Consider the following 144179-nt stretch of genomic DNA (forward strand, 5'->3'; position numbering starts at 1 on the left):
GGGTAGGAAAAAGAGCCTGTAAGAATTAGATAAAGGGACTGGGAGTGTCTTGTGGGGAATGTAAGAAGCATGACGTGAAATAAAAACTAGGCAGCTTTAGTATATGGCACTGCCGACATTGTGTAACACCTTCTGAGGAAAACTTTGGACACCAGCACTTATTCTTTTACAAAATGAGCACTATCTGCAACTCACTCTAGACTGTCTTGAACCCACTGATAAGAAACCAGTCCAGGTTTACACACAGCCATTTAAAAGAAACTTTTCCAAAGAATCAAGCCAGAACTGCGGTGTTCTCTTCTTTTCAGTAAATGGCGGGACTCATCTACATGGACAACTAGCCCCTTCATATGACTGAGTGCCTGCTCACTCAACACTCTGGGCGTACCATCTCTCAATTCTGATTCAAGGGGGGGTCACACAACTGAGGTCTTTGTGAAGTGCAAATGTAGCAACAAACTGATGTTTTTTTTCAAAATAATCACATAAATGAATAATGTTTTGCAGTTTGTCAGCGGAATAAGGAAATTTGAGCTTGCTGCATCATCTCTAAGGATTTGGTAAATTCAAGTTTAAACTGGTTTCATGAACTCCGAATGGTGTCGGCCAGAAGGCAAAGCAAAGATGAGTTTTAAAATATGACATAAAACAGAAGCTAACCCGTCTGTCATGGGATTCATTCATTAAGTGTCACGGGTCAGACGTGACCCATGTTCAGATTGGTGACTATCTGGTCATCTGTTCAAGTACGTCTGCGAAGGATCAGAATGCTCGAGGTGGCTGTTCGCATGAATCATTCTCCAAATCCTTTCATTTAATGCTACCTCAGTGTTCCCATCAAATTCATGACTGGTGCCAAGCCAGTGAAGTGAGAAGAAGCACAAATGGCGGTATCTCTTGCATCTTCCTCACTATGACATCTTCATTCTGTGTCCAATTGGTCTTTTTTCAAACTCCTCTTTCCAGCTCCTAGAGTTTGGTAATTAGTCTTTTCAATGGGCTTCCCTCAAAACAAGTTGTGTATTTACAACAGCTTTTCTGTAACTAAAGCCTGTTTTAGAGGGCTAAAGTTTAGAATCCCAAAAGTAATGTAAATGTTTGCTAATTAACCTTCTCTGCCCTCATCTGGGCATAACAATTTACTGATGATCTTTGAACTGCACAAGTCCTCCTGTACCCATTTATCATCCAGCGGTTTATCTTTCAATGTTGAACTTTCTGCAATATATACATCTTCCCCACTTTCTCGTTTTCCCTCAATTTTTGTGCTCCTTCTATTCTCCTCTCCCCACATACCAAAGTCTCTCCACGACTTGGTAATGGCTCTTCTGTTATTCCCTATCTCCTTTTTCTTCTCATGTTTTTCTCCGTTCTTGCTACTCATTCTTCCCCTTTCATTCACTTCCTCCTAGCCAAACACTCCCCTCTTTCTCTACCCACTTCTTGTAACCCATCACTCTCTCGAGTCATCTGTTTACCATCCTTCCTCTCTTCCAGGTCTCTCTTGCTTTCACCTCTACATTTTATCATGTTATCTTACCTCCATTTCACATTCTTTTTCTCTGTTCCTTCTTCCTCGTCAGCCTTTTCAGACGTTTAGTGTGTTTTTTCCATTGTTTTCCTTTACGCCGTGTCTCTTCTGCCATCTGCCTACTTGTATTCCTTCCCTTTAACCTTTCTTTTCTCTATAATTCCACCGGCTTCTCATTACATTTCTCCCTGACCTGTGATTTGTATAATCCTTTAATATAGTTTTAAGAAAGGTCAAAGATAATTTAGAGAAAAGATTACATCCCTCCCTCGTGTAGCAAATCTTGTAAAATGTGATCCTGAAGCACAAATGGTGGAACGCAAATAATTTAGAAGTCAGACCCCTCTCACTTCTGCTACAGCTTTAAGAAAGCTGTGGAGCCAGCAGCCCCCTTACAAATGTAACCCCCAGTAAAGTGAATAATATATATTTTTTAAAAGATAGCTGTGGCCCCCTTTGCCTTTCACAAAACGGCCGACCTCTTGTGGCCCCTGGTCTTGTCCCTCAAGATGAGATCCGCTTGGTGGGAAGCACAAGGTGTTTGCTCAGTGCAGCGTGATCCCAGACTCCTTATCACGATCACTCATTTTTATTTTCAGACAGGTCCTAGGATTAGAAACTCAACTGCACAAATGGCGTCACCAGTGACGGTCTGGTGGAAACTGTACAAATGTCCGAGACCTGCTCAGAAAAAGTGGCATAGGCCAACAAAAAATTTAAAAAAAGAATATAGTCTTCCTTGATGTTTTGGCACAACCAAGAGGAACGTTCATCTTATTGAGTCGAAAGAGGCTGGGATGCGATGAGAATGGTGGGTCTTGCCAAACCTTTCCTTTTAGTTCCTCGGACACGGTTGCCATCTGTCCGCCACTGACTTCAGGCTGTCCCGGATTCCCGTCTGCCAGTCCTTCACCAGATCCACTGGGGTCAGGCCCTCCTAAAGAAGAGGAACAAACATTATACCAAGAATGGCCACCTACTGATGACAGTTACGAAATATGAGGGTGAGCAATGGTATATGCGCGACATCTGTTGAAGTACTTTTTTATTGATAAAGTGCAGTACCCCTGCTTTCAACACTATCCTAGGTGGTTTGTTCTGCCAATGCATCTCATGCCTGACTTGCATCACTTACTTCCATGCCAGCCTCGTACGTAGCTCTGACAAATATATCTCAATTAAGATCAGTGATGCTGACTGCAGATAACGAGCTACCAAAGGAACTTCAACACAAAGCCTCAGGTCCTAACTTCAATCGTCTTGAACTACTTCTAGGAATACCTAGATCCATGCACTCTCAAACATTTAACCCCATTATCAGGCCCGGAAAAATCATGGAAATGTTACCGGGTCTGCAGGCTTTATGATATGAATAATCTACTGGACCGAACTGTAATGCGCTTGACCCATAAACTGGTCCGAAATTGTGGCACTCTAGGTAAAATTTTTACTTCAGTCACCTTTTTCTTCATCTGCATTTCTGCTGTGCAAGAACTCTTATTTGATTTATTAGACTAAACTTTTGTTCCATGTATAATAAGAATCTAGCGCAGATTTAGAGTACACATGAACCCTGACTTGCCTCTTAGTTCACTAATAGCATTGTCATCGCCGCATGGCAGGAATGCTTTGCAGTTCATATATAAAAACTCGAACTTTAAATAAATATTATGCTAAAGCATGATGTGGTAGTGCACTGTATATTAAACAGCACATTTTCCATTGAAATGGCTACAAACTTCCAATGACATGCAGTTTTACTGGTAACTGTAAGTTAATACAAACAGCCACAATAATACAAGATAATACAACCATTAAAAAAATATATATATACTTCGTAGTTACTTTCTGGTTTGTCAATTTCTAAAAAGCTCACTTTGTTCTTTCAAGGATATAAAATACACTAAAAAGCCAATGAACAACTCGGGTGTTATTTCATTATTCTTCAATAATCAGTGTCACTCCGCTAAGTTATTGTAAAATGTCATTGTGCAAGAAAGTAGTAAGTTGGATTTTTGTTTCCATTTATACAGTGTACCAGAGTCCCAGATTTTTAAAAGAATCCTATAGCTATCTGTCTTCAGACATCTGGTGGTTTTATCGCAATACTAAGCCACTATCTGGTGCTGGCGCTGTGCCCTTGATGCCCTGTTTGAGTAATTTTTCATGTAATTGCAAAAAATGTCAACAGTTTACAATTTAACTGAGGGTCGGTCCGGGGTCAAGGCTGCTTATTATTGCAGTTTGGCAGGAACGAGTCCCCGTCTCATGCTTTCCTGAAGGCGGGACATATGCAGACCAAATGCAAAAAATCCTCCTTAAAGGCGCCACATAAAACTATATAGTGTACAAACAATGTGAGGAAATCATGGTCTCAGAAATGTTTGATTTCCCATCACCAGGTAAAGTGCCCTAGTTTGTTTAAGTCCTATTGAAATCTTTGTTTCCATTACATATCAGAATTACAAAAGTGTGCTTTCATAACTACTGAATTATATATTTGAGCAGTACATTTACAAGATATTTAAACATTGTTTAATTAAATCCTACTGCCTTTCATTTTGCACTCCCTGTACCACAGCACAATTGTCAGACCGTTTACTTTGCAAAATCCTCTAACTTTGCAGTAAGAGAAAGAAAAGTAAACACCAATCTCCAGGATAAAATGAGCAGCAAATTGTAAGAAAACATAAGCTGACATTTGACCTCTGTCTTTGAATGCACAGCAAATGTGTCAAGATGAAAACAAGATTTAAAGGTGTCTTTATTGCTCATTCAGTTTCTGAATTAACAGAATACCTGTTCTTTGCCAGCTCAAGCTCTCTAGCCAGAACAGCCCAGTAGGTCCTAAAAACAGCTCACGCTGATAAAATCTGACTCACCATAGCGAGTGAGAAAGTAGATTTCTCTAGCCCTGATTGTTACCTTATAATACTCAAAGGACCCTACGAATATTTATAGCCTCATTATCAAGCACCATAGCTTACAAACATTTGCTGCCAAATTGAACACTGACTCTGTGTTTTACTAATCTGAATCTTGGAACACCTAGACTCTAAAGTGAGATTATGCATATGATGCAGGACCCAATAAGTTCTTGGACCACCCTGACATTTGGAAGGGTTCAAGTCATCTTAATCACTAGACTTCTCTCTCACCTATTACCCCTCTTTTTAGGTACGGCCTACCAGACTGCTGCGAAAGACGTACTGTGAACTTAATGTGGGCTTACCGCCCACCCATTGCTTACCATTGGTTGGCTTTATAAGCACCCTATTGCTTGCTTGCTTCTTATTCAATAGTTTGCCTTTCTCACGTTTGTCCCTTAACTGGAGCATGAAAATTTTTCGATCCTTTAAATTGGCTGACGTGTATCCACCCACATTTGGGGAACTATTTTTTTTTCTTTTCATTCAGCATTCCATGAGGTTGCATGTGTTTTCTAGCTGTCGACCTTGTGAGCTGTTCCCACTTTAAACACCCCTCCTCTCACTGTGTTGCACCCCACCTCTCCCAGTGTGTCTGTTAAAGAACAACAACAGATATATTTCTGCTGGGGTATGGATGAAGAGCAGACTTTAATGGTTGTCTTTGCTTTATCTCCTGCATTCCATATATTGCATGAAAGCACAAGCTTTGGCACACAAAGGCTTACATGGCATGTGGGAAGGGGTATCTGCTGCACTCACTCAGCTGACCTGTGAGGCAGAAGGTGTATTAACCCCTTCCCTGCTCATGACGGAACCACTCCGTCATGAGCCACGGGCGCCGTGTGCTCATGACGGAGTGGTTCTGTCATGCTGCGGCCGTTGGCGGTCGCTCCGCCCACGCGGCGCTGATTCCCCGCCTGTGCGGGCGATTAGCACGAGTGGGCGGAGCTGTGACGGAACCACTCCGTCATGAGCACAGCGCGCCCGTGGTTCATGACGGAGTGGTTCTGTCACGAGCATGGCGGCGCCGCGCTGCCCCCAAACCCCCCAAGCGCCGCGGCAAAATTCGTGCCGCGGCGAAGGGGTTAAAATGACACTTCTCGAGGCCCATAAATCTGCTCGCTGGGCTTGTACAGAGGACTGAATCCTGTAGAAACTAAATTAGACATTGGCAAGCATCTCCCTTTACATTCTGGCACTTCCCTACTCTTCTTAAACTCTGTTCTGGGTTTCCAGAGTGAAAAGTGAGAAAAATGCATCAACCTAAGACTGTAAGTAGGTCTTAAAAAACAACTTACATACACACCACATAGAGATTAAGGATCGCAACAATGCATATATAATTGGCATGTGGGTGGTATACTTAAGGATCCTAAATACGTCTTCACAGCGCTTGGACCCTAAATTTCTGCACAGTTGAATCAGCCATCGCTGCCTGGCTGTTTAATAGTCCGGACAGAAAAAAAAATACATGAAGTTCTGTCTCCACCTCACAGTTACAGGTAGGACACCCTAAAAAGGTGGCGCATGACCATTTATTGGAAAATGCATGCAAGGGAAGAGACCCTTGTCTAAACTGAATATATAATTTCCTGGCTAGTGCCAGTTGGATGTTGTCCAGGAATGACTCTAATATATATTGGTTCTTGGTTCTCATAAAATTGACAGTTAAGGAACCAATGGCTGTGCTCTCCTGTAATTGAGCAAGTTTGCCCACCCTATAGCACCTTACCAATTCATTTCTTTATATTACAGGACATGCTTCCTCGGGATTAGGTCCATAAACTCGTTCTACCTATTCTTCGGAGTGCATCCCTGATATATACAAACCATGCTAGTTTCTTTGCACCCGGAAGACCCAGTACCTCCTTTAGCTCTGACCTGTCAGCAGCCAGTTCCGGGGTCACCCACAGGGGATGCCAAAAGGTTAGAGGCCTGAGACCAATCTCAACCGCGATTGGTCTAACCCCTAGATCCACACGCAATGGAGTGAGTGGAGTACGGAGGGGGATTCCAAATAGCTGCCTGAAGAAGTTGTTCTCAGACTTAGACATTTCTTAAAGAACAATGCCCCCAAAGTTCTACCCCATTCACTGCAGCACCCCTTGTTTGCACTTTATATATCTCTACTATTGGCCCAGTGGGTTTATGGAAGGAATTCCTGAATAGCTTGGCCAGCCCCCCTGTTGTCTGTGCTAACGTAAGACTGTTTTTTGCTATTTGTGTCCCCCATTCCATTTGTTCCGTTCGGGTAACATCTAGATATTCAAAATCTGATACCCTGTCAAGCGGGATGCCATTCAGACAGGGATTGGGTCGTATTGTACTAGCTGGATTGAAGACCATAGATTTAGTCTTCTGAGTATTGATCTCCAGCCTCCTGATTTTACAAAAGGCATCAAAACTATAGAGGATCAGGGCGTAGCCAAGCCGAGCGCAAAGATGGCCGCCTAATTGCTCGGCTCCGCCGACCGCGCCATATATCCACTTAAATATCCATCCATTTGTCCCCACAAGATAGCTAAACAATCACACGCTACCTCCGGAAGAGCTGCCCGATCCCTTGGGGCCGGCAGTGGACCCGGCGAAGCAGCCTATAGCCGTTTCAGCGACTGGCGTTGTCGGGCTGGACGAGGCCCTGGGAGCCGCCGCGCGGCCTGTCGGCTGTGGGAAGGCGAGACGCTGGTGATTTCCCGAATGGCCGGAGGGCCGGTAGCGGCGATGCGACCCCCCCCTGCTGCGGCGAGCGGGTGAACTAGGACGGTGTCTGCTGCCCGCTGCCGCGATCCCCGGGAGGCGGTGGGCGACGCCGGTGGAGGCCTGAAATCGCAGCAGATCGGGGACCGGAGGAGGTCGGTGAGTCTATCCCCGCAACGTGAACTGAGGCTTTGGCGACGGCCCCTGGTGTTACGAACTGGGGTCTGGGGCAGGCAGGACGTAGGGTGTCTGCCCCCATACTGATTAGTGGACGCCCTAACGGCGCCCCGCGCTGGTGGTCTCTCGGGGAGGCCCTACAGCATTGTGAGCACCGGTGACCCTACAACGTAAAGACAACTCCGCGTTGGTAGCGGCTGGCGCTATATCTCTGCCCCTGTACTTTTGGCCCCCTCTGATCGGGCTGCACCCACCGTAAGAACAGTATCGTGGATGGGTTAGACGGCGGTCCGTCGAGGAAGGGACATCCGGACGGGCGTAGGAAAAATAGACGCCCGGTCTATTTTTTACGCAGCCGTTGAGGCGGATGAGAGAGGGGAGGAGCAGAGTCAACAACAACGAGCCCGCAGGATGAGGTGAGAGGCGCCGAGGTGGGGAGCCGGCCGCCCTGCAGGGACAGAATAAAAGTGATCTGGGCCGATTAGCCCTGTTGCCAGTCAATAGAGGGGCCTGGGACAATCGCGAATCGAGGGACCCCGGTCCGGGGTCCACAACGCACCGCAACCTGAGGGGTTGGTGTGCAAAGTGGTGACGGAGGCAGCGGCCGCCAGAGATCGGATGCGCCCCCCCCCCCCCGAGGAGCAGGGTTGGACACGGGGGGGGATCCGGTTATTTCTGGCTGGGACCACGGCTGGGCGGAATTGAGGTACGGACTGGAACCGGTGTTTCAAGCACTAGAGTGGGCCCAGGGGACAACTGGCCAAAGAAGCCCTTGGGACACACAACTGGGAGCCGGTGCGCCCCTTCCCCCCCCCCCTCTTTGTTCCGGCGGCAATACACGTGCGGGCCTGAATTGCAGACCTACGAGGCCTCGGAGGTGGAGACACGCGCAGACCTCAGCATTGTCCAGGCGGTAGGTGCCGCTGGCCCAACAGGTCCATCTGGGTGCAGCAGGAGCTGGGGCGGAATGACGGAGGCGTGAGTCGAAGGGTGCAACTTGCGGTCCCGGTGCCACCACCGTCTCTCTGGTGCCCCCCCCTCCCTTCCTTTATCAGGGAGACACTTAACGGGCGCATCGCCATGGCAGCGGGGGGCAAAGGATCGAAGACCAATACCCAGAAGCAGCTGGCCAAGTATGCGTGGTCTAAGACGGAGGAGGCGAACAGTCTACCGAAAGGTGGAAACGACGGAGGAGCGAGCGCCTCCACGCAGGGACCGGAGCCCACCTTACACGACGTCATGGCGGTTATCAGCGGAGTACGTGCCTCAGTGGACTCAGTCAACAGTAGCGGTCTCCCTGATTCGGGCAGATCTCCGAAAGATGGACGAAAAAGTCAAGGAGCTCAGGGTGGTCACGAGCGCCTTACAATTGGACACGTCGGAACTCCAAAAGCAGATGCTTGACATGCAGAAGAAGCAGGCACTGATGGCACAACAGCTGGATGAGTACGAAGGTCGGGCTCGCCGCAACAACATCCGCATCTTGGGTGTTCCCGAAAAATCGGAGGGGCCGGCAGCGGACCTCTATGTGGAAGATCTTATCACGAAACACCTGCGGCCTAAAACTCTGTCCAATTATTTTTCCATTGAGAGGGCCCACAGAGTGCCGGGGGGCAGACCAAAGCCGGGAGCACCCCCACGGCCCATCATCGCCCGAGTGTTCAATTTTCGCGACAGAGACAGTATCCTGCAGACCGCGAGAGCGGACCCCCCGCTGAAGATAGACAACTTCGAGGTTTCCTTTTTCCCGGACTTCACGGCCAGGGTTCAGGCCCAGCGTCGCAGCTTTCAGGCGGTGAAGAGGGAACTGAGAGACCGGGAGGTGAAGTATGCAATGCTGTTCCCTGCCAGGCTGAGGGTGGAGTCGGATGGAAAAACGTGGTTCTTTGACTCGCCCGAGGCCGCCTGGGACTGGATGGAAGGCTGGAGTACTGTGGGGGGCAAGGGCGGGGGATGGCCTGGTGGGTCTCGCATACATAGAAATGGCCGTGCAGAAGATGCAAAGAGGGGCCCATCGGAGAGCGGCCAGTCAAAAGAGCAGGAGGACTGACCCCCGGTCTCACGGAGGGGGGCCAAGACCAGACTGGAAAGCACAGTGGGGGGGGAGTCCGGGACAGAAGTTGCCGGACCCAGATAAATCAGACTTACAAATAGTGATCTAATATGTGATAATAAACTTAAAGGGCTTCAAGTATTGGGAGACGCTCAAGACTAGGCAAATCGAACAGTGGATGGCAAAATACCAGTCAATTGTAATATGAACAGGCGGGATGCGGGAGCTGACCACCCCATGCACAACTAGCATTTCAGGGAGGGAGAGAGGCACTCTGCCAAGTTTGGGAGTGGGTAGTTTTGAATCCACGGGCAGGGGGGCAGGGAGGGGGAGGAGGAGGAGGGGGAGGGGTGGGGAGGTGAGGGAGTTCTGAATCTAAATTGTTGTACAAGCAAAAATGTGGGGAGGGGGGAGGACACTGATAGGGCGGGGGCACAGGGTTAGTTGTTCTGAGGTTGGTTTTATTGGTAAACACTGCTATACTGTGATTCGGAAGCGTAGTATGACCACGCTGTACAGGTTGCAACATATGTTTGGTGGGCAGCTAGAGGCTCCCTCGCAGGGGGTGGACATCCGGGTGTTGGGAAAGTGTAAGATGCACAGATATGGGGATGGGTAGGGACCAATCGCTCACTGTAATGACCTGGAATGTAAATGGTATTGGCGATAAGATTAAGAGAGGGATTGTGCAGCAGTATCTGAAAAGGCACGCGCCGGACGTAGTCCTGCTGCAAGAAACACACCTGGTAGGCCACAAGTCCAAGGCCCTCAATAGGTGGAGGTATAAACTTCTGATACACTCTGACTACACCACAGGCTCAAGGGGAACAGCCATTTTGGTGAAAAAAAGGCCCCCCCTAATTGTTCACAAGACATGGGCAGATGCAAATGGCCGGTTCGCGGGGGCAGAGGCTCAATGGGAAGGTAGACACATAAACATCCTTTCAGTGTATCTACCACCGGCACTAGGAAGGGCGGCGCTAGAAGACCTGGGGGGCAGGCTGGTGGGACTTAGAGAAGGCACACTGATTATGGGGGGAGACTACAACCTCACAATAGACAACACGATCGACCGCCAACCACCTAGATCCAAAGAAATAGCAAACACCTTAATGGCTGACTTTGCGACCGCAATGGGGCTGACAGATGTGGGCCGTGTGCTCCACCCACTTGACAAATTATTCACATATTTCTCAAATGTCCACGGCAGCCTCTCACGCTTAGATTATTTTCTCACTCATCTGTCCTCAATAGGTCAATTCGCCCAATATAAAGTCCTACCGAGAGGTATATCGGACCACTCGCCAGTATGGCTAGAATATACGCACTGGGAACGTCAACCGCGCGCTACCATAGTTCTTAACCCATGGCTTCTGGACGTACCAGATATCAGGGATGAACTCCGTAAGCAAACCAAGAACTATTTCACTGAAAACGTGGGTTCGGTAGACTCCGCACAAACGTTATGGGAAGCATATAAGGTAGTTCTTAAGGGTCAAGCGTTGTCCCTGAAGACTGGATACGTCGCCAAAAAACGAGAACTAGTGGTCCAGACAGAGTCGGACCTTCTGGCACTGGAGATGGAGCACGCAGAAAATCCCTCCCCAGACGTGAGCCACCGACTTCTACTGAAACAGGAGGAATATATACTGAAAACTAGGGAGCAGATGGTGGCTAAGCTCCGGGCCACCCAGCACAGAATCTACGAACTTGGTGAAAGGGCGGCCAAGACGTTGGCTTGGTTAGAAAGACGGGAACAGGGGGCCAGATGGGTACACAGGCTGACGACACCGGAGGGGGACACGGTGCTACACCCACGAGAAATAGCGGAGCGATTTGCTGACCATTTTGAAAGAGTATATACCCCCTCTACGAGTTATACTGCCGAGGACTCCCAGCTGCTCCTCCGGGACAGTAATGTGCAGAGTCTCTCGGAGGGAGAAAGGGAGACCTTGGAGGCAGATCTCTCAAACGAAGAAATCCGGAAAGCCCTGGGGCAGATCAAATCTGGAAAGGCAATGGGCCCAAACGGTATTCCAGTGGAGTTTCTGAAGGCGACGGCTTCCCTAACGGTGCCGCACCTCAAAGCCATGTATGAAGAGAGCCTGGAAGTAGGTAGATTGCCAGCAGATCAGCGGTTACCCACCATAGTGGTCATACATAAGCAAGGTAAACCGGCCGACAACAGTAGCTCGTACAGGCCAATCTCACTGATTAACACAGACGAAGGTACTGGCCAAAGTCTTAGCCAATAGACTGGTGACAGTTATCACATCATTGGTCCACTCGGATCAGTCGGGTTTTATGCCCGGCAGAAACACAGCCCTTAATTTTCGGCGCCTACAAAACGTGATGGCCCGTAGGGAATATATTGAGGAGGATGTGGCGGTGCTATCTCTAGATGCCTCCATGGCATTTGACTCTATTGAGTGGCCGTATATGTTTGCGGTACTCGAGAGGGTGGGACTGGGCCCTAAATTTATAGCTTGGATACGGCTTCTATACACCGGAGTGTTGGCACAGGTGCGAGTCAACAACTATGCCTCCCGGACGTTCGAGCTGCGACGGGGTACTAGACAGGGGTGCCCATTGTCTACGCTAATATTCTCTCTTATACTGGAGCCGCTAGCGGCCTGGGTGCGGAGAGACGTTGGGGTGCGAGGGCTGCGGTGGGCGGAAGGCTTGGAAGACCGTATATCCCTATATGCAGATGATGTGCTGTTATACCTAGCCTCTCCGTACAAATCTATCATAGCGGTACTCGACATATTCACAAATTTTGGTAAATATTCGGGATATGCCATTAATTGGCATAGATCCATATTATATATGCTAAGAGGTCGGGTCCCCCGACTCCCGTCGCACTGTAATATAACGGTGGCAATGGAGGGCTTTCGCTACTTGGGAGTCTTCATAACACCGGACCCAGACTGTTTCTATAGATCCAACCTGGCTCCCCCTCTAGCTAGGCTGCGCGCTGATGTGAAGCATTGGAGGTCGCTCCCCTTATCGCTGTTTGGGAGGGCGGCGCTTTTCAAGATGCTGGCTCTGCCTCGTTTCCTCTATATATTGCAAAATTGCCCACATAAGGTCCCAGACTTGTATTTTAGAGCTGTCGAAGGGGAGATTTGCACCCTGTTGTGGGACGGAGGGGCCTCCAGGATTGCACTGAAAAAACTAACGAAGGGCTGGTACGATGGAGACATTGCACTCCCAGACCTACAGCGATACTACTGGGCGGCGCAACTGGTCGCGGTAAATCACTGGATCTATCACCCTCCAGATGACCCAGCTTACGTGCTTGATCGATATCAAACAGACAGGGGGCTTTGTACACTCCTGATAGGAAGGGGAGAGGTTCTTTGGTCCTACACAACATACAATAGAGACTTGGCATCTAGTTAACTCTCGGTTGGGATGGGCGGGGACTCTCTCTCGAGGGCCACGCCGCTGTGGTTCTCCCAGAGGCTAGGCATGTTATGCCGCCAGCCCGGGTTTGATAAATGTGACCTTATTGGGATCTCAGCGATAAAAGACCTGGTACAGAGGGGAGCATTGCTCTCATTTGAGGACCTTCAGAAACGCTACAAGATGGCACCGGGAGAAGTATACAGGTATATGCAGATCAGCCACGTGATGAAAGCGGCGTTCCCATCTTTCAAAGATATACCGGAAATATCACCATTGGAAGACCGTCTATTAGATGGACCCCTTAACTCGAAGGCGATATCCCTAACCTATAAAAAGTTGAGCAATAACTGGCCAGATACCTTCTCACAGCTCAGAGAACGGTGGCAGGAGGACCTGGGCCCTCTGGACGAGGAGGATTGGCAAACGGCCCTCATGTCCCCCCGGGAGGCTGCCATCACACAAAGATTCAGGCTGATCCAGCTTCGCATACTGCTCCGTTCATACGGCAGTTGCACACGCAGAACATAAAGACAATCACTACTACCAGATGCACGTTAATATTTGGAGCGGAAGCATACCAAATTCGACCTCCCTAGCATGTTCCTTGGTACTACTAGGACTACACCGGTTCATCAGTTATTTTATAATGAGCATTCGCGCTGTGTCACTGAATGGCAGTGGCACAGCGGCCAGAACATCTAACGCCAGCAACCATGAAGGAGACATAAATGACAAAAATGGAAGGGAGACCTACGCCAATGGTGCCAGGTCTAACACCAGCACTTTTCTCTGCGCTAGCTTCGGGGCGTCATTTTCCTTCACCTCATTTAGTTGATCAACCAATGCATTGATATATAAACAAAACAGGGTAGGTGCGGGCATGCAGCCCTGTTTAACTGCTCTATTAACTCCAAGTGGGGAGGTAAGTTCACCATGTTTCCCAAACCTGATTTGCACATAATCGCCTTCATGCAGTCTCCTAAGCATGAGCCAAAGATAGGTGGGAACCCCAAGATCACTTAGTACAGCCCATAGATTGTCCCTGGGTACCAGGTCAAAAGCGTTTTTTAAATCCACAAATATTAGATAGAGACTGACACCCTCTATTGTCACTGTTTTCCAATATAGAAGTTGGAGCCTAAATATTTGGTCAATGGTGGAGGTGTTTTTCCTGAAGCCAGTTTCGTACAGACTCATGGTTTCATGTTCATCCATCCATGCCTGAAGACGATCCAATAGTACCTGGGCAAAAAAATTCTGGGTTACATCAATCGGACTGATGGGTCTGTAATTAGTGGGCGAAAGCGGGGAGCCCTTTTTAAGTACTGGGAGGATTTCAGCTCCAGCCCATGCTGCAGGGATCACTATTTCCAGTAGTAGCATTAAATAAAACCAACAAATAGGGCCCCCACATTTTTGGTTCTGCACGAAAGAGGTCCTCTGGTATCTTATCAAACCGTGGTACTTTGCTAGGGGTTATATTACTTACGGCACAAGCTATTTCGATCAAGGTTATCTCGGGGGCATCACTATGAGTAATCTGTAGTGGAGTTGTTACTGGTTCTATGCTGGTACCTTCTACCTCCGTCATGGTGTAGAAGGTCTGGAAATGTCTCTTCCAGATGTCTGCCGCTATATTAGGCTCTATAGCCTGCTTCCCTTCGCTACAGCCTGTATTGACTGTTCCAGATGCCCTCAAATCATTATTTAACAGGGCATTTTTTAATGCATCCCATTTATCTAACTCACAGGTTTTTTTTCTTCTTCGGAGATGCTCTCTATTTAATGCTCTCTTTTGTTTGATTTGGAACCTATCCTTGGATTTGATAGCGCCTATCAAAGCCTGCTTGGCCTCCCGACAACTACCATCAAACCAAGATCGGTTGACCCCACCCCCCCCCCCAGAAGATCCTTTTGGAGAGAATAGTTGAGCCAAATTAGATACCAATACTGCATGGAGCTCAGCAACTCCGGTTAGAGGGGAAGAAGTGCCTATCAAAAGTTGTTTTTTTTCCATTTCCAGTAGGGTTGGGATGATGGTTGTGTATAGGGAGGCCAGCTTATCAGGAGAATGTTGGATTACCTACCACCGTATGCTTCTCCTATTGTTGGAAAGTGTTTGTCTATCATCTGACGGTGTGCTAGAGGCTGAGTTATTCCCAGGGACCGACAGCTCTATAGTCAGAGCGTTGTGATCACTGTCATGTCGAGGCAGGACAGCAAAATCAACAGCCCTATGCCACATTCTACCAGCATGTAATCTAAAAAGTAGGATTGGTCAACTACTCTGTTGAATGTTTCTTCCCTGGAGAGTAAAATTTTGTACGACCATTAAAGGCTCTTAAAGAATCGTGTAGTGTAAGTGATTTAATCTGGAGTGTCAGTGGTGTCTAGGCCCTGATTGGCATAATTTGTGGTTCAGGGATTACCCAGCACAGATCTTCTTCACAAGGAGTTGCACCGCTGAGATCAATAAGGGTATCAAATTGGCAATTAAAGTCCACGCCTACAACCATCCACGCGTTTGTAGTGATTGTAGGAATAAAGAATGCCAGTTGGTCAGGGATTCTTGGCTAAGGCTTACAGGCCTAGAGTAGACGTTAATCAATGCAATTCTAATCTTTGGTGCAAAGGCAAGTAGAATGCACTGGATTTCAATGGAGGAAGACTCCAGCTGCTCAACCGTGCAACCCAAATGTGGGCCGACCCATATGCCAGTTTTCCAGTTTTATTGCTTTATTCGAGGTAAAAACTCATAAAAGCATGAAACATTTATAACATATTTACAATCTCTTATAAAATCTTTAAAATAATAAAACGTCATGACATCAATAATATTAAAATTCATCAATAGAAACTAAAGATCATGCAGTTGTTTAGCCAGTATAAACACAAAGAGACTAAATTCTCATTGACTGGGAGAGCGGGCAATCGTCTGAATTCATTTCACCTAGCCTGCTATTAGGCAAGAGATTTCCCTCTAATGGCCCAAGCCCAACCCAGAAATGTAGCAACTGCCACAGCAATGAATGTTGAAGGACTGGTGCAGATAATCCTTAGAGCCATGTCACTCTCTCTCGTGCCTAGCTGTTTGCACATAGCCCTCAGCCAGACACGTCAGGGGACTGAATAAGCCCCACACACAAAAATTAAGTGGGCAATGGTCTCAGTACTTGTTTTACAGACTGGGCAGGCTTGAGAACTACCCTCTGCCCATCTTCCAGTTAGTGATCTAATTGGGAGAGACCCCACTCTAAGCTGGAAATATAGCTTCCTGTCCATGGGTTTGGGTATAGTGTCCCAATAGGGCTCAAGGAAAGGGGAAGCTTTTACTTTAAGATATAGTCCCTCCATGGTAGAAGGATCGACTTCGTTCCAGTCCCGATGTTCTACCATTTCCCAATACTTTACTTTTATCATTGCTTTAGTCGGGAACAGGGCCTCCTCTAGATTCTCCCATAGCTCTTTCATGCCTAGAATCCCCAGCATTCTACGCAAATCCCCCAGCCAACCTATCTTATGGAACTTATCACAGTTAATTAAATCCAGAAAGCCCCTTGCGTAGTGAGCGAGTTCAGGGGTTACCCAGATGTGCCGCCAGTATAAAATGAGTCTTAGTCTAGCCATATCTGAAATGGCTTTCCTGCCTAACTCACAACGCAGAGGCCTCATGGGTGTACTTTTGGGGAGCCTGATAAGGTTTCGAAGAAATTTGTTTTCGGCGAGCGTAAGTGGTGCTAAATTGCCATAGCCCCAAAGCTCTGAGCCATAGAGCGCCAAGCTAATGGCTTTGGCCTCATATACTTGAAGTGCTGGCGCAATAGGTTTGGTCAAAGACCTTTTATGTTCAGCACTTATAGCACCAGTGTTTTGGCGAAATTTAAGAGCCGCCATTTGTGTGTTTCCCCCACTTTGCGCCCTTGGCTATGTGGATACCCAGATAGACAAAATCCGAAACCATTTCTACCTTTTGGCCATCCATGAGGAAGTTCCCTCTAAAGCTGGAATGGGGATTAAATGTCATGAGCTTTGTTTTAGCTACATTTACTTCTAGGCCGTGATCAATACAAAAGCCCTCGAAGATATTCAGGGCACGCTGCAGACCGCTGGGAGTTTTGGATAGAATGAGCGTGTCGTCTGCGAATAATAGGATTGGCGTTTTCACTCCATCCAGTGTTGGAGCATCTACAGAAGCAGACAACATACGCTCCACTACTCCGTTAATGTAAAGGCAGAAGAGCATCGGGGCCATGGCACAGCCTTGGCGTACCCCCCGTTCTACCGGGAATATCGTCAGATATTTGCCCATGTCTCCCCCACTGGATCTTTGCGGAGTTTGACTCGTGCAATCTAATCACTAGCGATAGAGTTTCAAGTGGCATGCCCATCTCAGCTAAGACTTTCCATAACAGGGAGCGAGGAACTAGATCGAAAGCTGCACGTAAGTCTATGAAGGAAGCATAAAGACTGCCCATCGCCAGCTCTACTGTCTTCCAGTGCAGAACTTGAACCGGAAGATCTGGTCTATCGTGCTAGTCAATTTACGAAAACCTGCTTGGTAAGGAGATAGAACATTATTTTCTTCCTCCCAGGCTATGATTTTTGCCAAGGTCATTTTACCTACGACCTTCTGTACTGTGTCTATAAGGCTGATGGGCCGATAGTTACCTGGTAGTTTTGTCCCCTTTTTTGTATATAGGGATTATTACCGCCCCCAGCCAGGACTTTGGTACCGGAGCCCCTTGTGCTACTGCGTTGGCCAAATTCAAAATATACTTGCCCCAGCATGATTTCTCATAGAGAAATACATCTGCAGGCACCCCGTCAGGGCCCGGAGCCTTGCCCCGTGTGACTAAATCCAAGGCCAATGCTACATCCGCGTTATTAAAAGGAGGAACTTGGAATATAACATAGGGCACAGACTCCCCGTTCCTGTCCTCCGGACGGCACCTGTATTGGGGACCAAAGTAGTCCAACCAGTTGCTCTGCGAAACATGGTTGGAAGGTGGTTCTGGGAGACCCCCTCTCCCCCATTTAACAATATTCCAGAATAATCTGGAGTCTTTTGCGGAACTGGCAGCTTTAAGATCTTGCCAGTGCTGCTCGTCCCATTGTTTCTTGGCTATAGATACACTGGACTTGTATTTCCGCCTTGCTTCCCTAACGGAGGCTGGATCTTTGGACTTGATGGCCATCCCCAGAGAAGTTCTAGCTGCCCTACATGTGGCGTTATACCACCCCGCCACATGAGGACGATTTTTCTTGCCCGGGTGCGAGCGTACTGCCCTGTAGAAATGACCCTTTATCGAGCTAAAGAATTCAGAGTGCAGATTAGTAATCTCAACCATATCTGTTCTGCTCCTCGATCCCGTATTCAAAATTACTTCCATGGCAGAGGTGGTAAGAACCAGATTTGTGCTAATACTTAGTAGCACCTCGTGGTTAGCCACAATTTGGGGCCACTTGACTCTCCTCATGTCGTTCGTTGGAACAATCTCTGCCATCGCTTCTGTTATAATATTTTGCCCCTCCAGGTCCCCCCCCCACAACAAATGAGTAATACAAAGGGGGTTGTGATCACTCTCTTGTCTGCTGACCACCCTCATATCTTTCATCATGTGCCAGATCGTTAAGCTACAAATAACATAATCAATCCGGCTTTGCCAACGACCATTATCAAATGTGTTTGCCCCTTGTCCATCACTCAGTGTCCTACCATTCAAAGCTCTGAGCCCCCTTTCGCTGCATAAGGCGTTCATCTGTATTACTTCAACTGACCATCTACTCACAGGTTTTAAGTCCAGCTTAGGGATTCCCCATTCGGTATCTACATCTTCTCCTGATTGCCAGTCTTCTACTGAAAGGGGCTCAAAGGTCATGTTCATGTCACCGGCAATTAATATGTTGTTCTCGCTTGGCTGAGCACCGATCAATTGGTCGAGTGCAGCCAAGACTTGGGATTTCCCCCCATTATGACCTCTTCTATACAGATTGTATGCCTTCGGGGGAACCCCTATATATTTATAAAGCCTAATCAGCTGCATGTCATTATTGCCTGTGGGGAGCTCTGCTATCTTGTCGAAGAGTGCCTGCCTAGCCCAAATGGTTAGACCCCCTTTTGGTCTTCCCCTTGGGCCTTTGACGGCTGGGACAAAAAAATTAAGGAAGCCCAAGAGGAAGAGAGGCTCGCAGGCCCATGTCTCCTGAAAAATACAGACGTCAAAGTCATTTATGAACGACGCCCATTCTGGTGAGTGCATTCTGGGGCCCAAACCCGCGACATTCCACGAAACTATTCTGCCCCTGACCCTGCTGGGATCACCCCCCAGTACAGCGGTGGCTAACGGCTGGACCCCTGGGCCACTGATATTTCGCATATCGCAACCTCCTACTAGCTCTTTAATGGCTATTCCTAATTCATTCCTCCCACCTGGGCTGGCCACAACATCTTCTGCCAAATGAAAGCCTACCAAGCCTGGATGTTCAGCCCCCTCCACCCTACTAGATATCTTAGGGTGGTTCCTGCCCTTTGACCCCTGTTGGACAATTGACAACTCTCCTGGCCCGTTATGACAGGAATCGCTCACTGCATGCTGGAAACTAGTTTGGATTGAAAGCGTGACATGTAGTCTGCCATTGGGTAAGGGTTCTGTGGTTATGAGAGGCACCTTTTGTGAGCTATCCTCGGCAGCATTTATTGTGCCCCCGAAGTGCAGTCAATCTACTCCCTCCAAGCCTGATAGGACCCCGTATCGATTATAAACATGAGAGTAGCGATCAACCTGCTGACGGGAAGGGTGCCTTGGATGGCCTACTTGGTATTGAAATGGTGCCCCAAAATAGTCTGCCTGATTTAAAGATGGAAGCCCAGTATGGCTATGCTGAAATTGTAGCAGGGGCATGACATTAATTACAGGGGCCACTAAACCTCTTGGGTAAAAATAAGTCAAATCCTGGGTGGAAATTACACTATTGCCGTTTTGGGGGAACCAGTTTATGATGTGTCTAACTGCTCTATTGTCACGAAAATTTATTATTACAATGTCCCCTTTTATGTCCTTTGTTCTTTGACCTAACCATGGGAGACGCCTGACATAGAATTTCGCCACTTATATTTAGCGGTAAAGGGCGATTCTGTCTGAGCCAAAATATGGTCTTATTTTTCAGTTGGTAGACTGCTTCACTTCTACCCTCCTCTAGGGGTGGCACACCAGTAAGAACCACCACGTACGGAACTGCTTCCGGGGGCAGTTCTAAAGTCCACGCCTACAACCATCCACGCGTTTGTAGTGATTGTAGGAATAAAGAATGCCAGTTGGTCAGGGATTCTTGGCTAAGGCTTACAGGCCTAGAGTAGACGTTAATCAATGCAATTCTAATCTTTGGTGCAAAGGCAAGTAGAATGCACTGGATATCAATGGAGGAAGACTCCAGCTGCTCAACCGTGCAACCCAAATGTGGGCCGACCCATATGCAAATGCCCCCAGACAGCCTGCCCCTTCCCCTGGAGGTAGCAGGTACATTAAATGACGCAAACCCCATCCGCAATGCATCCTCCCGTGCCCATGTTTCCTGGAACGTACATATGTCATATTGGTCCACAAAGGGCCCCCATTCAGGGCAGTTCAATTTGCTTTTCAGGCCAGCAATGTTCCAGGATAATACCCTCAACTTGGTTGGTTCCTTGTGTTTTTCTAGCTTAGCTACCTGGATGTAGGTGTTAGGGAACTGTTCTTCCCTCGGGTGGACACTAGGGTACTTTCCCACTGGCCATATTTGGCCACCTCCATACAATGTGGGATCGGTGCTTTGGGCTACTAGTGTTCCTAATACACTGGTGTGAGACCGGGTTGCCGGGGAGCGTACAAACGAGCCCGTTGTGTTATCAATTTGAGGGAAATAAATCACCATAGGCTCTTCCAATGCACCTTCCTTGACCTTAACTGTCAGTTTTGCTTTAGGGTGCTTCTTCACTATTTCAACGCCTAACCCATGGGTGGTGCACGGGCTACGCTGGCCGCTAATGTATACTTCTTTCACCCTTGTAACCCCAGGGCAATTGTCGCCTGGACTAGATTTTGTGTTTTGATTTGTCAATCTACTCCTTCCAGAACCCCAAATCTGTTAACTACAAGAATGTTAAATAGCAAGGGTCTGGGAGGCTGGTGCCATTGACCCAGGTGCTGTTGATTTCGAATCCACCTATCCAGCATGGAGCTGTTATGTGCCCTTGGTGTCGTTTGGCCTGGTGGGTAGAAATATCCCAACGGAAAAGACCTAATCACCGCGCCCATGTCTTGGCTAAGATAATTATTACATAAAAGGCTGTGGACAGTCAAGGGTTTTTTTTAATTGATAACTACAAAATCCCTTTGCTTGTCTTTTGGTCTATAACCCACCCAGCTGATTCTGCGGGTCATGAGGATTTTCCCTTATTTTCATAGGCAAACTGTCTATGCCGTGCCAACCAAAACAAACATTTGTTCTTCAACTCTAGTTGGGTTTCTCTCTGGCCTTTTTTGTTTTCAGGTACTCCTGTCGGTATATTTACATACGGAGATGATGCAGGAGGTAGATTTATGATAGGAAGGCTTCCCCTTTCATCCCTGCCCTCTGTGCCAATCTTGTGCCCCCCCCATGTGTGTACATACTATGTTTTGGTTGCCCTATTAGGTTGTACTGGATCATCACTCTTAACCTCACTATTTGCACTCCCAATAACCGTGGTGGAGGTAAAGTCTTGGACATGTGGTGGATCTGGTCTCTCTTTAGGTATTTAACTAACATTGTCCGTCTGACAGCTGATAACGGTTCCCCTCACTATGGCCAGGGTGTGCCTTTCAATGTTGTTTCTAGCCCTGGTTTCACACAGTGCCACCATGTTATCTATACGTTCAACCAGGGGAATAAGCTCTTCTCTCACAATAAATCTAAACTGTCTCTGTAGGTCCACCATCAGATTCGACACCCAAGCTGGATATTTCAGATCCGTTCGTATACTGGCAGTGCAGCTCGTATCCAGGTTGTCTGGGTGCTCTATACTTTTGGAAGACCCATCATTGAATTTGTCTTTTTGTCCCTGCCCTAGTCATTTGTGTGTGTTTTCCACTCTTGGCTATGCCAGTGGTCACACACCCCCTTCCGTGTATGTGCTTTAGGTACAGCTCTTTGCTCAATGCATGCAACTTGCTGGAATGATTGGGGACGTGATTTTCATGACAGGGGTGGCTGGGGAGGCTAGGGGGGAAAGCGAGCCAGTCTGGGAGTAGCGACGGTCTGGGGTTAGTGACAGACATCTTTCTGTAAGTTAACTTTCAGTGGCTACCACGCCTATTGCCCTCTGCAACATCCTGTCAATTGAGGTTGTTGGTATAGGGGAGGATAGTGTCTGGGGCAGAACTTGTTGTGTTCCAAGGTAGGTCCATTTCTCCATTGTTAATTAATTGGCAGTACACAATAGAGACCCCCCCCAATGCTGACCAACAAATACTCTGTCTGGATAAAAGGGGAGCAAGTAGGAAAAAACAAAAAAAAAAGCAGGAGACAGACTATAGGAAGCAGTGAGTTAGATACAGGACAAGAAATTAAAACCAATAGTTGTGCTTTGCTAACCAATATTGGCGTCCTCTGCTACAATTACTGCCTGATGAAAACCTTGACAGCTTGGTTGGTAGGTTTGATAGAAGCGATGAATAGAATCAAGACTATGCAATGCGCTTCACAAGAAACAAAATGCCAAGAGGGGCGGCCTAACCCAGCCTCAACTGGTCTCTGACGGCTAAAATGGGCCCATCTTGGCTCGGTCTTTGCCTGGGCCAATCCCGGGGACGCCCTGCTAAGTTTTATGGCGCTCCGGCACCTTTGGAACACATCACAGACCCTCCTCTGGGCCGTGAAAGCAGCAGAACCTGTTGTGCAAAACAGTGGGGCTCCCCCCACTGCTTTTGAATACACAGGTCACAAAGGAAATCAAAGGTGTTCAGAAGCATAGTCCGTACTGACATTTGTGTGGTGTTTAACTTTCTAAAAGTTGCATTTTCTGAATTTGGGCTTAAAATCCGACTTTACCATTAATGAGGATTTTTAAATTACAATTCATCAGATACCAAATATGAATTTCCATCCTGCTGCCAATAAAACGTTAGCACTTATTAAATGTAACAAGGTAACCCAATGCTCTCCTATGGGAGAGGTAGGCTTCAGAGTAGCAATAAACAAATCTGTAAGTCTTTCACTACCAGGATGTAAACCTTAAAAATACATGTCCAACTTTTTAATTAAAATGCACTCTGCCCTATGGGCTGTATAGGGCCTACTCTAGCGGTAACTTGTATGTAATAAAAAGGGAGTTTTAGACTTTGCATGGGAGTTATTTTGCCAAGTCGAATTGGCAGTTTAAAACATCTGCAGGCTGTTATGACAGGCCTGAGACATGTTTTAAAGGACTACTTAAGAGGATGGCACAATAAGTGCAGCAGGCCCACTGGTAGCATTTAATTTACAAGCCGTAGGTATATGGTATACCACTTTACTAGGGATTTATATGTAAATTAATTATGCCAAAAAGGTGTAAGCTGATTTTACCATGTTCTAGGGAATGAGCACAAGCACTTTGTACCAATGCTAACCAGTGCTAGAGTGCTAAGGCAAACAAAAACGAATTCAGCAAAAATAAAAGGGGTGAAGGCAAAAACGTTTGTGGGAAGACCACCCTAAGGCTGACGGGTATAATAACAAAAAGAAATCCAAAATGATGAATCAGGAATTCTCCTCCCAAGTAACAGGAACATGGAGACTTACCCGGGCAACCCAGGCTTAATGAAGGCCTACTATCTCTAAGAAAAGACATAAAATACACCTATTCAAAACCTAGCAAAAAGATTAACAATGCCACCCTATGCTACTCTGTTTACTGAACAAATTGTGAGTCAAGTTTGTTGTATTTTTCCATATAGTTGACAAGTAAATAAAACACTTTTTCCAAAGGCACCTCATTTAATGTGGTTTCCTGTATCTTTAAGGATTGCGAGTTCAGAGCGGTAATGTCTTGGTCATAAAGTGCAGCAACATCTATTATTTCTCTGTGGCTCTACCATTGCACTTCTATCCTTAAACGGCACCAACCACTTTTACTAGTGCTGCCCATTGTACAAGAACTAGTAATGACTATCAATACCTAAGTGGGTATTGTTTTCACGGTTTCAAGACTCTCAACCAGGTGTTCCATCCATGTACTTACATTATCTCTTTCAAAGAAAGCTATGTGTCCATAGATTTGGAAAACTGCTTTGCCAGATAATTCATTCAAATGCAGTCTGGTTCAGCAGAGCGGTGCTTCTGCCTAAGAATAAACCAGAGTCTCAGGGCATCCTTAGGTTAAACAGTCTTCAGCTAAACTCTTTCAGAAAAATAGCTATAACTCTGGATAGGTGAATTCTCTTGGGGCTCAATTCTACTCACTCCACGGTGCCTGTACACAGTAAATCAGTACCACTGTATCCTGAGTCGATCTTGGTTGTGGCAGTACACCCCAGCTCAAAGGTGCCTGGTGCAGGTGAAACTGGAACCAGGGACCAAAACAATGTGGAGAAGAAGGAGAGAGGAGCAGGCCTCAGAAGGCCACCCGGTAGGTAGGAAGGTGCTGGATCAGCAACCCACTTGGAGTGCCAACTATGCAACACCACATGCCGTGGACGGGGGCTTGAAATTACCCTTGAGCCAGATCTGAAAGAGAGAACGCAAGAGCGCTCTGCCACAAAACGCTGATGTTCAGCCCTGGATACAAAGCTCTGCGGGTGGCCCCCTTGTCAGAGGTCCCTGGAGAGACAACAGAGCACCAATTACTCCCAGAACAACAGGGTACAGTGCCCTGTTGGCACATATTGTCCTACCTAGACACCAAGACCATAAAGCAGCTGAGTTATATAGAGAGTCCTTTCCCTGTTTGAGCTCAGTGAGGTTGCTATGTATCCCACCCCTAAGGAGCAGAGTCAACTTGTGTAGGAAAGAGGGTTTCTGTTGCAGTACCCTCCCCCACTTTTTGCCCGCCACTTGATGCACTTTGACTTGGTGTGCCCTGGGTGCCTCCCAATCAGGTTCCCAAAGCATGTGTTCTTTCCTAAAACTGTACCTTTGTACCCTCAATTGGCACATCTTCGTCCACAGGTAAACCCCTTTTAAAAGGTACCATGAGTACCAAGGGCACTGTGACCAGGGAAGGCCTCTAAGGGCTGCAGCACCTATTGTGCCACCCTTAGGGACCCTAACCCCCACACACTGCCATTGTAGGCTGCGTGTTTTGGTGCAGAGAAAAGTAAAGAGTCGACATGGTACAAATTCCTGTGTGCCATACCTACAACCCACTGCCTAGGGCCTAGGTAAGGCACCCCTCTAGCAGGGAGCACTAGGCCCCAGGTGAGGGTGCAAGTGCATGAGCACTGCACCCCTACCGTGTCTAAGTCCATTTTTAGACATTGTAAGTGCAGTGAAGCCATAAAGAGTATATGGTCTGGAAGTTGGTCATTTCGAACTCCACAGCTCCATAATGACTTTACTGAAAACTGGGAAGTTTGGTAGCAAACGTCTCAGCACATTAAACCCACACTGATGCCAGTGTGGGGTTTAATTTAAAATGCACTCCGAGGGCATCTTAGAGATGCCCCTGAAAAACGACCAGACCTGGTGTGGTTCCTGAATGGCTACCTGCCATTTGCTACCACTAGACAGGTTTCTGGACCCCTGGGTAGAGGGCCTCTGCTCTCTGGGTCCAGGAACGAAGCCCATCCTGGGCAGAGGTGTCATGCCTCCTCTCCCAGGATGGGCTAGGTCCACGAAGGGGAGGTTTCAAAGGCCTGCCGCCTTTGTAAGTTGCCCTTGCCTTTTGCTGCCACCCGCAACTGGCTTCCATCGGTTCTGACCCCCCACTTTGGGTGGGAGAATTGGTGGGAAAACCAAGTTAGGAGGAGCGGTGTGCCCACCTTTGCCAACCCCACCCCTCAGGTGGGGGAGGCCAGGTGAAGCAAACATCGCAGTCTCCTCCATCTTGAAGATTAGGGGACCCAGCCAATTAGAAAGAGGCTCATTCCCCCCTCACACTGGAGGGTGGCATAGTAGAGGGTGTACTCGACCCAAGGAAGGAACCTATTGGTCCCAACCTGCAGGCGCCTGTAACGCCCCTAAATTTAGTATTAAGGGGGACCCTTCACCTTACCTCCTGCAACCTATGAAGACGAAGAAAGAATGAAGTCGCACAGCAGAGAAGACTGTGGAGAAGAACTGACTTGGCCCCAGCCCTACCGGCCTGTCTGCAGTTTACGGAGATCCTGCACCAAAAGTCGACTTGTCCTGCAGCCAGCGACCGTCAGTCCTCCAGAACCCCTGGGAGGACTGACTGCCTTCAACAAAGACCGGATCTCCTGCGAACAGCAACTCTGTTCAAAAGAAACTCTCAAGACTGACTCTGAGCCTGCTGAGGACGAAGAAACTCGACACCTAGAACCACCACTGCACCAGTCGCCTACGGCCTGACTCCAAGTGGCCCACCTTTCCCAGCAAGGTCCACCATCAGATTCCGTGGGTTGAACCCTCCAGGACTCCCCGACTACGTCTGCAGCCTCTGCATGGAGACTCTACCCCCCCCTCCCCCTCCCCCCCCGCCCGAAAAGGTGAAATCTGACCTCAAAAGGCACCAGTGCTTCCGGCCGTCCTGCGTCCTGGAGGAGAGGACCTATGGTGCTCCAGAGCCCTTAAACTTACCTGCTCAGCTGTTGGTTCCTCCCGGAAGACTTCCTGGACCAAGCCTGCAGACAAAATTCCAAACCGGTAACCTCCATAGGATTACATTGGGCTCCCACCTCTCCTCAGCACCCTGCACCCGGTCGCCCCTGGTGGTGGGGACTTGGTGCCAAACTGGGACCCCCTTTGCCCTGACCTTAACCCTAGGATCTTGGCTCCCAAGACTTAGTGGCCTGCACATGAGCAGTGCCCTCTAGCGCCACTGGCTAACATTGGGCCCCTGCACTCTGCATCTGGCCGCCCCAGTGCCGCTGGTGCTGCAATTCGAGTGCCTAACTAGACCTTAGGGAACTTTGGTCCTAATCCCCAAAAGTCATACTTGTAAGTTGCTCACTTACCTGTAAACAGTTAACACTCTTTTTTCCATAGGAACCAATGTTAAGAATTTTCTGTTCCTAAGAATGTCTGGATTGACCTGTGTTTTGTATGGAAGAAAAGCGACTGTACCTTAAACTTGAAAAAGTCTTACTTACTTTGTATTGTAAGATCCACTGTGTGATATCTATGCATATCACCCAAAGTAGTTGATGTAATCCAAAAGTAAGCAAAAGTAATTTCTATGTCACTTAAACAGTTTTTAAAGCCTATACAAACCTGTAAACATTGCAAATCCATTCACCATTGCATTACCTTGTAAAGTTTTACAATTGCAAGTACATTTTTCCTACCTGTATCAAGTTTTGCTGGGTTCTAGAAATGAAATGTAAGTATACCTCTTTTATACTTACCCAATTGGTCTGAATTCTGTCATTGAGTGTCTGAATAAAATAAATGCTTAACGCACCCTCCTGATGAGCCTAACTGCTCGGCCACACTACCATAAAGTGAGCTGTTAGAGATTATCTAATTTAGCCTCTGCTATACATCTGGAGATCCCATGGACTCTGTGAACACTATACCTTAGTTTGGTATAGTATATACAGAGCCACTTCCTACAACTTCCCAGCGTACGTAAACATGATTCATAGGGAGGTCTCGTGCATGGAGCAGACGAAGCATTGGCGTGGAGCACTAAGATTGTGGTCAGCTTTGTGCAAAGGCCTTTACCCCACAACACCACAGTTAGATTAACCACAGTGGTGGGCAACAGATCCTGCAGACAAAACTCAATCAAGGAGATACTGACCCAAAATCGACAAACCAGACAGATCCCCCTATTAGCCGGATCCTCCATGAAGGAGAACATAGTCTACCCCAAGGGGGTAGCGATCGCTGAAGAATTCCTACAACAGTTATTGAGGGAGATAAAGAAAGAAGTCAAAACAATACCATCTGATATTAAAGACTACCTAAGGAACCTGCAAAAAGATATAACTGACATAGGTTCCTGGCTTAATGATCTCAAAAGCACAGTCCAAGGAATGCTGGAAGAACTCCATGATGCAGACTGATGCATTCTCACTCTGGAAGAACAATATACAGAACTGGCCCTTAAGCAGGAAGACCAAAAGTATGTCTAGAGTGAACAATATAAGGATTACAGTCCTGCCACGAGGAGCAGAAGGCACTGACATCACTGGCTGCATCCAGAAATTGCTGCACCTTCCACTGAAAACCCTGATAACCCACTGATTTGGTTAGATTGCATGCAAGAGAAACAACCCAGGTGGGCAACACAGAGAGGCTCTACTAGATCTTCTCACTCAGTACACTTTTTAGAGGAAAAAGAAAAGAAAACGTCTGCTTTCCGCTCCTCCGAACACATTTACTATGATGGCCACCTGCAACACTACAAAGTAGAAGAAGCATGGACAGGGTCACAGATCTTCTCTGCTGTAACAATGCCTTTTACCAGTACAGGCATCCTTTCTGCCTCATCTATTCCTGGACGGGCCTGAGGCACCGGGTTAAATCAGACTACGAATCCAGATAGGTCCTCGATCTGGCTGATGAAAGGACTCAGAGCAACATTGCCCCATACAGTCCGGAAGATCTACCACAGGTTCGAAATGGCATACAGTCAAGAGACACTGATAGAATACCTCACTGCTTTCTGCGGAGGTGGAGCTTGTGAAACAAGAGTCTCTCAGTGAGGTGGAAAAAACTTTGGGATACAAAGAGCCAGCAAGATAAAGAAATGGAGCCATGGGAGGCTCTCTTCCGGACACTGAGCCTACAGACCTGGCTATTTAACTGCAATAGAGCCCTGTAGGGCGATGGAGCTATTACACAAGGGGATGGAGGGGAGGTACGGGAAACGAATTCCTGATTGAGGATGACCATGCTCGAGGCAGATCATCCAACCGTACGTTTCAATGTGAATTTTTGTTCACTGTTAATGTTATTACCATTCGGGGATTTGCAGTATGGGGGTCAATCGGTCACCAATAAAAATACAAAGAGCCACTTATATCTTAGGTGAACTACCGTTCGATCTGGAGATGCACACTATCTAAAGTATACACATAGCTTTCCTTTTTTAATTTTAATTTTTTATTTTTCAGAAAAAGTGCCAATTGCAGCAAGAAGTCAGTATACACATAAATACAAAAAAACACATTTCATTTAACTAAATTAGTCATTGATATGAAAACCAATATAGTTCATCGGACAATGAAAAGCTAAAAGGTTACAGAGACTATAGAAGAGAGCAAATTTCATTCAGTTACATTAAGCATAAAAAACAAATCTTGAAAAACAGCAGCAAGAGGCTCATAGACATAAATACTGTACAAGATAGGGCAGATGTGTCATAAATTGATCATAAATATAAGACCGTGATTCAGCATCATCCCCTGAAGAGCAGAGTTCACTCATTCTGGGTAAGCAAGGTGGCCCAAGCTGTTAGAGGCCCCCAGATCCTTTTCCCTTTAATCCTTCCCTTTCTGCCTTCTCTGTTGATGAAGTGCTCTCTCTAAATTATAAATGTGCAATAATCGCCCTTTCCACTGCTGGAGAGTCAAGGGAAAAGGATCTAACCAGGCTGAGGCCACGCCGAGCCTGAGAACAGACATCGCTATAAAGATGAGCTCTTCCCCATTCTCCCATCTAGTTCAAATACACCTAATAACATAAGCTGAGGTGACAGAGGAACAACATCTTTCAGTACATCCCACATAAACAACAGTTATTTCCCGGCAATTGGTTCTCTACTTGGGCAGGTGGAGAAGATATGAACCAAATCCACCCCATGTGGCTTACACCTAAACACTGGGTCCCCTCCACTCCTCCCCATTTTGCAATTTTCGTGGGCGTTCTATATAAAGCAAAAATAGTCTTAAAATGTTGTGACTGCAAATTAGCGGAGCACAGTATAGAGCCCCCCCATTTCTAACGATTTCAAAAAGCAGGAATCCGGGATCCCTAGCCTATACTGCCACCTCAACCTATGCTTGTCCAAATCATCTGGGACTCCTTCCAGCAGATACTCGTATAGTTGCGAGATCGAAGAGCAGGTATCTTTTGCTAACAATGTTAGATTTGAAATGCTATTTCCGTAATGCCCAGAATCGAAATGCTCCCTTTGCTATGCTCAAACTCTATTCCATGTTAAGTTAGCATTCATGGCGCCATCTTGTTCTGTAACTAAGATCGAGCTTCTGTCTCATAATGCTCGCCTCAGCAGAAAGGCTGTCCCTGCACCTCCAGCTTGTACTTTTCAAGGATGAAGCTTCGCTGCACTAATGAATGTACTATCTATTGTTGCATACCTTTGCTGTTAGACTCGTTCCCACATCTTTGTATGGTAGACACCGGCCGAATGGCCTTGGGGTCGAGAAAGCATGTACCCAGCCCTGTGCCATGGCTCATCCTTGTTTGTCGCCTTTGTTCACCATGGCCTGAGCTGGAAAATTCCAGCTTGGGCGGGACTTTAGAGGTGTTGGAAATGTATATTTTGAGTTACCATGTTGACTGGGGTCAGTCCCTCAGTAGCTATCCTTTGAGGCTGGTTAAACTGGACTCCGCTGCAGGGCACTTCTAATAAATTTGTTTGGTTTGTATTCTCTACTGTCTTCTTGACTTTTCATTTATTGGGAAGGCAGAGAGGTGGTCGTGAGTGACCCAGGTGAACCTAATTGGGTCACTTCCTTCAACAATTCGATTAAGGGTACCTGTGCGAAGCGCGCAGTGCTGCCAGCTTTTTTAAGACGGAAATCCCTCAGCTGTAAAAAATTGAAAAAGTCCTGAGGACCAATATTAAATCTTTTCCTAACTGCTTCAAACGACGCAATATGGTCTCCAGCCAAGAGATCCCGTATCCTGTAAAGGCCCCCTCTTTCCCACCTTGCCATACAATCATCTTGTAAAATCCTTGGGAGCTGATCATTCCTAATCAAGGGGGTACACCTACTGAATCTACCCAACCCACGTTTCTTTTGTACACCTGCCCAGTTGCGAAATGTGACGATTACTGTCTTAAACTGTGTTTTTTTTTATTTTTTTAAATAACTTGATTCACAAACTTTCACAAAACAACCATTAGCCCTTGCCCCTATCAAGATCTCAAATATCGAAGCAACATAACTGGGGTCCTCCCCTTCCCTCGCCTTGTTGCCGAATAGAGGCCCATAATATTGCAGAACAGCGGCTAGATAATATGATCTGAAATTAGGGAGCCCCCAACCCCCTCTATCCCTGGGGAGGCTCAGCAATGCGTTGGCCCTCCTGGTCCTACCATATGACCAGATAAATCTAGCGACCGCCATCTTGATTTGCTTAAACCAGTCATTGTGTATCTCCAGGGGATTGTACGAAAAATATACAGTAGTTTTGGCAGGATCATCATTTTAATCAAATTACACCTCCCCATTATTGATGGCTATAAATTGTCCCATCGACTGAGATCGTTCTTAATTTTCCCCATTATAGGGACATGGTTTAGATCTACTTTAACTTCAACCTTCGCTGTAATATGAATTCCTAAGTAAACTGCTTCTTCAATGATCCTGCGATCGAAGGCAGTAGTTAATCTGTTTTCTCAAGATCTGCGTTTTTGTCCTATTCAGTGAAAAACCTGATTGAGCCCCAAAATTTTCAGCAATGGTTTCCAGCACACAGCGCTTTGTCAGGATCAGCTGTGATTATAGCCATGTCGTCAGCATAAGCTAATAACTTGGTATCCCAACCCTGCAAGCTCACAGGGATGATGTCAGTGGAGGCTTCCAACCATCAAAGGAGGGGTTCTGTATATAGTGCGAATAGCAAGGGAGAAGGGCACCCCTGCCTTGTTCCCCTACCAATTGAAAATGGCTCAGATTCTTCCCCCAGTATTCGTAATCGTGCAGTAGGGTTAGTATACAAAACCCGTACTGCCTTGATAAAGGATGCCACAAGGTCATTAGCATTCAAAATCCTCCAAAGATTGCTCCATGACACCCTATCAAAAGCCGTCTCAGCATCTAAAAAAGCAACCCCCATGGGCTTCGCAAGGACCTCTGTGGCATCGAATAAGATAACCCACCTAACATGGTCTACCGTGTCCCTCCCCAGAATAAAACCATGCTGCCGGGTTGACACAAGATGCTGCATTACATTATTCAATTGGGTTGCAAATATTTTAGAATATAATTTGGCATGGCTGTTTAAAAGTGTAATCGGTCTATAGGACCCCAGCGTGATAGGGTCTTTGCCTTTCTTTCAAACAATTCCGACATTGGCGGTGCCCCAAAAGCCTAGTGGTGCAGCCCCATCCCTAACTTCCTTAAATAGTCCAAGCATTTCCTAACAGGTCTCCCTATAAAAGACTTTATAGATTTTTGAAGGTATACAGTCTTCCTTTAGCTTTACTTGATGGAAGAGCCTAGCGAGCCATCTGGAACTCTTCCTGGGAACCCCAGTGACAGACCCTCGTCCTGGGAGACCCTCCCCCTCGGTACAAAATCCAACTGTTCAACATACACTTGGGGAGCCCCAACAGGCGGAGCCTTATAGAGATCCTCATAAAAATTCCCTGATGACCTTCCTAATCTCAGCAGGATCTGAGATTACTCTTCCCTGCATATTCCTGACCTGCTCTATATGCCCTGCCACCGCCTGTTGTCTTGCCCTAACTGCGAGATAGTGACCCCCACTTTCCCTGTATTCATAGCATTCCTGCCTCTTGGCAAGATACCTCCCCGCAGTCCTCTCAACATTAAAACCATTCAAATAAGCTTTAAATACAGCAATTAAATTCAAAACAGGGGAGAGATCACCTACCCTAGCCACAGTACTGATTAATTCTGTCTCTAGGAGGGTGAGCTTTTGATAGAGTTCTTTGATCTGTTCTGCCTCCCTCTTTTGTTTAACCAGGCTATACCGCAGGGTTTCTCCTCTCACCGACGCCTTAAAAGCATCCCAGATCATTCCTGGGGGAGCACTGTCCCTATTATTATTATTAAAGAATTCCCCGATGCAGCCCTTCATATATTTAATATTTTCTTGATCAGATTGGAGTGCCCTCTCGAACATCCACCTCCTATACTCCTTTCTTAGTCCAATAAGAGGAAATTCCAATACGACAGAATTATGATCTGACATCACTCTAGGGAAGAGCTCCACCGGGCCTCTTTAAATAAATGCGGTGAGACTAGAAAATAATCAAGTCTAGCCAACTTAGCATGAGGAGCAGAATAATAGGTATATCCAGACTCCTGAGCTTTCAGACTAAGCCATGCATCCACCAAACCAATATCCCTTAGAAGATTCTTCAAAGACCTTGAAGATTGTGGTTTGCGCCCCATGCTAGATACCCCATGGTCCCCACAGGCTCCTCTGGACCCATCAATGTTTAGGTCCCCACAGCCTACATACGGTGCTGGCCAGGAGGGTAGTTCACTGGCTAAAAAATGCAGTTTTTCCAGTGTCGTCTAGGACTGAGGCTTAGACGGAGCATAATGTAAAGGAGCCTGTGCCCCCTCTATATTCCTTTATTGCCCACCTGCCATTCTTATCCACTGCCTTTCTCCCAGGTGTAACTGGAGCGGAAACTGCATTAATAACTGCAGTTAATAACATAAGCATTCCTGTCGATGCTGGGCAATCCGCGATGCTGATTTTATTGGATTTGTCCTCAGATTTTGATACCATGTCCCCCAACAAGTTGATCGATCGGCTTCAACAAATAGGTGCCTCAGGATGTGCACTGAAGCTGCTCTCCTCCTTCTTGACTGACCGATCACAAAAGGTTAAGATGAATCAATTCATTTCTTACCCTTTTCTAAACTGTTGTGGAGTTCCTCAGGGGTCCTCCTTGAGCCCCACACTGTTTAATATATATGTTTTTCCACATGCTCAATTGGTTAGATCTTTCAGGCTGGGCGTAATATCTTATGCAGATGACACACAGCTAAGAGTGTCAATCACTCAAGATGTAGAAGCCTCAGCCACCAATTTTAATAACTGTATGAAGTCAGTGGCTCTCTGGATGAAAGACCACTATCTTCAATTAAACAGCGACAAAACAGAGGTTCTGATGTTCGGTAATCATCACCCAGAATGCACCCACTTGGGGTCATGCTCATCGCCGGTTGAATCTGCAGGAAACCTTGGTGTCATAGGTGACACCAGTTTATCTTTCAACCACCAGGTTAATAGTACGGTATCCTCCTGCTTTTGGATCATAAGGACCCTTAGAAAGATATTTCATTTCTTTCCCTTGGTGCACAGAAACAAGCTGCTGTATCACTAATTCTATCTAAGTTGGATTATTGTAATGCCCTCCTTCTGGAATCCAACAGGTATTCAATCAAACTCCAGCTGGTACAGAATGCTACAGCAAGACTAGTACTGGACATTCCTAAATACCACTCAATCTCAGCTGCCATCAAGAATCTGCATTGGCTTTCAGCACGAAAAATAATTTTATTCAAAACCTTGTGTATTGTGCATGAGGCACTACACAATATAGGACCAGAGGGAATCGGGAACATCTTCCACAGGTATGTTCCTAACAGACAATTGCGATCAACCAATACAAATCTGCTGGTTGTTCCGAGATACAGAAGAGCACAATGGGGAGGAAGAGCTTTCTCGGTCGCGGCAGCTAAGCTCTGGAATACTCTTCCTTTATCCATATCCGGCTAAGAGTTACACCTTCCTTTTCGTAAGGCTTTGAAGACCTGGCTTTTTGCCTTCGAAATTTGATCTTCCATACTCTGCTCCACCAGTTAGCTATAACTGCATTAGCGCCTGGACACCTTAGGGTATTTGTATTTTTGCGGGTATTCTGCTCATGCACAGAACTATGCACAGGAAACAGGGACCTCAGTGAATTGTGGTGTACCAAAAAAACTCACCTCAGTACCCAGAACCCCTATCAGACTAGCATCAGTGTCTCATTCGTTCTCCGTATCACCTCGAAGCTACCAAGGATTAGACAACCCAGAACATGCGACTTATAGTACTCTCAGGAATGGTGGGAATCAGAAACACCTTTTCGTCGTTATTCTCATATCAGTCCACAACAAGAGTAATCGGAGACACGGAAAAGTTTAAAATGTTTATTTTTAACTACGTGCTCTAAGGTGCAGTACTTTGGCTAATATAAGCAGGCAAATGATTAAAAACAAAACCATCAGCATTGTTACAATACCATAAAAAATGAAGGGAGAATTCATATTAAAAATTATAGTGGAAAACAAGTCCTATAATACTCTGTGAACCACCCTCCCTTCGCTAGTAAACTAGTTTTATAAACTAATAGAAGGTCTAAAGGCTTGAATGGGGAACCCCATACCTCAAAGACCAGCTTAGGTGAATCACATCACAGGATCAGCTCTGCTCTCTGTGTCTGGAAAGGTTTTCTCCAAGTGTCTGAATCATACATGCAATAGCAATATTAAAGGCACCCGAGTTGCAGATATTTGCAGCTGTGTGCGTATTGTGTCTAGAGCGTGGGCCGATCAACCTGAATTCAACAGCATACATTGTTATTTGACCTTGACGGCTTCTACACACAGTGTTCAGACTAAGGTCGCGGTGCACGTCTAGGGATGTGAACAACAGACTGTTCTCATGTGAAGAAAAAGCAAGCAAGCAGTTTTACTTGTAATAACAGCTACCTGCAGTGTCGTGTGCAAAAGCAGCAAAGTGGCAAGATGGCGTTTTTACATCTAAAGCGCTTATGCTAACATAGCAATGTGTGTACATAAAACCCCGTCCTCACTACACCCTCCCTTGATCGGACCACAAACAAAATAGGGAAGCAATGTAAGAACGCAGAGTTCAAGTTTGAGTGAAACAGAACCAAGTTCATGTACTGCCAAGCCATATAATTGGTAGTGAAAGTTCGAAAGATTTGTTGGGAAAAGGGAAAAAAATTGAAAACATCTCTCAGGGGCGGTATACAGCCCAATGTGGAGTAAAATAAGAAAAGTTAAATTATCTGGATTTAGGACGTGTGGAAGATGGACACTGCCAATTCAATCCATCAACGTGTAGGCACAATAAGTTGCAACTGCCTCCAATAGGAAGTCATTATAATGTTCAAGTGTGCTAGAGCCTGAGGATGATACACTGTCCTCGGTTTCACTGCCGCCAGAATAGGAGGCTCCAGAATGAGATTCCTCGGTAAGTGAGAAGAATTTGTCTGCACCATCAGGTATGATGTCAGCAGCACATGACCCTTCTGGGCCTGTAGTACAACTCGGCCCACCGGTAACACCATTAAGTAGAGCAGGCAGGGCGTTATGTTGAGAACCATGTATAGTTCGAGGTTCACTCCCGAGCACCACCTGAGCCGTCTCTCTCGAAGTACTAGCCAGACCCCCCTGGACACTTATCTCATCTGAAAGCGCTGGTTACACAAAGCATAGGGCCATCATCGTTTACAGCTTTATCTGCAGCCTCGCTTTCCTCCAAATCCTCCAGATGCACCAAGGTAAGATCAGCCGTTGCTTCAATTAGAATTTGATCAGATGTCTCGGAGTCTGGTTCATACAGGAGCCCTAAAGAGATTTGACTCCCCGCTCCGTCCTTAATCTTGAAGAAATCTGTGATAGCCGATTGGAGTGATGCAGGAAGGGGGCTAGATTATCCCCATCGGGGGTTAAGCCCCCTTCTTCCAATGCCTTGATCACTGTTGGTTTCTTAGCCCCTGCTTGTACACGGTTGGTTAAGTTTCACCTCTTCCCTGTCCCCATGCTATCCAACCGTTTTTTCAAAATGCGGGAATTGTTGGGCTTACCTGCATTCACCTCGATATTGACTAGGGGGTACTCCTGTCTTGCCCCCCATGGATTGTGTTGCGTTCCGTGCCGCAAGCTCCTTAACATGCTAAGTCGTTTTAGGAGGCATAGCCCCTGCCTCAACCGCTACTCTTTCCGTGGGAGAATCAGCTACCACTCCTAACACCCTCCAGGTGTATCCCAGACTTGCTGCTGCAAGGCCCACCCACACCTTCAGGACGCCACGGAGAGACTGAGCAAGCCTCGCGGCCAGTACGCCAATAACTCTGCGACTGCTCTTCCGGCGGACAGCACTGAATGCTCCCAATGTTCTCCACACACAAACGCCGCTAGCAAACTCCCCCTGATCCTCTCGATCCAGCCGAGATCCTGGTAGCTCTGCGGGCAATCCACTAATTTGTGCTATGCCGGTAAGGCAGCCTACGGGTGATTCGGGAAGCGAAGGGGTGGGAGCTCCGCTGCGGTGATCCTACGCGAACGCCATTCTTGCTTTCAATCTTTCCATGTCACTTGGGAATCCATAAAATAGTTTAATTCAAAACGAAGGGTCTCAATTCCCCAGCTAAACACATAGCGATGCTTCACTTTCTTGCCACAGAGACCCTCTATAATGAAATCCAAGTTCTTTCCAACAGAATTATTTACCTCTGCAAAGGCAAAAAGTGCGAGGGTGGTGATTCTTTGCAGCCACTCCTTCGAGGTGGAGATGGTAAGAGTGCACTCAGATAACAAAGGTAGGACGCTGGGAGTGGTTCTTAGGTAGGTTCTCATCACTGCTTCATAGTAAACCTTTAAGCTCCCAACACACACCAGGAGACAATCCTTCACACTTCCAGTTCAGTAGTGCTGCAATATGTCATAGGAGTCTACTGATCAGAAGCAACGTGAATACTGTGATGGGTAATGCGGTGAACAGAACACTTTAAAGATACTCTAAATAAAGGAGGTGGGGGACAAGGAGCTAAATGAAGGTCCAGTGCCCGTGCTCCCAAGTAATGAATAAACCAAAACAATGGGTCACTGTTCCCGAGAGAAGACAAGAGGTGTCATTTTAGAAAAATGAGAAGGAAAGTCAGTGACTTTTACTTGGTGCCCTCACACATCCCAAGGGATGTCATGCTTCACCATGGGGTTGGTCTCATCATGGGGCTGGGCTCTTCATGGGGTGGGCTCCTCATCGGGCCGGCGCTGCAATGCCCTACGGGTCCCCCGAAGGGTCACTTTAGCGGAGATCTTTTGTTTGTACGCTGTATGATGAGTGCGAGTTAGTGCTTGTGAAGTGGTGAGTCAGTTTAAAAATGGCGAGAGGATATCTATGCTAGTCCAATTTAATGAAAAGATTCCTCTGTCATAAATAACAAACCAAACCGGGTATGGCTGCTGCAGGGTTATGATGACCCTAAGTGGCTATGATATATAAATGTGTGAATGAAATCGGCCTCTTGATGTGGCATCCTTACCATATCAACAGGGCATTAATTCTTTATCAATCCTTTCGGAACTACGTGATCAGCCAGTTTTTTATTTAATTGCCCGTTCCGCTATCCCCTATTACGTCATTCACTGACTACAAATTCTGTTGGTGAATTCTCAAATTTATTGGACTGAATAATATGCATATTGGCTTCCTGACACAGCACCAGTTTACTGCTCCAAGAGGGCGGCCTCTGACATACCTATCACACTCTCACCCTCTCTTCCTGTGACACTGGAAGTGATTGCTCGAAGCCGTGCTCTATAACACTGGGAGACAATTCACCCCTATACATCTACGGGCGCTCGAGAGGATGGGTAGGTGCGGCCGCTTGTGCCTTTCACCGAAACCGTGAGTATCTTGCTGACTTGACCATACTAGTGCCTCATGCACAAAAATGTGTACAACGGTAACTGACATTTTTCAATACAGATTGTGACAAAAAGCACCCTCTTGTTTGACTTAAGGGGGGACTACCTCCTATGTCCTATAGGTAAGAGGTACCTCCTTTTCCACCCCTGCCCACCTCTCCTGGGCGCGAATCACCTTTATGTAAAGGTTTTGCCATTAATGGGACAAATAGTAATAATGCTTGATTTACAATAACTCCGAGCCTGCCTATATTGGAAAACGCTGAACTATTTTGATATTTCATATACATTATGCTGGTATATGGCATATGATTTACTAGAGTTGATATACGTACTAATCATTATGATATACTTACCTCGCAACTAACTCTGAAAACGTTTTGGGGAACCCATACCCTTATGCCTGTTTTGACTAATCATGACTACCTCACCATTGATTTTAACATAATGCACAGCCATCATATGGCTCTAATTTATCAGTCAACTCAGCGGCTGCGTCTTGCCACCTTTCAAAGGGCAGGAACATTAACATGGTCCACACATAAGGGACAATCTGGTTGTATCAGGATTTATACACCAGAAACATGACTAATTATGTTTCTATGTACTGTCTGTCTGTACCTTCCTCCCCTTTCCCTCTTGTTGTTTTAGATTGGACCACCACCAGGATCCTACTGGTGGCACCACTTCAATTTGAGGAGGCCATAGCCAATACACCACTACTCTGTCTAACTTTTCACTTTTTTCTTTGGTCCTGAAGAAGCGCTAGGGATCTCCTGAGACCATCAAAGGCGCTAAACATGTCGACCTAACCTATACACAATTTCGTTCACACATTTATATATCGTAGCTACTTAGGGTCATCATAACCTTTCAGCAGCCATAACCTGTTTAGTTTTTTATTTATGACAGAGGAATCTTTTCATTAAATTTGAATAGCGTAGATATCCTCTAGCCATTTTTAAACTCACTCACCACTTCACGAGCACTTCCTCGCACTCATCATACGGCGTACAAACAAAAGATCTCCGCCAAAGTGACCATTCTGGGTACCCGTAGGGCATTGCAGCTCTGGCCCGATGAGGAGCACCACCCTATGATGAAGCATGACATCCCTTGGGATGTGTGAGGGCACCAAGTAAAAGTCACTTTGACATTCCTTCTCATTTTTCTAAAATGACACCGCTTGTCTTCTCTTTGGAACAGTGACCCATCGTTTTGGTTTACACCTTAAAGATATAACACACTTCACTCAGCAGCGTGCACATCATTTACACGCTTAGATCATTTCCTACTGGGTGATAGGCTGATTAGTGTTATGGAGGGGCTAGAGAGTAGACCAGATAGTCCTCTCAGATCATGCCCCATTGCTGGTGATGCTTGCATCTTCCCCCAGACATTCGTTCTGGAGACTCAACGAGCACCTAATGAGTGACCCTGTAAACAGAGCCGAACTATCGGAGGAGCTGGCGGGGGGGGGGGGAATTGTGAGGGGGAATGACACCCTAGGGATAACTTCCACTACCCAGAGGGTATCCCCTTATGGCATACAGTAGGGGTATATTCACAATGCTGGTGGCCCAATACAAATGGAGGTCCGTAGACAAGAGGGGAGATATAGAAGTCGCTATCAAACATGCTGTAGATCTACACATGCAAGCCCCATCCGAAAGGAATTGAGGAGTGGTCTTTGCTTCCAGGCCTCTCCTCAATGCTCTGGACTGGGACAAAGAAGAGTATGCTCTACCCCAAAAAGAGGATTTGCACAGTAGTCAATAGTGAGGGGGCCACAGTCCAAGATAACCAAGCTATAGCAGATGAGTTTCACAACTTCTAGCAAAACCTATATTCTGAAGAGCAGTGAGGCAGACATCAATTTCTCACTGCTTAGAAAGCCACCCCCCTTGGCCCTTCCTGTGGGTTGACAACAAACACTAAACTAACCCATCTCAGAGGAGGAGATCGTGACAGCGATTGCTAAACTCAAAGTTGGAAAATCCCCAGGCCCACGGATGGCTATACAGCTAATTTGTGTAAACTATTCTGTGTCCGTCCTAACAAGGCTTTTTAACAACATTGCTGAGTTGGGCCAGCTGTTCACTACGATGTGTGAGGCAGTCATACATAAACAAAGTAAATACTCAACCCTATGTACATCATACTGATCTATCTCCCTCCCGAATATTGACTTGAAGTTCCTCACTGGCATCCTGTCGTAGAGGCTAGGCCATCACCTCCCTGATATAATAGACATGGATGAAGCAGGGTGGGGACAACAGGAAAAAGCTGCTTCATATCATTGGGAACGCACAAAAGAAACACAAAAATGTTCTGCTAATGTCCCTCGATGCCGAAAAGGCATTTGATAGGCATGATTGGGCATATGGATGTACATGACAGGAGTCCTGCACAAACTGGGCCTCGGCCCCCACTTTCTGAACTGGGTCATGGTGAGTTATACCCATCCCACGGCAAGAATAAGGGTAAATGGCACCACATGCTCCCCGATCTCCAAAGAGCGAGGCATGAGGTGGGGTTGCTCTCACTCACCCCTCATCTTTGGCTTCACCCACAAACCACTTGCTATTGCAATCTGAAATAATGGGGCAATCAAGAGGGCATTGATTCTCAAGGATACTTACAAACTTACAGTGCTTGCAGACTACATCATGCCTTACTTGATGGATCCGCTGACCTTGGCGCCCCAGGTAGTTGAGGAACTCTGCAGATGTCACACGTTTTACAACTTCAAAATCAACCTTACTAAATCGGAGACAATTATGTTAAATTCTTTGCTACAAGTGGAGTCAGTTTTAAACACCCTCATACCTATCCCATTGTCCAGAGACTCGCTAGCCTACTTAGGGATTATACTAGCTCACACCACAATTTCAGGAAGGTAACTCTCAAAAACTCTAAATTATTAAAAGATCTTGAGCAAGATTTCCAGAGATTGATTAATAAACATTTCTCCTGGTTGGGGTGCTCGGCAGCTATCAAAATAAGGATTTTACCCCAGATTATTTATTTCAGACAAACGCATTGCCAGTCCCACCAACTATGATTAAACAGTTACAAAGTCTGTTGAATCACAATTGGCACAACAAACCTCATTACATTTTCAGCAAGACCTTTTACTGACAGGTCAAGCAAGTATGGGTAGCACTCCCACATATACTGTCACACTTCCATGCTGCCCAGCGCAGATACATTGTTGAATGGGTCTATTTTTTTTATAAACTATTTGAGCCATGGATGGCTGTTGACGAAGGTCTGTGTATTTTCCCCAAATAAAGACACTTAACACTAAATCAGTCCCTATAGCCTGTTCCTCAACTACAATCTAGATGTTTTGTTCTTCAATATGTGCAAGAGAAGGGTCTTTTCTAGAGGCTTATGGTCAGCTGCTGTAATGCAAAATAGAAGTGATCATGCAGTTCATATTGTCAAATGTCTTTCTTGGTGCCTTTTCCAAGCAGTTTCAAAACAGAATTTAGTCTCATCAAGAGCCCCCTGCTTCTCGAGAAGTTTTCTCCCTGATAGTGTAGAATCGCAATATGTTGTGCTAGAGATGGAACCTACAATTCCTAAACCATGTTTGTCAAACAGTGCAAAGGCAGGAACTGATATCAATGCTCCTGGCTGACATAGAAGGAAATGAGCCACAACAATTTATGAATCCAGCCTAAACGAGCCCCTACAGATACTTTCTCAAAGTTATCACCTTCTTAACTGTCAAAACCCTTTTGTGTAAAGACGTCTCTGTAATAAACCAGCCACTTGTTACCCGCAGCAGATTGCATTCCTTGACATTTAGCTCACAAGCTGTGAGAGCAACAAACAAGACATATAAAAGACAAATCCTGTGTGTTTAGGGAAAACCTACATCCTTAATCTGGGCCCATCACTGTGATGGAGCAGGTAAAACAAAATTTTGTATACCTCCTCTATTTTGCATGAAATTAATTACGTAATCTTTCTAAGAATTAACTCGTACTAATTAGTTTGAAGTGAAAAGTATTAACCAACCCTTACACCTTGATAAAAACAAGATACACCTGGGACTAAAATGCTAATTGCATGGCAGAACAACTAAATTAATTAACTGTGGTACGCAAACTAACTTTAGATTGTGGTGAAATAGAGAATTGCATGATTCATGTTGCTTTGTGATGGTTTGTGCTTACAGCAATGCAGAATGGTGAGTATTATTGCTTTAATATGTTGCTACAAGCTAGGAAAATACTAATATACATTGGGATTAGAGTGGAATTAAACATTAGTATCTTCATTTCTATATTCTAATTACTGTTATATCTGTTTTTCTTAAGTTGGCATTCGGGCCTGCAAGGCCACAGTACTTAAAATTGAGCTCCTGTGGTGCCACCGTCATGTGAGCGCGATGACTACTGCGCAGAATCGGATGGCTCTGGAGATCTCCAAGTGACCTCAGCCCCTGTACCATCGTGTTCCTTGTCAAGGATAGGAGCATGGAGGGTTGCCAAGTGATGAACGGTGTGAAGTACCAAGGGGACAATGGCTTATTACTTCGGAACTTTTGCCTGTGAACCGGAGGAGAAGAAATACATTTACGCTTTGCTATGCCAAGTCTCATGGAAAACCAGTGGGTCATGTGAAACTTTTAAGAAATTGCAAGTTGACCCGGACTGGCTAATCCGAACGGTTTCTACCCCTAAAATTGTTGCATATTGATCTGAAGTAAGCAGGAAAAAGGGTATAAAGACCCTCATCCGACCAAAGGGGGTGTTCACTGGGCTGATCTTCCATGGCATTGGGTCTGCGTTGAGCTGATGAAGATCTCCATGATTTACCTTGGGTTTCTTTGATTTTCGGGAAGTTATTTCATCTGATGGTTTGATCATTGCTGTGGGTTGGACAGTTTTTCCCGGAGATTGTAGCAGAGACTTTGAATAATACTCTGTGTGATCGGAGGGTCCCCAACTTTTGTTACCTGGTAACTATCAATTGCATTTCTAAACCTATGCTTATGTTCCAAAGATTTGATTTTCTTTTTGAAATAAACCGAATTATGTTATAATCTGTAGTGCCTAAATGCTAATGCAGAGCAAATTAATATTAGATAAACAAATTTGGATTAATAAGAAATGAGTAGTGATTCTTTAATGGAGTACTGAAAATTAATCAAATGTTTCCCAGGCTTTAATTGTGTTTTAGCTGGTTCTAAATCACCATCAACCAGTCCAACTAATTGGTCCGTCGACCAAGTGGTGGAGAGTGCCTTGATGTTAAGGTCAGGATTCGATAGGTGCAGATGTATATAATGTGTATAATGTAAAGAAATTTAAATCCTGATAGGTAATAAGGTACCCACATGTCCAGCGCTTTTCTCCTGTGTACAAATTTGTGTAAGACTAGTGCGTGTTGGTGTTATGGGCCCCACCAATGAATCAGTGTATGGATGAGTTAGTGTGATGACGAGTCTGTGACATAGGGAGAATATGTAAATTTGTCTTTTCCGCTGGAGCAACTGCTACCCATGGGAAGTGAAGACTCTTTTACCTAGTTTTCTGAAGGTTTACAAAAGTCAACAGATTAATCACGCCGTACAATGAACACTGCTGTTCTCACGCAGTCATATGCTTAGTGCTGTAGCTTTTATCTCCACTCAGCTATTTAAGGAAAAGGGACTGATCTACAGTTTGGTGGGTGGACCAGCATCCCAACCGTTCAGCAGATTTCTCGCACATCCACTTCCCTATTTCCCTGTGCATAAAATACCTTTTTAGTACTTTTTACTGCTGAGGATCAGCAAGCGATGCATGGCGGTTCTGAACAGGAAAAGTCAGTGGCGCTTGTCCTGCCCCAGGTATGGTGGTGTTCACATGGCTGTGATTTAGATTTATTTGACACTTTGGCAGTAAGGAGGGGTGAAGGAAATCTTTATCTTCTCCTATCACCACCTTCCTTCACGTTTTTAGACCTAGCCAGGGATAAAATTTAGAGAGGGGACACTTCCGAGCTAGTTTTAACCTTGACCGCACTTTTCTTCGGTGATCCCAACTTTTATGTTTGTATTGTTTTCCCCTCCCCTTTGCTCCACCCCAGGTGTTGGTCTGCACAGGGGTGTATTGAAGCAAGCCCAATGATGAAGCATGTCACAATTCTGTGAGTGAGGGCAGTATTTTTTCACGAAGCACGTGCCACCACTGTATTGCATTTCCCTACTCCTCCGTGATTGTGGTTTAGCGGCCCTGGAGCAGAATGGCCACCCCGTCGACTGTTCCATCAAGCAGAGCCAGCTGAGGCTCCACTAGTAGAAATCCAGTCATCCCCCAACCGTTAAATGGGATGGTTAAATGCAAGTTCGGGCAGGAAGAAGCAACATAAATGTATGCCAAAGCTTCTTGCTCACCAAAGTCTAAACCCCCCCCCCCCCCCCCCACCCCCCCAATATTTTACTTTTAGCATTCAATTACAATTTCTTCGCCATCTCATAAATTAGATTCTGCCGACGTGCAATAAAGATGTTGTTCCCACCAATGCCCTTAAGCTATTAAAACTTACAGGGTGGTATACATTTCCAAACCAAAGCTACAGAACTACTTTAGCATGAAGCAGACATTCACTGGTTTCCTCATAGCCACTGCCCATGAATCTGCAAAGAAATCTGCTTGATTCATGACTTGTGCAATCCCTCGAAGGAAAAGCACTTGTTTTTTCGCACTGTAGCATAATGAACTCGGGACCCTTTACTTCTCAAGCTATTTAGAAAAGTGTATGATACATCTTCCCCCACTCTTTCAACTTCCCCTAGAAATCCTAACGGTTCTTAAAGGAGATTTGAAAACATCTCCTCCTACATACCATAGAATTGGTTCCAGAGTATCAGAAATGCCAAGGCATTTAATTGCGGAAATAAATTATTTCCAAAAATTACAGGGACATCGAGGCAATCTGGACCATTAAAGCCTAAATCAGTTCCCTCTAGGTTCTTGCCACAAGGTACGGATCACATTTTTACAATTATTCAGTTGGAGGGACTAGAAGTGCTCAGTCTCCTCCAAGATGCTTACTTGTCATTCCAATAAAAATAGGAACATAAGAAATGGATAAGGGTTATAGAAGCCGTCTCCATTACCTGTACAAACGTATTTCCTTATGTTTAATTTGCAAGCTACGGCAGCGTTCCCCAAACAGTGGGTCGCCACACATTGGTAGGTCGTGAAAGAGCAATAAACAAAAATGTCTTTACATTTGCACTTATCTCACATTTGTCATGCTTTCAAAGTAAGCCAATGGCTGAACGAGACTCATCCAAAGCCCCTTAGAGTAAGTTTAGTATACATTGTATGCTATGAACGGTGCACGTACCGCACATGTCAAACGTAATTTACCGGATACCATATCAAAGGATCCGATGTATTGAAAGCAGGCAAGGCAGCTCATTAGAACTAGTGCTTCCTCCTCCGAGAGAGGCTTTGTCCTCAGCAAAATTATATACAATTGTTTATCTTGCACCTCAAAACCGGCTTAATAGTCCTATCAGGGATTGCTAGACCACGTATAATTGTGGATTCACTGGATATTCCTAGCCAAACTGTGAATGAGAATCTACGCAGCTTCGCAATTATCATTTTTCTCGTGAGAAAAAGACAAATTCTCTTTTGGTTTCATTAAATAATGGCACTTTCTTTTTCTTGTATTTTGGCCCGCAAAGTGACAAAGGTAGATTCTGCTAACCTATCTGTCCGCAATCGGTGAGACAACATATTTTCTATAAACAATTTGGTTGTAAAGTGGACTTTCAAACAACCAAATCAGTAAATATCCTTGTTTTACCAGGAGTGTGATCCCAAACACAATAATTCTACTGATGTTTTGTGATCTCAATCTGTGGCACCCAGAGATATTGTCACTGTGTTAAGATCTGGCACATACAACTCTGCTAAAATGCCATTTTGTGAAAATCTCTACTCCATGACCAAGAACCAATAATGTTAAAATAATTACCTAGAAAACTATGAAAAGGAATTTTAAAAGGGAGTTGCAACAGAAATATAAATAAAAAATAAAGAAATAATGGTGACAAATGTAATTAAAAACAAATTATATTTGAACTTGCTCGGACGAGAGGAGGAATCCACAGAATGGTGTAGCGGTTTTTGATTGTCCAGATGAAAGCGAGAAAAGCAATTTGTACGGAAAAGATAGATACATACATATGTCCCTCCCATACCATCTTGGGACTCCAGCCCTGAGCCCACACCTCCGGTCCCTCAAGGATTCCTCCCACATCACCTAACAACTTCTCCTGCTACCTTGAACAGCTCACACCCCCCCGAACCAAACCCCTCTGCCTTCCAAGCCTCCTAACCACTCCAAAACATCTACCCCCTCCCTCTCCCACCTGCCACCTTGTACAGCTCACTCCCCACGAACCGAAACCCTCTGCCTCCCAAGCCTCCTAACCACTCCAAAACATCTACACCCTACTCTCCTACCTGACCAACTCCGACAGACCTCCCCTTCTGGGATCGTCCCTTCTCCTTACCATCCTCACATAATTTCCACTATTACTACCACACCCGGGACTGACTCCTCTCCTGCACCCCCCCCACCCCCCCCCCTCCACGCTCACTGACGCTCAGCCCTATGCTGACTCCAGACTAAAGGAAATCAACCGGGAGTTACAAAATGGACTAACAAAAGCTCATAACCATAACCTCAGAGCTGGCCTCAGACCTATCGCCCAACATGGCCCCGCAGTCGTATCCGCAAATGCCCAACCATTACCCCAAGACACCCACTCCTCCTGCTGAAACGAGGAAGGAACCTAAGCACACATCCCCCCTCTGGTCCTGGAACACTACTCCCTACCCCAACGCAACGTCCGGACCCATCAGATTTAAGAACCACCTCACGGGCCCAGACATCCTCTCCCTTACAACACCACTCAACCTGACACCCCAGTCACATCCAGACCTATCCAAGCTATGCCGCTAGCCCCTTTTAAAGATCCTAGTAATCTGACAGTCACTCCAGAGACCGTTCAAACCATTACACTTAACCCGCATAGAACCCCCACATTTAACTACAATGCACTAAATACCGCGACCCTCATGCAAGTTCACATTGCACAGTCTACTCCCACTGCCCCCAAAAATTCACCTGAAATGCACCCTTCTCAACTGCAGATCCACAGTGAAGCATGCCGCGGATATCGTTGACCTCATCCTTGATCAGGAACTTGACATCCTGATACTCACTGAAACTTGGCTCAATGACTCCTCAAGTCCTGTCCTGGACATCCTAGTTCCTCCCACTCACAACATTATCAGACCTGACGGAGCTAAGAGCACGGGAGAGGCGTCGCGTGTATTTACCATAACAGTCTCTCAACGAAACAATCTGTCTGCTTCGCTCTCATCTTGTGAATACCTAAGCATCAACATCTTTAGCAAACAAAGACCCCTATTTAACCTACACATCTTCTAACATCCACCAGGCGACAATCTCGTTCTGATTGAAGAAACTTTGGAAACCATCTCATCCAATCTAGGTCTTCATTGGCCCCAGATCTTCCTGGGAGACTTCAATCTACATTGGAATGACCTGAATGACCTAGCCATGAACAGTCTTAAAAAATTCCTACTTGACCTCAACCTGACTCATTTCTGCGACAGACCAACACACAACTTGGGCTCGACCCTTGATCTAATCATCTCCAACCCCGACATCATTCGGATTGAATCAATAGCTCCCTGTGACTGGTCAAATCACCACTCTATCACCTTCCTCATACTTGAACGATTGAACACCCAAAGACTTCAACCCAAGAAATTGAAACACTGGAAAAGATAGATGTAAAACGCTAACATGGACAAACTCATATCACGCAGCAATCTGTCCCCGTCTACACCCATGCTCATGGACTCACCGATCACTACAACACCACCATGCTGAACGTTCTGGATGCAATTGCTCCCCTTCAACTAAAAAGAAAATCTAACAAAGACTCCAATCCTTGGTTCAATGACGGCCTGAATTCAGACAGGCGCAACTTAAGACTAGCGAAACGAGCTTGGAGATCCTTTCCATCTACCGAACTCCTCAAACATTTGAGAGTAAGATGGAGTCTGTACAGCAAACACATCAGAACTGCAAAAGCAACCTTCTTCAGAAGCCAACTAGACAAAGCCAGAAATCACCCCAAAATGCTGTGTGGACTGATCAAACGGCAATCCAATAACACACCCACTCAATCGACAATCACCACCAGTGCCCAACCTAATTGCGAGGACTTTACTGCCTTCTTCATTGAAAAATCCAACAACATTGAATCAGATCTAAGGTCGGCCTTGCTAGAATTATCATCCTTACCAGACTCTCACCTAACTCCCCAGTCCCCTCTTCCTACCTTCCACTCCCTTAAAAACAATGCGCATTGGAATCAATTCTCAACCTACAATGACACTTCCATTCTCAACATTCTCTCTACTCTGTAACCCTTGAATCACTTTAACGATCCTCTTCCCTCATATTTCTTTAAAGAAATGATCAGGCCTCTTGTTCCGCTCTGGACCAAGATCGTTAATACCTCTCTACTTCAAGGTGAGATCCCTGACTGCCTAAAGTCTGGGCTAGTTCTCCACATCCTTCAGAAACCTACGGCAGACCCTGAGGATCTGAATAACTTCTGACCAATCACTAACACCCCTACTTTCGCAAAGCTCATTGAGAAATGTGTACAGGTACAACTATGTAACCACATTGAGGAATTCCAGTTACTAAATCAATTTCAATCAGGCTTCCGTGTAGGCCACAGCACCAAAACAGCCATCACTCACATAGTTGATGACACGCTTACCCTACTTGACTGGAACGAATCCTGCCTATTAATCCTACTTGACCTCTCGTCACCCTTCGATACGGTCAAACATGACAACCTCCTGAGCCTTCTGGAACATAGGATGGGGCTGTCTGGCACAGTACTAAAAGGGTTCGCTTCCTATCTCCATAATAGAACTCAGAGAATTAAATCCAACCAATCCCTCTCCCATCTCAGTCCCTGCACCCTGTGTGCGCCCCAAGGCTCCTCGCTCTCACCCACACATTTTAACCTATTCATTTAACTCCTCACCGAAATCCTCAAAGCATCTAACATCCAATACCACATGTATGCAGACGACAACCAGCTGTACATGAAAATCTAATCGCCTGACAATATCAGGTCACTCAACGGAACCTTACACAAAACACTTAACTGGCTTACCCTCAACCATATCAAACTAAACGCCCTCAAAACGGAATTCCTCCTTATTTCCCCACCCAAGCAAGCAAGGCGGCTCACTGAGGGTTGGCAGGCCTGGCACTGAAATGGCTTCCGTCTTATCTTGAGAACAGACAGCAAGCAGTGGCCCTTCCGCCTTCTCTTTCAAAATTCAGAACCATTCAGCATGGTGTTCCCCAAGGCTCGTCTATCAGCCCAATCCTATTTAATAGCTATATGCAAACACTGATCCCCATCATCAAATCCTATAACATCAAGCTGGTGAATTATGCAGATGACTCGCAGCTCATTTTGTCTCTCAAGGGGAATCAGTCTATTCCACTTTCATGAATGTATACAAAGGACTAGTAGATGGCTTACAGACAATTCCCTGCAGTTTAATGGGGGGAAAAACGGAAATCCTGTACTGCACAGCTAAGAAAGTCCCTCGCCCGCTTCCTGTGAATTTCTGGCCTACTCGGGCGGACACACCTCCCACACCGGCGGTAGCAGTGCGCAATCTAGGGGTAGTTTTTGACAACATGCTTAGTCTAGAAAACCAGGTCAACAAAACGGTCGGAACCTGCTTTCCCTTATCAAAGCACAGCGGAAAATTCATCCAATGCTACCCATGTCAGCCAGTGCTCTCGTGGAGAGAAGTGTTATCTTAAGCCGTCTGGACTACTGCAATGCCCTGCTACTCGGTGCGCCCAATTTCCTGATTATGATGATGATTATTATGAAGTTACAAAGAATCCAGACGATTGCCGCGAAGTTAGCCTTAAAACAGCCACGCAGTGCTTCTGCCTCTGCATCTCTCAATGAGCTCCACTGGCTTCCTCTAGCACAGAAAATCCAGTTAAAATCATTATGCATTGTCTACAAGGCTCTGCATGGGCTTGGACCAGTGCCACTGCAGGACAAATTTGTCTGGCATACCCCTGTAAGGAATCTTCCATCCTCCACTGCTCATCTGGTCAGCACTGCCAGAATTAGAACCTCCAGGTTTGGAGGTAGAGCGTTTAGTTGTGAGGCCGCTCATCTATGGAACAATCTTCCACCCATCCTCAGGCAAGCTGAAGAGTTCCCCCACTTCAGGAGGAAGCTTAAAACCTGCCTCTTCCCTAGGATGTAGTGTAGGACAGTCATCCGATTGGTCAACTTGTGCTATTAGGGAAGAACCTGTAAACCGCAGCGCCAGGATACCCGTGGGGTGATAGTGCGCTTTATAAGTTTGCATTACATTACATTATACCCATCATTGAGGAATACATGAAAAATCTGTCTGCTCTCAACTGCACACCACACATCATAAACTCTACGAAATCCCCGAGTATAGTGTTGGATAGGAACTTGAGCATGCAGGATCACATTAGTGCACCTACCAAAGGTGAGAACTTCAAACTGAGCATCCTAAGGAAACTAAAACCTTTCCTCCCCCCCCCCCCCCCCCCTCCCCCATAACCTCAAGTCTGCAGTACAAACACTAGTCATCTCAAGACTGGGATATGGCAGTGCATCGCTCTGCGGTCTGCTTAAGTACAGACTAGCCGCCTCAGAGCCTCATTGAACGTGGCCGCCAGGGTCGTCACAGGCTCCAAGAAGTACAATCACATCTCCCCGGACCTGAAAACACTCAACTGGCTAACTTTCGAAGCAAGGATATACCTAAAACTTGCCTGCATGACCCACAAAGCCCTTCACTTTAACACACCTCTCTACCTCGCAAAGACACTTGAGCTGTCGGGTGGTGCCTGTACCTCCAGGAGTCCAGCACCCTCCTACTTAAACCAAAGAAATAAAAAAAACTAAAACCTACAACTGTACCTTCTCAGGAATCGCTCCAAGAATCTGGAACACCCTCCCAACGGAAATGAGACTGATTCCAAGGAAATGAAAGTGCTACTGATGCATACTTGCCTGTCCTAAAGTCCAGTGGGGGTCCTGAGTCACCTCATATACTATCACACTGATGACTTTCTCGCCTTATCCTAATGTCCTATTTTTTTGCCCACTATTACGTCGTTATGTAACTATTGCTATTTTTTGTAACTACTGCTATTTTTTGCGTAGCATGTCGTCACGCAACTGTTGTTATTTTTGTCTATTGCTATGACTCGGCAATGATTGCCCCCTCTCATCTGTGTCGCTTCCCTCTGTAAAGCGTTCTGATACCCTCCAGGGTCATGTTTGCGCTATACAAAACTTTCTAATAAATAAATAAATACATATATATCTATGGGATATCTATATATATATATATATATATATATATCGTATAAGACCTGAAAAAGACTCACATCTACAAGACTATAATAAGTAAAAACAAGTTATGATGTTTAACCAATAGGAAATCCAAATAAAGTCTTTATGAAATACTTGAATTTGATTGAGTTCATTTTTTTATTTTCAAGATAGAACTAGCTAAAACACATAACGACTCAATTATATGTAGACATAAGAGGTCAGCCACCAAAAATTGCCTGCGATCCTGCATCCACTGCTACATTTAGGAGTTCAGGAGATGGAGGTTTTTCTGATGGTAGTACCACAACCAGTTCCCACATCGAAAAAGACTTTGGGTGGACCTAATGGTGCGAGAATGGCACTGCAGGGGTCGCCTACTGTATGGCAGCCACTTGGACCCTATGACCTTAGCCATTTTTCCTTTCCGCTTTCACCGTATAAATCATGTCCGGTCTTGACAGGGGAAGTCCATAAATGCTCCCCCGGATGCCCCACTCCCTACCGAAAACAGCCACCTGCTTTTAGGGCCGGTCATTGATGAATGAAACATGCTGACATGTCCACCATGGCAGGTCGGATCTGCTGTCACTGTATTTTTATTCACCAAAGCAGTTCCTGCCATGTACGCAAAGCAGCTTTGGGTGGGGGGTAGGGAGGAGCACCTGTTCACAAGGCAGGAATATGTAAATACAGTAGGTTGACCACAGCTGGGCCAGCAGAGGCAGTGTCTTTGCTGCTTCAACCTTACGGCAGCCAGATCACCAAGGGTTAAATAAGCCCCATAAGTTTGAAGCTTTAGCCCCACACCCACCCTCGGCCAAAGCTCTTCCAAACACTGTCCTATGTATATGCTTCAATACAGACCAACTCATTGGCACCTCAAAACTACAATCAAAACATAATTTCTCAAATTATTTGTCAAATATTACTGGAAGATGGCCCATCTATCCGAGGAGTAGAAGCCCAAACTTGCAACAACTTCAGATCTCAGAACTGTGTCTCTTTCAGTAGGTGCCAAACACTGAACTTTTTTGGTAAATTCTCTTAATTGGATTTTGCAACTTACATACACATATCATACGGGTGCTGAGCCCTCAAGGCAACACAACATAGATGATACAACTGATGACACAGTCTCCTGTGAGACAAAGTGGACAAATATTGTACGGCTCAAGCCAGCAGGCAGTGATCGTCGTTGTGGCAAACACTGTACTCAGCATCCCTAGTCACACCCACAAACAGGATCTTAAGAATCCTGGCTATTCCATGATTATGACCAAAAGCATTACTCAGCCAATGCACATCTCGACCTTTACATTTCACAAAGTTTCCAAGATGGTGACCGCAGGACTCATCCTTGCCAATGATACTCAAGCGCGGGTGAATGTGTTACAATTATTCTATTACTAACATCTTACAAGCCGCTCACCAGCACTGTCGGTTGCATAGCAAGGTGGCTGAGGTCCAAATGCAAGCAAGGACAAGTGCCCCTCCCCAAACACTTTTGGGTAGTGAAAGGCAACCATTCTTGTGGTCCATTGGGCACCTAATCACCAGGACACAGCGCCTCTACACCTGCTGCACTAATGATATCTTCATAGAGGCCTGAATCAATGCACTTTAATCCAGTCCCTTCTGTCTCTTTAAAACCAACTCTATTCATGCACCTCATCTGTAACCAAAGAGCGTGTTGCTATCTAAGAACTGTGACCTCAGACACAGACTAAAACCGACTGACAGCAGCACTGACATTTCAAACATGGGGCCGGCACACAGTCCGAGCACATTACCCTGATCCGCAGCATCCCAGAGATTTGAAGACCTCATGCAGCTCTGTGACTCGAGCTCAGCCATGACCTTCACAGTCCCTTCCGCTCCAAGCCCGTGACCCTCACACATGCACATCCCTCGACATGAACCTGCGGAACCTCCTTCCATCCAAGGACACCATCCCCATTCGGTTTGCACCCAATGCAGGTTTTACTATTGAGAAGCCACTATGGTGTCCACATCCAGTGTGCTTAGAATATTCAGTTCACAGGGGAGGCCTGTGACCGCAACCACTCATTTGTTAATGCCCTAAATGCAATTCTGTAAAGGGGCTTAATGTGCCTACTTAAGGACCAATCACGGAATCAAGCACCACATACTGAAGACCTGTTAATGGAACCCTGGACCTGTGCACTTCTCATCTCTACACACAGCCCAGCTCGCAGCATTCCAATTCTTGCTCTCAGGCAATAAAGAGCTTCTTAGATCACCTTCTGACCGTGATTCTCCAAGTCCACGAGAAAAGATGGATCTATGCAAATGTGTCTCCATCCCAACCCCTATAATGCCCTGCTGGTCCGGGATTGTGACCCCATCCATGTTATCAATATACCTCAATCCTGACCCGTGGTGTCATTCCGATGGTCCTGTAAAATGTCCCGGAAAGCATTTAAATGTAACAGACTCCTAACCTACAGCACCTCTGCCATTTCAGACTGAGACGTCAGAACTTAATTTCTGTAAAAGGAATTGTTGTAGGGCCCGCATTTTTTACTTTAGAAGCCTACCGTCAACACCGCCAGATGTCATGGTTATTGAATACTAAGGTTGCCTAGTCTTGGTTCAACCTTATCATTCTTCCTTCACCGTACACTTCTTGTTTCTTTATCTCTTTCAAGGCAGGTTATCCGCCAAGCCCTCCCTCCCCCATGCTTACTCCCTTTGTCCTTCTTTTCATATCTTTCTCTTGGCAGGTTATTCTGCACCCACCCCGCTTACTCCCTTTGCCCTTGTTTTCTTATCGTTCTCTTGCTCATTTATTCTTTCTATTCTGACTTTCTCTCTTGCTCTGGGTCAAAGTCTGTCCTGCTCCCCATAAATGTGTGCTGGTGCCCACTTCCTGAAACCACGGCTCAAATAAAGCACTGGCTCACACAGGTTAGCCAGTGGCAAACAGAATTACCCGCTCTTGGTAGCCTAACCCTAAACACGTTTGGGCCCATGCACTACAATCCAGCCTGCAGAGGTCTGTATTCTGACCCCCATTCCAAACATGCCAATGCCGCCCTGGTGAGGACGCAAGCCCTAAGAAAGGATGCTCGACATCTCATGGCACCGCCTATTCCCCTTCCCTCTCCGACCAAAGTGCATTTCCAACTAGAACACTGTGGCAACGTCCTTGTGGTGTGACTCTGACACATATTGTAGGAAGACTTCCACCATGTCACATTAGCTTTTTGAGATGGCGGCATGGAGATGTTTGTAGTCAGTTACTCATGCATCAGGGATGGCTCCTCCGTAATGGCGGAGGAGCGTCGCCCCACTGGTCAAAGTCAGTCACAGAAAAAAAAATGATACGAAAACAATAATATAATTTTATTTTTCTGTGACGGATTGCGCCGAGGGTGGGGCAAGGCCATGGCAGGGGTAGGAGTGAAGGACATAGTAAAGTGCACATGTCAGTTTGGCCGGCCGTCTTAGGCCGGCCAAACAGATGTGCGCACTTCTATTTCTCCAACCCAGCTGTGTTGCACAGTCGGGTAGGAGAAACAGCATAGGCTCCCATGCAATGTCTGAGCTGCAGACTAGGACGCTCAGGCCACCCCTGGTGCTGCTCTCATGTATAGCATGAGAGCTGAGTCTTGATTGGGCGGGGAGCCTGTGCTTTCGCAGTGACTGCAGGAGCAGAGAACACAGAGGCGTCAGGTATTTTTTTATATTAATATTATTATTTGCCCACCCCTCCACTTTACTTTTGCGGCAGCCGCCACCGTCATGCACTTACCTGAGAGCAAATGGCATCTCAGCTGGCTGTAACTTTTGTCAAAACTGAAGGTTAGTGATACGAGGACAATCTCCTAGGGCCAAATTAATCATAGTGTTGCATTGCCCTTGAAACGCAAGGGCAACGCAACACTAAAGTTCAATTTATAGAAGTCACATGAGGCCGCCTTGTATGGCCCTGAGTGGGTTGATAATTCTAGAGTAACGCAGTGCAAAATGCTGCTTTGCGTTACTCTGCCCCAGGGAGGCGTTCTATGAGTGGAACGTGAATGCTCCCACACGTTCACCCATGGATTGTGGTACATTCCCATTCTGGAGTGCGTGATTCAGTAATCTTGAGACATTCCCAGATTTACCATTACTGGTAGACCTATGAATGCGTCAAAATGCTACGCCTCCCCAGGTGAGGCGTGACGAGGTGAAATATCTTTATTTCTCCTCGTTATTTCTCCTCGTTATTTCCTCTTTCTATGAGTGCTGCAGAAAGCACACATAGAAAGAGGATAATGCCTCAGAGGATTGTCAGCACAAAAACAATCCTGGTTACAATGCAGGCACTGTGACGCCATGGTGCAAGGGTGCCTGCGTTGGTACAAGGCAGCGCATTGTGCACTAGGGCAAGGCAAGGACAGGAATGAGTTGTATAATGTTAAACAAGATGCATTCCTGCCCTTTCATGCAGCTCAGCAAGGTGGCTCGCTGGGCTGCGTGAAAGTTTGATAAATCTGCCCTAGTTTGTCCTGGCAGGGAGAGGGGGCTCAATGTAAGGCCATGCAGATTAACACTGAAGGGGCAAAGGCCAGGCCTGTTCAGTAAAGAAACAGGTAAGGCTGACAGATGCCAGTTGAATAGGAGTACAAGAATGTCATTTACGGCTTAGAGCCATGCCTGCTGTCCCATTGCTCAGAAATCTAGGTGACCTGAGGTACAAGGGGGACTCAGTGACCTTCTTCTCAGTCTACCTTCCTCCTTAGCTCTTTCTCTAATAAGCACTGGATGAGGTATGCTTGATCCAAGCCGCATGTACAACTACGACTGCACAATCCTCGTGTGACAATTCCCAATCTGTCACTATTGGACTCACAGACAGACAGACAGCTGTCAGTGCATGTCGAGTCCGACCTGTCGAAGCTTTGCTATTCGTGTGTCAGAATATTAGACACAACTGTGCCAAAACACCTAAATCCTGCTTTGTGCTACCCTATTATGTTCTAGTACTCCCATGACCGGCATCCTAGGGCTCATGCACCCCTGATGGGGCTGCAGATCTTTCTTGAGTACGAAGGCCGATTTTCAATATTGATCTGATATCCTCGCTGCTATCCCAGCCCTGGCATCTCCTCTGTTCTGACACCTGATCAGCACAGCCACTTCCATACAGACCGGTTCCCTTCAAGACTCTCTTTTAATGCCCATTGATTCTGGTTGGGACATCACAGTTCTGCGAGCACCCTCCCGAACTAGAAGCCATGTCTGCGGTACCCACTCAATGCTCGGACCTGCAGAATCCAGCTTTTCAAAGAATGTGACCTAAACCAAAACTCTCTTAATGCTATTATTTCGTAACCTGAATAATATGTTGTTGATGATGACTATGACTCTAAACAGAACTTATTGGTGCATCAAGTCTGCCTTGCTGTCCTATTCCAGTAACTGATGCCGCATACAGCGGTCATTCCAGAGAATGAACTTCCTGCACACATCTAAAGCTGATCCTACAATATATCATATACTGTTCTTCGACGACGCCATCAACACAGCACTGTAAATGCTCCTCAGTACTGATGTAACACCCCCTACTATATCAGTACCAGTTTCCCTCTGAAGCTCTAATATACACCTCGCTTTTATTACGGGAACCCCATCCTGTCCCAGGACTGTGACCCCAGGACGGCTCTTTCCTGCCCCTCAGCAGAGATTTGCTGGACTTCCTGCTGTTCTCCGGCAGGATTACATTTTTGAAGATTTTACACAGCGCAGACCTTGTCCTGTCGACGTCGGAGCGCTTTACAGCGCTGGAAAGTAGAATACCTACAATTCGACGGTGTAAGATCAGAGAGCACAGTCACATTCACTTACAAAAACCAGCTTCGACACAATCTCTAAACCTCCAACATGACAATTCACGTAGCAAAATCAGATAGACTTCGAAACTCATACCCTCATGGATAACTTCCTGGGTAATAAAGGACGAAAGCGTTTATGACATCATCTGTTGACTTTGTTGTTCAGCAAAAAAAAATCTGACTAGGCTTGACTCAGGAGTTAAATATACCCGAACCATTAATAGGAATTATTTATTCCTTTCTTGAGGCAGTGCATGCTTGTTGTTCTGGGAGCTGGGGGAATGTGGTTTTGGATTCTTGAACCTGCACCAGAAAAGGATTAGCAAAGAGGTTTATGTTTATTGAGTTTTTGAGTTATTAGACTAAGCATTTCTTTAGTCCTTCTCTTATTTTCCCAACTATGTGTCCTTTCCGGTTTAGATACGAGGAAGGGTTGTGGTCCAGGCCTTTGCAAGGAATTTATGCTCTCCTAAGAATGCATTCTCTATCAGCAGCCAGTTGACATCAGTATGAATGTAGCTCATTCAGTGAACCTCATTCCAGGCTTGCACAACGCTCCGCTATTTCAGTACCACTCTGTCATTTGATAGAATTTCTAACCAGTAACATCATCTCTATTTCTCTACTATGTCAACATATCGCACATGCCAAAACAAAGCCGCTGATTTTAAACATCAAGACGTAAACAATGTCTAATGCACAATTAGCTTTGGGAGCGTTACAGCCCCCTCCCCCCGCTACCGTCCAAACCACCTTAAAGCTGCTTTGCCCTACCTACTATGGTTTCAAAGGTGGGGGAGCTCGGAGGGTGCCGGGGGCTACAGTGACCCCCATGGATGCCTTGTCAATAGTGAGCCCCTGAGTCTGCCTGGTGAACTGTGCACTGGTGTTTGACAAAAGCTACACTGCCAGCGGGTAAAATAAATATTAAAAATTATATCATGAGCATTTCTTGGCAGTTACCGGCTGTATCTTAAAGTAGCTTCATATTATAATATTTCATGGAACATGTAGTATTGTTTTTAGAAGGATAGTTACCTCTGACTGGAGAGATCACTATGGAAACAAGCATTAGAAAAGCCAACAGGTCTCGCCTATGCAAGAGCTATTGGCCCTGCCAATGTGTTTCAGACATGTTATACACAAGTGTGGCTGCTGTTCTGCATGACTAAAAGTTAGTGGCATGGAGTGTTGTAGAGTAGAATTGCGAAGAGTGGAGTAGTGTTGTAGAGCGGAGTGGCAGAGAGTGTTGTGAATTGGAGTGGCATAGTGTGTAATTAAGTAGAGTGGTGTGCAGTGGAGTGGCGCAAGGTGCTGCAAAGTACACTGGATTCAAGATAGCCTGGCTGATGAGGGTTATGAACCTGAAACCGGTCCCAGGATGCTTGTTTCCGGTCCAGGGAAGACATAGCTTGGTAGTTCGGGCTGGACTGTTCCCATGAGGCACAGGGTCAGTCTGATTTGCATATGGCCATGTCTGAACTGGGGTGGTGGAGTGAGCTAAAGAATGATGATGGATTAAACCCAGATCAGTTGACTAGGGGTGAGGGTTTGATTTGCTCAAGCGCTCCGTCCATCATCCCCTTTGGTATCGCTTTGTTCGCCCTAAGTTGGCAGGGTATGCCCAGACGTGGGTCCCTTGCTCACTTTGCCACTGGATTCAAGATAGCCTGGCTGATGAGGGTTATGAACCCGAAACCGGTCCCAGGATGCTTGTTTCCGGTCCAGGGAAGACATGGCTTGGCAGTTCGGGCTGGACTGTTCCCATGAGGCACAGGGTCAGACTGATTTGCATTTGGCCATGTCTGAACTGGGGTGGTGGAGTGAGCTAAAGAATGATGATGGATTAAACCCAGATCAGTTGACTGGGGGTGAGTGTTTGATTTGCTCAAGCGCTCCGTCCATCATCCCCTTTGGTATCCCAAAGTACAGTGGCATTGAATTCAGTGGCATATAATGCAGCATCATAGAATGCAGTGGCGTTGGTTAGAGTAGTGCATAGTAGACTGGAGTGGCACAGAGTGCAGTGGTGCAGAGTGGAATGGCGAAGGGTTGTGTGATACAGAGGGCAGTGGCGCTGAGTAGAGTAGAGTGGCAAACAGGGCAGTGGTGTAGAGTAGTGCAAAGTAGAATATAGTGTCCTAGAGTGCAGTGGCGTAGAGTGAAGTAGCGCAGAGTGAAGTAATGCAGAGTGAAGTAATGCAGAGTAGAGTGGAGTAGAGTTCAGTGGCAGAGAGCGCAGTGTTGCAAAGTAGAGTGTAGTGTGCGGAGTAGAGTGGCTTAGAGAGCAGTGGCGTAAAGTACAGTGAAGCGGATTATAGTGCAGTAGTGCAGTGGTGTAGAGTGCAGTGACAAAGTGCAGTGACACAGATTACAGTGGTTAAGAGTACAGTGCCACTGGATCGAGTGGCAAAGAGTAGAATGGCGTAGAGTGCAGCGGTGTAGAGTAGTTTTTTAGGAGTACAGTGAAGTGTCATAGAGTGGAGTGGTGCAAGCACTCTGCTGTTGCATAGAGTGACAGTATAAAGGTGCAGAATAAAGTACCGTAGAGGGCAACGGTGCAGAGTAGTTTAGAGAGGCGTACAGTGGATTTGCGTAGGGTGCAGGGGCATAGAGTTGAGTTTTACAGAGTAAAGTGCATATGCATAGAGTGTATTGGCATAGAGTGCAGTGTTGCAGGGTGGCATAGAGTGTAGGGACGTGGAGTTGTGCAGAGTATATTGGTGTGGCCTAGACTGGAGTGCTGTAAAGTGGAGTGTAGTTGTGCGGAGTAGAGTGCAGTAGAGTAGAGTGCAGTGGCACAGAGTGCAGTGGGGTGGTGTAAAGTTGAGTGGTGCAGAGTAGAGTAAAGTGGAGTATGCATGGTGTGGTAGCACACTGCCATTACAGACAACACAGTTTTAACTGAAATGACCATTACATTTGCACAGACATACACTTTTACTAATAAACCTATATAGTGCACAGACGAAAATGTGTGGAAAGGGCATCCCCTCAGTGTAATGATTTGTTTTGATCATATTCAAGTATGTTTCCAACACACTTCAGCAATATCAAAAAATGTGCTAATTCTGATATATTCCAAAATACTTTCACAGTTCATTTAGATATTGTTGCATGCTAGAAAAAACTTATGTGTACCCGCCCCCAGTATCCAATCAAATTGTCACATAAATTCTCTCACTTTGAAGTCAGAGAAAAAAGTTAAACAAGTACCCGCGGAAGACAGCGCCTGACATTTGACCTCAGTCTTTGAAAGCACAGCACACGTGACAAGATTAGAACAAGATTTAAAGGCCTGTTTCCAGAAAACGAGTTCATGAAAGAATACCTAAAAACAATTTAGGCAAGAAGAGGATCGAATTGAATCTGGACAGCCTAAAGTAAATTAGGCCAGCAAATGGAAAGCAAGAAAGTGTGAGCAACAAACCCAATAGCAAGCAACCGATGGAAAGCATTCCTAGGTCAACGTTCTTAACATCCCACAGGATGTGTTTACATCTCTAAGGGAACAGAAAGTTTGGACGCTCCCCCTGCTGGACAGACAGGCATGCTTTTCCAAATTGGAGTTAAATCTGACCAGCAAGAAAAATAAATCTAGCTTTACAGCCTAGAAAAAACCACAACCCCAAGTGTGGAGCACACTTGGGGTTGGCTAGGGAAAAGTGACCATGTTTTCATGGTCGAAAAATTGATTCCATGTTGCTTGTGCATTGTGCTTATGCTACTAGTGTGGCATTTTGCACTCTGTCTCATCAATATATGGGTGGACTGACGCCAGGCCGAGGCAATCAGTGGCAGTGAGATATGAAAAGATTTCCCCCCAAAAGTGTCTTCACACTGCTCTCATTCACAACACTTTGGAGAGCTTTTTACTGGCAGTGTAGTTGCTGTCAACCTAGTGTTTTTTGGGGGGTCGAATACTCTAGGACACCAATTATTATAACATTTTTCAAATGTATCTGTAGAATGTGTTCAGTTTGTATTGCTTTGTTAATTTGTTTGTTATGGAGATTGTCAGCATCTTGAGGCGCACTAGGGATGGTCTTGTGGTGCTGAAATCTTCAATCATGGAAAATAGAAAAGTAGTACTTTACGCTTCAGTAAAGTCACACATTAACCTAAAAAAAAAAATATCTTTAACAGCAGTGTTGCATTGATTCTAGAGGTTAAACAACTAACACATCTTTGATTTTGGTGTCTGGTGTGCTTTCCCCAGCCCGTCCAGCCTTTTAGAGACAAAGGTCCATTGGACAAGTTAATTCAAGGAGGGTCTACACCACCATACTAACGTTTTTGGTGTATTTCCGATGTGCCATTGTATTGACTGATGACCCCAGAGGAGCCTGGCACCAAAACCTGTCCTCTACACTAAATTTTAACACTTAACAAAAAATTTAAGATGGTTATGTCCAATGTTATTTAACACAAAAAGCTTCATTTCCCAATCAAAAAATAATTTCATATGTCTTACAAACAAAATTTTGTAAGCATACTTTTTATGTAATCTGTCCTCAATTTTGTGAACTGCCTTTACTCTAGCAACAAGAAGTTAAATTAGGTCCTTGCAGGAAGCTCAGTGTTTAAATTGATTTCTAAAGGTACAAAGTAAAATGTTGGAATTTTATTTTATTCCCATAAAAATTTAACTTTTTACTTTACACCTTTAATACTGTCCTTTATCCATAAAATAAACTCTGAGTGCTCCTATTTAAAAACATAAATGCCACATAGCCCCACGACATATGCCAAATCTAGAGCCAGTCTTTGACTACTAGTCTACAGCACTTTCCATGCTGGGATTCTTGTTCCCATGTGTCAATTACTACAAGTTAAACTACAAATTCAAGAATGCGGTTAGCTATTTAATTTAAAAAAAATCAGGAGTTACTGAATGTGCCACACATAATATGGAGCCACTTAGCAGCCACTTAGGGTTATTTAGAAAGTTTTACATATCGCGAACATGACCCGTGAGGGTATTAGAACGCTTTACAGATGAAATAAGAAACAAGAGAATACCCACAACATAAGTAGGAGAGGTACAAACTGTGTAAATTCGCAAATTGAGGAAATAACCTCCATAGGACAAGTCAACAGGTCAATAGACACACTCCAACAAACTAGTAATAATCATGTGTGAAGATCCAGAGACAAAAAGTGTGATCTAAAGCAGAAATGTGTTCATAAGTAGCATGTCAACTTCTTTTTTGAAAGATGCAATAGAGGGGATCAGTCTGATATCAGGTACCAGAGGGTGCCACATTTTCAGAGCAATACCCAAGAAGGCTCTGTTGCAAGTTTTCTTTTTGTGGAATATCAATGGTTTAAGCAACAATGTGCTGGTGCTTCTAGAGGATCTGCCACCACCAGATAATTCTAGTTTTTGTGCCAAGTGCCTAGGTGTGTTGTAGTGTAAAGCTTTATGAATCACACACACAATTTCTTGTTGTTTTCTTGCCTCATACAGGAGCCAGTTGAGGGATTTTAGATCCAGGGAGATGTTTGTTCCTGTAATAAGTATAGCAGCAGCATTAAGAGAGGACCTTAGAGGCGTCAAGTAGGATCAAAGAAGGCCACAAAGTGTTGCAATTCAATAGTCCAACCTGGAAAGGACTAGGGCTTGGACCGCCAATTTGAAGTTGTCATGGGGGAGTAAGGGTTTTAATTTCCTTAAAATATTAATTTGATAATTCACTTGTTTGGTGGTGTTACTGATGTGCTCCTGCATGTTCAGGTTCTTGTTATTCCCAGAGATCTTGTAGAATCTATAATGTGTGGTGAGCAGTTGAGGGCAGTTGGATGCTTCAGCCATAAATCAATTTCGAGCTTGTGATTGGCTGGGACAATGAGGAGGAATTCTGTTTTGAGAGCATTTAGTTTAAGATAGTTGCGAGTTAGCCAGTTTTGAGTTTTGTGGTGTTTTGTTGAGGGACCTAATGTCTTCTGGGAAGAGATTTTCAAGTACAATTGTGTCCTCAGCCTGTGATAATGAATGTTGGAGGATTCCAACATTTCTGCTAGAGGCTCCATGAATAGTTTGAAGAGAGTAGGTTAGAGAGAGGACCCCTAAGGTGACTGATGTTGCATTGGACAGGGGCTGGTAAACCTTGACTCTTTGGGTTCTGTTATGGAAAAATGAGATAAACCACTTTAGGATGGACACTGAAAACCCCATCCTCCATTCAAGTAAATCTAGTAGACTGTCATGTTTAACTATATTGAACGCAGATGGTAAGTCTAGGAGGAGTAGAAGTCACGATTTATTCTGATCCAGCATTTTTAGCCCTTCCTCCACTATGTGGGTGAGCACTGTTTCAGTGCTGTGGCCTTGGCAGAAACCATATTGGAATTGGTCTAGAAGTTTTAATTGTTTTATGTGGTTACTAAGTTAAACCTGGACCCATTTTTCAAGGAGGTTTGCCAAAGTGGGAATGTTGAAGATTGGTCAGAAGCTGTTAAGGTCCGAGTGATCTGCATTTGTGTTTTTTAGAATGGAATGGAGGTTATCTGCCCTAATTTTAGGCAGTCAGGGATAGTGCCTTAGAGAAGACAGGCATTTACTATCTTGGCCCAAAGTGGGAGTATATAAGATTTGATCTCCCTGAACATATTCAGTGGTAACGGGTAGATGAAGTGGTTTGATGGTTTCAACACTGTAAGAATGTTGTGAATGTCGCTTTCATTGAGGGTTGTGAATGTATACAAAGAAGCAGTGTTTTAGGGGTGTGCCCTGGGAGATTAGGAGAATCAGCTATCCTTGAGAGAGGAAGGTTAATATGTGGAATAACCGAAAGGAGCTCCCTGGCTAACCGCAGATCATTTTTTTATTTTGTCCTTCTTGCTCTGGAAGGAGGAGTCAAAATCCTCGCAGTTCGGAAGCATGTTGGGCCCACTGAAAGAAGGATTAGGTTGATTATTCGATTGTTGTTTGACAAGTTCAAAAAGCTTTTTAGGGCAGTTTCTAGCTAGATCTACATGGGTTCTAAAGAAATTTGCTTTCGAATTTCAGATTTGTTTATTATTGGTGTTTCTCCCCGATCTTATGCATTTTAGGTGTTCAATGGATGGAGAGAATCTCCAAGCTTCTACCACCATTCTTAGATTGCGTCTTTCTGCGTTAAGGCTGTCATTGGACCAAGGGTTAGAGTCTTTGTTGGACATTCATGTTAGTTGTAAGGGTGCAATCAAGTCTGGATGTTCAAAATGGAAAAATGGTAGTGATCTGTGAGGACGTGGACATCTACCATGTCCACCTTGGGAGGCAGGATGTTGTTACTGAGGTCAGTCAGATCATTAAGGTTAATGTTCCGCAAACTTCTTTTCCATTGTTTAGGTTTCTTTACTTCAGCCTTTTTAGAACTCACAGCATCTGTGATGAGGAAGGTGATACAGTGGTGATTTGTCCAGTCGCAAGGGATGATAGATTCGAGTTGGAAGTTGTCCATTTCCGCGATGATTAGATCCAAGGTCTCACCCTTGTGCAAAGTACTGTTACAAATTTGGGTCAGCTCGAGGTCTGCTAGAAAGGTTTTAAAGCTGTTCACAGCATGGTTATCCCAGTCATTCCAGCGTAGGTTGAAGTCCTAAAGGAAGATCTGGGTATCTCGATGACCAACATTGGTTGTGTTGACTTCCATGATTTGTTCAATGAATGGTAGGTTGTCTCTCAGTGGATGGTAGATTGTGTGAAGTTTGTAAATGAGTAGTTTGTTACTTGCATTATCAATGCATAGGTATTAGCAAGCGGGAGAACAACAGTTTGTGAGTGTTTCACAGAGAGAGTGTTATGGTAGATGCAGGCGACCCCACTGCCAGGTCTGTTAGCTCTCTCTAGTCTAATTATGTTGTGACTAGGGGGGATTAGTAAGTCTAGTATAGGAGCTGAGACATCATTAAGCATGTTTCTGTAAGGCTCATGTGTGATGATGAGGCCAGAAATATCTTGCACATAGCTAACAGCTGATCTGTAGTTGAGAAGCATGCATTTCAGGTGAGTAGTGGTGTAAACTGAGGGAGGACTATGTGATGTTAATACACTTAAGATTGGCTTTGTTAACGGCCCTGGTGTTTTCTAGGGTCTCTGTGTGGATAAGCAGGAATAGTTTGGATTTGGCCCAGAGTGTCCGTGGGAGGGCGTAAATGTCACAGTCAGCTAGTCGCTCGTTCAATCTCCTGGGGTGAGAGGGGCGTTAGGGGAGGTTACGGGTTTTCAACTCTGGAGAGGAGAGGAAGAGAGGTGGGAAGAAAGCCTGGAGCAGAAGTTAGCGGCTTGGGTTTGAGTAAAGTTTATCAGAGACCTGTTGGGCCTATGATTGATCACAAGCTCTGTGGTGATGTTAGAGAGAATATGTAGTTCTGCCTGGAGTTGAAGAAGGTAAAGTGAGATCTTGTCAGGGTTGAAACAAGTTCACAAAATGGAAAACAGATTATGGAACAAATAAGCGACAAAAAATGGAAGTATCTGACTTAAAATTTAATTAGATGATGAAATATTTTAGTAAGTAAGATATATTTTTGTTTGGTAAAAACTGCATGCGTCCTTTAAATCCTGCCCTGCAGCTTTCTCTCTTTTAGTACTGCGTTCCACACACCACTCTCAAAGCATACCACAAATATTCCCTCAAACACATTTTTGGGGGGATTCAATGACCCACAATTAAACATCCCAAGATCAATCAGTACCTTTTCATTCATCATTTGTTTCCAACTTTAACATAAAAGAAAGTTAACAATTGCAAGCCGTCGTCTTCCATCCCTCCTTGCTTTTCTCCGACCCATCTGAAGGGGGGGTGGAGAAGACACAAGCTACTCTGTTACTTTTTGTGGGTGCAGTGGCATGAGTGCTAACTTTCAGCCGTCACACTGAAAAATATGACAGACGTTACTTTGAAAAAGTAAGTGACTGGATGCATATGTGAGCTTATATTGTAGGTCATTGAATCTCAAAATATTTGTTGGGGGAAACTTCCCATTTAGTTTGAAGCACTGTGATGTTGAAATTCTTAGGAAACAATCACGGGCACAGTGCCCTGAAGCACTTCTGTTTGCACTTGCAAAGAAGTGCTTAGTAGTAAAGAGGCCACAGTCAGCTGTTCACACTGTAAACAGGAATGTGTGTTGGTTTCTTACCTCATGTTCTGTCAACTCACCTCATTCCTTATGGAGAGGTCTGCGCCATACAGCAGCAGGGTTTGCATGGCCTTGAAACGGCCAAGCCTGATGGCATCATGCATTGGTGTGTCTCCTTCCTGTGAAGGGCAGAGTGGTAAGTGCTGTGTTAATGTTGCATGACAAAGGTTGGCCTTTTAATTTGGGCCAATGCACACAAGCATGTAACCATCTATATCCACTGCACCAAGTGAGAAAGCCAACAAAGAGAGGTTCCTGTGATCAGGTGGACACTCTGGACATGGGGCCAGTTGTACGAATATCTGGTCACGAATTTCAACCAGTATTTTTGTGACCTGGATGGATTTTTAAGAACCAACAATTGTACTAATAGGTTGGTAGTTAAAAATCTGAATTGTAGTGTGTTCCAATTCAACCTAGCTCTTGAATATTGATGAAGCAGATGGCAAATTGCAACTCACAACGATCGCAGGCCATCACACGGGTGGTGGCATGCTAGGGCCAGCAAACCACCATGTTTGTGATTGCTTTTTTTTTTAAAGTTTAAGAGTTGCCAGTGGTCCTGTACACCGCGAAACACTATGCAACAAACTCTTTTTTCATAAAGATGAAAGATTCCCAATGGGATCCATTCTATTTTTACAAATGCATGTTCAATGTTTTGCGTCCCGATTTTGGTCACAGAACATAGATACACAAGATGCCGATTCAGTATTTGGGAGGAATGCCTACAACATTCCCTTTCCAGATATTGAATCAGTATCCATTTATAATCCCATTTTAGGAGTAGGACAAATTTTCCCAGCTCATAAAATTGGATTAGTGCATAGGGAAAAGCATTTTAACTGTCGTAAATGCCGAATTTGAGAGTTTGTATCTGGCACCTTATATCCAGACTTGTGGCATAATTAGCAAACTCACATGCACATGTATACTCCCTGTGTATGTTCAAACTGTTTTTTCAGCATGCAAAAATAGGTTTCAGAGTCACAAAATGGGAATTTATACTCATAAAAACATTGTCTCCTACTTTGTTACTTTAAAAGAAATCCATTTATTAGGATCCAAATATTTGAAAACTTGTTTAGTGGAAAAACAAATTAATTGAGCTACAATTTGATGAAATTAGAAACAAGGTTAGGGAACATTTAGTATTAAAGCTGGAAAAAGAGGTAAGCAGACAAAGAAAAGGTGAGGCGTTAAAGGGTTAAAAGAAGGCATGAGGGTATGAAAGGGAAACTCACAAAAAAGTGGAAATATAAATATCACATGTGGAAAAGTGTAAACAGACAATTTAATAAATGGTTTAAAGAGAGAGTTTGATAGACTATATTCCAACAATAAAAGGGGGGGGGGGGGTGAGTGTAGCAGTGTCAAAGGAATATGAGGTGGGAGCAGGGAAAGAGGGAAGAAGGTCCCGCAAATAATCACCAGGTGAACAATTTAATTTTAAAAAGTGAACTACCGCTTAATAATAGGACACAGGAAGATAATGGAGTTGAAGGGAAAAGCAGTCTATGCAAACATTATAGAAAAGCCAAAAGAAGGAACTAGTTTTAAAAAATAATGGTATTTACACCTTTTATTAAAAAACATGTAAAGGGCAATTTTTAAATATACACATTCTAGCATTTGTTTTATACTATATGATAAGCAGCATTCATCTTCAAAATGTCGGTTAAACAGTTTAGAAGAAATGACTTATCATGATTCACGTGCTATGGATTTGCTTTTCTAAGAAATCACAAATTCAGATCAACGTTATATGAATTTACATATGAGGAAATGCCTTTAACCTCTGCAGCTTCGAAGGAATATTGATGGGAACCTTTATGAATTCTTACAAAAAATTGAAATCTACTCCAACCACAAGAGGGCACTAAGTGTGTGTGAAATTGCATATTTTTTGCACAATAGTGTGAAATTTCGCAAACGTTAGGCAAAACTATGTGACTTCCATGACAAGTGGTATACCAGCATCTTGCATGACATTTTCATGCGAGGGATACCTTCCATAAAATGATGAGATAAAATAAAATAATGAGACATACCAGCAGAATCTTAGTTTGAGCAGAAAAGATCTTGAGGCATGACATTTTCTGCTTATACTAGTCTCCCGCGAGCAAAAGCAACATGGAATTGCATAATATATCACTTCATGTATTTTGCTAATTTCATGGAATGCAAAATTTGCTAATTTTATGGGCATAATTAATATTTAACTCAAGCCTAGACGAAACTAACAAAGAGTAAACATCTGATTCTTTATGTATTTGGTCATAAGTTAAGTTGTATTCTCAGCTGTGGGGTTCGCTGCAGTCCAGTGGATTGTGTCTCACTGACAGAGTATGCAAAGACAGAGACCAGGAAATAAAGTGTGATGATGCTTGGAATTATGGAGTAGGTGCTGGTGCCACAACAAATACCTTATCCTGAGCATTGATGCTGGCTCCACAGCCAATGAGGTGCTCCACGCAGTTGCAGTGACCGGTGCGCACAGCGACATGTAAGGGGGAGCTCCAAAGCTGAAAGAAAATAAGGAAAGAGAACTAAACTGCAAGGAAATTAGGATGGTGGTTTGAGTGTAAGAGCATAAGGGTGACAGCACCACAAATGTAAGGAAACAAGAAGCCAAGAGACTCCTCTTTCTCGCATTCTTCCCCCATCTCCCTCGCAATCTTCTTCAGGTATTCTTCCCCTCCCAACTCCCTTCCTCAGCAATCCCAGCCTCACCTTGTCCCTCCTGGTGATTTTGGCACCTCGGCTGAGCAGCTTCTTGAGGATATCGAGGTGTCCTCCTCGACAGGCCCAGAACACAGGCGTGGCTCCAAGCTGTGGTACCCAAGAAATAAAATTAAGAATAAACCAGAGTCTCCATCAACGAGCGATATAGTGAGCTGTTGGCATCAACCAACAGGCTAAAAGTGTAACACGTGACTAACGAGACCTGCACAACACATCAACACAAACGCCACATCTTCCAGGCACTACTTATTCGTAGAGGTGGTAGTACAGTGACACAAACGGGGGCATTTTGGTTTTTACCTGACTCCAAGACAACGTTGCCGATGAGCTTGTTTCAAGGTTTGGATCCCTGAAATACTAAACTAATTTTGCGGTTGAACTGCTGATGTTCATGGTTGTTACAACAAACAAATGATGGACGAAATGCTGACAATGCATACATTCTCCCCCAGTCAAGAGATCTGGGTTAGATCCATCGTTCTTTTGCCCACTACGCCACCCCAGTTTAGACATGGCCATATGCAAATCAGTCTTGACCCTGTGCCTCATGGGAACAGTCCAGCCCGAACTGCCAAGCCATGCCTTCCCTGGACCGGAATCAAGCATCCTAGGACCGGTTTCTGGCTATCAGCCATCATCAGCCAGGATAGCTTGACTCCAGTGGCGTAGTGAGCACGGGTCCCACGTCTGGGAATACCCATCCCACTTAGGGCGAAAAGCGTTACAACAAACAAATGATGGACGGAATGCTGACAATGCATACATTGCCCGAAACCGGTCCTAGGATGCTTGTTTCCAGTCCAGGGAGGACCTGGCTTGGCAGTTCGGGCTGGACTGTTCCCATGGGGCACAGGGTCAAGACTGATTTGCATATGGCTGGGTTCAAACTGGAATGGCATGGTGAGCAAAAAAACGATGGATTTAGGCCCAGATATCTGTACTGGGGTGAATGTATGACATTGTTCTGCATTCTGTCCATCAATTGTTGTTTTTGCAGATGTTCATGGTTGGCCTACCATCTGAATGAGAACTTGTTGTGCGGATATGTGGCCAGTGGCGTAGCAAGGTCAGGTGGTACCCGGCGCGGAAAAGTTCTTGTCACCTCCCCCTCCACATTGAAATTATTAAAAGATGGAAAAATAAGACACTTAAAGCTTTGCCTTTCTGTTTTTTTCTTTGATGCGCACAGTTTGTTTTAAATAATATATATATATTTTTTGAGTGTTGTGAGGCCCCAATTTTTTTTTTTTTTTTTTAAATACATATTTTTGCCATTTTGTCACACCCCTCAGTGATGACACTCGGGGTGGCCCGCACCCACCGCCGCTGTATATGGCTGGAAAGGTCATCTACAATGGGAAGGCAGTGTCCACAGTGAACACAGATACTAAAATCAGATGATTATGGATGCATGAGAGACACCGTAACAAAAAACACGTTCTTCGAATTAAGAGACCAAAAACCAAAACTGATAATGCGCTTTTTTTAAGAATACAATTTTGCACTAAATAATTTGTATTTTTCAAGTTTTTCAAAGATATTCCTACAACACTTACAATGATTTAACAAGATGCTATTGTGGCATACCCAAACCATTATCTATCAAACATCAAAAACTATTAAAAAGCATACTCTTATAATAAAAGGGCAGTGAAAAGAACTTAGGGTCACGCTTTTTGCATTAACTTAAGCTGTATTTTTTTTCTATAGATGGAAGAGCGGAGTGCTTGGATCCCCATCACACTTGCATTAAAAATAATGGTTTTATTTTGGGTGGAGATGGAGTGAAAGGTGTTCGGCAGTTACAGTGTAGGTTTCGAGTCAAAGGTTTGTATCGAATAAAGTAATAAATACAAGAATAAATGTTGAATGCTAATGCTCGCTGCATTACAAACAATGGGTTATTTTGATGGGTGCTTAGTGAGAGGTGAGTGGCAGGTACAGTGTGTGTTTTCTGTCAAAGATTTGTGGCAAAATAATAACTAAACTAAGGTTAGGCTCTAATGCTTGAAGCATTGGAAATGGTGTTTCCTTTTACAAATGCTTTCTAATAAAAGTGAAATGCTGAACCAAGCTTATTTTTATTTAGAATGGTCACTCGTGCAAACTAAAAGTCGTGCAAAGTGGTGCAAATGGCAGAAGTGATCAACTTTCAGATCCAAAACATATTCTGCACTGAAAAACTGACACGAACACAGCTTACAATGGCTTTATTTCGCAGTGCATCAACTTGTTCATTAGCTATGCAAATGGATGCGAAGGAAAGGGGTACACAACAAACACGCTAGTGTATCTATGTAAAGGGGTGTAACCGAGTAGGAGCATCACAAACACCAATAGGGGTTCCCCGCAGAGACACATCTTCTAAAAACAGAGTGACCTGGCTTTGTGTGAAAACAGTAACACCAAATGAAACCACGAGCAACATATGGAGCACACGGAATAAGGTGTGATTTAACTGTTCGTAAGATTTTACGCAACTTGTCATTGCATTGAGGTTTATCGTTGAGGGTGTAATTCAAGGTCAAATCTCACGCAACGCATCACTGGATTGTCTTTGTTCCACAGCAAATTAATATGGGGCATATTTACTCAACTTTCACGCAACGCAGGGCAGCAAGCAAAGTTGCTGCGCTGCATAACAGCAGAGAGCAGAAATGCTCCCTCTTTACAAGGATATGGAGCATAGTGACCACACCGTCATCCGCTTCAGTCAACACGCATACACAGACGTCACCCAAAGATTACACTGACACTTTATTTGTGGGTGAAGAACTGCTGCAGGTTTATTTCATACAACACAGTATGATAATAAAATTGGGTTATCTTACGGGCGATCCAGGGCAGGCAGCCCCTTGCTGCTCCGCCCGCCTGGTGAGCCAGCACACACGGTGGGTCGATGCCCGGCAGTGTGGCACATAATTATTTACAGATCATCCACTGGGTCACGTGATCTGTCTCCTACTCCCGCCCCTTCCGACAGGGGCGGAGCGTGTTGTGGCACACCCCCGGTTGGTCAGGCCCCCCAACCGCCCGAAGGACTAACGGGGCGCCGTCGCGGTCTTCCCAGAACCCCCTTCGGCTCCTGGACCTTGGCTCGGGCACCCTTACTGTGCCGGACAGGGGTACCCTTACTGTACCGCCTGTCGCAGAGGTACCCTTACAGTACCCGTCTGCATCCAGATCGCCCTGTAACTCCGCCGGCAACGCAAAAGAAAACATTAAAACATTCCAACTAACGCGCTGTGCCGGACACGTGGGGTAAGTGGAAAGGGTGGGAAATCGCGTGTCCAGGCGGGAGCGGCGCAGGGAACAGAGGAGGAACTGGGCGAGCGGGCCACCTAAGTAGGGGGGGGCAAGCCGCGCCCCCCGCCCCCAACGGCCCGCCTCCAGCTCCAAACTATGGGAGTCATACCTTGGTGGGCGTAGCCTCGCGCGCGAGGCAGCAAAGGGGAAGGCTCCGACGGGCGGCCACTAACATGCTGCCCTGCTGATGTCCCACTGCTTGGGACGCGGGCAGCGGCATAGTGACCACACCGTCATCCGCTTCAGTCAACACGCATACACAGACGTCACCCAAAGATTACACTGACACTTTATTTGTGGGTGAAGAACTGCTGCAGGTTTATTTCATACAACACAGTATGATAATAAAATTGGGTTATCTTACGGGCGATCCAGGGCAGGCAGCCCCTTGCTGCTCCGCCCGCCTGGTGAGCCAGCACACACGGTGGGTCGATGCCCGGCAGTGTGGCACATAATTATTTACAGATCATCCACTGGGTCACGTGATCTGTCTCCTACTCCCGCCCCTTCCGACAGGGGCGGAGCGTGTTGTGGCACACCCCCGGTTGGTCAGGCCCCCCAACCGCCCGAAGGACTAACGGGGCGCCGTCGCGGTCTTCCCAGAACCCCCTTCGGCTCCTGGACCTTGGCTCGGGCACCCTTACTGTGCCGGACAGGGGTACCCTTACTGTACCGCCTGTCGCAGAGGTACCCTTACTGTACCCGTCTGCATCCAGATCGCCCTGTAACTCCGCCACAGCTCTGGGGAGGCTACCGTCGCTGCCAGAGCCCCCCTTCCTCCCTTTGCTGTTATATGTGCCCTGCGATCCAGCTTAATGGGCTAAATTAGGGGTCCTGTTCTGTAACCCGAAAAAGACGGCATTAATGTGCAACTTTACACAGAAGCCCAGGGGAGACGAACAAAGGATGTCCTTTGGCCCCACTGCCGTAAGCTTAGACGTGACTGGTGTTCCTAACCTTCTAAGCGAAGCCACAGCAGATCGTCCTAACGTCTTTATGGGAAGATCTAGTACCTGCATATGGAGCCAGAACTGAACCAAAACTGAATTCCTCAATCCTTCGATTCCCTTCATATCCTAGCACGAAGGTTTTAATTTCCGCTCTATCTACAAAGGTGATGTATTGATAGCGTCATGGTTCCTGAGTTGCTACTGCGAGGGTTGCATGATTTGTCGGCTGGGCAAAACATTTTTAACGCAACTGCTAATCGGACGCCGTTTATCATGACTCCGGATAAAGCCAATTTGACTGACTGAGCTGCCGAAGAATGCATCTCTCAGCTCGGGGACCCAAATATGTGAATGATTCCCAACTCCCTGGCTCCAAGAAAGGCATGAGCGGGAAGGGCAACACCTAAATCTGTTTCTCAGGCTGGGAAATATGGCATTGGTAACAAGGCATGGTGAATTAGCCCCTATGGACCTGGAATCCTATTAAGATTCTTCAATTGGCCAAATTAAGTGCCTTCCTGGCTTGTAATTGTGTTCCCAACAGCTACATCCCAACAAGCAGGGTGAAGGTAGCGTGCGAGTCAGCCACTTTACCTACGTATGTAAACACAAGCTGACATCACGGGTATATAAATTTGTTTCCTTTCACATGGTATATCCTGTTGTGTACCGCAAACTGACCCATATCTTAGCAACATTTCCTCGTTTTAACCTTTCTACTTGCAAATTAAATTACATTAAATTGGACGATAGAGTCTTATACTAGTCCCGCTGTCCATCCCAATCTTTTCCTGCTCGCCACTGGGCAGCGTATTAATTGCCTCGCTTGATAACCAGAAGCTAGCTTCGGACTTTATTGCTGCTGGAAAGGGTCACTAGGTGTGCCTATAGTCCTTGTTATACCGGTGTTGCTGTGCTATAGGTAATTCGTGGTGCCGCCATAGTGGCTTGAAAATGAAACGTCTATTTTATCAAATGATTTGTTGTGAGCCCCAGTTATGATCTTGTTCATATCTTCATAGTTGACAGTGTCTCTATCTTGCCAATACCTGGGGCACGTCCGCCTTAAATGACGACATTACATCTGGCTTTTCCGCTAGCCTTACCCATTAACCTGTCAAATGTCTGTGGAGGGCAGCACATCTGTGGTCATGCTCATGGTCGCTCTCTGCTCTCTCAATTATTACTATGTAGCTGAGGGCATGCCATACACGGGTGTCTGAGTTGAAGTACGCACAGGTCATTGACTCTCTCCCACGTGCAGTGCTGTGAACCGTTTGAAGTAGTTCATCAGATTCCGCCAGCCACCCCCTAGGTGGAGGCCTGCACTCCCAAACTTCTGCTCGTGTAACACCAAGCCCACCTCCAGTTCAGTGAAAGTTAGTAATTCTCGACACTGACAACCCCAGGGGCCAAATACTGGGCTGCGTAAATGCGGCCCGAAACCACCATGAACAATTCAGCTTGGAGTGGCTGGGCGTTAACCTAGGCTGGCTGAAGGCGAAACCTTTGACCATCACTCCTGGCAAGGTGTGCCAACGCAGGTAGAATAAAGAGTTATCCAGCCCTCCTTACTTCCTGTCCCAGTTCGACACAGGTCGAAGAAGAATGCCCCGTCCAGAAAGGTCATGGCCTTATCCCTGAAGCCTATCCATACAGCATTCTACCAGAAATCTACAGCATTGTTTTGTAAAGCGTTTTCTGGTTCCCCAATTGTTTGTGGTCGATATGCTCTCCCTCAGTTTGACCAAACTCTTAGCTAATCGTACGCCTGCCTAATTCCCAGAGCTGCCTGGCTAGAAGCTTACGCCTGGAATTGCCCCCCCAAATGTGGCCCTGCACTGAACCTAATCTGGCCCTGGCGCCTATCAAACCACAGTGACAAATCGCGTGTCCAGGCGGGAGCGGCGCAGGGAACAGAGGAGGAACTGGGCGAGCGGGCCACCTAAGTAGGGGGGGGGCAAGCCGCGCCCCCCGCCCCCAACGGCCCGCCTCCAGCTCCAAACTATGGGAGTCATACCTTGGTGGGCGTAGCCTCGCGCGCGAGGCAGCAAAGGGGAAGGCTCCGACGGGCGGCCACTAACATGCTGCCCTGCTGATGTCCCACTGCTTGGGACGCGGGCAGCGGCATTTCTGCTCTGTCCTTGTCCTGACACACACTGTGCTGCTTAGCTAGCACCAACACAGGCACCCTTGCACCATTGTGCAAGTGTGAGTGCATTAAAGGCAGGATTGTTTTGTGCAAAAAGGGACGTCTTCTTGCACAAAAACAATCCTTGTAAGCATTTCCTCTTTCTATGTGTGCTACAGAATGTAGCGCACGTGGTAAGAGGAAATAACGAGGAGAAATAAAGATATTTATTCTTTGGAAAAGGCATAACATTTTGACGCTTTACTTAATCTGTAAATGGGTGGATGCATGGGAACGCCCAAACTCCACCCATGGAATGCCTCCCATCTTGAAATGTAACACAAGGCAGTGCAGGCATCTGCGCTACATTATATTACTTTGCAAAGCCACGCAAGGCGGGGCAAATCGCTCCTTGCGTGGCTTTGTAAATATTACTGAAACCTTTGCATTGTCCTTGCGTTGCGCAATAAAAGGCTTGATAAATCTGGGCCGTAGCTCTTTTAACATGAGGACGGCCCAGTGGTGGCCCCTCCATTGGGGTGTGGGGGCGTCGCCCCACTGCTTTCTTGCAGTGTAAGAAGCAGAAACATGAAATGGTAAAACTACCATTTCATGTTTCTGCTTCACGCACGGGGAAAAAGCAGAAGTGCCTGGAGTGCCTGGTTGGGGGCGGGCGGGTGGGCGTTCCTGTTCGAGTGCAGGGGAGGCGTGACTAGCCCACTGTCTTTGGTGCTGTTTGTTTGGCCCCAGGGTCGACCAAACCAGTCATGCGCAGTTGCGCACTCTCTTTTTCTCTATGTAGGCTGCATGCACCCTACATAGAGAAAATGGCTCCCTGGCCTACGGGCGACCGGCTGGGCGCCGGCTGCTGCACCGCGGCAATCACAACGCTGCTATTGCAGCGTTGTGATTGGCTTAGAGGAGCGTGAGGGAGGCTGCCTAGGTTAAACGCAGGTCCGGCCCGCCGGCCGGGCAAAGCAGTAGTTGAGGCGGTGGCGCGTGACCTGGAAGAAGCAGTGGGATGACGGTAAGTTTTACATTTTATTTTGCTTACTGTCCCGCTCCCCCACACCCACGCGAACTGCCCCCACCCGCCTGCCCGTCTTGCCGGCCACGACTGCATAGAACACTGTCTTTATTAGTGGCCTCGGGGATTTGAAAGAGGGACGCTGCCAGTGGTGTCTAAATCTACAAGGTTATAACTCAATGAATTGTCTGCGACGTGTTTCTGTGTTTAGGGCATGATTTTCTTGTTCTGAGAATCAGACAATGCAGGCTTTTGTTTTGTCCTTCACAGATAGTTGTACAACAGGCATTACAGAGGGCTTGTGGGGGAGTCTTAGAGTGGAAAGGTCGTGACTGGGGCCTGGAATTGAAGAATGAGCATTGGTTTTTCAGTTTAAAAAAAAAATTCATATGTATTTTTTAACCTATCAACCTCCCGAAACAACCCCCCCACACATACACCCACACACATTTCAATACAGTATTAAACACATATCAAATCGAAAGCACGTGGGATCAAACTGTACCACCAACACACACACACACACATAACTAAAGCATTGACACAGAAGGCCCTGAGGTACCCCCCCAGTTTTCTCACACCCACACAGGCTCACACCTCCCAGCACACTGCATCGCAGACACTTGCTCAAGCACAATCTCAGACATGTAGTTCCTCTGGTCTGTTTGCAAAAAGATAATTGTGTAGCTAATATGTAAGTAGGTATGTCAGCTCAGTTTACCGGATAGTCCTTTCTGATACCAGGCCTAAGTGCTAGGGTGACCGGAATTTTAATTTTCCATTGCCATGACTTAAGTGACAGAGGTCACCATCACAGAACACATAAATTGAGGTAGTGAGGGGAAGGGCAGTTTTTGGAACAGTATTACAGGTGCTAGCTAAATTGCGTTCTGCTAGGGGCAGTTAATTAATCCAGCACTGGAACACATGAAAATCTGCCTCTTTGGCGATAGGTCAACCCTCTCTAAACATGTATCTGTAAAGCAGGTAAGTCCCAACTTTGTGACTATTGGCTTTGCCAATGGTGTTTAGCCTCCCTGCACAGCATCCTCAATGCTATGCAGCATTGCTAAATAGAATTAAAAAGTTTACGCGGCTCTTACGTCATTTTGTAGGCATGTGCACGTCAGAAATTAAGAAGGTCAACAATAACCAGGGGAAAATCCTGCCCTCAGGTAGAACTCTCCAATTTAGCCGCATGAACCTGCCATGGGCAGGTCTATAATGGATGTGGCAGACATAGTCACATGTAGGAAATCACTGTCTTTGTTAGAACAGATTCACAATTGCTTTATTAACCTTCCTGCTTTCTTGAAATTGCTTGAAAATGCACTATCTGCCCATTCTTTTGTCAAACTTTTCTTGGGGGGAGAACCCACCCAAACCTCCCCTAGGTGGTTCAGGCTCGCTCGCTCGCTACAGTGCTATACGACAATTGTTTTACGCCTCACCACTTTCAAATGTCACCCGCCGCCACTGCTACGGCCTATGACATCATCAGTGTGACTATTAATATATATGCAACTGTGAAATGAACACAGTACTGCACGAAGTTTAGCAAATCAGACTGATTGTTTTTTTTTTTGTTATAATCGGTTGGCCTTTGAAAATATTTCTTTGAAAATAGCCTTTTCAATTTTTTGATTGAAAGAATATGCATTCCTGAGCATATTTCTGTGAATAATTCTTAACGATTTTTGTTTCTTTTATCCAATATTATTTACCTGGTCTTTGGTTCAAACTTTTTACCTACATAGATTGGGTTACATGGCAAGGACATAGAATCCCACTACCTCTATGGAGAGGGCACAAATTGTGTTGAGGGCCAGGAGCATGAAAGTCAGCAATAGTGCTCATTTGCTGGGTTCTCCTTTTAGTGATGATGCCGATGCGCTGGGTTTTGATTCTGAGGTTGCTGCTAGTGGGTGGGTATTAGTGTTAAGGTTCAGAGTAACGTTTCAGTTTCACTGGTAGGTTTGAGTGTAGTTTTGGTGATGATACAGAAGACCTGGGTTTTGAAGATTTGGACTGAGGCCTTGGTGATGCGCTCTGTTGGATTGTGGTTTTGGTAAAGATGCTTTGGCATGTAGCATTGTTCTGATGGCATGCTAGTGGATCCATTACTGATTTTGGAGATACTGCAAGTGAGTGCTGCCAAGAGGCCAGCTATGGTTCGATATGTTGGCAAACAAGAAAGCTCCCACTCATAGGTTCCTAACAAAATGGGCTGGAGATAATGAGCAATGAGAGGTATTCACATTGTTGTAACTACATAAATCCAGAGAAAGTTGTGTTTGTGCACTGTTTACAGTAATGTGGTGAGGGCCACTCTGAAACTTCCTCTGGAGCTGCAGTGCAGCTGACACTGATCCAATAGGACATGAAGAACTGAAGCCCAGAGGTGGCAAAGAGGAGTCAGACTGTGGAGGTCTATTCGGGGACCTATACTTGTAAGCGAGTGGATTTTAAACTCTTAATGACCATGCAGGTTCAGAACTCACTGTCCATAATGTGTAGTATGTCCTACTGTAAGGAACGTTTTCTGTATTTTTCGCAAATCATGGAAAGTAAGAAGCCCTGTCATGCTCTAAATAGTGGGACCTACAACCCTTAATGCGAACATCAGTCAAGAGGTCCTGGCAGATTTTAAATTGGGTGTTAGGTGGGACAGCTCTATAAAGAGTAGTCTTTTAAATCCGCAAGTGGATATTGAAAATGCTCTACATCCGGTACTTGATAACACTCCTTCGCATCTGTAAAGGAAAGGAAGGTCCCGTTAAGGTACAGATCCCCAGCCACCATGCACCCCCCTCATACCACCTCGTAAGGTCTATTTCAGTCTGTATCTAACAGTAGCCTTGGAGCCAGCGGAGCGGAAGCAACCGAGTATACGGGGCCCTAAGCAGGACCAGGATGGCAGGACGGCCGCCCGCCTCCAGGCCCTTACGACCTGATGAACCACGAACAGGCAATCCGGTGGAGTCTGGGAACTCATCATGAGATATCTCAGGAGCTCCACCCCGTGTCCCAATCCACCAGTAATGCCTTCTCAGTATTTGGGCCTTCATTGCAACCACCGCCACTCGCACATCCACATCTGCCACCGAATGCAGTACATGAGAGAGCCGTCGCAAATTCAAATGTGTCCCGCTAACTGGCATGAACCCACACTGGTCCTCGTGGACCAAATGTGTCACCACCAGGCCCAAACACATCACCAATGCCTTAGTCAATATTTTGGCATCGACTGCCATCATAGATAGAGGCTGATAGTTGCCAGGTTTTAGTGAGTCTTTACCCAGCTTAGGGAGTTTAACAATCTGGGCTTCCCGCATAGACTGGGGCAGAACCCCCACAAGTTTAAGCTCCTGTAAGGTTTCTAGCAAATGGGGGAAGCAGGGGTTCAGCGAATATCTGGAAGAATTCACCGGGAGACCATCCAATCCCGAGGCCTAACACCGTGCCATATTTTGCACTGCTTCTCGTAAATCCTCGAGACAGAGCGACCCTCCAAGCTTGTCTCTCTGTGCCTCAGTAAGGCGTGGAAGTAGTAAATCATCCAAAAACCTCCTGATATCGGCCGGGTCGATATATGGGTCCTCCCTGTACACCGCTGCCAAGTGATCATGCAGTAGAGAACTAACACCAGCCTGTGTAGTGGCCTCGAGCCCACCAGGTTGTCTGAGCGTCAATATAATCTGGGGGGGGGGGGGTGTGTTCCTGCTTCAGCAACCAGGCCAGAAGTCTCCCAGAATTGTCGCCCTCCTGATGTACCAACTGGCAATATTCGTGTGTAGTCAGGCAATCCGATCTATCTCAAATATTCCCTGCTCTGTGCTGGGCCAGCAACAGAGCCTCACTGTGTGGCTCCATCGTGGGTCTCCTGTCCTGAGTCCGGCCAATACATCCTCTGCCTCAGTGAGCTCCCTCTCTAATCGTCTTAGCGTATCACCCACATTAGACAGGCACTGCCCTTGTGTCACCACCTTCAGCGCAGCCCATTCCAACCCCCTACTAGTGGTGGATAACCAATTAGGATCAAAATACCCGGTTGTCACCTCTCTAAGTTCCTCCCAGAACAAAGAGTCTTTAAGGGCTCTGGATGTAGGCGCCACAGGGGGACCCTCGACCAACTACCTCTTACCCCCCCCCACTCTGTCAGCAATGGGGCATGGTCTGATAGAAAGCGCTCCAGTGAGTGTATCTGTATGGTGGCATCTGCAGCCTCATTGGAGATCAGGAATCGATCAAGCCTAGTAGAAACGGCACATGCGGGTGTGTAACATGTGTAGCCCTGTACTCCAGGGTGTGTCACATACCATATATCAATGCAGTGAGGACGATCTATCACCTCCCGCAGGGCAGCCATCATGTTAGGCATAGTGTGCAATTTTGGAGGGTGTCTATCCAGATTTCCATTAAGCATGCAATTAAAATCACCTGCCCACAGTATATGCACTTCAACATAGAGAAGCAATTGGTTCTCCAAGTCCAGGTAAATCCCACCATCATCCACATTTGGGGCATAGACGTTCAGCAAACAAACCTCTACTCCATCCAATGATCCATGCACCAATACATATCTTCCCTCTATGTCTGCTGTATAACAGCTAACGTGGAAATGAACCCGCAGGGCCACCCAAAATACCTCTCCCCAGGCATAGGTGGAATAAAGTGGCAGAGAACATCTGACCTCTCAACTTCCTATGTAGTTTTTGAGTCCCTGAGTTCGACAGTTGTGTCTTCTGCAACATTGCTACATGTGTCCCATGTGTGCGGAGATAAGTTTGCACTCTGTATCGTTTCACAAAGGAGCTGAGCCCCCCGCACATTCCATGTTATGAATTTAAATTGATCCATCTCTCTGTTCCGGAGCCCTCCGCCGTCGCTGCCACCAAAAACCATAACAGTAATGAACTAATCCCTCCACCCACCACGTAAACACAACAAGAACAATTTGTGCCTCCCCAATCATTGTCAACACCCACAGATCCCACCCTAGAACTCAAAACAAATCAACACTCGTCTGCCGACCCCTCCCACACAGCAATGGGGGGGGGAGGTAAACAATAAGTAGTCTTGAAACAACCTACACTTATCACCTATCTCTACCCAAGCAAGCAACAAACTATGGTCTGTACCGTTGCCTCTCTCCAAGACGCAACACATTCAATCTGCAAGATTTACAGTGCCAGGCTCAGGAGGTACACCGGCAGCAGTCCCACTATGGCGAGCCCCAGTCGTACACTCCCGCTCCTAGTCACTCCACTCATGCAAAAATACGCCTATTCATACACCAGGTATCCACTATCACACAAACATCACAGTAGCCTCTGGACTACTAAAAGAAAAAAATGAGTAGAAGAGAAGAAACAGTTAAAGTTATGGGGTGGGGGGGGGTGAGAAGACCGCACAGATTTTACTAGTGCTCATCCTGCTCATATAACCCAACCTTAAACATACAGTTATATATCAGTCATTGCGAACCCTCCACCACAGGAGCAAGTCACACGGTCCCCCCATGCCAACAACCAACAGCAATCTCATGCAGCCCACTATTCCTCCAATTATTCAGTGGTTGGCAGGTCGAGGGGTTTCCTCCAGAACATCTCCCATACCAATGTCAGTGTTGGAGGCAGTGACTTCCTCCACCAGGGCATTGGCGCTTTGCATTCAGCCTATAACTGCATTGAAACCCCTCAAAGCTTTTGCCTCCGTTCGCAGTCTGAGTCTAGCCGCTCCAGGTCAAAGGAGCCATCTTGACGTACCACAACATGTTGGGAGGAACGGGAGGCACGACTGCACTGCCGACCCCGCTTACTCTCTCTCTGTGAGTTCTGGGCATTTGGAGTCTGCTCGCCCGTCCCCCGCGAGGCCAGGGTCAGTCCCTCGCCTGTACCTCTAGCCAATCCCAGGCAGCGTCTGGAGTAGTAAAGAAATTAGTACGATCTCCACGAATGCCCTTCAGTTTAGCAGGATAAAGAAGCATGTACTGCAAGTCCATCGCCCTCAGTTTCTGTTTTATACCCCCAAAGGATGCTCTCTGTTGTCGCACCAAACTCGTGGAAATATACGTATGGTATGGTTATCAAAAGTGGGATCACCATCCCGGATCCGGGTCTGGTGGCTCAGTGGACTAAAGCAGCCACTGCAGGGGCCTGTGTGCGACCTCATGGTCAGAGGTTCAAATCCCGGTGGGTCCACTCAGCCTTTCATCCATCTGAGGTCGATAAAATGAGTACCATTGAGTTGGGTAACAATAAACATCTGTTATTCAGCGCCAAGACACCTACGGGTAATTGTGCGCTTTACAAACACACCTGTTATGTTGACGGGCTGCACTAAGGATGCAGTCACGATCCCTGTAGTTTAGGATCTTTGCAATAAATGTGCGGGTGATGATCCCACCAGGTGCACTGGCACGAGGGCACGATGAGCATGCTCAACCACGAAGGCGAAGGACAGAGCAACTGCGGGAAATGCGCCCTTAATCCAGTTTTCAAGAAACCCGACAAAGCGAAGACAGCACTCTGTATCTTCTGCTCTGCGTTCCAGAGCTACTGTTTTGAGAGTCATTGACTGGAAAGTATATATCTATATAACAGATTGGTAGACTGTGGGTCACCTCAGGTCTCACCCTCCCTGGACAAATAGGTGTGGGCTGTGTCACCAAAGAGCCTGTCGCAGAGAGAGCGGGCTAGGACAGGACATAGCCCACTCGGTAATCATCCATGGAACGACCATCAATGTCCACCAAGATTGTCACGAAGGGGCACAGCAGGAGAGTTGGGGAGGGGGCGGGAGCAAGCCATGCCCCCGTGAGACACCAGCAGCACCGCCAAGGGGCAGGCACTCATCTGGTCAGCAGCAGCAATAGACGGATCCATAGTACTGAGGAGATGCCTATTAAACAAGAGATGCAGCCCTGCGGACAGCACCACACGAGAGGGAGGCAGCAGCAACCCACAAACGTCTCCAAAGGCAATTTAGCTCTGGCAATCCTCTCAGTGGTCTCATGGATCACCCAGCTCAATTCGGGGCGGGCTCTATCTCCAGAATCAATGACCCCACTGTCATCACAGAAACAGCCAACGCCTCCGGTACAGCCCCCCGGCAACTGCCCAGAAGTCATGGGCACAATGCCCCTGCGCCTGCCAGGGAATTGACTCACTGTCATCGCGTGCAGCAGGGGCACTACTGCATTAGTTGCTTAACGACAGGTACTAGACTTAGAAAGGAGAAAATGGGTGTCAAAATAGGCTGCCTCGCACTATCAGACCATGCCCCAATTATGCTCACAATGAACACTGTATCAAGCACCAGAAGTTCGCTATTTGGAACCTAAATGATTTCGGAGGTTGGGGAGGAAATATGATACCTCACTGAGAATGACACCCAGGATATCTCTTCCTCCACTCTCTGGGACTCACTGAAAGTGTATCAAAGAGGCATCTTTATTACAGTAGCAGCGCGATCTATGGCGGCATTGCTGAAGCCCGAACGTGACTGGCATCATCATTAGTGAAGCTTGAAAGGGAACACAAAAGGACCTCTTCCACCAAATTATGAAGTATGCTCTTAGACTTGCATCTTAGTTTAAGGTCCTAGACTGGGACAAGGGAGAACATGCCCTTCTTAGGCCCTAACAAAATAACAAGGCAGGGAGATTGTTGGCTACTCAGATGAAACGTAAAAACCATGCAGATATAGTCCTAAAGATAATAAACAATACAGGGGAAATGAGTCCTTATTGATGAGGCGATAGGTGAGGTCTTTAGGGCTCCTTACCAACAAGATATCTCTACTAGGGAGGAGGTTCCATTAGAAAAAGTCTCAAGATAACTGCATATTGATTTGCAATACATCCTACCACGGGATTGAAGGGAGGCTCTGGATGAGACCATTACAATAGAGGAGGAGGTAATCATGGTAATAAGTAAACTTAAAAGCGGGTAATCTCCAAGTCCGGCTGGCTTTACGGCTACTTTCTACAAATTATATATAAACTGCTACAGATCCTTACCAGATGATTTAATGAGATAGAGAACCCAGGAATAGTAACCTCCATGATGAGCGTAGTGGCAGTTATTCCTAAACTGGGCTAAGAGCCATTACTGTGCGTCTCCTACAGGCCGATTTCTCTTCTAAACGATATATAACTAATTAGCATCCAAGTCTCAAGGTAGGGACCCCTACTACTAAATATCACTGATGCGAACCAATCTGGATTTGTACCCACACAGCACTATGGTGACAACACCAAAACACTTCTCCACATTTTGGAGAACTACCAAAGAAAGCGCTAAATTGCCCTTCTGCTCTCGTTAGACGCTGAGAAGACATTCGACAGAGTAGACTGGACATATCTGAGAACGGTATTAAATGGGTCCCTGATTTCCCATCTGGGTCAAGTTGAGTAATCATTCCCGTAGAGCCAGCATAAGGAAGTCTGGGAACGATGCACACAATAAACATGATTATGCCCAAAATTTGACGGAAATAGTTATCTATCAGGACCCATTTATTTTAAGTGCTTTGCTGAGTCGTCACAGATTCACACAGTGATGTCATATTCTCTTGTCAAGCAGCTTTGATTGCTAATTCTCTGGCACATCATGTGCAAACCACGTTTTGCATTTAAGTGTCAAATATATTCTTAATTAAATTTAAAACTTGGTAGTAGATGCATCAAAATAACATTTTATTACATTTCGTACAGTTGCCGGCTGAAAAACACCAACATTTTTGTACTAAATTACTGTTGACGATTGGCTAATTTACTGTGCCATTAGGAACAGAATGTATGGTGCATATTCTCATAAAACGTCTACAGGAAAACCTCACCACTGCAGTCTGTGTTCAGTAGGTCTGTATGCAGGGCGGTGATTGTCTGGATCTCTGTGACTGCAGCCTGTGGTGGAGCGGTACATGGGCACCTGTCATTCATACACTCATCATGCCTAGCCAATCACTCACAATGCCTCTCGGCTCTTAACATGCCTCACCATCACTCACCAAACCTCGGTCCTCAGTACTGAGGACTACACCCTCACTCACCATGTCTCTTGGTTCCAGGGTAGCTCCAGCCTCTAGCAACCGTTCCGCCAAATCCAGATGTCCTCTGATGCAGGCCCGGTGCAGGGCAGTGCATAGGAACTATAAAAGGAAAGAAGAGAGATTTGTTTTCCTCCTGCCCAAATCTATCCTCAACTTGCAAGAAACCTACTCCCGCTGCAAACACCTATCAGATACAAATAACTGCAACACTGAACAACAATCCACTGCAGAGAGTGTGAGAACTGCATAACACCTCAACCCACTGCAGAGTATCGGAAAAGAAATCACAGCCACGTTTACCTGGATGAGACCCCTCACACCCCATCCTTCACAGACTGTGAGAAGGGATCTCATCTGTATTCATCCTTTAGGATTGGAGTTTATTCTGTTCACATAGTGTAGATACGCCACCAGATTTGACCATCCGCTCCTCCCTTGGACACCTTTCAAGAGCTCAGTTCATGCTGCTTTTTACTGACTTTTCACCACTGTTGCATACATGTCCAAACACTTCATTCCTCTACTTTCGAAAAGGAGTAGTCAACCAGAATAATATGGTGCCCGCCCCCATGGAGCGAGGTGGTAACCCTATGTGCAGTAAAGATAGAACTCTCTTCCAGGTGATCTCTTGCAGCCTTCAAAATATTCAGCGCCTGCACCTCTCACCACAGTAGCCACCGCAAGTATCCTTACCCACCTGGTCGGAAGCATTGGGATCGCCACCCTCATCCAGGTACTTGTCCACCACGAGCCGCTGGTTTTCTAGAGCAGCCTGCAGGAACTGTGCAGTGTCCACTGGGCCTGTCTGAAGACATTCAGAGCATAAACATAGAGTGAGTCTTTAGGACAAGCAACACTATGAGTAAATATCGCATGACCCAATGTGGATGCAAGCCTTGATCACAACCGGTCAATGCGATCACAATTCAACTATGCAGTAACAACCTCACAACATAAATTGAAAGTGAGTAATGAGGACACAGAACACCGTGAGTAAATTCTCACTACTTCCGAACACGCACTGGAGGTTAGTCTCCAGGACATTTTCAGAGCACGGCCTTGTGGTGAATCAACTGTCAAGGCACCTACACAAGCACCACAAAGCAGTTAGGTAAAAAAAAGCTGGAAATTAGATGCACCATAGATACTGTCATAACACTGTGACACTGCCTTGAGAACATTAACAAATAATTTCACAGGATTGGGGTAAATGGCTGCTCATGACACAAGCTTAAGGTTAATGTCCAACCATGAGCCAAATATAAATATGATGACAGTCACCAATCATGGTCCAGATTTGAGGCCACTGTCCAAACATGATGTAGGCTCTAGACCAGTGATCAGTTATGAGAAAGACTCAAAGCCAATGACCAATCATAATATTACCTAGCAACAAATTATAACAAAGGTTGAAAGTTAGGGACCAATTATTGTTCAGACTGAGACCATTGACTAGTTATGACACAGATTCAAAATCAATAACCAATGATGACACAGACTCGAGATGACTAACCAATTAAAACACAGTGATAGTCCATTCATGTAAAGGTTTGGGATCAGTGTCCAGTCTCGATGCAGGGTTGAAATTAGTGTCCAATTGTGACAGATGCCTGAGACTAGTGACCAATGAATACACAGTTGTGAAGCCAGTGTGCAGTTATGACACAGAGCTAACATCAGTGACCAGTCACGACACAGGATCTTACTATCTCTGGGGGCGGGGCGCTTCTTAGATGGGGGATGTGTTTGGCTCTTTTCTTTCGCTTCTTCAGGTTCACAATGTTCTGCAGATCTTCTAAGCTGTCCAGACGAATCCGGGTGTCATTCAACTTGCTGAGCTGTGGGTATGAGAAGGGATATTGGATTCAGCTGGCCACACTAGAACACCTGCTCACCATATAAGTTTAAACTCGCTCTCAGGGATCACAACCACTTATTGAAACATGACTACCCAATTGTAGGGTACTTTGCACTTCAGCATCTTTCCATCCAACAGCATACAACACAGAGAAATCTGCTGCCAGGCACCTGTTCACCTTTCCACTGACCCAGGAGCCAGCACCCTGCACCTTCACACTGATCCATCCCTCACAAGCCAACTCACGCCACAGAACTGCACTGATGGTAGTGCTGGTTTAAGGTTTTTAGCACTACGAAACCTCGTGGTGGAAGCCTGTGCTTTACAAGTAACCAAATAAAATAAATACATAAAATAGCAGTGAGTGCTCTGAGGTGTAAGTGAAGACAATTGGTTGAGCTGTGAGTTGGTCTTACAACTGGAAGGGAAGCAGGTACTGCAGGTCAAGACCCCAACAGACTAGCAGACACTCTAACTGCATCTGGAAGTCAAAAGTGCGATAGTAGGAGATGCTGCAAGTTAAGATGATGGCAGAACTCAGGGTATGGGTCTCGATACTAAAATATCAACAAACTTGCTGTGCAACACTGAGACGCATTAGCAGCTGCGCTTTGTGGAGGTCTTTCTCCTCTAAAAGCAGGAGGTGATGCAGGTTATAACTGGTAGAGTTGACTGTGGATCCCGGGCAATTTTGCAATAACACATGGCAACTGAGGTCATCACTGAAGCTTACATTTGCCACTAAATAAATACTACATCACACAACACAATATGATGCACAGAAGGAAAATGGCAACATGTATCCACAACTACATACAATTCCTTGTACAGAATCACCTTCTTCCTCTTCTCCTCCTGCCTGTCCTCCTGGATGGCCCATTGAATGCATGTTGATTGTGGCTTTGGTCGTTCATGATCCCGGGCCACATCTGCAGCCCGCTGCCGATGTACTTGACCCTTCCCCTGGAAGTGATCACCGCTGACCTGGGGGATAAGAACAATATGAGGCGTACACCATATACACTATCCAAAGGGCTATTATCCTTTGATAAAGGCAGATATGAAGACCATGTCTTATAGAGGTGTGTGGAACACTCAAAGACAGCACAAGCCATGCAATTTTAAGAAGAAGATGAATGCTTGTAAATGGAGAGATTCCTTGATGCCCCTTGACCTCTTAAACACTGGGAGGGGCAGAAATGGTTAGGGTGAAGCTAGTCAGGGTGTTGAGCAATTTATTATCAAGCTGAGTGAATTCAATATGTTTAGAAGTGGATCGCTTGTCTTTTGCCTAGAGAAAGTAGCTGTCTTGTCAGCCAGTTGCTTATCTAACGCATTAGGAAGTTGGATAAGGCCTATCACCTTCAGGCCAGCCAGCTCTTTTTTGGGTTGCACTTCTTGTGAGGGTGTTCCTCATCTGTAATAATGCAAGAAGCGGAACAATTATTAAAAACTCTGTCTTTGTTGAAATCCTCAACCAACTTATACATGATTACAGAAAATGCTCTACAAAGACCAGTCATAAGCAAAAAATGCCCACTAAGCTCTTTTCTGAAAACATTTTATCACTAGATTACCTTCCCAAAAACTTCAAAAACATCCATGGCAGGACTAGCAACAAAAGCAGACCCGGCAGATTTGGGACACTCAAGTCCCTCTACTGTGCAGAGTGAGTGAGCCCTTGTATCACAAGTAGGTTTGGGATGCGTTGGCACACTCAAATAGTTGTCTGACAGAATATCAATGTCACAAATATTGTGTAGACAGAACATTGTGTAAAAAATGTCGAGGACTAAAATATCGAGAAAATAAGTGCAAATAGGTCAGTACAGATTTACTATACTTAACTCCACATACCTTGAAGATATATAGATTGTCAAGGAACATATGTGTGGAGTTAAGTATAGTAAGTTAAGTACTCATAGAAACTTACCTTCACAATATTTTTTATACAATATTTTGTTCATGTAGGAAAGTGTCCCTTTTGACATTGTTACCCCAACTTTTTGCCTCTGACTGATGCAACTTTAACTGAAAGTCTGCTGGATTCCTGCTAACCAGGTCCCCAGCACAGTGTTCTTTCCCTAAACTGTACCTTTGTTCCACAATTGGCACCACTTTAGGACCCATATAAGTCCCTAGTAATGGTACCCTGGGTACCTAGGGCATTGGGACTAAAGAGGGTCCCTAAGGCTGCAGGATGAATTGTGCTACCCTAACGGACATCTCACTAAGCTCATGCACACTGCCATTGCAGCCTGCGTGGCTTGGTGCAGAGAAACACAAAGTCGATATGGCGCACATCCTTGTGGGCCATGCCTGCAAAACACTACATGTGGTATTGGTAAGTCACCTCTACAACAGGCCTTACAGCCCTAAGGCATGGTGCACTATACCCATGTGTGGGCATATCTGCATGAGTGGATGTATCCCTGTGATAGCTAAGTTCACCCTTAGATACCAAAAGTGTGCAGGGAAGCCATACCGAGTACATGGGCTGGTCACTCGTACTTAGGAGTTCCGCAGCTACATGATGGCTTCACTGTACCCCCGATGTTTGGTACCAAACATCTTGTTTTAATAAACCTACATTGAAGCTAGTTTCTGGTTTATTATTAAATTCACCCAGAGGGCACCTTAGAGGTGCTCCCTGAAAACCTACCAATTCCTAGTGTGTTCACTGACTGATCTCGACCAGCTTCCACCCTAGACACGTTTCTGACCCCCTGAGGTGAGAGCCTTCGCTCTCAGAGATCAGGAGGAAAACCTGCTCTGGACAGATGTGTTTAGACCTCTTCCAAGCAGGAACTACATTCCAGGGTGGGAAGCTTTAAAGGTTCTACCGCTTTTGTTGTGCAACCCAGGCCTCTCAAGATAATAGAAATGCCCACCCCACTGTCCAGACCCCACTTTTTGGTTGCAAGACAGTCAGGCAAATTAGTTCAATAGGAGGTGTTTCCACATCAGCCAGCACCACCTCTAAGTTAGCCTAGCTGATGTAGACACCACCATTTCAGATTCCTCCATCTTGTTTTGGACAGAATTAGCCTTCTAAGGTCAGGGTTATGCCCATTTCCCACAGGAAGTGGTCATATAGAGGGTGTTAACACCCTAATGGTAGTCAACCCATTGACTACTACTGGTCACTACCCATACCGCCTCTAAATTGAGTATTAAAGTGACACTCCTGAACCCAAGAACTCAGATTCCATGGATCAAGAGAAGAAGGACGAAGAAGAGTCACTGCCTGGCGAGAACAGCAGAAGAGCTGTGGACTTTATGGCGCAAAACCCCGCCTGCTTGCAACACTTTCGACAATTGTGACAGAGTGACTTGTCCTGCAAGCTGGAGTCCTACCACAGCCTTGGGTAGCCTGCCAGCAATTCAAAAATTGCCTACAGTCTCACTTGGAGTAGAGGAGTTACTCCCCTGCCATCTGCAGGTATCAAACAGCAGTGTCTGGTCCACCTCATTGCGGGTCCCTGACACGACAGACGTTGCAGATGACCAGAAGAATGTACGCGTGCTCTGAAAAGTCATATCTGTCACCCCACCGAGTGTGAAGACACCAGGACCAACCAGAGCCGTGCAACACCAACATGGGTACAGGATGCCCTGCACCAAAGAGCAACACTGCGAGTCCAATCCAAATTCCCACTGCACCATGACCGAGCAGCCGTCGAGGGACATCAGCATCACTGAGACCCACTTTGTGAGTGGCCCAGCTGTTCTGATTTTGCCCCTGTCAGCTTTTTGCTCCTAACTGCAAGGATCATCTATGTGCATTCATCCCAGTGGACCTAACCACTCTGTAGCCGAGCCGCCCAGCCGGGTACCAAAGACCCTCCTGTATCCCATTGCTCCAAGACCCCTTCCGACCCAAGTACCCGTATGGGAGCTCACTGACTTGTCCCCAAGTCCTGCTATGCAGCCTGTTTTCAGGTACCAACCCAGCTCAGTAGCACGCACAGCTACCAACCTCACCAGCACCGTGCTCCCGACTAAACCTGGGTCGTTCCTGAAGAAATGCTGATAGTACTTTGGTCCTTGGCCCACTACGAACCGACACCCCGTAGGTGAATCCTTGGAACCGACTGGATTTACCTCTATGCATACATGCTTTTTCTTCCCAAAGGATTGCATTGTGCATAAAGGCACAGGACCTTGAATAGTGTATTTAATTATGACTGTTACTAAACAAAAACAGTACTTACATTTGAACAAAGTTCTTGGTTTTACAACATATTTGAAAAGAAGTGTTATTTTTCTAATTTGGTCTCGGATTTATTCTTTGAGTGTGTCTCATTTATTGCCTCTGTGAGTACAAATGCTTTGCACTACCCTCTGATAAGCTGGACTGCTCACCCACACTATCACAAAAGAGAGCGTTAGTATTATTTACTTTAGCCTCTGTAAGCCAATTGGGGATCCACTGGACTTTCTACACAGTGTACTTCTTTTTAGTGCACTATATAGAGAGCCAGCTTCCTACTGTTCACATGATTTTTTTCCTAAGATATTTTGTCCAAACACCATGCCCATCCGTCTTGGAAAAAATATTTTTAAAAAAAGTAGGTAAATGGTTCATTTTACAACGCATTATTCATCATATACTAAAATGCCATAACCTTTACAGAAAAGAATATGATGATCTTACAGAGCACCACAATATCCAGTACGGTGGGAACCACAAGGATTTCCTAGACATTCCTACAAGTAATGCTAAGAAATATGTCAAACACAAAAAACAAGTGTTAGAACACTATGGCCCTGGTTTAATACGTGGGCCAGAAATTTCTGATCCCTGCATGGGACAGAAATCCAAGCTGTGAAAAAGTCCTCACATTTAATGGTATTTACTGTGAAATACAGATTTTTGGTGCACTAAACACCAAAATACACGTTACTCCCCCAAAACTTGGAATAGGTGCAATGTATCGCACCTGACCAACTCCGAGCCTTGGGAAATCAGATTTTATTCAGTGTGATAAATTGTATATTCCCTCTGACCCACGTGTAATCAGGATCTTTATTATTAATGTAAAGTAGGGTGAACAAAGTGATGTAAAATCACATAAATTTAACAATACCAGCATTACAAACACCGCCAATACCAATACCACCACAACAATACCAATACCACCACAACCAGCATCAATGTCACCATCACCACCCATACGTACACTCCTATACCACCACCACCAGTAAAAAGCACTGACACAGCCAAGACTCCTGTCGCAATATTGTTCTATTGCCCATTTTGGGAACCAGGAGTACATGTTTTGATTGGGCACAAGTTGTGTGTTTCTACAAAAAGTGCTTGCTCTCCACGCAGCTGTGATAATTTTGTTTATTTATCCAGCTGGCTGCGATTGAACTTTCAGGGGCACACACATGACATGGTAATGCTGTAAAAGTCTTGGAAACTAGATCATTAATGTTGTTTGTCTTTCTCTGGCAACAGCACAGATGGGAGGAGCCATTAACCTATATGGATTATTAGATCTGGCTTGACAGTGTAACTGTCACCTAGCCTTGTAACCTATGTTAATATATTGTACAGATCTTTGCTTCGACACAAATACATATTAATTCCCATGCTATTCAGTTGCAATGCTTCACATTACCACACAACAGTTCTTTAAAGCCAGACCTATTGGCTTTGCCAATGCTAGTTTAAAAAGTGGAGCTCACAGCACCCCTACTGTGAGCAAAAATACACTCTTCATCTGACCTGCAGAAGGCAGGGAGATGAAGTGCTTGAAGCTGGATATTTGTCTTTAAAATGTGGTGCTTCCAACAGCCCAGCTTGAACATAACAGACTCTACCTCTGACCTGCAGAAGACAGGGCTTGAAACTGGCAGCAACGGATTTAAAGAGGCACGCCGTCCATTGCGAGGAGTGTGTGGAGGCATGTTCCCTTCTACCGATTACAGCACCGTATACCATATACACGAATGAATTCACAATGAAACAGGAAAGAATGAGTTGTGGTAAAACAGGACTCAGCTTGAACTGCCACAGGAGAGAATACTGCCTTTTCTTCTCAGCCTTTTATTTTTAAATTGCTGATACACAAAAACACTTTTATCCAAGTGTGCACATACATGGACAGGTTTTCTAATATATATGTCAAAATAGTACAGCAAGGAAAGTTAAAGCCATGTTTGCTCAATCCGGCCTGCTGCTCCTCTCTTCCCCTGCGCTGGTGCACAAACAGCTGCCTAGAGCCATGCACACACCACTGCATGGTTACCATTGCATAGTGCAAAGGTGTTTGCGTAATGTCTAGCATAGGATGTGTACTAGAAGAATAGGCAACTGTTTAGAGAAATAAATATATTTCTCCAACTTTGCACCTGCCTCAAGGAGGTGTCATTTTTTCATGCAAGGACCGGGCTGAAAATGTTATTAGAGAGGGCTTTGCTTTAAAAAAAAAAAAAAAAAAGAGTGCTTGTGCTGGAACGCCCACGAACCACCCATATTACACTCCTTTCACATAAACTGGTGCAAAACAACAATAGTGCTATTTGCATGGAAAATGGGCAATTTTACAGCACAAAAACATTTACACTACAAAGTCAAAATTTTGTGAAGACTGCACCGCTGTGCATGCTTTTGCGACAGCACAAACCCTTGATAAATCTGCCCCAGCAAGTTGCAGCGGCTACGTATATCTTATGTTTCAGTCTCTATGCACCCCACTTACAGAAACAACAAATATGGCTCGTCCACACTATACTACACTTTGCAACACTCTACCCTACACCACTGCAGTCTACGCCACTTTAATCTACTCTACACCACTCTCTCTATGCTACTACTCTCTACATCACTTTACTCTGCACCACTCCACTCTACTCTAAAAATCCACTCTAAGCCACTGCACTCTGTCACTCTATTCCTCTCTACACCACTGCAATCTACACTGCGCCATTCCACTCTGCACCACACCACTGCACTCTTGTCTACGGCGCTTCACTCTATGCCAGCGCGCTCTACATTACTTTACTCAAAACCAATACACTCAATGCCAATCTACTCTGCACCACTGCACCCCATGCTACTTCACTCTATGTCTCTTTACCTCTCTACTCAATGCCAGTGCACTCTACCCCTTTCTACTATGCACCACTGCACTGTTTGCCATTGCACAATACACCACTTCAGTCTATGCCATTCTACTAAGCAACACTCCACGCTATACCATTGTACTCTATGCCAATGCACTCTACGCCACTGCACTCTACCCTGCACCACTCCACTCTACATCACTTCACTGTACTCTGAAACAATCTACTCTATGCCCCTGCACACTACACCACTCCAATCTATGCTACTGCAATCTATCCTGCGCGACTCTACACCACTCTACTCTAAAACACTGCACTCTATGCCAATGCACTCTACATCACTTACTCAAAATCAATGCACTCTATGCCACGGCAATCTACACCACTATACTCTACTCTGCAATATTCTATGGCACTCCACACCACTCTACACCAAAGGTTTCTACACACTGCACTCTACGTCACTCTACTCTGCCCCACTCTACACCACTGCTCTCTAAGACATTCTTCTCTGCAAGACTACACTCTCCGCTATTGAACTCTAAGCCACTCTACTCTGCACTCTATGCCACTGCAGTCTACTCTGCACCACTGAGCTCTAAGCCACTCTACTACACTCCACGCCAATGCACTCTACTCTACATCACTCAACTTTATGCCACTGCACTCTGTGCCACTCTAATCTACTCCACACCACTGCACTCTACACCTCTGCATTCTACCCTGCACCACTCCACTCTACCCAACACCACTTAACTCTGGGCAACCACAGTGACCCCAACACCACCATCCTCCTAGAGAACCTAACCAACATAGAACTGAAGCAACTTGTCTCCGCCCCCACCCACACAGCAGGACACACGCTCAACCCTATCTTTGTTGGAGGAAACAACATTCTCTTCAGCCACACCATGGAACTGCTCTGGACTGACCACCACTGCATCCATTTCTCCTTTACGAAACCCACAGCACACAAGCATACACACCGCCTCCCATGCAGAATCTGGAACAAAGTCTCCGAAGAACAACTCCCCTGCACTCCAGCCCCAACTACGACGGATCCCAACACAGCAGCAAGCAACCTCCACCAATGGATCGCCAACTGCGCCAACACTCTCACCCCCCTCCAGAACACCACGAGGCAACACAGCAAGAAAGCCAACTGGTTTCTCAACGACTCTCCAAGAATCCAAGCGCTCCTGCCGACAACTGGAAAAGACGTGGAGAAACAGCAAAACCCCAGAAGCATGCTCCGCCTACAAAACAGCCATCACAGCACACCACCAACTCATTAAATCCACAAAGAAGAACTTCCTCCAAGATAGAATCCTCTCCAATGCCCACAAGTCCAAGGAGCTTTTGGCTATCATACAGGAATTAGCCAAACCCAACAATGAAACAACAGACGTCCCTCCCTCTCCATACCTCTGCAATAGACTCAGTTACTTCTTTCACCTCAAGATGCTCTATGACAACTTTGACGACCAAGACCCCTGCACCTCCCCAACCCCCAGCAATGCCACCCAACAAACCCTTCTCACCTTGACCCTTCTCACGACAGAAGACACCATAAAGAGCATCCACTTAGGAGCACCCTTTGACCCCTGCCTGCCGCATATCTTCCACAGGGCCGCCACTGCCATCGCACCCAAACTACGTCAAACCATCAACTGCTCCCTCGAGAAAGCCACATTCCCCGACAACGGGAAGCGCACTGAAGTCAACCCCCTCCTAAAGAAGCTCTCCACAGACCCGACGGACCTCAAAACTTTAGGCCCATCTCACTGCTTCCATTTGCAGCCAAAGTCATTGAAAAGGCCGTAAACACTCAGCTATCACACTTCATAGAAACCAACAACATCCTAGACACCTATCAATTCAGATTCCGCAGCAACCACAGCACCGAGACCGCCCTCCTCGCCGCCACCGATGACATCCGCGCCCTCCTCGAGCAAGGCCATACGGCAGCCCTCATCCTCCTGGACATATCAGCAGCTTTCAACACCATCTCTCACCGCACACTAGCCACAAAGCTCCACGACGCCGGCATCCAAGGAAAGACCTTAGACTGGCTACGAGCATTCCTCTCAGGCAGAACACAGAGAATAAGACTCCCGCCCTTCCTCTCAGAACGAACAGAGATCAGATGCGGAGTACCCCAAGGATCCTCCCTCAGCCCCACCCTCTTCAACATCTACATGGCCCCCCCTCGCAACCATCGTCAGAAACCATGGGCTCAACATCTTCTTCTACACCAATGACACCCAGCTCATCCTCTCCCTCACCAAGGACCCCGACATCACAAGGCACAATTTCCAAGAATGGATAAAAGCAGTCGTGACCTGGAGGAAGAACAACTGCCTGAAACTCAACTCGGAGAAAACAGAAGTCCACATCTTCGGCCCCACCCCCTCTTCATGGGACGACACCTGGTGGCCCCCCGCCCTCGAAAACCCACTCACCCACTCCAACAGACAATGCACGCAACCTCGGCATCATACCCGACTCAACGCTCACCATGAATCGCCAGATCAACGCCCTCTTCTCCGCATGCTTCAACACCCTCCGTATACTATGCAAGACATTCAAGTGGATTCCCCCCCGCACCCCCTGACTCCAGGAAAACCATCACTCATGCACTCATCACCAGCAGACTAGACTACGGCAAAGCCCTCTATGCCGGAATCAACAAAAAACTCCTTTGCAAACTTCTGACCATCCAGAACACCGCAGCCAGACTAGTCCTCGATATCCCACGGCACAACCACATCACCCAACACCTCTGTGACCTCCACTGGCTCCCAGTTGAAAGAAGAATAACCTTCAAGCTACTCACGCAGGCCTACAAGGCCCTCCACAACACCGGACCCCAATTCCTCAATGACAGAATCTCCTTCCATGCCTCCACTCAGCCGACCTCTGTCTAGCCACCATCCCTCGCATCTACAGGACCAGAGCAGGTGGAAGATCCTTCTACTACCTCGCAGCCAAGACCTGGAGCAAACTCCCCCTTCACCTCTGACGGAGCCCGACACTGCCCCAATTCAGGAAGGACCTCAAGACCTGGCTCTTTGAATGACCCTAACGGAGCTGTCCACACCCACCCTCAGGGCCTTGAGACCCTCACGGGTGAGTAGTGCGCTTTACAAATCCCTGATTGATTGATTGATTGGCTCTATGCCACTTAACTCTACTCTTAAACAATCTACTCAACACCACTGCACTCTATGCCACTCTACGCCACTCCACCCTGCACCACTCTACATCACTGAAATCTACATTGCGCCATTCCACTTACCTCTGCTCTGCACCACTTCACTGTATGCCACACCGCTCTACATCACTGCACTCTACACCAATCCACTGTAAACCACTTTACTCAAAACCAATGCACTCTATGCCACTGCACTCTGCACCACTGTACTTTAGGCCACTGCAGTCGAGGCCACTCTACAGCACTACACTGCACAATAGTCCACTCTGATGCTCTACTCCATTTAACACTACTCCACTCTATGCCACTCTATTTCACAACACTCTACTCCACACCACTCTACGACACTACTCCAATCTACAATGCTCTATGCAACTCCCTCTACACCGCTTCATGCCACCTTACTCCACTTTATTCTACGATTAAACTACTCTACTCCGCTCCACTCTATGCTATTCCACTCCACTCCTCTATACCACTCCACTCCACTCTATGACAATCTACTCTTGTCTATGGCACTCTACAACACTCTACTCCACTCTACGCAACACCCTCTATGCCGAAAAACTCTGCTCTACGCCACTCCACAAAACTATATGCCTCTCTACTCAACTCTGACACTCTACTCCATTTAACTCTTCAACACTCTAATCCCTCCATGCCACTTTACTTTACCACACTCCACACCCCTCTCCTATATGCCACAAACTTTTAGCCATGCTGAACAGCAGCCACGTTGGTGTACAACATGGCTAAAACATATTGGCAAAGCCAATAGCTTTTGCGTAGGCGAGATCTATTGGCTTTGCCAATGCTTGTTTATATTATGGTCTGTACGTTACACACAGACTTCTGCATCAGGGACATTAACTGACTTGGTTATCCTACTCATATTGGAACCTGTGGCATCAGATCTTTACAACATGCACCGTAAGCCACTTACTAATCCTTTCTTAGCATTACCAACCCGGTGTTTTGTAAGGCTGCCCGGGGGGGTTGCGCAGCAGCCCCCCCCTAAAAGGGCGGCCGCCTTAGTGCCACAGGAAGGCACAGGGGTGGGAGGTCTAGTCCCTGGGTCCTGCCAGGGAAGACCCCAGCAGATGGCTACTTCTGGCGGGGGCAGGGAGGGGACAGGGGTATTTATACTGTCTCCGCCCCTTCCTCGCCTTCTTGTCCCTCTCGTTCGCCTTGCCCGCCACTCCGCTTACCCAGCATCCGGAGGTACAAAGGGGGGGAGTTAGGTTCTCTAACATGTTACTTTGTGTTGCAGGAGGAGTTACAGGGCGATCCAGAGTCTGCACATACCAAGGGGTACATCATGCAGCAGCACCGCGGGGTGCTAAGCCAGGATACCCAGGTATGTTTTAGCGTTGTCCCCTGGAAGAACGACGGCGCCCCGTTAGCCGACAGGCGGTTGTGGGTCTGAGCAACCGGGGGCTGCCATGTATGCTCCGCCCACCCCTCACGGGGGGGGGCGTGAGTAAGCAAGTGGACTGGGGGTCCACGGATGGGAGGGGTGGCCCCTCCCAATATTTGGTATACACCATTTGGCGTTGCCATGGTGACTTTAGGCTTATCAGACGGGCAGGCGGCATAGGGGCTGGCCTGCCCTGGGATCGCCCATAAGATAACCCACCATGTTTGCATATTGGTTATGCTAATAAACCTGCAGCAATATTTCTCCACTTACAATACAGTGTCGTGTTGTTTATTTATGTACTTATGTGTTTTGTGACAACTGTTGCCGATATTGGCACTATGCATTGTCCGGTGTCCACCCAGTACTCTGCATTCTCCTGCACAAAAATCTATGTGTGAGGCAGATATCTGTTCGCACGATGGCCCATCCAGCTAGGCCTGCAACCTTTGACCTTCTGGTTACACGCAGATTCACGCAGTCTTACCCTTGATCTGAATACATGGGTTGGAGTAGGCAAGAGGCACATTAAATCAAGGTCTCTTCAACGCCCGTGCTCCTGCCTTGTTTTCCGCCCCACTGGGGGCCGCAGGGTGCTCGGAGGATACGGTAGTGCGTGCCTGCGCGCCCAGCATGCCTCCGTGGCTGACACCTGTCGGTGGCGCCAGTCGCCTCCCAGATATAAAATACGCCCTATTTATAATCTGGATTTTCCTCTGTGGAAATCCGTCAGGCCCCCGGAATGGAATGAGCACGGCCTACAACCGAGCCTCGCTGTGCCCAGCAGAGACACAACACGGTAAACACGCTATAGGGCGGGGGCGGGGTATCTGACCGAACAGTGTGTATATACACTGTGTGCTTCTGTGTACACGGCGTGGTGTTGTGTATGAAAGAGCGTGTCTCTCTGTGCCAGGGTATGTGTCTGCGCACTGACAATGGTGTGTGTAAAGAAGCTGTGTCAATGTATAAAGGGGTGTGTGTGTGTGTTCGATAGAGGCAGTGTATTAGTGCAAACACCCTTAGTTTTTGGTGCGAAGCCGGATCTACTAAGAAAACCACACTAGGCAAACTCTGCCACTTACTTGAAGCAGACATAAACAAGGGGAAGTCCAGTCATTAAAAACAAATAATTGCACGTGTCAGCAGTGCAGAACACACATCCAATGCTTGGGGTCCTTCTGAGTTTGTCTAGGCTTAGGAATGTGTAATAAAGTGCACGCCTCCAAGGCACAGTACAAACCCTATGCCAGACTCAGCACGCGCACCTCTGCGCCATGGTGCCAGGCTGTGAGTGGTGCATGGCGGCGAGCACAGGGATGACGTCAGCAGCAGGCCAGTCCAGGCAGATCTGTCTGTGCTTTCGACTTTTGTCACCTTGTGCAACGAAGAGCGGCAAATGTGATTGCTGTGCTCGGTTGTGTGAAAATGTGTAAATTGGAACCTCTGTGTCTGCCTCCTGGAGATTACATGCCTAGAACATACTGTCTGAGTGTGTCTAACATACAAACAGCATGATGACTAGTAACGCCCGCCGAGACGTTCAACCTGCCCACACCCGAACTACTCTCCATAAAGAGCCGCGTCGTGGCAGCCTGTATTCTTCCCACCCTCTCCAGTCTAGACTGGCTCTAGGTTCATGCACGTGGGATTCGAACCAGGCATTCTTTTTGTCACAGGTCCAAAGCCTTTATGTTTGTGGAGCTATGGCCTCCAGAAACGGGCACAGCCATCCACATGAGGTGTCCAGCATTGGACATAATCCACCAGGTACTGCGTCCAGGAGGGGGCACAATGCTCCCGAGGAAGCTTCCAGAGCTGGACAAACCCCTCAGTACGAGGCCTCCAGGTCTAAATACAAAACAAACGAGGCTCCCGACAAGGCCTCAAACTCTACATTCCAAAGGGAGCCTCCGGAATTATGTCTGGGGGTCGGACGGGGGGGGGGGGGGGGGGGGGATTACCGCTCTTCGTCTGAGCGGTAATCCTGCTGCAGCCACCATGAGCTAATGGAAAGTTGCTGCTCAAGGGGTTGCATCAGCGACAGGGTTTGGAGAGGTTATGGGATTCCAGGGAGGCTTTGTGTAGTTATCCTAGAGCAGGCAAGGGAGCTTCTTGTTAACTGCTGTTGTCTCAATAAAACAGAGTTACTTACCCGTTTCCTGCCACAGGTCTTCAGTCATAAAGCCCCAAAAGAGGCCTCCAGACAAGCGCAGAAAACTCCAAATGAAGCTTCCAGAATTGGTGACAATAATCTACAATCTGTATCCAGAACTGGGCACAATAATCTAAATTAGTCCTCCAGATTTGGGCAGAACACTACCTAAAACCCTTCCCCAACATGAGACAATGCTCTAGGTGCTGCTTCCAGAAATGCAAACAATACTTCAAATGTACCTCTTGGAGCTGGACATACCAATCAAGTAGAGGTCTTCGAAACCGGACACAGTGCTTAAGATGAGACTTCCGGAACTGGACCCAAGACTCTAGGTGAGACCCCCAGAATTAGAAGCAACATGCCAAATGAGGCCTCCGGAACGGGACCAAAGACTCCAGGTGAGACCCCCAGAACTGGGAGTAACGTGCCAAATGAGGCATCTAGAACTGGACCCAAGACTCGAGGTGAGGCCTCCAGAACTGGACCCAAGACTCCAGGTGAGGCCCCCCAGAACTGGGAGCAAAGTGCCAAATGAGGCCTCCAGAACTGGACCCAAGAGTCCAGGTGAGGCCTCCAGAATTGGACCCAAGAGTCCAGGTGAGGCCCCCAGAACTAGAAGCAACGTGCCGAATGAGGCACCTAGAACTGGACACAAGACTCCTGGTGAGGCCCCCAGAACTGGGAGCAAAGTGCCAAATGAGGCATTCAGAACTGGACCCAAGAGTCCAGGTGAGGCCTCCAGAACTGGACCCAAGAGTCCAGGTGAGGCCCCCAGAACTAGAAGCAACGTGTCGAATGAGGCACCTAGAACTGGACACAAGACTCCTGGTGAGGCCCCCAGAACTGGGAGCAAAGTGCCAAATGAGGCCTCCGGAACTGGACCCAAGACTCCAGGTGAGACCCCCAGAACTGGGAGTAACGTGCCAAATGAGGCCTCCGGAATGGGACCAAAGACTCCAGGTGAGACCCCCAGAACTGGGAGTAACGTGCCTAATGAGGCATCTAGAACTGGACCCAAGACTCGAGGTGAGGCCTCCAGAACTGAACCCAAGACTCCTGGTGAGGCCCCCAGAACTGGGAGCAAAGTGCCAAATGAGGCCTCCGGAACTGGACCCAAGACTCCAGGTGAGACCCCCAGAACTGGGAGTAACGTGCCAAATGAGGCATCCAGAACTGGACCCAAGAGTCCAGGTGAGGCCTCCAGAACTGGACCCACGAGTCCAGGTGAGGTCCCCAGAACTAGAAGCAACGTGTCGAATGAGGCATCCAGAGCTGGACCCAAGAGTCCAGGCTAGGCCTCCAGAACTGATCCCAAGAGTCCAGGTGAGGCCCCCAGAACTAGAAGCAACGCGCCGAATGAGGTATCCAGAACTGGACCCAAGACCCCAGGTGAGGCCCCCATAACTGGGAGTAACGTGCCAAAGGAGGCCTACGGAACGTGACCCAAGACTACAGGTGAGGCCCCCAGAACTGGGAGCAACATGACAAATGAGGCCTCCGGAACTGGACCCAAGACTCCAGGTGAGGCCCCAGAACTGGGAGCAACATGACAAATGAGACCTCCGGAACTGGACCCAAGACTCCAGGTGAGGCGCCCAGAACTGGACCCAAGACTCCAGGTGAGGTCCCCAGAACTGGACACAAGACTCCTGGTGAGGCCCTCAGAACTGGGAGCAATGTGCCAAATGAGGCATCCAGAACTGGACCCAAGAGTCCAGGTGAGGCCTCCAGAACTGGACCCAAGAGTCGAGGTGAGGCCCCCACAACTGGGAGCAAAGTGCCAAATGAGGCCTCCAGAACTGGACCCAAGACTCCAGGTGAGACCCCCAGAACTGGGAGTAACGTGCCAAATGAGGCATCCAGAACTGGACCAAAGAGTCCAGGTGAGGCCTCCAGAACTGGACCCAAGAGTCCAGGTGAGGTCCCCAGAACTAGAAGCAACGTGCCAAATGAGGCATCCAGAACTGGACCCAAGAGTCCAGGTTAGGCCCCCATAACTGGGAGTAACGTGCCAAAGGCGGCCTACGGAACGTGACCCAAGACTCCAGGTGAGGCCCCCAGAACTGGGAGCAACATGACAAATGAGGCCTCAAGAACTGGACCAAAGACTCCAGGTGAGGTCCCCAGTAATGGGAGCAACATGACAAATGAGGCCTCCGGAACTGGACCCAAGACTCTAGGTGAGGCCCCCAGAACTGGGAGCAACATGACAAATGAGGCCTCCGGAACTAGACCCAACACTCCAGGTGAGGCCCCAGAACTGGGAGCAACATGACAAATGAGACCTCCGGAACTGGACCCAAGACTCCAGGTGAGGCGCCCAGAACTGGACCCAAGACTCCAGGTGAGGTCCCCAGAACTGGACACAAGACTCCTGGTGAGGCCCTCAGAACTGGGAGCAATGTGCCAAATGAGGCATCCAGAACTGGACCCAAGAGTCCAGGTGAGGCCTCCAGAACTGGACCCAAGAGTCCAGGTGAGGCCCCCACAACTGGGAGCAACGTGCCAAATGAGGCCTCCAGAACTGGACCCATGAGTCCAGGTGAAGCCTCCAGAACTGGACCCAAGAGCCCAGGTGAGGCCCCCAGAACTGGGAGTAACATGCTAAATGAGGCCTCCAGAACTAGGCACAATACCACAGGTGAGGCATTCAGAACAGGATGCAACTTTCCAAACGAGGCCACCAGAGCTGGGAACAATACCCAGGTGAGGCATCCAGAACCGGGTGCAACTTGACAAATGAAGCGTCCAGAACTGGGCACAATACCCGGGTGAGGCATTCAGAACCGGGTGCAACATGCCAAATTAGGCCTCCAGAACTGAGCACAATACCCGAGGTGAGGCATTCACAACCGGGTGCAACATGCCAAAAAGGCCTCCAGAACTGGGCACAATACCCGGGTGAGGCATTCAGAACCGGGTGCAACATGCCAAATTAGGCCTCCAGAACTGAGCACAATACCCGAGGTGAGGCATTCACAACCGGGTGCAACATGCCAACAAGGCCTCCAGAACTGGGCACAATACCACAGGGGAAGCATTCAGAACCGGATGCAACATGCCAAATGAGGCTCCCAGAACTGGGCACAATACCCCCGGTGAGGCATTTAGAACAGGATACAACATGCCAAACGAGGCCTCCAGAACTGAGCACAATACCCCCAAGTGAGGCATTCAGAACAAGGTGCAACATGCCAAACGAGGCCTCTAGAACTGTGCACAATACCCGAGGTGAGGAGTTCAGAACCGGGTGCAACATGCCAAACAAACGAGGCCTCCAGAATTGGGCACAATACCCCCAGTCGGGCATCGAGAACTGGGTGCAACATGCCAAATGAGGCCTCCAGAACTGGGCACAATCCCCAGGTGAGGCATTCAGAAGCAGGTGCAACGTGCCAAACGAGGCATCCAGAACTGGGCACAATACCCCAGGTTAGGCATTCAGAACCGAGTGCAACACGTCAAACGAGGCATCCAGAAGTGGGCACAATACCTCAGATGAGGCATTCAGAAGCGGGTGCAATATGCCAAACTAGGCCTCCAGAATGGGCACAATACCTCAGGTGAGGCATTCAGAACCGGGTGCAACATGCTAAATGAGGCATCGAGTACTGTGCACAATACCCCCGGTGAGGCCTCCAAAACTGAGAGCAACATGCCAAATGAGGCCTCCAGAACTGGGCACCATATCCCAGGTGAGGCATCCAGAACCGGGTGCAACTTGCCAAATGTGGCCTCCAGAATTTTGTACCGCTTTGTTCGCCATAAGTTGGCAGGGTATGCTCAGACGTGAGTCCCTTGCTCACTTTGCCACTGGATTCAAGCAAGCCTGGCTGAAGACAGCTGAAATGCCAGAAACCGGTCCTAGGAAGCTTGTTTCCGGTCCAGGGAAGGCATGGCTTGGCAGTTCGGGCTGGACTGTTCCCATGAGGCACAGGGTCAGACTGATTTGCATATGGCCATGTCTGAACTGGGGTGGCAGAGTGGGCTAAAGAACGGTGATGGATCAAACCCAGATCTGTTGACTGGGTGTGAGTGTTTGATTGGTTCTGATGCTCCGTCCATCACCACCCCCTTTTGTACCGCTCCAGAATTGGGCACACTACCCCAGGTGAGGCATTCAGAACTGGGTGCAACATGCCAAACGAGGCCTCCGGAATGGGCACAGTACCTCAGGTGAGGCATTCAAAACCAGGTGCAACATGTCAAATGAGGCATCCAGAACTGTGCACAATACCCCCGGTGAGGCCTCCAGAACTGAGAGCAACATGCCAAATGAGGCCTCCAGAACTGGGCACCATATCCCAGGTGAAGCATCCAGAACCGGGTGCAACTTGCCAAATGTGGCCTCCAGAATTGGGCACAATACCCCAGGTGAGGTATTCAGAACTGGGTGCAACATGCCAAACGAGGCCTCCGGAACTCGGCACAATACCTAGATGAGGCATCCAGAACCGGATGCAACTTGACAAACAAAGCCTCCAGAACTGGGCAGCAGACCCTAGGTGAGGCATCCAGAACCGGGTGCAACTTGACAAACAAAGCCTCCAAAACTGGGCACAATACCCCAGGTGAGGCATTCAGAACCGGGTGCAACATGCTAAACGAGGCCTCCAGAACTGGGCACAATACCAAGGTGAGGCATCCAGAACCAGGTGCAACTTGACAAACAAAGCCTCTAGAACTGGACACCATACCCCAGGTGAGGCATCCAGAACTGGGTGCAACATGCCAAACGAGGCATCCAGAACTGGGCACAATACCCCAGGTGAGGCATTCAGAACCCGGTGTAACATGCCGAAAGAGGCATCCAGAACTGGGCACAATACCCCAGGGAAGGGGTCCAGAACCGGGTGCAACATGCCAAAAGAGGCATCCAGAACTGGGCACAATACCCCCGGTGAAGCATTCAGAACCGGGTGCAACATTCCAAATGAGGCCTCCAGAACTGGGCACAATACCCCCCGTGAGGCATTCAGAACCGGGTGCAACATCCAAACAAGGCCTCCAGAACTGGGCACAATCCCCAGGTGAGGCATTCAGAAGCGGGTGCAACATGCCAAACGAGGCATCCAGAACTGGGCACAATACCCCAAGTTAGGCATTCAGAACCGAGTGCAACATGTCAAACGAGGCATCCAGAACTGGGGAACCTAGGAAGCTTGTTTCCGGTCCAGGGAAGGCATGGCTTGGCAGTTCGGGCTGGACTGTTCCCATGAGGCACAGGGTCAGACTGATTTGCATATGGCCATGTCTGAACTGGGGTGGCAGAGCGGGCTAAAGAACGGTGATGGATCAAACCCAGATCTGTTGACAGGGTGTGAGTGTTTGATTGGTTCTGATGCTCCGTCCATCACCACCCCCTTTTGTACCGCCTTGTTCGCCATAAGTTGGCAGGGTATGCTCAGACGTGAGTCCCTTGCTCACTTTGCCACTGGATTCAAGCAAGCCTGGCTGAAGACAGCTGAAATGCCAGAAACCGGTCCTAGGAAGCTTGTTTCTGGTCCAGGGAAGGCATGGCTTGGCAGTTCGGGCTGGACTGTTCCCATGAGGCACAGGGTCAGACTGATTTGCATATGGCCATGTCTGAACTGGGGTGGCAGAGTGGGCTAAAGAACGGTGATGGATCAAACCCAGATCTGTTGACTGGGTGTGAGTGTTTGATTGGTTCTGATGCTCCGTCCATCACCACCCCCTTTTGTACCGCTCCAGAATTGGGCACAATACCCCAGGTGAGGCATTCAGAACTGGGTGCAACATACCAAACGAGGCCTCCAGAACTGGGCACAATACCTAGATGAGGCATCCAGAACCGGATGCAACTTGACAAACAAAGCCTCCAAAATTGGGCACAATACCCCAGGTGAGGCATTCAGAACCGGGTGCAACATGCTAAACGAGGCCTCCAGAACTGGGCACAAAACCCAGGTGAGGCATCCAGAACCAGGTGCAACTTGACAAACAAAGCCTCTAGAACTGGACACCATACCCCAGGTGAGGCATCCAGAACTGGGTGCAACATGCCAAACGAGGCATCCAGAACTGGGCACAATACCCCAGGGAAGGGGTCCAGAACCGGGTGCAACATGCCAAAAGAGGCATCCAGAACTGGGCACAATACCCCCGGTGAAGCATTCAGAACCGGGTGCAACATTCCAAATGAGGCCTCCAGAACTGGGCACAATACCCCCCGTGAGGCATTCAGAACCGGGTGCAACATCCAAACAAGGCCTCCAGAACTGGGCACAATCCCCAGGTGAGGCATTCAGAAGCGGGTGCAACATGCCAAACGAGGCATCCAGAACTGGGCACAATACCCCAAGTTAGGCATTCAGAACCGAGTGCAACATGTCAAACGAGGCATCCAGAACTGGGGAACCTAGGAAGCTTGTTTCCGGTCCAGGGAAGGCATGGCTTGGCAGTTCGGGCTGGACTGTTCCCATGAGGCACAGGGTCAGACTGATTTGCATATGGCCATGTCTGAACTGGGGTGGCAGAGCGGGCTAAAGAACGGTGATGGATCAAACCCAGATCTGTTGACAGGGTGTGAGTGTTTGATTGGTTCTGATGCTCCGTCCATCACCAGCCGCCTTTTGTACCGCCTTGTTCGCCATAAGTTGGCAGGGTATGCTCAGACGTGAGTCCCTTGCTCACTTTGCCACTGGATTCAAGCAAGCCTGGCTGAAGACAGCTGAAATGCCAGAAACCGGTCCTAGGAAGCTTGTTTCCGGTCCAGGGAAGGCATGGCTTGGCAGTTCGGGCTGGACTGTTCCCATGAGGCACAGGGTCAGACTGATTTGCATATGGCCATGTCTGAACTGGGGTGGCAGAGTGGGCTAAAGAACGGTGATGGATCAAACCCAGATCTGTTGACTGGGTGTGAGTGTTTGATTGGTTCTGATGCTCCGTCCATCACCACCCCCTTTTGTACCGCTCCAGAATTGGGCACACTACCCCAGGTGAGGCATTCAGAACTGGGTGCAACATGCCAAACGAGGCCTCCGGAATGGGCACAGTACCTCAGGTGAGGCATTCAAAACCAGGTGCAACATGTCAAATGAGGCATCCAGAACTGTGCACAATACCCCCGGTGAGGCCTCCAGAACTGAGAGCAACATGCCAAATGAGGCCTCCAGAACTGGGCACCATATCCCAGGTGAAGCATCCAGAACCGGGTGCAACTTGCCAAATGTGGCCTCCAGAATTGGGCACAATACCCCAGGTGAGGTATTCAGAACTGGGTGCAACATGCCAAACGAGGCCTCCGGAACTCGGCACAATACCTAGATGAGGCATCCAGAACCGGATGCAACTTGACAAACGAGGCATCCAGAACTGGGCACAATACCCCAGGTGAGGCATTCAGAACCCGGTGTAACATGCCAAAAGAGGCATCCAGAACTGGGCACAATACCCCAGGGAAGGGGTCCAGAACCGGGTGCAACATGCCAAAAGAGGCATCCAGAACTGGGCACAATACCCCCGGTGAAGCATTCAGAACCGGGTGCAACATTCCAAATGAGGCCTCTAGAACTGGGCACAATACCCCCCGTGAGGCATTCAGAACTGGGTGCAACATCCAAACAAGACCTCCAGAACTGGGCACAATCCCCAGGTGAGGCATTCAGAAGCGGGTGCAACATGCCAAACGAGGCATCCAGAACTGGGCACAATACCCCAAGTTAGGCATTCAGAACCGAGTGCAACATGTCAAACGAGGCATCCAGAACTGGGCACAATACCCCAGGTGAGGCATTTAGAAGCTGGTGCAATATGCCAAACTCTGCCTCCAGGATGGGCACAATACCTCAGGTGAGGCATTCAGAACCAGGTGTAACATGTCAAATGAGGCATCCAGAACTGTGCACAATACCCCCGGTGAGGCCTCCAGAACTGAGAGCAACATGCCAAACGAGGCCTCCAGAACTGGGCACCATATCCCAGGTGAAGCATCCAGAACCGGGTGCAACTTGCCAAATGTGGCCTCCAGAATTGGGCACAATACCCCAGGTGAGGTATTCAGAACTGGATCCAACTTGCCAAACGAGGCCTCCGGAACTCGGCACAATACCTAGATGAGGCATCCAGAACCGGGTGCAACTTGACAAACAAAGCCTCCAAAATTGGGCACAAATGCCAGGTGAGGCATTCAGAACCGGGTGCAACATGCTAAACGAGGCCTCCAGAACTGGGCACAATACCTAGATGAGGCATCCAGAACCGGATGCAACTTGCACAAACAAAGCCTCCAGAACTGGACACCATACCCCAGGTGAGGCATTCAGAACCGGGTGTAACATGCCAAACGAGGCATCCAGAACTGGGCACAATACCCCAGGTGAGGCATTCAGAGCCCGGTGTAACATGCCAAAAGAGGCATCCAGAACTGGGCACAATACCCCAGGGAAGGCATTCAGAACCGGGTGTAACATGCCAAACGAGGCATCCAGAACTGGGCACAATACCCCAGGTGAGGCATTCAGAACCGGGTGTAACATGCCAAACGCGGCCTCTAGAACTGAGCACAATACTCAAGATTCTTTCACCAACACTGGCCGCATCTCCCAAATGTGGCCTCCAAAACTGATTACCATTCTTCAGATGAAGCTTTTACAGCCGGACACAGCACTCAAGGTGGGTCCATCAGAGCTGGAAAACATGCCCGCTCTGTACGCAATTCGGTAAATGTAACCTTCTGAATGTTCCATATATTCCAAATGTGGGCTCCATAAAGGACACTCTTGCATCAATCGAGCCTCCAGTACTGTCCAGCTGAGCTTTCAACAGTAAGCAATATACCTTATGCGGCATCCAGCAAAGTGCTCTTAATGTACCCCCCAGAAATGCACACAGCACTCTAGATGGGATGAGCTGGACACTGTGCTCCAGACAAGGTTTCAGAACTGGTGCCCTCATTCCAAACGAAGGCCCTCATTTAATAAACGGCTGTGCTTCGTGATGCAGACAGCAGTGTGAATCTACTCTTGCACGGAAATGCTCCATTGCTCCAAAACTTGACACCAGCGAAGCATCAACATCGCTGTGCAAGCGTCAACAGGACCATATATGCCAGAGCAGACACAGTACTGGATAGGCAGCCTCCATATGTGTGCACCCTACTGCAGATGAAGACATCACTCACACAGAAGACATCACCCACATCTGTAGCCAATACTTTAGATGTGACCTTCTGAGGAGTATATACAAGGTGGGCTGCTTCAATATACCCAATCATCGCCCTGATGTCGCCTCCGCAACTGAAACAATACTCCACACGCAGGTCCGAATATCAGGAGACCGCTCCAGCCATGGTCTTGGTGCAATGGTTTAGATATGAGCGTAACATTGGACACACAACTCCAGAAGCAGTTCAAAAACAGGACACACATCTGCAGCTGTGGCCTCCCGAACTGGTCACTGTTCTCCCGAGGCCTCCCCCAGGAGTGGACAGGAGGACTCTGCGGTGACACTGCCTCGGCACACACAAGATCAACTTAGAATGTACTGAAACCAGACGCACAGACTTTCACAATCACAACTAGATAGTGAGCAGCGGGGTGGGGTTGGGACAAAGCTGCCGGGGAGAGGTTTCTTTTTTTAAACGGCACATCATGTTACAGGAGCACTGGGAAAATAGTACTTTCCAAGAGAATTGTAATAGAAAAGGAGCTATGCTTAAATCGAAAAAGAACAGGAACTGTGAAACGAACTGTAAAAGGTGGTGTAATGAATATACCACTGAATATTAAAATAGTGGACCTCGGTTCCCATTACTTCCTCCTCACTGCGACTCTTGTTATGAAATCCAAACAAGAAAGATGTCGAGAGAGGATGAGAGATCAAGGATGGGCGGGAGATTGGATGGTTGAGAAAAAGAGGGATTAAAGTATACGCGAGAGCGCAGACAGAAGGTGAAAGGCGGAGCCAGGGAGAGGCGCATGAGCCGCGAAATAGAGGCAGGGAGTTTAGAAACATAAGCAGCAGCAGATACCAAGAGAAGGGGAGACGGGGTGCGACAGCCGCCCCCAGCCTCCGAGTGAACTCACCAGCTGCTGGATGCTGAGGATCTCCATGGCCCCCGAGTCCCTCGCAGCCCCCGGCTCCCTCAGGTACGCAGGGTGGACACTGACTGCAGCCGAGCCTCGCCGCCTCCACTTTTATTACTTGGGCCCTGGCTGGTGTCCAAGAACGCCAGTGCCCCCAGCGGACACGGCCGCACTCAGGCACACCGCCACCCCCGGCCTGTGGACGGTTCCCAGGGCTCGAGCGGGGATCAGCGCCCGGTCTCGGGGTGTCGGGCCCCACTCCAAACACACAAGCGTGCGTGTCTCGGTTCACCGTCTCAGCCTTTTAACTTCTCTCAAGGCCATATGATGGGCTCATTTGTGAGCACGCCATACACTGTAATTAGCTGTACTTGTGAGCTGATTACACACGAGGGTCAGCGAGAAACAAACGTAAAAAAAATACTCGATCGTTGAGGTGAATTAGATTGTGTATAGGGTCTCCCCAAATACCAACTGCCGAATGTTGTTTCAAAATGCAGTGTTTCATTCAGCGAGATACTGAATTCGAAGCAACACCTCCTAAATCGAAGTCAGTGTAAAGCTAACCATGTCAGGATAGATCTAACAAAGCTTACATCAAAAGTTCATTTTGGTGACGCAACTGAAATGTGATTGTTGAAGAGGAAGTAGACTGGTGAATACACCACATCCTTCCCTCAATGCTTATCCCGGATACTGACACAAAACAGGCATATTCTCAAAACAAACCTGCTCATGGAACCAAAATCTGTGGTCTAATCACGAATAAAGCGCCTACTCGGGGCATCCAGGAGCTGGACTGAAGGCCGCCCTGCCCTCTCGGAGGAGGTAAGTTCTTAACCTCTTTATGAAAGGAAGCAGATCCCGGGATAGACATGGGCGTTAATCCTACGGGAAAACTCAATAATATTCTGCCTGTTAAGAGCGCTTGTAATCATGGTATGTATATGGCTGAAACTTATATTCTCCCTGTTATTATAATCATTAAAGAATAATGTTTCGTTCTGGAACCATAGGAATAAAATGAACTTTCTTTTCAGTTGGTACATGGCACACAAATTAATAATCGTCTTTTTCACTGAGAGATTGGTCTGAGGATAATAAGAGGTCAAACGAGATTCAGACCCTAGTCTTTAGTTACAACCATTTACTGGATTGTGTCTCTTTAACCTAGATATTTACAAAAGAATTTGACGGGCAATTCTTCAGCTCATCAAGATGGCGTCAATCTAGAACGATAGTCCAGAAGTCAGAACTGAGCCATCCAATGAACAGAAGGGCTCTCTATGTTCTTTATGCAAGGTAAGCATCTCTGATTACCGTACAAGCTTAGAATCAATGAAGTTACCTGTAGCGAGGGCAACTGAAATTTTGCAGCAATGGAGCACCATAGTACGCAGCGGGTTGACTCATTTATGCAGCATAATGCGGACCATTCTGCGGTAGTAGTATTTCAATATTTTAGCATGGTTACTTATGTGGCAAGTGCAGTAAATCCTTAAAATGTTACAATGTAGGCCCATTTCTAGCACCGTGAATAAAGTCTGACATTTGTACGGCAACGGGAAAGCCAAGGATCCCTCTGTGTTTCCGATACGCCAGTAGCAGCTCGGCCACGCAGTCAAGTCTTATTGTAAGAGGTGGTATAGGGAGGAGACCAGATACACTCGGAGTTTTGACTAAAAGAGGCTGTCCCATTGGTTGCCCACTGTGCGTTGAGTACTTTGTAGGAGAGTCGTCTTGCTACTTGTAACCGGTGCTGGACTTTGAGGATGATGTGGTTCCATCTTCTCATGCTTGAGACTTGTCTGCCGTCAGTATCCTGGATTAATCGATTGCCTCTTCATTTTCAAGACGGCTCTATGTACAGGCCATTAACATGGTGAGGGCATGAGGACTAGGGCCATTAATGCCTGAATTTTGTCCAATAGGCTTAATAACTACGGGAAGATTTACCACAGGGTCTGATTGTAACAAAAGTGACTTTAGTCCCTTTCAAGTGAGAGGGTGAAGTCAATTATCACTCAAATGTTTTTCACCTCATTTTCATGAGGGGAATGGCTATCCTAGTTCAGTAGGTCACACTGCGAGAGGGCCATAGTGCTGCCAAGTTCCAGAGGTGGGATTTCTAATTTTTGCTTGGTTAAGTTTAAGGGATTTGTTAAGCATCCTTTGATCTGTCGCCAACAGGCAGTCACAGAGGCCGGAGGTCTTGCAGCCCAAAAGCTGTAGTTTTTATGGTGATTGGTTATCATCAGCATAGATATAGCAGATGTGCTTGAAAGAGTTGGTGAGTGATGACAGGTACACATTAAAGAGGTTTGTCATGCTCACAGAAACTGTAGAACTGAGAGAAAGCAACCTTTTCATCAAGCTTACCTATGAATGGTCTTGCGGATGCTGGTCTTTGCTTAACGGGGTTTGCGTAAACGAGTCCCCACTCCTTTAATAAGGGTTTAATACAAGACATTTTCAGGTCGCTTTGCAACGTTCCAGTTGATAGCAACATGTTATTGATAGCTCTGGTGGGTTTGGCAGCAGAGGTTTCTTGAAGAATACTTCTAAGCATTTTTTCTTTTAGAGATGAGGGAAGGGTCAGTGGGAGACCTTGCTACAGTTAAACAGAACCCAGATTTCATTTATCATTAACAGGTTGAAGGAGCACAGTGTAATTTGGGTTATGGAGGTAGCATGAATTGACAAGGTATGACGGTGGGGGTTTTCCTGTCTGTCACTTGTAGAAAATGAGGTTTCAGAACCTTAGCTTTTTCCCCCTGAAACTTTATTTAAACATTTTGATTAGTACATACACATACAAAAGAGAAAGGCCCTGCACACAACTCCCTGCTATGCACAGCCTTCGGCCTGCAGGCATTCCCTGCACCCTACCCCACATGGGTCCCCAACCCCACATTTTCCCCATATCTTTATTTTTTTGTGGTACAGCTGAACCGCAATAAAGCATTACATCCTTGGTACCGCAAGACCATGGAAGCCCAACTTCCTGGGGTACTGCTCGCACAACAGTACTGCAGGTCCTTATGAGAGGGCCATGCTGGGTCCCAAGGGAGTACCACAATACAAATTTGTTTTCATTTTTTGGTCCCTGAAGTGGTCCCTCTGTGGTCCCCCCAACCCCTTGAGTGGTAAGGGTCAGGGTGTCCCTACTCTGCCAATTTTGTTTTCTTTAACTTGTTCAGGAAATAGGGACGAGTACCTGAGTCCTGTAATAGTGGCCCCAATATTGTTGTTCAAGTTTCAGCCAGTCAATCAAATCTTTTGGTCCCACAGGGCCAAAAAGGCTGATGGGAGAAAAACTCTTGGCCAATCAGAAACTCTTATTTTTAGGTCTCGCCCGGCGTTAGCAGCGCTTAGCGCTGCTCTCGCCATGCAAGATCCTTTGGTAATCGATTCAGATTTGAAAACTAGATGTGCATGCGTATGGAAGAACAAAAAAATGCACACGCATGGACAGACAGATGTGCACACGCACTCGCCCGGACAGCCCGACGCCATCTTTGTTTACTTTGAATGGACTTGCGCGCTCTCGTCCACTTTTCCGACAGCCCGTGTGGACAGCCCTTGAAACAGCCGCCACTGCTGCTGCTCTTCTTCACGGCAGGCTTGAAGCTGTTACTCCCGCCGGCACTGCACAGCTTCTCCCCCGGCTTCGTGGCTGGGTTGGCTGCCTTGACCTTCTTCCGGGGACGGTACTTGTTTCACTTACCTAGGAGGTCTCCCACAGCTGTAAAGAGGCACCACTACATCAAAAAAACAACAGCACTTTTCATGGGACTTGCAGGCCCCTACTTCTGATTGGAAACATGAAACTACAAGTCCCAGAATGCACAGAGTTAGAATTAGCTTAAACGCGAGGACCAATTGAGTGTCTAAAGGCGACACACACATGACGGGCATGTCTTTCCCCTCTGTCAGGTCTCTTCCACTTGACCGAGTGCCTTGGCCAAGTTTTATAAGCCTCTGCATCTCACCTATGGTCAAGGTTGAATTTGACCAAGGCCACCATGGGTGCTTTCCATTTCCTTAACAACCTGCTACTGGTATCTCCCCGCGAAATCCCAGTTCAGCGCGCGTGGCAATAGCTTCTCTTGTAAGCAGAGTCCTTAGGTCCCTCTCTCCGGCAGGTCTGGACGTGTCTCCTCCAGCCAGAGGCAACGTGCCTCCCTTGGAAGTGCACGCAGGGAGGGGCGCATGGCTGCGCGAGGTTCAGCTTGGCCCATGTGAGGACTTGGGGGTGGACGGGTACCATGGCCGCTGCAGCCTCGTGCGGGGCCTGTTTCAGGATAGGAGTGTGGCCCTGATGGTACGTTCTTTACACTATGGGTTTTGGGGGAAGACGGCGGGGTACGGAATGTTGTCCGCCGGACTCTACCTGACCAGCGGAAACGTGAAGCAAGTGGAAGGGACGCAGGTCGCATCCCCCCTCCCCCGGGGTCTCCCACCTCCCTTATACACAATAAGGCTTTGTCCTGTGGCCCCTGTTGGGCTGGGACAGGGAGTGGTAGTGACGCCCTGGGGCAGGGGTCACCTTTCATGCAATTCCTCTCTTTTAACAGGCCTGGACCTGACCAGCCTCAGGGAGAGGCAGGGGACTGTTGAAAGGACGTCCTCCTCCTGGAATCTTTAGGCCAGAGGCATGGGCCTGCCCACCTGCCCCCTGGACAGAGGCAGTATTCGGCACGTGTGCCACATGCAGCCGTTTATGGCTTTTTATCCATCAGCAAGTTATCGACTGTGCTTATTGAGCATATACTTGAGGTGAAAAAACACAAAACTACAAGTCCCATGATGCAAAGTTCTGCGCTCGAGAAATAAGACTGACTGATGGTGTTACACATGACATAAGCCCACTTGGAATTTAGTGCAGGGGTTCTTGACGGCAGTGGTGAGCATAAGAGAGGTTTTTGTTTGTAAACCAAGGCGCCTTTTTATGTGTGGCGCAGAGAGCGCCATCTGTCTTGTCACTCTGCCCCCCCAAACGCTCCTCCAACAGTCGCCGCAAGCACTCCCTCACAACCCACAATCATATTCCACCTTCTACGTTCCAAAAACACACACAGCACTGCACATACACCTTCACCCTTCAAAGCACAATTAATTAATATAACTTATAAAAGCATAATAAACACATCTAAACTGTAAAACTATGAACCAGAAACATTGGTAAATACTCAAATTTAGCAAAAAGGCAAATATTAAGTGCACATCAAGGAATAAAATGTTCTCCATAGGTTAAACGTCTTAGGCAACACCTCTCTGAGATCTACTCAATTAATTCTTACCTCTACTATCTTCTTACGCACTCATTTACTCACCTCAGAGCACTTGTCACTAACAGATCTTGCACTATCCTAGGACACTGCATATTGCTCAGAGAAATTAGCTGGTACCTCCACATCCAACAAGCATTAAAAATGCAATAGGTCTCTCCTTTCATTAAGTTAAAGCCATTTGCTTTGCTATACAATGCCATTAGCAAAGCAAATGGCTTTAACTTAATCAAAGGCGAGACCTATTGCATTTTCAATGCTTGCTTAAATTTACGGTAGTGCAGGAGTTCCCAAGAACTCCTGAGGAACGAACTGTCCACATATACATTTTATTTAACCCTGTCAAGCCCATCTCAAGAACCTTTTTTTTTTTTTTTAAGTTTTCCAAAACCTTTATTGAGGAAGTTCAAGTCAGACATCTCAAGAACCTCTTTAAATATGAATTTCTTGAAAATGTTTGACAGATTTACATCAAATTACAAAAAGCACAATTTCTGAGTAAAGTTCTAGCCTTCTGCCTAATTTGGTGTAATTCTGTTCAGCCGTTTTTTTTCCTCTGGGTTCCCAAAATTTCTTATGGCAATTAACAAGGGAAAAAACATTTTGGGACTGCCCTTTTTTCTCGGCCCCTGCTTGACAGATCACCCCAAAATTTCCCAGGAAGGAGGTAAGGTCGATGAAAGTTTGCTTTGGGAAATTTATGAGAAGATTTGTCAAAAGACACCAAATTTATTATCAAATCAACCGATATATATATTTAATATGTACATATCTATCTATCTATCTATCTATCTATCTATCTATCTATATATATATATATATATATATATATATATACCCAAAAACTCCAGAGAAGTCAGCATGCATTCCCAAATGGTGGAAGGCAGAAAAGGTTTAATCCACATCGACATCAACAAAACCCAATGCATTTTGGCGACAGCCTTCGTCACTGGGGCATGGCTGCGAGGCCGGTGTGCCATTCTAAAAGGATGTAACTTGTTAAATGTGAGGGGACATATAAGCTCTGTGAGCTTGGAAATATTGTATTTGTTGAAACCTGGCACTGCCTGAGAATTTCTTGAACTCCTCCCAGTCTTTGTCAATAAGAGGGTGATCTAAGTTCTTCTCCCTGTGACATTTCAGCTTGGTTAAGGGGTGGAGGGAGGTGAATAAAGTAATTAATGACCTGTATAACCATCTGATAAGCTCATGTTGAAGAGAGTTTATATGTTGCTGTGCAGATGAGGTTCTTTATCAGTGGTGTGCCAGAGTATGTATCAGTGCCAACACCACCCTGTGGGTCAGGAATGCACCAGGTGAAAAATATGATCCGGCAAGTAATGCTTCAAAGGGGATCAAAATACCATTCCCGAAAATGTCTCCCATCGTGGTTAGTCCAGCTTGCTCCCATCGAGCCACAGCTATACTTTCCTTCATTGCACCTAAGCAAACCGCAGAACAAGTGGTGTACTAGGGGCATAGGACTGAGAGTCTGCAGTGCATTGAAGGCTCTTCCACTGGCAATATTGCCCTACTCTCAAGAGGCAGGCTGAGCTATTCTGCGGTCCAGACTGCTGCAGACCCATCGAGGCAGCTGTGTGCAATTTTAACTGACTTTGAATAATTCCCAAGCTCACTCAAGTTTAGTTGAGCTAACCAATGCGTTTGTGACGCGAAGAAGTATAGTTCAAAATCGAGTATTCCTCGGTCTCCATGTTCCATCTGTGGTTTTAAAGTGTTAAGAGCCACGCTAGGGTGGCTTCCATTCCATATCAAATCTAAAAATAAACCATACAAATCTTTAAAATGTTTCACATGCAGAACGCATGATACATTTAAGTAATAATAAAGAAGGTGAGGTATCTCCCTTCTATTACATTAACGTCGGTGTGATAAATCTGCACCCCTACGTATTTAAAATTGGAGAATTTCAACGTAGGAAGAATAGGTACAGGGTTATGAATGTTAAAATGGCTCTGTGTCTCAACGGGTATATGCATGTCTTGCCCCAGTTCCTCTTCAGACCTGATACAGTGCCAAAAGCTTCAAGTTCCCTAACAATCTCACCACGTTGGTCTCTGCTTCTCACAAATATAGCAATGTGTCATTGGCCTAAAGTGAAACCGGTTCATATGCTGTGCCATTTGGAATACCCCATGCTCTACCAATCTAGCAACGTTGCATCACAGGGCTCGACTACTAGGGCAAATAAGAGGGGGGGGGGATATCCCTGGCTGTTTCTCTTGATACTTGATATTGCTCCGAGATCCCTTGGCCAGGGCATACTTGCGCTTTTCGGAGGTTTTAAAGGACCTTAAGCCATCTGTGAAAGGCTCCACCCAGGCCAAACCGGTCCAATATTTTCTGAAGGGAGGGAGTCACAAGCCCTCTCCAAGTTAACTGATAATTAAGTCACATCCGGCCCCGTCATGGTGGTAGACGTGGATGTCTTGAACAGTTGCCATATGTTTTGTGTTGTATTAAGGCCATGGATGAAGCAGTTTGTTCAGCGTGACCCAGGGGAGACATGTGCGGCTGTAGTTGATTAACTTGAATTTTCCAGGGTATCTTAAAGTCTATGTTCAATATTGAAAGGGGGTGATACTCAAACATTTTTGGGAGATTTTGCTGGTTTCAGGAGAGCCGCCACAAGTTCCTCCCGTATCGTATGGGGGAAGACTTCACAGTCAAACATTACATTATAGAGCGTGATCAACTTGGGAGCGAATTGACCCACGCCACAAAGACCTTCCACTGCGCCAGCAGAGATGCATTATCCTTCCCCCACCTGTAAGGAAATTGAGAGCCCCAGTTCTGTTCTGGTGTGCAAATTTAGGCAAAGAAATATCTCCAAGATAGTCAGCTATATTAATCATAAACCACATGGCCGAAGGCAGAGTGGTATGTAAACCAGAACCAAGAAAAGGCAATATTGGACCATATTACACATGGTACCATACCCGTTATGTATTTTTTTTATATTACATGTTTTTTTTGGGGTAGTTAGTTTGAAAAAGCCATTTTCTTCAAAGTGCAGCTAAAATTGGGCACTGATTGGAATTGGAATGTTTAGGCTTTGTTTACCTTTTTGAGTAAATTGCTAATAAAACAGAGGGCAATGGTGGGGGTCAGTCAATCTACTACTTAATTTCGGACACCCCATTCCCCTGCCCCACCGTAGTGTTGAGGCTTTGTGGCTATTTGAGGTAGTTTGCACTTAGGGCTCCATATAATTTTACCATATAAGGTATCCTGCCGAATTTGCATCCTTTTATTCAAACATTCTGGGGATTCTAAAGGTACCCTGGGTTTGTGGATTCCCCTGGAGGGGACCGAGAAAATAGGCAAAATATAGCTACATTTTGAGGTTTTTGGGGAAATACAGGAAAAAAGTGCTCTGGTTAAAAGTGTCAGTTTTCCCCCCTAGAAATGGCATCAACGAATGCTACATTTGCACAGCTTGGTGTGCTAAAGTCACCATCTTCCCAGCTTCCAGGAACATGCTTAACTGAATAATAAAATATAATAATATTTACCACAGTTTTGGCATTTTTCAAATCGGTAGCCAGTTTTTCCTATATTTTGTACTCTCAACTTACTTCCAGTTTGCTATGAAAACCAGCGTGAAACCCATGGGTGATCCTGAAAATCTGCAGATTTCTGAAAAGTAAACACAATTCCGAATTCAGCAAACGGGTCATATGTTTAGATCCCTCAAGGTTTTCCCAATGAAACTAACTGTTGAAATCAAAGAAATATAGGAAAAAAACAGCCATTTGTGACATTTTCATCTGTAACTTTGTCACAATGGGTGACTTACAAAAGCAATATATAATTACGTCCGCTAGACTCTTCTGATTGTGGGGATATATAGGGTTTGCAGGTTCTCCAAGAACCCAAGGTACTCAAAGTCAACAACTGAACTGCACTGCACAATGGTTTTTCACTGTGCACAGAGTATAGACTAATTCATATGGTGAAATATGTAGAGTGAAAAATTGGTATTAAGGAAACCTATGCATTTCTGAAATGGGCACACGATGTGGAGTTAAGGAGCACTGGTTATTTGTACATCTCCAAATTTGTGGCTATCCGTACTAGGATACAATTTAGAGGGTATTTTTTAAACTTTCTTTTTTCTTACACGCCGGCTTACATTTTGAAGGCACAAATGTAGCGAAATCTAATGCTCTACTACTCTATGCTTCCACATGTCTTCCGATAAAAATGGTACCTCTCTTGCATCGGTAGGCCTAGTGCCCGCAACAGGAAACCACCCACAACGCAACATGGATACATCACATTTTTTACACTCAAAACTGACCCTGTTTTTCCAAAGTGGGTAGCTGTAGATTTTGGGCCCTAGCTCAGCCGGCACCTAGGGAAACCGAGCAAACTTGCACATTTTTGAAAACTAGACACCTGTGGGAATCCAGGGTGGGGTGAGTTGCGTGGCTCTCACCATTTTTTTTACCAAGAATCCCCTGCGAACCTCAAACTTTGACAAAAAAAACACATTTTCCTCACATTTCTGTGATGCAAAGTTCTGGAATCTGCAGGAAGTCTCAAACTTTCTTCCACCAAGCCTTTCCAAAGTCTCCTGATAAATAAGTGGTACCCCACTTGCGTATTTAGGCCTAGTGCCTGCAACAGGAAACGCCCAAAATGGATACATCACATTTTTTCACTCAAAACGGATCCTTTTTTTGCAAAGGGGGTAGCTGTGGATCTTGGGCACTAGCTCAGCCGGCACCTATGGAATACTAGCAAATGCGCACATTTTTTAAAACTAAACTTGTGTTGGAATCCAGGGTGAAGGGATGGCTCTGATCAGGTTTTTTTTTACTCAGAATACCTTACAAACCTAAAACATTGACTAAAAAACACATATTCATAATTTCTGTGATGGAAAGTTCAGGAATTTGCAAGAAGCCACAAACTTTCTACCACCCAACATTCCCCCCCAAGTCTCCAGATAAAAATGGTTACTAACTTGCGTGGGTAGCCTAGTTCCTGCGATAGGAAACATCCCAAAACACAACATGATACATCACATTTTCCCATTTGAAACTGGCCCTTTTTTGCATAGTGGGTAGGTGTGTATTTTTGGGCCTTAGCTCAGCCGACACCTAGGGAAACCTAGCAAACTTGCACATTTTTTAAAACTAGACACCTGGGAAAATCCAGGGTGTGCTGACGTGTGTGGCTCTCACCAGGATTTTTTTACCCAGAATCCCTTGAAAACCTCAAACTTTGACTAAAAAACACATATTCCTCACATTTCTGTGATGGAAAGTTCTAGAATCTACAGAAAGCCACAAATGTCCTTCCACCCAGCACTCTCCAAAGTCTCCCAATTAAAATGGTACCTAACTTGCATGGGCAGGTCTAGTGCCCGCAACAGGAAACGGCCCAAAATGCAACATGGATGAATCACATTTTTCCACTCAATAGTGCCCCCCTTTTTTTTTTTTACAAAGTAGGTAGCTGTGGATTTTAAGCCCTATCTCAAAACTAGACACCGAGGGAATCCAGGGTGAGGTGACTTGGGTGTCTCTCACTTTTTTTTCTTATACCCAGAATCGCTTGCAAACCTCAAACTTTGACTAAAAAACAAATTTTCCTCACATTTCTGTGATGGAAAGTTCTGGAATCTGCAGGGAGACACATAATTCCTACCACCCTGAGCCCCCACTTGACTCCCGATAAGAACGGTTCCCCACTTGTGTGGGTGCTCCACAACACAAAAAGGCCCTAAAGCACTACATTGAGAGATAAGCAATTGCGGTTGCTGCGGTATTTGTGGTCGTGTTGTGATGCCACCCATGCAAACCTACAAACCACAGACATTTTTTAAAACTAGACAACTAGGGGACTCAAGGGTGGTTTGCCTTGCATGGATCCCATGAGATTTTTTTACCCACAATGCCCTGCAAATCTCAAACATAGCCTGAAATAATGCCTTTTCCTTACGTTTCTGTGATAGACACTTCCAGAATCCACAGGAAGCCACAAAATTCCTACTAACCAGCATTACCCAACTTATGTAGATAAAAACGCTGCACCACTTATGTGGCTGCCACTACTGCCCGCAACAGGAAGGGATCAAACTAAGATAAATGATAGCCATTGCGTTGGGACTCCTATTGGCCTATGTTAGATCTACCCCTATTTTTTGCTTTATGCCCTGGTGTCTAGTGGGCCTTCTGACCCCTCTGGGGGGCAGATCGTGGGTAATTACCCCAATCAGTCCCCCGGGGGAGCAGAAAGACTGTAGTCATCAAATGTGCTGAGGGAGCACAAGCCCTTGCCTGAGGGGTTCTCCCCTCATCCCTGGTGTCTAGTGGGTTTATCCCTGCTTGGGATCGCTCTCCTGTGGCGATCCCCAAGCAGGGATCCACTGGGCAGATGAATCCTTGAAAGGGGAGATTCTCTCATTTCCAAAGATACCTCTCCCACCCCAATCAGTGCTTGTGGGGATGAGATATGCCCCCCAAGCACTGATGCAGTGAAAATAACCAAGTCCATCAACTCGTTTTACTTTCACTTTAGTGTAATAACATCAGCACGCCCTGCACTTTGGTCATCATTACATTTAAAAAATAAAAATAAAAAAGACTCAGTCTGCTTGGGAAGCTCTTCCTGAGCAGCCCGATTAAAAAATTTATGAGGGAGTCTCTCTGGTGCTCTGCACCAGAGGGGCCTGTATATGCCTCTCCAATGTCAGCCAATGGCCGACAGAAGCACATGGCAGGTAGTTGGTGTGTCGGCCATTGGCTGACACCTACATTCAAAGGGTTAATGCAATTCTGTGGCTGCAGTGTTTACACCTTAATATTAACAGAGAATGTGCGACAAAATTTGGAGAAAAAAATTGCTGCATAATTTGGTACACCATGCGCATAATCCTAGTAGCCCAAACAAAGTTAAAGCTCTGCAGATTGGTTTGGGTTCTGTTATAATGATGATGAAATCCGTATTTTTCAGGCACAAGTGAAATGTTTCCCATATTTCACGGTTCCCCTGTGAAATATGGGTTTTTATACCACTGCATTTTGTGCAATTGAAGGGGCGTGTGCACACACAAGGACGCCGTTTCATGTAGTGAATTTGTCTCAGGGAGTCACCTGCAGTAGGATGCCTTAGGGAATGTGGAGAAAAAGGCAACAACCTAGTTACATGATTCACTCAGATGGCCATTTTAACAAACTGCAGTGCTCTTGCCAGAAGAATTTTTTCACAAAGACCTTTAGCTAAACAACAGTGGCTATCTTGTAAGCAGCGCAATGTTCAACCTTTCCACAAAATACGATTTTCAACCTTTACTCAACACAATCTTCAAAATGTACTAAAAAAAACAATCTATTGCATCCGTTCCTGCAAAGGTTATCCTTTGTGTTTCTTAATGGTGCAGCATAAGTTACCCGTGATTAAATAATGTGATATTTCTCTTGTTTTAAAGGGATTATTATTATTGTTGAAACCCTACATTCATAAGGAAATCTTTCAACCTATTGAACACAAACCAGAAGACTGGAGACATTTAAGTGGCATGGTTTCAACCTAAGTGTGTTCTATCTGAACCAGATGCGAGCTGAGGACAAGGCTCAGAAGTACTCTAAATTATGTGGCAGGACTCAGATGCGCTGAGAGCACAGTGATAAAATTACAATCAGTGTTTGTGAGTAAGCAATGAATGCATGCTAGAGAGAAGTGGACTACGCAACTGGTCTGTGTGTGCATGCATGTGTAGGTGAGCAATATGTATGTGTGTTTATAAGAACTGTAAACGTGCTGTAGGTGAGCAGCATGTTTATCTGAAGGTGAGCTGCGTTGAATCTCTTATTCAGTACCAAGATGTCCTTGCGGATGAACGTGCGCTTTGCATTTAAATGTTTCATCAGTTACCAGTGCTTGTGTGTGAGTACTGTGTACATCTCTTTGGGTGAACAACGTGTGTGTTTAATGTGCTATGTATGTGGGTGAATCAGCCAGTGCATACGAGGGCAGAGCGAGTGAGTGTGTGCGTAAGGCGGCAGTGTGTGCGTGCTTAGAGGGGAAGCTTCCTGGCGGGCGCTGACTAGATTCTGTAACCCAAGCAGAGCTGGCAGGATGCTTTCGTAACACTAATAGCACGCGATGTCTGCAATATGACACCCCATGGCACCCTCCGGCTGCATAACACTAATGCATAACCCTGTAGTGTTGAGCTGTAGCTCAATCACCATTACCGCCCCTCCATACCCACCTCCCCCTCCGCAAGAATCCATTCTCCGCACTGCCACCCATTTCAGCTCTCACACCTCAAATCACACCAAACCTAAGATTCGGTGTCAGCTAGGAGCTAAGAAGAGGCAGAATAAAGAGACAGCCTTGCTAGAAAAGGGTACTGGGAGAAAGAACAAGGTATGACGTGAAGGAAGTCTTAAGGAGGTACTTACCACAGTCCCGTTTTACTGCGTCATCTGTGGGTCGCGCGCTGGAAGAGCTGTTTAAGTAACAGTCTTTTGTTGGGAAGAGTCAAGTACCTCTCTTTAAGTCACAGGATGGGACAACTGGCGAAAAAAACATTGCCCCCCCTGTAGAGATGAGGGGTCTAGTGGTTGCGTGGGCGGAGCAGTATGGGTGGAGATAGGGGAGGACTGGAGAGACAGGAGGAGGCGGGGCATGAGGACAGGTCGGCAGTTGAGGGAAAAGTCAAGCTGGTGTAAGGAGTATAATAAAGCACTCGAATGAGAACCCTCCGTGTCTGTCGTCATTGCGACTGAGTGGACACGACAGCTGGCGACGAGGGTGGGATCGAGCTGGATGCTCTCCCGGAACACCAGCACGCCGAGAAAGCTGGCGAGGGGCTGGTAGCAAGGAACCAGCGAAAGCGCCGCCACCCGCGACACACCCCGGAGCGTGTGAGAGCCCGCGGCTGAAGGAGCGAGCGCCCTGCAGTGGAGAGGACTGCCGCCGTGACAAGCAAGAGGAGAAGTGAAAGCGCTGACGCGCGCGTCTCCCTGGCCGGATTGGAGCAGTGAATTCAAGGACTCCACCCGCCTGCCTGCGAAGCCGTGAGTAAAGCGGACCATGAGAGGGGCCGTCCAAGCAGCGCGCTGTCCCCAGAATGAATAAATCGAGAGCCCGGCACCACGTGGGACGTCTACACACGTTCCCCAGCCGGCGGCCATTTTGAAGTCAGGCAGACTCTCAGACGCCCCATGCGAATAGGCCCGGGCGGCCATTTTGAAGTCAGGCAACACTGAAAATTTCATCAAGCACAGGCAAATACAAAAAAAAAAAAAAAAAACGAGGGAAACTACCTAAATAAAGCGCAAGCTTCCACGAAGGATTCCCTGGGCCTGCTCGGCGCTGACGCTGCACGCATCACACGCACACCACAATGTCGAACCATGGGTCCCCAGCCCATTCCTCAGCGCGCCAGGATGCGAAGCCGATCATCATGGGGCTGTCGCACCTGCGCCCCCCAGAACCCTTAGCGCTCGTGGTTGGGAGCAGCATGGGCCCTCGCTGGGAAGAGTGGATTGAAGATTTTGAGGACTACTTTAAGGGCTCGAAGGTGACGGGGGACGAGGATCAACTGATCGCATTTCGAAATCTCGTGGGCAAGGATGTCAGCAAGATGATAAAGGAACTTCCCGCCGCAGACGCGGGAACGTATGCGAGTGTGCGTGCAGCCCTGGATCGGAAGTTCGTGCACAAGAAGAACGTAGATTATGAACGATACGTATTCCAAAGAGCGCGACAAGAGAAGGATGAGGTCATGGGCTCATACATCACAAGGTTGCGGCGACTGGCGCGCCACTGTGAGTTCGACGAGTTCTCGACGGACGACGCCATTCGCCTGCGGGTGATCGACGGCTGCCAGTCGGAGACGCTACGCAGGAAGTTACTAAAAAAGAGTCACACGCTGGATGAAATAGAAGAGATCACGAGGCTCCATGATCAGACCGAAGAGCAAGCCAAGACAATGGAGGCAGGACGCGTGGACCGCAAGGAGGTAGTCTGTCAAGTACGCACCGACCGCCCTCGCCGGTGGTCGAGAGAACGGGAACGACAGGCTCGGCCGCCATCGAGACACCACCGTCGCCCCGGCCATCGACGGCCTGATTCGGGGAAGAGAAGTAGGCGCCAGGACTATGGGAAGAAGGCGCCATTGAGAAGATGTTACCGATGCGGGTACGACTTCCCACACATCGGGGCGTGCCCGGCCCTGGGACAGAAATGCCACAAGTGTGGTCGCAACAACCATTTTGAGACCATGTGCGGAGACTACCGCCGGGAGAAGGAAAAAGCCTCCACGAGGTCACCAAGAGGCGAGACGCGCCGCCATCACGCGCGAGCGGTACGTGACCGCCGGAAGTCCTCCTCCAAGTCCTCCCAGTCCAGCAGGGAGTCACGGTCTTCAAGATGGTCTAGAAGATCACCATCAAGAGACTCTGAATCACCTTCAAGTGAACACGAATATTCCGTAGAATATGCCAACATGATTGCCGATCCAGATCAGCTTAAAAAATACCCTCGGCTGGACATCTGCGTTGGCACGCATCCCACAAAGTTTGTGATGGACAGCGGGGCATCCCTCAACTACATCCCAGTGACCGAATATCAGAAGATGAACCCTCGGCCTCGGCTCAACCCCGCACACGTGCGTGTCTACACCTGGATGTCCAGGAAGCCACTCCCATGCCTGGGGAAGTTTTCGACGACACTGAGGCATCAAACAACATCTATTCCGGCCGTGATTCACGTCATCGAGGGACCGGAAGCAGACTGTCTCCTCAGTCTACCAACCGCTGAACGGTTGAAACTAGTGGAGATCCTGTACCGCGTCACCGGTGAAAATGACACCATGCACAAGTTCCCAAAGCTGTTTTCCGGACTCGGAAAAATGAACAGAGGCCAGATCCGCCTTCACATAAATGACCAGGTCCGCCCGGTTGCCCAACACCCACGGAAGGTACCGTTCCATCTCCAGCAAGCGGTGGAGGATGAGCTGCAAGACCTGCTGGACGCCGACATCATCGAACGGACAGAGGGCGCCACACCGTGGGTATCTCCAGTCGTGATCGTACCGAAGAAAGGAACACCAGGGAAAGTACGACTCTGTGTGGACATGAGAATGCCCAACACCGCCATTGAGAGAGAGCGTCATCCAGGACCTCATTTAAGTGACATGATTGCCGCCCTCAATGGGGCGAGGGTGTTTTCTAAATTGGACCTAAACAAAGGCTACCATCAGCTGGAACTACACGAGAGCTCCCGCTACATCACAACATTTGCAACACACCTAGGGTTGTTCAGATACAAGAGACTGAACTTTGGCATTTCATCAGCCGCTGAAATATTCCAAGAAGCTATCCGGCAAACGATACATCACATCCCAAATACGCTGAACTACAGCGATGACATTCTAGTCTACGGGGCAACACTCCAAGTCCACGACACGGCTCTAGACAGGGTTTGCCATGCTCTCCTGGAAGCCAACCTCACGCTCAACAGGGAGAAATGCGAGTTTCATCAGTCGCAACTGAAATTCTTTGGCCACATCTTTTCAGGAGCCGGAATGCAACCAGACCCTGCCAAAGTGAGTACTCTGAACAGCACCAAGAGTCCACTTGACGTCAGCGATGTGCGGTCTTTCCTTGGCATGGCGAGCTACTGTTCAAGATATATCAAGGACTATGCCACAATTAGTCACCCACTTCGCATGCTCACCAAGCAAGGACAGGCCTTTGAGTGGACTCCCGAATGCGAGCAAGCTTTCCAGGACATAAAGAGAGCCGTGGGCTCGGTGGAAAGCCTGGCCTACTTTAGCCCAGATCGCAAGACAGAAATAACAGTGGATGCAAGCCCCGTTGGGCTGGGAGCCATCCTGGCTCAATATGACAAGGACACGGACCATCGCCACATTGTGGCGCACGCCAGCCGGAGCCTCTCCGACACGGAGAAAGCCTACTCCCAACCGGAAAAGGAGAGCCTTGCGGTGGTGTGGGCGTGTGAGCATTTCCACGTGTTCATCTACGGGAAGCATTTCACCATGGTAACAGACCACCAGGCGCTCGTCACCATCTATGGCAACCCCCGGTCCAAAATGCCGCCCCGCATCGAGAGGTGGGGACTCCGTCTGCAAGAATACACGTTCACAATCGTGCACAAGCCAGGGAAGGCTGCCAACCCGGCTGACTATATGTCGCGCCACCCGGAAGACTCACAGCGTCACACACCGTCCATGGCAGACGAGTATGTCCATTTTGTGGTGGACCAAGCGCGGCCACCGGCGGTCCCACTAGAGGCCATCCTGGACGCCACCCAGCAAGACACCATGCTGCAACAGGTGATCCGAAGGGTCCGAACGAACAGGTGGCGACACGAAGAGTCGGAGGACGAACGGGGTGATACCACAAAGCATCAGGAGTGGCAAGCATTCCGGAATGTGTGCGAAGAACTATCCGTTACACCCGATGGCCTACTGTTGCGAGACATCCGAATTGTAATACCCCAACAACTGAGACAGGGAGTCGTCAACCTGGCACACGAAAGCCATCGAGGAGTAGTCACGACGAAAAGAGCGCTTCGTGAACGTGTCTGGTTCCCCTTCCTAGACAAAATGGTAGAGCACACCCTAAAAGACTGTCTGCAGTGCCAAGTGGTAAAGCAAGGTGACCCGCCCGCTCCACTCCAGATGACGCCCCTGCCACCAGGGGTATGGCAAGAACTGGCCATGGATTTCTACGGCCCCATGTCATCGGGCAAGTACGTGTTAGTTATAATAGATGAGTACTCAAGGTTTCCCATCGCCCGGTTCGTCCCATCCACCAACGCAGCTGCCACGCTCACCATCCTGGATGAAGTCTTTGCAGCCTAGGGCATACCCACGGAGGTGAAAACAGACAATGGGCCTCCTTTCAATGGCCGGGAATTCAGTGACTTCCTGACGCTCATGAATGTGCGACACCGACGGATAACACCACTATGGCCGCAGGCCAACGGCACAGCGGAGAGGTTCATGGCCACTCTCAAAAGGACATTCCAACAGGCTGCTCTGGACAAGAGAGACCCGCAGGCAGCCCTCAATGATGTACTCCGAGCGTATCGGACGACGCCGCATGCCACCACAGGCAAGTGCCCGGCTACACTCATGTTGGGACGTCCGGTCAGGACCCGGATACCCACCTGGGAGGGAGCGCTGCGACCCATTTCTCCCAACCGTGTTCATCGGGAGGTGGAAGCCACTGATAAAGCTCGCAAAGAAAGCATGAAAGCGTACGCAGATGGCAGACGACGGGCTCGCTCTCTCTCGTTCCACGAAGGGGACTGCGTGGTTGGTAAGCAAGAACAATCCAAGAAGACAGACAGCAGGTTCAGAGCGGAACCTCTGACGGTCACTCGTCAGAAAGGCACCATGCTGACAGCGGAGTCAGACACCAGGCGTGTAACACGGAATGTGTCTCACTTTCAGAAGTGCAGCCCGGCTCTGCAAGAGGCTCTCGAGTCGCGAACTACACCTTCAAAAACTCAGCAACCCGAGGCACTGAGCAATGGCGACAGTCTCCTGGGACAGACATCCGGAGCTGAAACCGATACAGTGCCTGAAGGCCGCACACTCCGACCACGACAAACGATCCGTCAGCCCAAGCGGCTGATTGAGGAGATGTAACTCTTGGTGACTCTTTTCTTTGCTAACAAAGGGGGAGATGTAGAGATGAGGGGTCTAGTGGTTGCGTGGGCGGAGCAGTATGGGTGGAGATAGGGGAGGACTGGAGAGACAGGAGGAGGCGGGGCATGAGGACAGGTCGGCAGTTGAGGGAAAAGTCAAGCTGGTGTAAGGAGTATAATAAAGCACTCGAATGAGAACCCTCCGTGTCTGTCGTCATTGCGACTGAGTGGACACGACACCCCCCCTCCCCCCCATTAAATGGAGGGCCAAGCACTGCATTTACACTGACACCTGCTGGCCAAAGACGGCAGTGCTGCTGAAATACCATGGTGCTGTATGGGGCGAGTGCGAAAATCAGCTACTTCTTTAGCTTTGACTCCTGGAGATAGAGAGTGTTTCTGGGAGAAATGGGCCTTTTTGGGAGGGACAGTCCAGTACTCAGTGACATAATTTTGTCAAAAACAATGTAGTACTGCAAGTGACCTCGCAGGACCTGCTTTAATACCTTTTTGAGATTACAGAACCATGGAACCCAATGCCACGTAATAGTATTTCAATTGCATAATTTATACAACAGAAAATAATACAACATATAGAAACAGCCAACTATTTAAATGAGCCAAGCCCTACATGCATTTCTACTTTTGAAAGTTCCACAGTCAGAGCCCTTCGAGATGTCAAGATGCACCAAGGGGGTAGCAATCACTACCTGTAGCTACCCCCTAAATGATGTAGCTGTAAGTACTCTGCTCTTACAGAAGCATCCACTGGCCAGGGGTGAGATTGCTGCTAAAAATATCACAACACATTGAGTGCCGGTTGGAAAGAAGCTAATTACTTGTAAAAACTAGGGCTCTTTTTTCAGCTAGACTTCCACTTTGGATTAATCTGTTTGGAATCATACTACCACTTAGTGCTTAGATACAGAGTTGTCACTGACCACTTTCAAATGTAAACAATAGGTGTCAGCTCAAGGCATGTCTATAAACTGACCTCCACCTGCAACACTGACTAGAAACTCTAAATGCCCCATGACTCAAAGTTGTACACAGACTATTTACATGTTGAGCTATTTCCATGACAGTATGTATATGTATTAACAATAGGTTCTGCCGAGAAGTATACCTTTGTTGAGAAGTCTATATTTCCCTATTCAACTAGGAGAGCCAATAAATGGTGTAAAAAAACAACGATACCCACAAAGACAGTAAGAATGAGATTGACACTGAATATTTCAACTTTTCACGCTATATTAATGTTCATATGTCGTGCAGGACAATACATAAACTTAGAGGACACAGAACTGTTACATATGTGGTTACATACATAAATCCCATATACAAAGTGCCGCACATAGAATGAAATACCAAAATCATAAGACACTTGACATTATCAACAAACACAGAAAAGGAAATTCAATTAGGCATCAGTATATCCTTGGTTTATATGTTCAAATATAAGTCCTTATTGCTTGGACGTAGGTATGTTGGACACTAGGATGAAACACCCAAGCTCACAAATGCCAGAGAGGGATTTATCCCGAGATATAAAAAAGGCTTACTGAACAGAAACTATTAACAATTGAAGATGTAAATTCATTTAATAGCCTTTGATCCTAAGCCTTGAGAAAGCCCCAGGCATAACAGCCATAAGGGGTGACACATGGATCTTTAATAAAAAGTGAAACTGGACATATTGAGGACTCATTTTTGAAAGGGAAGACACTCCAAAAACTCTTTTCGAAACACCTATGGTTATCGTCGACGTTTCGACCCTTGATAGAAAGTATGTACAAATAACACAACACACTGGGTCTTCTTCAGGACAAAGGAATTTCAAACCAGCATGTGCAGTAAAAGATGCTGTGTGTCAATGTGGAGTCAAGTCATATATGTGCTCAAAGAATGGGCGGAGATATACATGATTCTCACCTGTTATAGACATAATAGATCTCACTTGGTATAGAGGAGTAGGGATCAAATTTATCCAAATAAATATCTTACGGGGGTCCTCACTGTGGACCTGTGTCAAGAAAAAGTGTGGGCTTGGTATCAGAGATACATTTCATGTAAGGTTAAACATGGTAAGAGAGCAAGTATGATCAGAATCACAGTACTCTTACCTTGATAGGTATTGTCTCGTACAAGTCAAGAAAAAAACGTGCAGAAGAGTCAATCCTTGCGTGCGTAGAAGAACATGATGAAAGTCAATTATTGCTTACTGGGCTCCAAAAAACGATTAATTTCTAGTGAATACATAAGAAGAAGCAGGTGATTAGCCGTAAGTACTGAGCTAAAGTTCAGTTAGTCAAATAATTAGGACTGTCAAGTTCTTTGTGATCGGTGGAGAGGAAAAAAATCCTCCCATCCCTGCACTATGAAAAAGCTATTTCCATGGGCAGATGGACTTGCCAGACTATAAAAACTTTTTCCCTTCATCCCACATCTTGGAGAAGCTGGGCAGTCTGCATAAAAACCTACAATCAAGATCAAGTTGAAAAATATTATTACAGTAAGTAGCTCATTTCTTGTGCAGTGTGAATTTACACTATATCCATGTACTTTGCATACCAGGTAGCATCTCTTTCACAAAGGGAGAGGGGTAGAGTTTAAAGCATTTCTAAATAATAATAATCATAACCACTCATCTGGCCAGCCTATCCTGCATTAAATCAAAATCCAAAATGTAAAGTCAAATGAATGTGTTGAACTCCTAGGTACTGCTCTTTTGTCTAGCAGAATTCTCCCTTGTCGTGCTCTACAACTGGTTTCTTACTACATTGGACCATCATTGCAAAATCATAAACATACTTAAGCAAGAGTACTGCAACATCCAAGGCTGCCATCTTCATCCAGAGAGCCTTGGTCAAGTTTGTCCTGTCTCACAATTGCATTTCCTTCCTAAAGTGATTCAAAGATATGTTGCAGAGCAATGTATAAAACAAATCTGATAATAACTTTTTTGATGAGTGTCAGCTGAGTTTTAGACAGGATGGCAGTGCCGAAATTGCCTTGTTTCACATAGTTGATGATGCACTCGGAATTCTTCATTCAAGCAACTATTGTCTTCATATACTTTTTTCCCTAAATGCTGCATTCAATAAAGTGAACCACTTTATGCGTATTAGTATTCCTCGGGAATCCATGGGCATTGACAGCATAGCCCTGCAGATGGTTAGTCTTCTGACTAGCCAGTCACAGCAGATCAATGTTAATTTTTCCTTTGTCAGTTTGGTTGCTTTGATTCACTGGATCCATAAGGTTCTATACTGGTCCCAACACTATCTCAAGAGTTGGAGGATCCTATAGCTTCAATATATAGATACACACAGGTTTCTCTTAAGATTGTATTTAGTAATATATTTCGGTACCAATCTAATCAACACCCTACAATGAGAAGATGCTACTAGAAAAAATTAAGAAACTTTTGGATTCCTGGTGCCCAAAATTCATAACTTGGTGGGGAAGAATCGAAACAATAAAAATGATGATCACTCCAATGATTAACTACCTCATAAGCATGCTCCCACTCCTACTCACAGACGATTTCCACAGGAAAATCGATATCATGCTCACCAAATTCCTCTGGCGAGGTAAAAAGGCAAGAATAAGCATAAAGAAACTGAGATTAGAGAAAACCCAAGGAGGGGTAAATCTAGCAGACTTTAGGGTGTTCCAGCTAGCCTTTCTAGCAAAACAGGGAGCTTACTGGGTTGCCCCGGCGACCGACTACATACCAGTATGGCTACAGGTAGAGAAAGCCATTTTGAACAACCTGAGCTCACTGAACCTACTAAAGGCAAACCCGTACCCCCCAAACATCCAAACCTATCTTTAAAAACACTAAAATAGCACTCCTAAAAGTTGACAAGAAGATGGAAGTTAGCATCAAAAGGTCTAAGTCAGAATCACTGTGGGCGAATAGCAAGCTTAAGTACAAGGGGAAAAGCCTTACCTTCAACACATGTATAGAAAAAGATATATGCTACCCGCACCAACTCGAGAATGGGGAATACCCCATTACCTTCTCCGACCTAAAATCAAGACACCACCTAAAAGACATAGATCTTTACAGATTCCTGAAAATAAGAACAGCCTTATCAAAGAGGAAACTAACTAGCGCCCAACCCTCAATCTTCCGATATGTTTCAAACATTAACAAAATAGGATACCAAGTCTTGCAACTATACAAGCTATTACGCCTCAAAACCAACCAACTTAATGTAAAAACAATAGCATACTGGGACAAACAGCCCAACACCCCGCTCAATGAACAGGAATGGGCAACTCTGTGGGCCTCTTCCTCGTGTAATAAGATCACCCCAGTTCTAGCGCAAACTAAACTCTGGCTGCTCCACAAAGCTTTCTGGACCCCTGCCCGACTACACACACTAGGACTCAGGGAGGACCCCCTCTGCTGGAACTGTAACAAAGTGAAGGGGGATCTAGCACACCTTATCTTCCAATGCCCAACACTCAAGGTATTCTGGGGAAAGGTATTTGACTTCATCAATAAGGTGTTTAGCTGCAAACTAGCAATGGAATTCTCCTCCCTCACAACGGCGGTGATACGCACAAATTTGAGCTCTGAGCGGGATAAGGACCTAATAGACCTTTTACTGACAGCAGCGGTTAAAGTGGTACTAACCAACTGGAAAGATACAAGCAAAACTAGCTACAAAGAATGGATCAACTGGGTCACACACCTCAGAGAAGCGGACAGCATCGCGCTACAGCACTCACCCTGGAAAGCGTCCTCGAGGGGGTTGTGGGAAGCTCTGGACACGTACCTGGACCCTTATAAACCTCCATAAACAACTAGCCTCCACATTTAGCTGACCGACCCTCGAACCAAATGCGCAGACCACAACAGAGCTCGGGTGGGCTCACAGGCGGACTCATAAACCCTGAATATCTGTAACTCGTAATGCAGTTTGTATAGCTATCCTCAATGTAATGCCAAGCGACTGTACCTCTCTTCATGCCTGTCCTATCCCCCTTTGGCTTCACCTCTAATTTTTCCCGCCCTTTCCTCCTTACACCTCTTTCACTGTCAAAATATAAGAAGTAAGGGGCAGCTACATATGCATCAATGTATGAACGATCTCTGCCACTCATGGCTAACCCTGCAACAGTACTTGTGATTGTATACTGTATATAAAAATAATAAAAAAATTAAAAACAAATAATAATTAAAAAAAAGATTGTTCTCTCCCAATGATGTCTCCTTTCTTCCATAAACCTTGCAAAATGCTCAAGACCACATCAATACACAACACTTGAAACTCAGTCTCCTAAAAACGGAATGTCTTCACATCCAACACTAGTAGTCCAACCCTGGATTGACTCTTGTGGGGTTCTTGATGGTAAAACACTCATCAACAGTACTTCATCTCTAGGTTTTATTCTTAGTCACCAGCTAAATCTTCAAACAGGGATGACTTTATCAATTTGGACTTCTGCGGGCGAATGCACGGTTAATTCCAGAACAAGATCTCCAAGTGCTAATTCAATCTCGGTTGCTTTCAAGGTTTGACTAGACAACTCACTTTTGATTGGATATCATCTGGCCCGCTTTAAGATAGTAATACATGGAGCAGTACACTGTCACTAGATCCAAAGAATTCAATCATATTACGCTAGTGCTAGTAATGCTAACATTACTCCCTGTAGAGGCAAGAACAGTCCACAAGACAGCATGTACAACTCACATCATCTTGCACACCTCTACCCCTCGATGCTTTGCTTTGAAGCTGAAGGTGCCTGGTGGTTTTGCATTCCTTCTTAGAGCCTCTTCACTTACAATCTCCAGTTTTTATAAAGGAATATATACTGTCACCATCCTTTTCAGGGAGTTTGAATAGAGCATAAAATTCTCTCTCACCAAGTCTATGCACCACATCCTCGGTGTTCATCCGTTCTAAGTGAAATTCGTAGCCACCACCACCTCCTTGCTGTCGTTATGATCTGTAGTTCACCTTCCAGTGCTCAGTAGTTGCACAAGCACAATACTCACTAAAGCTATGTTTATGCTGGGGAAGGGATGGGTCACTACCAGAGTAGAGGAATGTGTTAATCATCCACACGCCTCCCAATTTCCTCAAACTTGTTTGTACTGCAGACGTTAAGGATGAAGGATAAAAGGAAACAAATGTAGGATAGGCAGGGAAAACAACACTGGTCCAGCAGCTCGAGTAAGTCAGAAGCACACCACTTCCTGTAAAGTAAGGAATTCATTAATATCACAAAAACAACACTCAAGAGTACTCAAGGCAACCCAAATGCAGCTACACTTACCACTGTTAGCCCTGAGGTCAATTTAGAACAGTAGAAACCTGGAGACTGGTTCATACTGGTAAGAGTTGAAGAATAAGTGGAAAGAGCTATGCAGCAAATAGGTATACAAGAATCGGAAAGGGGCACAAAACATAAAAGTTGCACATGAAGGAAGGGGGCAGAAGATCCCTCCAACAAATAGAGAGCGTCAGGCATAGCTTGAAAGGCAGTACTGGAATGTATACTGTCTAACCCCTTGTAAACTGGAGTCAAAGATCATCGATCTGGAAGTCAATGACGGCCATCATGGACTGAAAAATCAGCTCTTAAGGAAGAGTCAGTGTCCATTTTGATTCAGGTAGAACTCTAACCATGCACAAGGCAGAGAGAGCGATGGGCAAATCACCCTGACCCCTGTCCTGGTGACCAATGCTGCTATCCTCTAAAAACTTAAGTATCAATGGGGTAAACCCAAAATACGACCGGACCCGGGTAAGACTACAGTACAGTAAACAAGTGGTCACAGTAGCGTCAATTTCAAGAGAAGGAATAAGAGCATTCAATGTTTCACATTCATGTATCTGCAACAGATGCAATTATTTATCAGCAAATCAACTGATTATTGAAAACATCATAATCATTTGTATACTTGAACTAAGGGTGCTCAGAATAAAAAGAGAATGAAGTGCTCAGGGGAAAAAGTGTGTTGGTGAGGGTAGTAAGGAAAGGAGAGGTAATGTGTCATATATACATTAAATTTACATCATGAAACCTGTACAGCCTATGACAGGCAAGGTATTACATGAAAATGCATAGCATATTAGGGACCCTGATAACAGTTCTCAGTGGTCAAGGCTTGTCGTACAGAAAAGTCAACGTTTCGACCCCTTCAGAGATTCTAGGTAAGTAAACCTTAGTGTGGGGTCTTCATCAGGAGGAGATGGGAAAGAGCACCAGATTGTCAGTCAGCAGAAAAAAATCAAGCTGAAGGAATTCCAATAGATGTGCTCATTGAAGCTCTGCAATGAAGCGCTCAGTCTAAATCCAACATTCATTCTGATTGTCAACAGAAAAGGGTCCAAAAGTCACCTAAGTCGACGGGACGTTGGTATTCTGAAATACCGGAAAAACTCCAAGAAATGAATCCTCTTGGGAGCCGAGTGAACCTCCGTTTGTCGTTCGCATCGGGAATGACTGGCACGCAGGTACCTCTATGACTCAGTGTTGAAGATGGACACGTAGGATTCAACTTTCTGCCAACCCTGGAGTCCACAGGAAAATCTAATGCTGGTAGTGGTCTCTAGAGGACACAACAGCAGTGAATGCAAACTCCAGCTGCTGTGTGTCTGTTGAACTCTCATGTTGTTTGGAAATGGCAGTGGCCATTTCGAACTTGACAGATATATGTTTTCTCATGATCTCTAGTATTAGTCTTTGCTAGGCAATCGAGATACTTTTGTTCTACAGCCAGGGCCAATATTCCAGAACCTTAAACACTGTGAAGATTACTTGTTTCCTTGAAAGCATGTTTGGGAGCAAAGGCCGAACACAGATAACTATTCTAAGCATTTAAGTCATGTTTAGGAACAAACTTTGATTACTTAAGCTCCGAGTCTGAATTAATTTCATAGAATTTTTCAACATATACAAAAACAGTTTGTAAACATTATGCCACCAAGTACTGCATATACAGAAAAACGCACATCACAGTTTTAGTGCAGTGACAACATCAGTGCAGTTATATCAGTGCTCTCACCGTTCCAACATCCCTTTGATGCTCAATATCTGAAGACATATCGGAATTCGATAGTAAGTCAGACCCCAAATGTCCTTGGGATGCGGCGGCAGTGGCAGCTCCTCAGCAAAGAGTTCCAGTTGGTCTTTACAGTAGATCATGTCTAGCAGACATTCTTAATGCTTATGTGCAGAGTGCTTGCCCCAGTGCATGGCCACTCGCCGTTTTGCCAGCAATAGGGTCACTGCCACAAATTTGCGATGGGGGTGTTGCAGTTGTTTGACCAGCAACAGTAAGCACACTGGGAAGGGGGTGAGAGGTGCAATCCACTGGTTCTAGTATCATAAGCAATAGTTCCTTTACCATATGTACCCAGTACTGCTGTATAGGGCCGTATGTCCAAGCTAGGTGCATGAAGTCTGCGTCCAGTGCTCCACGTCTTATGCAGTGTGTATCACCACATAGCCCATATCTAAACAGATTAGAAGGAATGTAATATTGAAAGTGAATTATTTACAGATTGCAATTGGGTGTATACCAAGCGCTTATAAAAGTCTGAAAAAGCAGACAGAACCTCTGCGGTGCCACATTTATCTGTTCCGCCCTGATCAGTCACTTTAACCACGTGGTTCTATGCCCAAGTGGTTTTCACTCTATTGGTTAGGTTATAGCCAGGGCAACCTCCCTCTCCATAAGCTTCTGCCACATGTCTGCAGGACAAGTAACGCAGGTCACTGTCTGCCATGATGTTAAAGTTTGTAATCTACTCTTGGCAAGCGTGACAGGGCAGGGCTCAGATTTGTAATTTCGTTCCAGTGTCAGCAAAGGTTGCCCGACATTGTGTTGTTGTGTGCGTATATCTCTTAAGATCCCAGCCTGCGTGCTTATACATACCCCCTGATTGTGACTTTGAATTCTTCCCAAAGCGTGTCTGCCCAGCATACTGAGCCCACATTTTTTCCAAAGTACTCTATATTACCCGACCTCAGGGTTTCCTTGTATACCTGATCGTGAAGGGAAGTGGCATTGAATCTCCATGTGAACTATGTAGGGATATGCGTGGGGATCCATGTGTCCAATTTGACTGCTTTGTGATCTGACAGAGTTCTGGCAAGCTGTTTTACATCTATAGCCCAAGCACACACCTCAGAAGTCGCCAGCCAGAAATCGAGGCAGGACCATGAGTTATGTACCAATGAGGTGAGCGTTCCCTCTCTCCCCTCTGGATTTCGTTGTATACAGTGATCCACAAACCCAAAGTCTTCCATGTTCTCTCGTAGGACTCTAGTTGATTGCCCACTATGCCATGCCGCTCGTTCCGACCGATCCTGCAGTGAATTGAGGCAAGTATTCAGATCCCCACCCCAGATAATTGCATACGGCAGCATTGATTGCAATTTATTCCACAGCTGTGTGTAAAATTTGGGGTCATCAACATTGGGCCCGTATGCGTGCCACATAGGGTATCTTGCATGATGGCGTATCTGCCATGCTCGGCCGCCTTCATGAGAGTGGTAGTGAAGGGCACTCCATTGTTAATTAGTATCAGCACACCTTTAGAGCAGTGGTCTTCAAACATTTTAATCACCGCCCACCCCCCTCAGTTTTTCACAATTATTCCATTAAACTGGCAATGTTTAAATATGTATAGACTTGTTTAAACACTGCAGTTAAGTTCTGTTCCCGTTTTACAAATCAATCAAATACATGATTTACAAACATACCATTCTGGTCAGGTAGGCCTTTCTAACATGTAAAACTATCCCCAGTATATCTATTAGAAATGGGGGGGTGGGTTTTGAAGAATATTTTGAGTCCTTTCCCTTTTGACACCTTCTCCCAGCCAGAATTTAAATGACAAAAGACGTTAGTGACGGCCCATTACTGAGCAGCTCACTGCTGCTAATATTTTTCTGCTAAAAACAAAGCAGTTATCAGCAAAATGCTTCTTTTGGCCAGAGCCTAGCGCCCCCCCTGGGATCACTTGAGGGATCCCTTGGGGGGCCCGCCCCCCAGCTTGAAGACCCCTACTCTAGAGTATGAGGAGGCCAGTCTTACCTCCGCCCAGCAAGCCCCAGCAGTGCTTTCTGTCTGTTGTGTTAGGTGCATCTCTTGGAGAAGTACGATTTGTAATGTCTGTCAAGGGACGTGGAAGTACCTGGCATGTCTTGAAGGGGTTATTTAGCCCCCGGACGTTCCAGGTTATGAGGGATATACGTCTGAACAGCTGAGCCATAGTAGTATAGCGGTTTCCTTACCTTATATTGTACCCTACCTTTATCCTGTAACCTTTTCTTTAAAGGACTGAAACACCTTCTGTCCATGGTTGCACTATATAAAATTGTACATATAAACACATTAACAGGAGCCTACAGAGATGGCCTAGATCTGAAGGTCAAACTGGCCAAGAAACAAAAAAACAGTTGTATAATGATATATGTTTAGTAACGCGGAGAACCATTTTGGTATGCACTTAGTACAAAGCAAACTAATCACCTAAAAGTGCTTCAGGGCCCAAAGCCCACCCATCCATTTTAAGATGTAGTTTGGGTTCCAAGTTTTGTCTTGTAAACGCTTCAGAACATCCTCTGTATCCTGGAAATATGATGGTAACAAATGGGCAGAGATTGAAGTAGCGGCAACAAATTGTATTTACTGCTAAAGAACGAGTGCCTATATGGCCCTGTAGGTTGGGTTTGTCATGGTATTGTATGTGCAGGTATGCTGTAGCTGCATAGCACAAATATAGCTAAAAGGCAGGTGAGCGCGGTACAAGACAAAAGACAGAGATGTCATCACATTTATTAACCTTCGGCAGAAAATATAATGTAGAAATACCAAGGAACTGATTCTTTTTTAAACGCTCATCTAGGTTGATGAGATCATCAACATATAAACATAGCATGAATAAATTGGCATAATGTTTTCAGGAGATAAAAACCTTTGGAGAAAAATATCAGGAAGGAAATAAAAATCTTCAAAAAACACCAGGAACAGCACAAGTATGCATTAGAGGATAATGGCTACGGCAACATCAATAAGTGGGTCTCGCAAAAATAAATTACATATTTTGTGGTTCACATATATTTATTTATTTTTTGACATTTGTTAAGCGCGAACGAATACCCGTAGGCATCTCGGCGCTAGACCTTAGCAGCTGTCTCTTACCGAAGCATGGGAAACATCGGGAGATAGGAATACTATCACTGATTGAACAGCCAAGTTTTCAGCTTCTTCCGAAACTGTAAAAGTGAGGGGCAGGTTCTAATATGTTGAGGCAGAGTGTTCCATATCTTTGGGGCGGCGACTAGAAACCGACGGTCACCCCATGACACTGTTTTGGAGCGCGGAACCACTAGTTGGTTCAGAGTAGTAGAACGAAGCTGTCTGGATGGTCTATAAGGTATAAGCTTGTCCTTAAGGAGGCATGGTCCCTGATCGTGAAGCGCCTTGTAAATTATACAGAGTGATTTGAACTTAATCCTGTTTTGGATGGTCAACCAGTGGAAAGTTCTTATGGTGCCAGTGATAGGTGCAAACTTGGGTGTTCTGGACAGGAGACGTGCTGATGCATTTTGTATTGTCTGCAATTTTTTTATTACCCTAGCTTGGGCATTAAGAAAAAGTGAGTTACAGTAGTCTAGTGATGAAAGAACTAAAGAACTGACCAATGTTTTAGCGGCAGTGTCTGGCAGAAAAGGAATGATTTTCCTTATCATTCGGAGTTTATGATGGGCAGTGGCTGCTACCTTGTTTGCATGTGCCATGAAATTAAGATGGTTGTCAAAAATTACTCCCAGATTCCTGACCTTGAGGGTCGGACTGGGGGGAGTACCAAAGGTTGGTAGCCACCAGGATGTAGGCCAGCTCGGGGAAAGAGAGCCAAAAATGAGCACCTCCGTTTTATCGGAGTTAAGTTTCAGACAGTTGTCTGTCATCCACTCTCCGATTGCTACCATATCATTTTTAAAGCGTTCTGCCACCTCCTGCCCGTCACCTTTAATGGCCAGCACTAGTTGCGTATCATCAGCATATGAGGTTAGGCTCATCCCGAATGCTTTGATCACACCCGCAAGGTCCGACACATAGATGTTGAAAAGTGTCGGACTAAGGGAGGAGCCTTGAGGAACCCCACAAGGAAGTGAACGCTTGGCCGATTGATATGGCCCCAGTGTGACCACTTGTGTTCTGTCGGCCAGGAAGGAGGAAAGCAGATCTCTCGCAGTGTGAAGAATTCCCATCCGTCCGACACGGTCCACTAAGATCTTATGGTCGACCGTGTCCGTGTTGAAAAGAGCTGAGAACTTAATGTCAAAGTGCATAGCTTCACATAAAGCACCGGGAATGTATAAACAAGCATTGGCAAAATGATGCTAACCAGCTCTGTAAAAAAAGCAAAAAAGAGCAAAGTAAAAGCTGACAAGTGTCGGCCAGCAGGATGCGGAGAGAATTAGTAATAACAAAGCTTAAGTGAGCCTACCAATACCACTTGAAGCTTCTGGGCCCTTGAAAGAAGAAAAGAAAAAGAAAAGGAGCGAGGGGATATCAGGGAAACACATTTGTGCACATGGTGTGCTCATATATTAAACAAGGAGTTCCCTCATGCAGCAGGGAAAAGTTACCACCTATCCATTCAAACACTCTCAGGCCAAAATGTTCAAATAAAAGAATAGGGCGCAAAGTCACTGAATCTGGAGCAGACACCATAGATGGACAACCATCTGTCCACATAATGACTCAAAGCGCACTCTCAAAATAGCATATCTATTGGAAACAACAGGTTTCCCAACAGAAAGTTAAAGTTGTATGTAGCCGAGATTAAAAATGGAAATGGCTGAACTTAACCTAAAAGGGACACATTGTGTAATAAATAAAAGGGTAAGCTAAATAAAGGGACGGGCACCTGTACAGTGATTAAAATAGGTGTAATTACAATTTATCATATCTTTAAAACAAACATACATCTATGTAGTTGCAGCAACACTCGTCTATGATTGTGTGTTGTATGTAGGTCTCAACCTAGTCAAAACATGCTGCATTTAGAGTAATAGACCCGACAAACATAATGTGTTCAAATTATAAGATAGCTATATGCCACTGGCTCTGTGATTATCTCCACCTTCTTTGAACTGAGAAATTCCATGTACGGCAGGATCTCATTATGCCTACATATATGAAATTGGCCACCTTCAGAGGTCCATGCAGCTTTCCTGCT

At 46.5% G+C, this 144179-nt stretch overlaps 1 protein-coding gene across 1 annotated transcript; it reads right to left on the minus strand.

Moving 5' to 3' along the window:
- Nucleotides 1-473: 473 nt before the first annotated feature.
- On the minus strand, nt 474-112078 carry ANKRD23 (ankyrin repeat domain 23). Its single transcript, XM_085634594.1, has 9 exons — nt 111998-112078; nt 88926-89072; nt 87937-88068; nt 86928-87035; nt 86231-86329; nt 69748-69846; nt 69441-69539; nt 67035-67133; nt 474-2468 (listed from the first exon to the last, which is right to left on the minus strand). Exons 1-9 carry the CDS (start codon nt 112022-112024, stop codon nt 2367-2369), a joined length of 912 nt encoding a protein of 303 aa, XP_085490720.1. The 5' UTR covers nt 112025-112078; the 3' UTR covers nt 474-2366.
- Nucleotides 112079-144179: the final 32101 nt, after the last annotated feature.

The sequence above is a fragment of the Triturus cristatus genome, chromosome 11 (assembly GCF_964204655.1).
Source record: "Triturus cristatus chromosome 11, aTriCri1.1, whole genome shotgun sequence".
Taxonomy (NCBI): domain Eukaryota; kingdom Metazoa; phylum Chordata; class Amphibia; order Caudata; family Salamandridae; genus Triturus; species Triturus cristatus.

Bases quoted from the DNA above. Each gene is read 5' to 3' on its own strand.
- ANKRD23 (XM_085634594.1), bottom strand. From the start codon at position 112,024: ATGGAGATCCTCAGCATCCAGCAGCTG. The intron at 88,069-88,925 runs GTGATTCTGTAC...TCATACCCACAG, and splicing joins AGGAGGAGAAGAGGAAGAAG to CTCAGCAAGTTGAATGACAC. The intron at 2,469-67,034 runs GTGAGTTGACAG...CCTCTTCTTTAG, and splicing joins ACCTCTCCATAAGGAATGAG to GAGGGCCTGACCCCAGTGGA.